This window comes from Corvus kubaryi, unplaced genomic scaffold (genome assembly GCF_017639235.1).
Source record: "Corvus kubaryi isolate FWS band 111438036 unplaced genomic scaffold, C.kubaryi_AGA036_p1.0 37256, whole genome shotgun sequence".
Classification (NCBI taxonomy): domain Eukaryota; kingdom Metazoa; phylum Chordata; class Aves; order Passeriformes; family Corvidae; genus Corvus; species Corvus kubaryi.
In genome coordinates this window covers 7056432-7200610 of record NW_024581076.1, presented here as the reverse complement: position 1 = coordinate 7200610, position 144179 = coordinate 7056432, and the positions used below count along the sequence as shown (strand labels likewise).

At 40.6% G+C, this 144179-nt stretch overlaps 3 protein-coding genes across 7 annotated transcripts in view; 1 reads left to right on the top strand and 2 right to left on the bottom strand.

Annotated features, from left to right (window-relative positions):
• Positions 1-4539, bottom strand: part of IL17D (interleukin 17D) — an 11379-nt gene extending 6840 nt beyond the window's left edge. Inside the window, exons 1-2 of the mRNA XM_042023926.1 lie at positions 4287-4539; positions 3871-4181 (exon numbers count right to left, since the gene is read on the bottom strand). Of these exons, the coding sequence (XP_041879860.1) occupies positions 3871-4181; positions 4287-4301 (326 nt within the window). The 5' untranslated portion in view covers positions 4302-4539. The remainder of the gene's footprint in view (positions 1-3870; positions 4182-4286) is intronic.
• Positions 4540-11903: 7364 nt separating this feature from the next.
• On the bottom strand, positions 11904-57560 carry IFT88 (intraflagellar transport 88). Of its 4 annotated transcripts, none has more exons than XM_042023917.1 (26): positions 57291-57560; positions 56553-56646; positions 55548-55610; positions 55366-55422; positions 53595-53648; positions 53166-53229; positions 53020-53089; positions 51937-52027; positions 50741-50845; positions 49514-49616; positions 48746-48860; positions 48416-48647; positions 46798-46868; positions 46034-46120; positions 43384-43483; positions 39026-39112; positions 38201-38387; positions 37514-37622; positions 35899-36049; positions 34625-34740; positions 31694-31746; positions 29867-29932; positions 28051-28157; positions 22320-22374; positions 13547-13642; positions 11904-12881 (listed from the first exon to the last, which is right to left on the bottom strand). In XM_042023917.1, exons 2-26 carry the CDS (start codon positions 56640-56642, stop codon positions 12760-12762), a joined length of 2451 nt encoding a protein of 816 aa, XP_041879851.1. In that variant the 5' UTR covers positions 56643-56646; positions 57291-57560; the 3' UTR covers positions 11904-12759. The 4 variants fall into 4 exon arrangements, with proteins under 4 accessions (XP_041879851.1, XP_041879852.1, XP_041879853.1 ...); XM_042023918.1 differs by lacking the exon at positions 57291-57560 and adding an exon at positions 56757-57284; XM_042023919.1 differs by lacking the exon at positions 55366-55422.
• A 5672-nt stretch (positions 57561-63232) lies between these two features.
• On the top strand, positions 63233-120807 carry CRYL1 (crystallin lambda 1). 2 transcript variants are annotated; one of them, XM_042023916.1, is made up of 8 exons: positions 63233-63363; positions 66120-66227; positions 72610-72736; positions 85269-85430; positions 89442-89636; positions 98440-98545; positions 116657-116763; positions 118551-120807. In XM_042023916.1, exons 1-8 carry the CDS (start codon positions 63332-63334, stop codon positions 118662-118664), a joined length of 951 nt encoding a protein of 316 aa, XP_041879850.1. In that variant the 5' UTR covers positions 63233-63331; the 3' UTR covers positions 118665-120807. The 2 variants fall into 2 exon arrangements, with proteins under 2 accessions (XP_041879850.1, XP_041879849.1); XM_042023915.1 differs by lacking the exons at positions 116657-116763; positions 118551-120807 and adding an exon at positions 99319-100064 and having other exon boundaries at positions 63244-63363.
• Positions 120808-144179: the final 23372 nt, after the last annotated feature.

Below are 144179 nucleotides of genomic sequence, written 5' to 3'. Positions count from 1 at the left end.
TAAAAACCCTCTTGGGGCTGATGGGCTGCAGCTGAAGGTGGAAAGGCCAGGTGAAGCTGGTGAGGGTAATTCCAGCCTGGTCCTACTCTGAGGGCTCTGGTAAAAATAACTAAAAATTGTTTGGCTAGGGCATACTATCAAGGTTCAAATACTTTACAACAAGGGGGATCAGATTTTTCCACCATTGCTCTGAGCTTTATGATCAGACCCCACAAATGTTTAGGAAGACATTTAAAATTAATCCTTTTTATAATGGCTCTTGTCCATGAGCAACTTGTCTGTGCCTCTCTGGAGCTGTGCTTGCACTGCTAATGATCACCATGATTGTGGCTTCTGTAAATGTTAACAAGAGCACCCATCCTGTGATGTCGGCAGCGTCTGCAGGTCCACCCATATCATTAATTCTTGCTAAGCAACTCTGAACCATAGCAGTAGCCAAGTGGCCCTTGCCAGAACCTCCTTGTACAAGCAGGCTCTCTGGATTTCATTGATTGCCATGTAATACTGCTAAAAGGATGAGCAACCACTGGATAGATGTCACAAGCTGGCACACAGTCAGCCTGATGATTTCATGGAAGGACAATTTCACGGCAGAACTTCTGCTGCCGGCTCTATTTTTTAAAAAAGCTGGGTAATTTGTAGCCCAACTTCCTGAAGTGCTGAGCAAATCCAGCGTGCTCAGCTGACTTCAGTGAACTCTGCTGTCTCTTTATAGCTCTGCAGAGCAAAGAGTGATTCGCGTGATTAAACTCTGTGCCCTGAGTTATATACAGATCTCCTGTGGCCATCAGGATGGAATTTCAGTATCAGATCCACAAACTAGTATTTTTCCCCTAACTTCTGCCTTAAATACCACCTGTTGGTTGCTGCTAGCAGTAGGGTTGGGGACCAAATGGATCTGTGGTGCAATCCATGTACTACTCCTGTATCTCTGGGTTGTAGCAAGCCAAAAGTGATGTAAGTCATGATTTTTGTATAACCAAATTAAAATACCAAGTAATGGAAAATAAACAGTAAGCACAGAATAAAGACAAGCAAAGAAGCCACACAAGGATTATCTGAGCTTTGAGCCAGTCAAACCTAATTCTTCCACACTTAAACAGAATGACAGGTTTGGGATACAGGTGATGCAGTAGGGTCAACGTTATACACAGTTCTCTAAGTAATATATTTGATTCTTTCTCATAAATGCTGATATGAAAAAATTCCAGTTGACTTGCACTGAACAGTCATGTGAACAGAAGAATTACAAGCAGCAGCATTAAACAGCTGGGACCAGGTTCCTGGGGAGATATTCAGGGGAAGGTAAGTAGAGCCAGACTTAATATCTTTATTATTAATGACCTGGAATAGGGAGTATAAACAGTATGTTAATGAAATCTGCAGATGGTAACAATGGGAACTGCTGTAACACCAATGAAGACAGAGAAACAGCATGAGGTATCTCAGGCATTAAAGTGTAGGTCAAAAAGAAAAAAGAGTCTTTATGCACAGAGCAGAAATGAATTGCACTGTAAGTCTTTAGGTGCAGAAAATAAGTCAGAGAGCAGGATGTCTGTGAGATGCTGGAACAGGACAGGCAACTTGATGCAAATTTCAAGTTGTCAAGTTCAGCCTTTGAGCAGCGTCCTATCAGCGCATACAAGAGGGGTCTGCCAACAGTAAATTTATTTATGAGCCTTCACCACTAGAACTACTTTGGTGATTCAGAAGGCAGTTCAGGAGACAGCAATGAATCTGTGTAGGGGAGCAATTTATGAGGGAAAAGGATTAAATGCAAGTAGGCTTGTCAAGAAAGTGCTGTAATACGGAAGAGATCCGTGTGCGGCTTTTCAGATTAACACTCCAGTGATGGAGAAGAAATTGGGATTGTATAAGTGAAATTGGTTAACCATTGACAAAGCATAATGGGACATTACTTGCAGTCTTTAAAGGAGAGCTGTGTGCTCTTCTCAAAGATATGGAGTAAATCTAATAGCATTAAGGAGCTTCCTGGGTACCCAGCTGAAGACCACAGAAACGAATTTTCACATCTGGCTTCAAAATCTATGAGATAGCAGGTGGTAATAGCTAATGCACGTTAGCAGTCTTATACTTTACACTTTAATTACACATTTTGAGATATCTGTTGCTGTCTCATTACACACTAATGATACAGTAAAAATGCAATCACAAAAAAATCTGTAAATGAGATCTGTTAACTAGATGGTGTACTTAGGCCTCTTTACCCTACAGAAAACATTTTTCCCTCTGAATATAATTTTAGATTTTGCTTTTAATGGTGTAATACTTTTTTCCACTATCTTTTAAAATTCCTAGCTTGGAGATGTCATCAAGTTACTTGTATGTGAATGGTTAGTGGTCTGTCTTGAAAACATTTTGATGAAAAGTACAGTGGATTTACAGCTTCTTAATAAACCTTTTGTAATCCAGCCCCTAAAGAGCAGCTGGTTCTCTGTTAAGAAGTAAGCCTACACAGAGCTCCAACTGAAAATAAATACCTGCCCAACAAGATGTAAGGATGGAGGGCACTGTTTTTAAACCAGAGGAACAATTTTCTGATAGCACTAGTACTTTGCAAAACCACTGTAAAAAATACCTGAGCTGAATAGGAGGTGTTTCGTTCATGGTATTTATTTACTTTGTGCACTCTTAGGTAGCTTAAAAATCCTCAGTGTGCTTAGAGAAAATGTATTGCTAAAAATACTTTGCTTATGAAGGGCTTACTGAGCAAATAAACCGTCTTTCTCTCAGTAGGATTACTTCTTACACTAAAAGCAGGCAAAACCCATGCCATAAAATAAATATTTGTTGGAGAGCACTAACAAGGAGATAACTGTTTGCTGAATACACAGGAAATGCATCAAAGTATATACCAAGGATAATGTATAAAAAGTAGCAAGAAAGTCAGTTCCTTTTAAGTTTGCACATTTTAGCTTCCTGTTGTCTGCAGTCCTTTACAGAAAGCTGTCTTATTCAAACCACCAGAAGACTTCACAGTCTTCTGAGAATGTGATCACACACTGGGTTTAGTGTATTAGATCAGTGGTTTCCAAGCTTTTCCAGAGCTTCCTATAGAAATGCAGGCCCTTGTTTTGTGTATTAACCAGCCTCACAACAAATTTACTTTACTTAGTTGTTTTTATGCCCCCTTAAAAATAGTCTGTCAGCCCCTGTTCCGCCTCAGGGGAAGAAGGTTTGCAAAGCACAGGTTGAAAACACAGGTGCAGAATATTGCTGTACTCATTCCTTGCCTACGCTCCTACAGCAAACTGGACACCAAGCCCTTTGGAGTGTTTGGTAGGTGAAGATACGGCTCTGTTGGTAGGTGACCTGAACACAGACTGTACCCTGATGTATTTTAGAAACCGCGGAGCATCTGGAGTCACATTTTGGCGAAAGCATCTGAGCCCTTCTGTGGCTGCTGCAGAGTCAGGAGGTGCTTCTTTGGTGGCTGTCCTTTGCTGAGGGTCCTCTGAGTGAACTTCACATATGACAATTTGCCCAAGTGACTTTTTGAGGGTGGTCTGTGCTCCCGGGTGGGTGTGGATGTGGGTGTGAGCTCCATCTCACGGCTTGCTCCACCTCATTCATTTCTCTTTTTGCCCATTAAACATATTCCTCACATAAGCTGTTTTTACACAATTACCTTACATCGCCTACTTAGACGTGTGCTTTAGCACCTTTCCTGCAGGCTGCTGCCCGGTGCCGCGGCCACCCCTCGCCTCCCGAGCCGCCCCGGTCACTGCGCGGGAAAGCCGGCGGAGCCCGGCGCTGCCGGTCCCGCACCGGGACACCGCCTCGGCTCCCTTCAGCCTGCCGGGACCCCCTGAGACGGCCGCACCCCCCTTTCCCCGGCGCCGGAGTCACCTGTATGCCCAGGGCGATGCGCTGCGCAGATTGACGGGGAGCCGGACCTTCTTGTCCGCGGGCGGCCGTGCCCCGGCGGGGCAGCTGGCGTTGTGCTGGCGGCCCGGCGGCTCGGGCTGCAGGGTGTGGTGGAAGGCGCTGAGCATGCCCGCCGCCAGCCGCCCGTACAGCTGCTCCAGCAGCTCCTCGGGCCGCTCGCCGCAGCTCCGGGTCCGCGCCGGCCGCTGCTTGGGCGCCCTGGCGGCCTCCGGGCGGAGCGGGAGCAGCGCCGCGCAGAGCAGCGCCAGCAGCGCCGCCAGCGCCGCCCGCACCTGCAACGACGCCGCCGTCAGCGGGGATGGGGACACCGGGGACACCGCTCCCGCCCGGCACCGCCCGGCACCGCAGCCCCCGGCCCCCGGTCCGCAGCCTCTTACCCTGCCTCGCTGCATGGCGGCCGGGCTGATTCTCCTCGAGGGAGCTGGGAAGAGCGGCGGGCTGCGGCGCCGCGCCGTGCCACTGGCTCTCCCGGCGGAGGAGCTGTTGGAAAAGTGCCCTGCGCCTCACTGCATCTCCCTTGGCCTCGCCTGCCAGGAACATGTTTGCCGGCGCTCACGGAGGCGGCGAGCGCTCGGCGCCGGGCGCGGGCCGGTCCCGCACCCAGCGCTGCCCGCAGCCCCAGGGACACCCCGCGGGCACAGGCGGGCTCCTGCCGCTAGCCCGCCCCGGGGCCCTGCCGCGGGCACCCCCCCGAGCCACCGGCCCAGTGCTCCCCGCAAGCCCGGGGGCCCCGTCGGGAGCCCCGCGCTCCCTCCCACCGAACCGGCGGCACCGGCAGGAGCCGGGCTGTCCTCAACCCCGCCGGGACGCTCGGCACCCTCTGGGCCAGGGCTCGAGATTGAGGCAGAGCCAGGGGGATTTGGCCCGGTCGTAGCCGAAGTGTCAAGGCTGATGTGAAAAAACGTGGGGATTTACAGCTGGGGAAGGCACTACTCTAGCCCGGACTCTCGCAGTCATTTTAGGGCCATTGGCACTGTCCCTCGTAGGGATTTGGGATTTCCCACTTGCCCGACTCCAGGCAGCACCTCTAGCGTGTTTCTCCATCCAGCTGTGTCGTTTCTCCAGCAGGAACCGAGGTGGTTGATGTCCAGCATGGAGCCTGGGGCAGGCGACCGTGAGGCCGCTTGGAGCCTGATCCACCCGCTCCTCCGGCGGAGGGGGCCCGGGGTGGACACCCACGGCGGTGTCACTCTGCTGACTGCAAGAGAAGCCACTTCAGAAGACGAGAAATTTGCATGGTACATACCTAAAGGACGTTGAGGTGAGTCTCACCTCTAATGGCTTCTCCATCTATCCTGTATCTGTATTCTGTATCTCCTAAAAACACATGATGTGTTTCATGGTCTCTGGCACAACCCACGAAAATAAGCATCTGTAGTACTCTGGGTCATAAAAGATGTGATCCACTGAAATGGTGTGCATTACAAACAGACCTCAGAATTCATCACTCGAATCAAGTATTTCATGTGCGCTGATGAAGTCCTGCACATCTCTTGAGACATTTAGGATAAGGATAGTTAAATATGAAAATACTAATTAGGAATAAGGGAAAATGGGATCATGAATCATACAAGGACTGAGAAACCCCAGCTTGGTACCACAGAAGTACAAGACATCACCAAACAGGCTGGAATTGAAGCAGAGTGGTCTGGCATTCATAATGTGATGAAGGGACTTGATTTTGTGGTTTCTGAAAAGTCATAGACTTAAGTCTAACTATGATTTTTAGTGATTTTGGTGCCATATGCATCACAGTTATCACTTATTAGCAGTATCCTGACCTTTAACTGTGTGGAATTTGAATCAGATTTCAGCTCTGAGGAAGGAAAGTTTTAAATTGAATTAAAAACCCCTTTGCAGTGGTATCCTCAGGTGACAGACTGGGACAAAGGTTGTCCATTTAGCCCAGTCTAACCCCTGACCATGCACCTGGCCTTGTGTTACTTCACCACCTTGGAGTGGTATATGTGGCAACATGGCAAATGTTTGTCACCATAAACAATTGCCATTTATATTACTGTTCCTAAGACAAAATCTTGAGAAATTTCTGATTCCTGAGTAGCATGAGGATGACACACTTGGCTTTGCAAAATAGGAGTTTTATGCACTTCCTTTATATGCATCGATATTTCTGGGAGAGTTCTGCTTCAAAAAATCAAAGCAGATGAAGAAAAAACAATGGCACAGACATTAAATTGCCACTAAATTTAAGGCTTTGTGTCTTATCTAGGCAATATTCTAATTCTGTACATTAGTTGCATTGTATTTTCTTACAAAAAATCACATTGATTCAACTAATAAGAACCACAGAAGGGCAGCAAATGAGATTCCATTACACAGGAAGTAAGTGCTATGCAAGTTCTCGTGGCATAGTCTACCCTAGAGACATCTGAGTCAGAAAATGTTCATTAATACACTTTGGCAACTTAGGTTCCTCCATGACTTTAAGAAATACTAACCAGTATAATTGTCATTGGTATTAATTTAGAGTTTTCTTAGAATTTGAGGCAGATTTAAAACATCTATACAAATGAAATATTGAAAAAATATTTAGTAATATGAAATCTGTCCTGAATTTGATGTAATATATGCTATTTCAGTCAATGAATTGAGAAGTATGTCTTTCACTTGTACATAATATTCTAAATGTTCTTTCTGGGGATTGTCATTCAATATTTATATATAACCTCTCTCCTGAGATTACCATCACAGTGATAAGTGTCAGCTAATAAGTTCAGTTCCACAAATCCCTGCTATGAGGAAGTCAGGATGTTCCAAAGAAAACTAAGATGTGCAAGAACAAGACAGACACTTTTAGTGAGTTCATATAAATACGAAATATTTTCTGCACCTGTTTCCACCAGAGAGCATTTCATGTGATGTTAAACACAAACGTGTTTAACGAAAACCACACCAGGTTTGTGTCTTCAACCTTGCGTTGTTACCAACAGCTGGAGAAAAATGTAGTCATAGCAGGAGAAAAAAATCCCACTCAAATACGTTATCATCAGACCATTATGATAATTTGGAAAATTGTTTCAGAACCATTTGAATGATGGTGAAAACCTGACAGTAAATGTACGAATGTTGCCCTTCCCAAACACATTAATCCCCAGTGAGCAGTGTTGTCAGGACATTTTCTGGTTGGGATTGTTCTCTTCCATAGCTGCTCTGGCATGACAGCTGGTTTCAGATACTATGGTTCACACACAAATAAATCACATTATTGTGACAAGCATTAGGAAAGATACCACAGTAATGTGCTTGTCACAACAGTGGCAGAATTGCCCTACAGTGGCATATTCCAAATGCTTATTCCCATCCTGCTACAACATTAATGAGATCCTATCTCTATCTGAAATACCAATGTGAAAAAGGTTTTAAAAACCATCATACAGATCTTCAAGATGAACAAGTCGTATTGTTGGGTGCAACAAACATTAGCTGGCATCCCCAGCAGGTATAAATCTTCAGAGAGAGAATTAAATTACTCCCTGAAGACGTCCTTCTCCCTCACATTCTGTTTGCAGATAACCTGTCACCCAAATGCTTCTGTTCCTGTTCATCGTCCCTGCAGTCATAAGCCTTGTAATATCACTTTGCAGCTTCCATGACATGGCATCTTCTACAGCAGGATCTCAGCATATTTTACAGTTGTTAGGCAATTTAGCTTTGCAAAAGTGAATTCTTGAGAAGTGGAGACTCTTCAAAGGACTTCATTTTGCAAAGGTGGAAACTGAGGAGCAAGCAGGTTAAAAATAACCTTTTTACCAAAAAGTTGAGCATCTGTGTCCTTGACATCAGGAATAACCAAAGTGTAGCAAATTAGATTAATTTCTTATGATCTCGTATTACTCTTGCAAAGGAACCAAGAGAAACAGCCCTTTATCATAAAACTGTTTATTGGCAATTCCAAGCACAAATACAGGCTGGGTAGAGAATAGTTTGAGAGCAACCCTGAGGAGAAAGTCTTGGTGGTATTGCTTGAAATAAATGTAACATGACCCAGCCATGTGCACTCACAGCCCAGAGAGCCAGAGGTGTCCTGGGCTGCATCCAAAGCAGCATGGGCAGCAGGGCCAGGGAGGGGATTCTGCCCCTCTGCTCTGCTCTGGTGAGACCCCACCTGCAGTGCTGCATCCAGCTCTGGGGTCCCAGCACAGGGAGGACATGGAGCTGTTGGAGCAAGCCCAGAGATGGCCACAAAGGCGATCAGAGGGATGGTGCACCTCTCCAGTGAGGACAGGTGAGGCAGTTGGGGTTGCCCAGGGAGATTTTGGATGCCCCATCCCTGGAAGGGTTCAAGGTTAGGTTGGATGTGGCTTGAAGCAACCTGGTCTAGTGGAAGGTGTCCCTGCCCACAACAGGGGGCTTGGAACTGGATGATCTTTAAGGTCACTTCCAACCCAAACCATTCTGATTTATGAACTATATCTTTGTACAGTTTTCAATTCCTGTTTTACTCTAGAATACCTTTGTTTCAAAAGTAGTGTCATGTAATCTGTAGTGAAGGATGTTCAGAGAAAAAGATGAAATACATGATTAAGAATGCTTTGATGCTGTACAGATAGGCTTGTTCAGAAATAAATAAAATACTACTCAAGTAGTCATTTATATTTGGCTACTGTACAAAGAGATGTTTTTCATACATGTAAAGAGAAAGGTAACTTTGTATATAACTAAATCCAGCACATCCTGAGGAAGATCTCAAGTCTAAGAGGTCAACTGAGGATTGTTTAATATTGTATAATACATCTTTTCATGACAATAGAAGCTAAAATACCTCATGAGTCAGTTTCTTGAGGGGATTAGCATTTTCCTAAGTTTAATACTGCTGCTCTTCTAACATTAAAAAAAAAAACAGCAGAAATCTTAAATGATTGATCTACTAATTTCAGAATGATAAACACAAGATCAGGGTTTAAATGCTGCTGGAAGCACATACCTGCAGTGTGTGGTTTCTGGAGATGGAGTCTGTTTTGTGCAACCAAGACTGACAAAAAATTTCTGCTTGAATTTCTTGGATGTAGATAGAATCATTTAGCTCTTTCAGTGTTTCCAGTTTTGGGATTTCTAAGACCTATCGCAGCACCAAGGGCATCCTACATGGCAGCAGGGAACACAACTCACTGCACCTGAGCTAAATGCCAGCCAAGGACAGGGTTGGGGACATCACATCAACATAGCACAATAATCCCATATAACCCAGGTAATTATTTTAGACAAGCATTCCACTGGCCTGGCCACACTTCCTTGGAGACCTGAGCTGCCTGAATCGTGCAGGTTTGTTCACCGCCTGACAGCCTGAGGCCTTCCAACAACATGGTGACACAGCACTTTGGACATGCATGCAGCTTCTTTCTCAACAGATTCCAGTTGTATTAATCTCCATCAGGGATCACTCTCCAGTCTTGAGTCCAGTCCTTGAGTCTTGTGTTCCCTCACACGGAATATCTTGCACGAAAGAAGGATGATGCCCTGAAGCCCCTTCCAAAGAATGGTTCCTGGCCCAGGCTTACCTTTGGATCCTGCAAGGCAATGGTCTGGGAGATGAATTGTCATGGTACAAAACTGTACTACTGTGCACTACTGTGCTATCGGTCCTACAGAACAGCTGGTTACACATCCCCTCCTCTGCTCTGGGCTTGCCCTGGCAACACTGCAGTTTGAGTAGAGATGCAGCCATAGTGAGTGGTTGTGAAGTGGATGAACCTGGGCTACATCATTTGACTGTCAGCAGGACTCATTACTCCAGTGTTGGAGCTGGATCACATGGCATTCTGTCAGTTCAGAACAAGCTCAACTGTGCTTGCGAAATAACATGCAAATACATCATAACCCAGAGCATTATATAATCAGATCCTCATGCTATAGGAATCAGCATGTTCCAGAAGTCCCTGGGAGTCTGTACATAGGAAACAACATGTTCCAGAAGTGCCTGTGAGTTTGTGCAGGGCTGGAACAAAAGTGCAATTGTTTGTAATTCACAGAATTCTACACAATGTACAGTTCTGCATCTGGGCAAACCAAACCAAGAAACTGCTGCTGATCACAATCTCTCTGATGTCCGCAGGAGTGCTTCTACAGACCAAGTTGTGGACTGTATCCCAAGTTATTGGTACTTCATACCATTTTATCATGGACATGCCTATCTGGTTGCAGTGTTTGATTAGATGCTGTAATGGGTTTGCATAGCCAAGCTATGGTAGTGGGGGGCTACAGGGGTGGCTTCTGTGCAAAGCTCCCAGAAACTTCCCCCATGTCCAGCAGAACCAATGCCAGGCGGCTCCATGACAGATGTGCTGATGATTAAGGCTGTGCTTATTAGAAATGATGGTAAAGCCTCTGAGATAACATATTTAAGAAGAATTTTTAAAAAGTTACTGCACAGATGTAATTGCAACCAGAGAAGAGCAGGGTGAGAACATGTGAGAGGGACAGCCCTGCAGATCCCAAGGTTAATGGAGAAGGAGAGGGAGCAGCTGCCCCAGGGACCGGAGCTGAGATTCCTCTGCAGCCCCTGGTGCAGACTGTGATGAAGCAGCTGTGCCCCTGCAGCCCCAGGAGATCCACAGGGGTGCAGAAATCTGCGCCAGAGCAGGTGGATGTCTGTGACCCTGTGGGAGGCCCCTGGGGAGAGGAGCCCAGGCTGGAGCAGCCTGTCCTTGAAGGACTGCACCCCATGGAAGAGTGGCCCACACTGCAGCAGTTTGAGGGGGAGTTGTTGCTAGTGAGATGGACTCACACTGGAGAAGTTCATGGAGAACTGTCTCCCATGGGAGGGACCCCACAGTGCAACAGGGGAACAACTCCTCTCCCTGAGCAATGGTAGAAACAACAGGTGATGAATTGACAATAACCCCCATTCCCTGTCTTCCTGAGCCACTGTGGAAGGAAGAAGAGCCGGGCAGAAGGGAGGGGTGGTGGGAAGCTGTTTTGAAGGTTAATTTTACTCCTCATTATCCTGCTCTGATTTTACTAGCAATAAATTCAACTAATATCTCTAATTCGAACCTGCTTTGCCCATGATGGAATTTGGTGAGTGATCTCTCTGTGTCCTTATCTCAACCCATGAACTCTTTGTTATATTTTCTTTCCCCTGCCCAGCTGCAGAGGGGAGTGACAGAGAGGCTTCAGTGGGTGCCAGGCATCCAGTCAGGGTCAACCCACTGCAGTCTACTCCAATGTCTGTCTTAGAAGACCATGACAGTATCTCGCCTGTCTTCTCTTCTGCACTGTTTCATAGGTTTATCTACACTCCCTGCCATGGTCCCAAATATTTTCTCTTACTGTGATTAACCCAGATACCTCATGCCACTGCAGTCTGTAGCTGAAAATGCTCCCTCCTGCCTGGCACATCACATCCTGGTGGTTTAGGTCTTCCAAGACTAAGCCTGACAGTAGGAACTACCATGACATCCAGGAATATGTCATACTATGACCAGAGCAGGAGATACAGCAGGACTGAGGAGCAGGCAAGAGAAAGACTTGCAGAAACAAGGCATCTGCCATCCACTTCCTTCTCATGCTCTTTTCCCCACCCCTTAGAAGGATCAGGCCCCAGAGCTTACTGTGTCTTTGGTCCTTGATGAGTCCCTCGGGGTGCTCCATAAACCGCACTGAACGCGCTCTGCTCGTACCACGAGGTGGAAGCGGTGCAGTCTGAGAGGGAGCACTGCTCCAGTGCCATGGGAAGCATGCTACACACAAAGCAGCTCATTAGCTGTGCCATAAAACCCACAGGACGCTTCCAACCACTTGCAGAAGTCCTACGAAACGGGGCAGTGTTTTTAAAACCTAGAAAAACATTTCATGAAGATACGAAGAGACCTCTCCAGTGTCACTGGCTGGGAAACAGTCTGAGCACCACCACTGAGAAGGAGCACTGAAAATTTTAGAAGACTGAATCCTTGCATTTCAAAGTGCAATACCCAAAGTCTAACTATCAAACCAAACTCACGCCTGAGTTTCAAAAACAAGCCACCTCAGTGAACTAGTTTTGCAAGTATTTATTAGGAAATTCTGAACACCTGACTAATATTTTTCATCTCCCCAAAGTGATTCCTGCTACAGGAATTTAATGTCTCAGTAACTTCAGATCAAGCTTGTTCAGTTCATAAGCAAAATGGTGATTTCTGTAACTAACTTCTTTGCCCATACTCAGCTTAGGCTGTAGAAAACTACCACTGTGTGGTTGGTGCCACAATCTCCAACATAAGACTCAAAAGCTGCAGCCTAATTAGCGATTCTGAACAAACCAGGGTGAAATCCTGAAAACTCTGATCACTCAAAATAAAAAAAACAAAAATAAGGACATTGCCAAGAGACTGAAAAATGGTCCTAGTTCATCTAAACTTAGACTAAAATTAAGATGCTTTCTTTGGTATCAGTGCTAAGTGATTTGCTGAATTAGGACCTTAAGGAAGACCAAGGTCATACCCAACATTTTCAGAAGGTCAGTTCACAGAACTTAAATAAATTCTGGCTTTGGATGAAGGATGTGGGATTTTCAACCTTACAAGCATTGCTTTGAGGTATTTTGCATTGAAAGATGAAATTTTAGAGGCTTCTCTGTTTCATATTATCATCGCATTTATCTCTGAAAGCAAAAGCTTTACACATTTGATACAGCTTGCAATGTGTTTGAGTAGTGTAGATCTTATGCATCAGTAAAATAACCTCACCATTATTTTTTTTGCAATTACAAATCCATGTTTGTAACATAAGGTACCACATGTTCAAAGTATTTCACGAAGAGTTTATAAAAATCCACTACAAAATTATCATGAATGAAAAGTTTTTCAGCTAAAACTTTTACAAGGATTAAAAAAGTGATGAGCGCCCCACATGCTATTCTGGAAGCAGATCCTCTCCTAGTTCTTCATCAGCAAAGTCATCCTCCTCTGTTCTTTTTCTTGCTGCTGTTTTTGGTCTTTCTGGTTGTGGGCCAAGTGGATCTGCATAGGAGGCATCTAGGGTTTAAATAAATACATGTGAAACAGTTACAAACTATTTTAGCTTTAACATTGGCTTGTTTTAAACATACAAAATCAAACACGAGATTAGGATTTAGCACTACACATCTGTGTCTTTGAAATGCAGACCAGAAAGAGCATATGAACACTGAAGGAGAACAAAAACACTGCATTCAGGAACTGAGGCAGGGCACAGAAGCAAAGTTCTTGAGTTCTACTGATGGAAGACTTTTTTTTTTAAATAAATTTCTCTTATGATACTACAGTAAGAAAAAAACTTTGGAAAAGTGCAAGAAACAGCAAGACTGATGACTTGTTTAAGATATGGGTTTTTAGGAAGTACCACATTCCACATGGATTTGGGTTTTTAAACCCCTCTGAACATTCAGTCTTATTGAAGAACTTACGACTGCAGAACTGACTTAAAGGATGCAGCAGACAGATATCGAAAGGACTATTAACACAGGCCACATTTCTTAATATTTACAATTACTTTATAGTGAGCTCTGAACAATGACACTAAAGCCTCATTTTCATGAGGAAAATGTTTCCCCAATTATCTAATTTTATATACTCTTCCAATAACTTTTTTTTTCCTCTCTCCTTACTTCTCCTTTCTCTGAGGACCATGAAAGTAAAAAAGGGATAAGATGTCCACTTGCCTATTTCTTTACTGTTGCTACTTTCATAGGGTTCCCTTGTTGCAGGCAGAGCTTTTAGTTTGGCACTCAGTCTTTCCCCTTTGGTACCACCACTATCTGGGGAACAGGAAAAAAAAAGAAGACAAATAACATAGTGTTATGTTCTGTGAAACCGATACGAGAACAACATCAATTCAGCTACTACTATCTGTCAAACTAGACTTGGATGAAACCATCCTTTCATGACAGATACAGTACTCATTTGTAATAGTGGTCTTTAAAACACAGTGGACACTGTGTCCAAGCATGTGTGTGTTAATGTTTTTTAAAAAATGCACACAGCCGTGTTACTTTGGAGTAAACACATTAAAATATTTCTGCTTCGAATGCTGACATTTCAGTTGCTTATAAATTACAGTCACATTTTGGAGTTAAAATAAGCATGATAAATATAAACACTGTCACAATGTACACAGGACATTTCCTATGTTTGTGTGCTTACCAATACACGAGTGTGATCCACCTGCTCAATACTGTCAAGGTTAAATTCAACACTAGGTTTGCTTTTAATCAGAAGAGCATATTTGCCATGTGCTGTCTGCGTGGCAGGCAGGCACAGCTCATGTGTACAGACCATCCTGGTCCTGCACCTCGCTGTAAACACTGCGCTGGCAGCTCAGTTTGCAGCAGGGCCCCAAGGAATGTGTCAGCTCCAAGGGCTGCCTCCTGCGCAGACAACATCAGATTAACATTCTCTTGCCACAGCAGTATTCCAGACACTTTAAATGTTCTGTTCACCTCTGAATCTCTTTTTCACGTTCATGGCAAGCTTTCAGTCTCATCTGCTACAACAAATTTTTATGCAATATTTTTTCTCCTAGGAGAAAACATTTTGAGTTTGACTTGGTCTATTTACAAGGTGGGACGTACAGCCAAATAGAGACATGTTCATTTACAACAACAAACAATGTGGGTATTAAAAGTCTTCCATCTGTAAGGAGGAAAGATGGGTTTCATTCAGCAAACATTAATTATAAAGTGTGGACTTGGCAACACATTTCCATTGTCTTATTTACTGTAAGTGTTATTTTAACAGATATTGTTGTAATTAAAAGAAAAAAAAAACCCAAACAAAAAAAAGCCCCCAAACTTCTACAAAGATGACAAACCTTTATTTCTCTATAAATACTACTGCAGACTTCTGTTTGCTCAGCCCTAAACTGGAAGACAATGTCTCTGCTCCAAGAAAGATCTAATACATACAGTCACATAACAAACTTATTATTAAAATAATAACTTCACAAGACACAGATTACAGTTGAAATTTCAAAGCAAGGAAACTGTACTTTAATGTACATCCACTTCCCTAGGGAACTCCCACTTCTCACTGACAGGTTTAATGAAAGAAGTGAATACTTAACAGATTTGAAGAAATGGGGAAAAAACAATGGCTTTTCCTGGAGAGGAACTCAACCAAAGGGCTGTGAAACTACAGAAGGGCCTCCCCTTGATTTCAGTGGGCTCTGGAGAGGCCTGTGCAACAAGGAGGTGAGAGCTGGGCTTCAAAGATGGTGTGGATGAAAATGTTTTGAGGAAAATACAAAATAATCAACAAGAAAAAGAGCAGGACAGAAGTAGGCACAGTCTTGCATAATGGAAAACAAGTCATTTTTAAGATGATAAATAAAGTTGTAAGGAGCAGTAAAGAGATGCAAAGACAGGAACAATACAGCCAACTACACTAGGGGAAGACTGAACTAGTCAAAGAAACTCCACAGGTTTAGTTGGTTGGTCCCAGAAAGGAAGAACTGGATGTAATGAAAATAAAAGAGGAGGAAGATGGCATACCAAATGTTTTCAGTTGTGAAGGAGGAAAATACATGGGTGTCAGCACTACTACCAGAGGAAGGTGAAAGACTTAATATTAACTGAAGGAAGGAAGAAAAGGATGTTAGACAAAACAAACTGAGTGGGATCAACATGATACCCACCAGTTACCTGCATCTCTTCCTGCCCTAAAAAAATACAGTTGAAAACAAAGGCTTCCTTGGACATTCTAGGACCCTTAAGTTTTATTAGGGCTACATCCAAGAAGGGAATGAGGCAGTAAGTCCAAAATGTGAAGCCCTTTCATTTACTCTGAACTTGTCAATCTAGACCCACCCTACCACAGGAAGGAGCACCCTGCCCTTTCTGCTCCGTGTCATATCCCCCTCCACATGCTGTCCAGTTGTAGCAGGCTGTGCTGGAGCAGGTTCCTAGTACATTTAAAACTAACCTGATGAAACCCTTTTCTCAGGTAGATCAGCAAAGTAACACAGCTCACCTTACTTCTGTATGACCATTATATCTAGCAAGAGTGAAGGGAAGGTTAACAACTCTTCTGGTTAGCTCTTCACATTCAGTTTAAATTAGGCTAATGTGCAAAACCACATCAAGTCTCTATGGACTGCAGTATGCTCTAAGCATACCTAAAAATGTGGAAGAGGAGCACCTTTTATTCTAAAGTGCATCCAGAAGAAAGTAAGAGCTGCTCGACACCATCTGCATTACATGGAGTTGTCAGACAGCAGCTCAGGAAGTGAGAGGTCTGGCTTCAATGCCTTCCTTCACCTGAGGGAGTTCAAATCCACACTTCCAGCTTTTCAGAATGTCCTAGCTGTTGAGCCATTTGGGGTAAGCTGTTCTTGACACTCTGCCATGGGATACAGAACTTGGCTGCCAATATGGCAGCTATTAAAAATTCTGTTGACCATATAACACGATCTGCCAGAAGTCTAAATCTCATCTCAAAATTACTTTTTGTAGTTCTGTTTGCAGACGAATCATCGGCATGTTTTTATTCAGTATACATTCACACATAATTTGGCAATGTTAAGGAATATAAGCCTTTTGGTATCCTACAGTGAAGAGAATTCTACAGTGGTAGAATTTTGGTATCCTACAGTGACGAGAACTTCAGGGAAGGAGTTGTTTTTAAAGCATTTTATCACAGACATGCATACTTTTGGGACGCAAGTTTTACTATTTCTGCTCACCGTTCCCTGCTGCTCTCACCCCATCTAGGAGAAAGATTTTATATACATTTATATACCTTTTGAATTATGGGAATGAAACTAACTTTCACTAAAATAATACACAGAAGAAAACAAAGCTAACATTGGGACAAAGGACAATAATAAAAACTCTGGATGAAAAGCTTTATTTGTAGTTTTTCTCTACTAAGAGCACAGCTTTGAGTATTAACATCTGATTGTACCTACAATCAGAGGACTACAGGTAGATATTTCTGAAACTGCAAATTAATTCTCTCTGTATTAAACTGTACACAAACACCTGCCCCTGATTCAAGGCAGCTTTTGAATAATGGAAGACCCCTGCTAAATTAAATTGCTCTCTGCATCTAAGGAAAGCTTCACTGCAACGAATAGTCACTCCTTATTTATTAATTTATTGGGCTTTTATTAAATAAGTTATTACTGTAGTTCATGTGGAGGCCAGCCCCACTGTACTCACTTTGGGGTGACAATGGGGACACATCCACATGAACTGACTGCAGGAACATGGCTCCAGATTTCAGTTGAAAAAGCAACAAGAACTGATTAAGAAGAGCTGGTCAATATATTTTTAAAATCTAATTTATAAATATATCTACTCTGTAAAATTATTATATTTGAGAGTTGGATTATCATGCTGACTTTACATTCCCCTCACAGTCTGTGTTCAACAGCCTTAACTAAGGACTATGCATGGAAAGACATAAATAATACAGTCTGCATGCTGATATAATTCACAGTGCATTCCTTCCTCTCATCTGTTTAAAAGTCATGGACACAGTATTATATTTAGGATATTTAAATTATTCTATTAGAATTGTTTCATTCATTTAGATTTGTTCAGTGTCTTACAAAAACTAATTTGAACTAATTCCTTCACATAGAACTTGGACAGGAATAAAAAAGAATCAAAATATAAAACCTAATTTTAAAAAATGGCTAATTTTATATGGTAGAACAATGACTAATGCAACATACTGCAAAAGTTAGCCTATTTGGTAATAGTCCTATTTTAAGTAGTGATTTCTAGCAAACAAGATTCTCAATCTTTTTATCTTTCTGTACTTCCTGTGTCACACGATAGCTGGGTGTACTTCAACACATAAAATCCATGGTATTTGTACGTATTTTTTAAAGGAATCTAACTAGTTGCAATTACAGTGATGAGACTACTGCATTGGAAATTCCTCCAGGAATCACAAGGGACGTAAATTAGAATTTTTAGTACCGTTTCACTCATAAAGAAAAGACAACGAAGGGTAAGATTGTTTGGTAATCTGCCTCCTCGGTCAAATGTTTCTGTAACAAAGAGCACAGTTGGCTAATGCTCCACCAAATCCAGAATGTGTTTTAAGTGCACCTCTGCATATCTTTCATATTTGGGATGAAGACACCATCTTTGGAGCAGAATGGGCATTGGTTTGACCAAAGAGAAGAGTAAGTTCAGTGTAGAAGGCAGAATGTTATATTAAAACTGTGAAAGAGCGTAAGAAGTAGATGCAATTTATAACTTCACTGCTGTTCATTTTGATTTGAAATTCTGTTAAATGAAAATTGTTTGTGGTGTGTCAGTTCAGCTAATTCCTTAGGTGGGTTCAGAGCAGAAAACAGATTAAGATATTCTCTTCATTTCAAAAGATTTTCCCTTCTCCATTAATTAAGAAAACTTTTTTCCTATTTTGCACACACAGACAATGGAACCATTCCACAATGACTTATAATTAATGAGGCATCAACAGGCACACAAAGCCTAGAAAATATAAATTATTGTCATGTCCTGGCTGCAGGGTAACAAGAAAATCTCTTATCTCTGTCACAGTCAGGATTATTTGGCATGCCCATGGCTCTAACATGTAAGACATACTTCCATAATATATGAGGACATCCCTATGGGATGGTAAAGGGTGTTTGAATATGGGAAATTTTTGGGGATGGACAAACTGACACAGTCACCAGTGAAATGAAAAAGGAAAAAGGCACCTAAATTATTCCCATGTGGTTTATTTTCCAAATTCATCCTGACAGGCGTAGGTAACAAGAAGAATGCAAAGTAGGCAGCCTTTCATCTTCTGAATTCAACACTGCTTCTTTGGGCTCCTGTCCGAGACTGCGCGGCTCCTCTCATCCAACACAAAACTCCCCATTCAGAGAGCTGGGCAAATGCAGAGACCAAGTAAACACTGCCATGGGAATGGAATCCTTAACGTCATACTTTGCCTTATCTACCTATATAAAGGCATTATGCTATTAAACAGGAAAAATCTCTTATGGTAGTAAAAACCACAGTGCACCAACTTCTAAATTCTGGATGTTACAATCATATATCTGCAAAACACAGAAAAGTGAGTATGAAAACAAGAGAAGATTATTGGAAAGAAAATCTTTGACAACTGCCTAAACTCAAATGCACTGTTAGCTCCCTTCAAGGCTTTGTGGTGTTGTGGTTTTGGTTTTTTCTTTCTCCTTTCTTAAATTAAAAAGAGTAATTTTAATAGGACTGTATCAATGTAATTTGCTTCCAACATAAGTAAGATTGAAAACCATAAATCTGATAATTGTGGAGAGAAGAAAATTTCACTTTTTATAGTGAGTGACAAATGTGTTCAATTTTGGGTAGGCATTTTAGATTTAATGCTTATTTTTCTCACAAGACAAGAGCAGACTTTAACTGACATTGACATAGACGTCAGTTTCCTTGGCCTCTCTGTTTCCATTCTGTCTACCATTCATGCACACACCAATCATATTGCTGAAACTGTGCTTTGGTGCATCTCATACACCTTCTGCTTTAATTTATATTGGCAAAGTACTGGATGCCCTATGAAGTACAAGCCTTGCTGGCTTAGTCCTCTTTCTTCTTAGCTTCCTCTTTAAAAGCAATTGCAGATCATATTTCCTAAAACAAGGAAACCTGAATTATTAATACTCTTAATATAAATGGCTATATAGGGACAAAATACTTGGGGGGAAAAATCTGTTAGGAATACTAGCAAGCATAGGGACAGCGAGCTGGTAGCAGAAAAAAAAAATAAAACAGACATCATACCTAAAATATTTGGAATGCATACAGACTTCAGTTAGCTAGTGAGTACTTTAATTTACCTAGTAAGTACTAAACTAAGGAGGATTCCATGTTTCACTGGGTTTAGTAATGATGGCAAGTCCTTCATACACTGTAGGAAAATGATGCCTTTTAGTCTTGGCAACACCACTGGAAAAGACTAACCTTAAAATGTATACAAATGTTTCTTTTTTTATTTTTCCTCCTTTTGAAGTCATTAGTTTATCAAAAGCATACTAATACTATGAAATAAAATAACCCATGTTTATATTTCGTATGTGTCTTCACACAGGCCATGTACAGAAATTTATTAACCTGCAAATTACAGCTCATAACCCAGGTGAGTAACGCCAAGCACTGGACAAAATAAAATGTTTGGGTGTTCAGGTTTCTCTTAGCCATCCTCAGTACAATGTGGACAAACACAGTCCTTAACATCTGATGCTGTGAGTGTCCGGTTCCTTCACTGATAAGTCTCCCCAGAGTCAACATCACCAGTTAAAATGTACCCAGCGCCTTTGACTCATTCTAAAAATACTTCTAAGTAGTACAGCTCACCACAACTTTTAATTAAGAATCCCAGCAGGAAGTTAACTCTAGGCTCACTACAGGACCCTCTTTGTACCTCTGCTTGTTTGCCGAGTAATTTCCAGAAAGGCTGGATCTTTGGCACTGCACTTGTATAATGGAGATTTCTCAAACATGCTCTTACACACGCTTGTTCCCAAACTCTGGTTTTTTCCACTCTTTCATACATTTGACATAGTATCTTGAGCAACAATCTAAGAATTACTGATAGGGTAAATTCTAGGTCAATTCTGATCCTGCTTAACCTCTCATCCTCTTTCTTATTTTTTTAAAATTAAAAAAAAAAAAAAAAAGAAGAAGAAAGAAGACAACTGTCCATAGATACTTCTGTCTTTAAAAGAAATACTGACAAACTGGTAGTTTGGGGGATTAATGTTGTTTTAGCATCTTTTCAGTATGAGCCTTATTATATCTTCTTTTGCTAAATTACTGAGTCACTTCCTACTGAAACATACCCCTTTTTCACTAATGAGGGTGGGGATAATTACAAAATAGAGCTGGAAGAGACCTTCTGTGCTATTTGCCTACCCACCTGATGCAAAGTTTTGCCCATCTATAAACACCCTTGCCTGTTACCAATGCTGCTCTTCATTTCTATTTACTATATACCAAAGTGGTCTCTGCTTTATGACAGAGATCAGGGACCAATCCTGTCTCACACTGCTGTTTTGTTGGCTGCCTGATTGTAGGGTTTATGTAACAAAGGAGAGCCCAGAAACATTTCTATCCCTCTCTGTTACTTCAATAAAGAATTACTTTGGCCTGAGGCCCAGAACAGGTAAAATTTAATCCTAGGTGAATGGTTGTTTCTTCCACACATCAAGAGATTATTTAACAGCTTCTCTAGTGAAACTACTGAGCTGAAAAAGGAATGAGATCTCTCTCAAGCACCTAATACTCACTCTTAACCTTTAGAGAATCCAGGAAAGCAGTCTTCATAAATGTAACAGCATTCTAAGGTCATCTTCAGATTATGTTAGCAATTGCCATGACTTTTCGTGACCCTATAGAATTCGATAAGGGTAGGAAAATATCTGCTACGTAGGTGGAGAAATAAAATCACCAAATAAGAAAAAAATATCATAACATATTTCTCTGTAAAACGAAGGGAAGAGAGGCAAGAATTTATAGGGGATATCTTCTGATGAGACCCATTGATACCAAGATAAACCAAAAGCAGAATACAAATAAACCATTTCCTTTTTGGGTCAAAAGATGGATTTTTTTTTTCCAGGTGGCTGAAGTAGCCTGAAATCTGCTAGCTTCCTTAGACCAGCAGTGGGGGACTGTTAGGTTTACATTACTAATTTCATGGATTTAATAATGGGAGGGAAAAATCATTAGTTCTGCAATATGCAGGCTGCCTAGCACAGGAAAGATGAAACAGGACCGTTTCCTGACTTACACTGCAAGAGTTTTATATTTATGGAAATCAGCACTGTGAATCTGTAGAAGCAGAGAGACTGAGTAGTCAGAGAGAAAGCTTTCTTCTAGGGAAGACTCCAGAACTTCAGTTCTGCTATACAGAGAAAAGGGGAAGGATGAGCTCAAAGATAGTTAAGGGTACGTTATCCTCATTAGAGAGCGGGCTGCACAGAACAATCTGCTGAACTTGTAACAAGCACCTATTATAGTAGATTACATGGCAGGCACAGAATTCCCTTTCCTTCATGTTAAATAAAGAAACAATGAATTCCTATTTTCCATGGCTTTATTTTGTTATAATAAATGATTCCTTATAGTAAATATTCTGAAGTTAAAAATGTTCAAATACCAAGTTAATGGGATAAAAACATTCAAGTCCACAGTACTGAAAGCAATCATAAATTTAGCTTTAGGTATACACTAAGATCTGTATATAGAACACAAATGTTAGACCAAATCCATGCTACTGTACCACTTGTGATTTCATACAGCACTGACAAAATCAGAAAGTATGAAACAAAATTTGTGAAGTACTTACATATTACTCAGTGCATATTTGTGTGCTTATCAGAATGACAGGAGCCTTTACAAACACTTTCAGAAAATCTATTTTCTTCAGGATCCTGTCAAAACTGATATTTATGCAGAGGCATTGACTACTTACCACCACTTCCTTCTTTGCGGCCACGTGCACTGCCATCTCTGCCAGATTTAATGCGCTGCAGAACAGTGGAAAAGGTTTGAAAAGAACAGAACAAAAAAACCCATTTAGTAATATATATTAGAGATAATTACTGAAAATTAAACTCAGCTTATTAATAAAACAGTAGGAGAATGTTAAACTAGACTTACTACACTGTAACTACTAAAGCTTGTTTTTCCACACACAAAATTGTCCTTAAAGTCAGGGTTAAATCCAATGTTTATATGAAACAAGAGTTCTGTGAAATTCAAATAGAATATGTCAATAAATTATTTTTCTTCAGATAAAATTTATACAAGGAATGTGCATAAAAATAGTTCAGATGTTCTTTTGTAAAGTACAGCTGAAAAAACAGGCAACAGAGCCCTCCTTGCATGAGTTCAAAGTAGCCTTTGCCTATTAACATCTTGTAAATCCCACAAGCATTTTATTATTGTAAAGACTCAAAAGGGAGAAGTTGGGGAATCTATAAAAAGAACTATTCACCCTATGGATCTTGGATTTTGAGTTTTTGGCACAGAACTGTATTTCACAGCAAAATTTAATTTGCTGTTGAGTGTTAAATGCAAGATAAAGGTGAAGGTAAATACTTTAAAAGCTATGTTTAAAAAGTCAGCTCTCTTGTGCAGGGGAAGGTATCATAAACATCTTCCAGCTGTGTTTTTTTGAGTGTTATTTGAAAACTTCAACAGTTTATCAAAGCAATACCTTTGTATGACATGGCAGACTTAGCTCTTCTGGCAAAACACCAAATTTCTTATACATACACCTTGTCAATTATAAGAAGGGACACCTCAGCGAGGGACTTTTTGACAGGTAGGTACAAAAACTTGATGTTTAAAGCACTCAGCTATTAATAAAGTACCTCTGCATCTTATTTCAAAATATGAATTCAGGATCTGATTAAAACACACATCAATTCTTCAGGTCAATTACTGTAACTTCTTCACTCATTTTCCACCCAAAAAATATCATGAAGTCTGGCAAAGTTGGAATGATACCAAAGAAGTGAAAGAACTTTCAAGATTAATGCCAACAGAAAAAGGAAGAACTCTTAAATCAAAACCCATAGGAGTCAGACAGGAAAGCATTGAGCCTAGTGTGAAACCAGGACTGGTCTTGGAGCAATTCAGTCTGGGACCAGAATTTCTCACACTTTTTTATTTATTTTGGGAAATCCTCAAGTCTAAAATACGTTCTCTGAATTTTGGATTAAACATCCTTTTCACAGCCCAGTGAAGTAGCATATATCAATCCTTCAGGAAGCCTGTCCAGACTCTCCAACTATTGAATGACTGACAGCAAGTCTGACAGCAGAAGCTCAGCTTCTGTCTGCCCAAGGGAAGCGGTCCCTATGTGACAGTGCCCTCTTGGCATTTACATCCTACGATTTTCCTCCCAAAATATTACGTAAGAACTACAGCTTAAACATACGATTAACTCCTGTAAAATTCCAAGTGAGTAGTTTGTAAGTAATCCCACACTAAAAGCAGACATTCAAAATAGGTTTCCACCCTAAAAATGCCTTTTCTCCCATGACTGCAAAAGACATTTAGGATGGTTAGCCCAGATGTGGATGCCTGAAGGTAAAGGCAGTAAGGCTCCTCCAGCATTTGCACCTCTCATCACTGCTTCTCACCACACCCCATCAGCCCCTCGTTCTCAGCCATTAAGCTCACTCAACAGAAATAAACAGTAATGTGTGCACACAGCAGTGCCAAGGAGGCTCTGTGAACTTTTACACTATTACCTGTCTTTTTTAGAGTGAAACATGAAAAAGGAAGACTAATGCAGTAAAAAACAAAACCAAACAAAGCCCCCAGCCCCCTTCCCCCCTCAAACGCTCCAACATATGAAGGTTGCAGTAAAAATTGAATGCTGTGAGAAGCAGGGCGAAAAATTTCTATAGGGAATGAACTCCACAGATGTTCCTACATTCTTGGCTGGAAGTATTTAACAACTTGTCCATATTTGAGAACTGAGGGAAATAAGTACTCCAGAATATTTATTTTGGTATAAAGTCCATGTGGATATACTTATTCTGAAAAAACAATGCCAAAATAGAAAATTTTGATAAATTTCTACAGGAAGACAAAGTCTGCATGCAGACTGTGAAACGCAGGTATACTACACTAGCATTTTACCTATTTTGTCTTCACTGGGTGCAATTGAGAAGTCAAGGGTTAGTCTAAAACTGGGAGCAGGAATTGAACTGTATCTGGTACTGCTAACTGAAACCAGTATTCCTGTTGGAAACTTAGGTGGTGAAATATTAAAATTTGGTAATTTTAGAACTTGAAAGTATAGTTTATGACTGTATGGTCATGGATGACAGAAGGAACTTCTTAGGAAAAAAAAACCCCTAGTAATTTCCAAAGCCAGATGGTAGAGAGAAGACTAAGAAACCACACACACACACGTCCCCAACCAAGAACAAAACAAAAAAACCCTTCCCAAACACAAAACCAGAGGATGGGAACCCAGATGTAACATCAATAGCAAAAAAAGGAACTGCAGGGCTATTATTTGCAAGACAGCACTGATGTAGAGGTTGTCACAGAAAGATACTCCACTACTAATGCAGGGCAGCCGCATACTAAATCGCAGCATCCCCCATAACATCTTTTCTTAGAGTCTTTGCTCCTTTACCAACTACAACAGTGCTCATTTTAAAGAAAACTGTGTCAGTGGGTTCCTTGGGAGCAGAAGTTGTTCCTTTCCTTTGGGAGGAAGTTGGAAAGTTTTCAGTGTGTGGCAGAGGAGAAAGCCAGAAGAAGGAGATGGGAGCATGTCCCACCAAGACAAGGAGATGCAGGAAGGAGTAGAAAGCAACCCATCAGACTTCATTTGAAGAGAGCATACTAGGAACCACAGGGGCAGAGTTTTGCTGCTATTCAGAGCTTAGTCAGGCTGGAAACACTGGTCTGTCTGCAGGAATGAAGTTAACAGAATGGACAAGAAACCTGTTTTATTTTATTATTGACGATTTTGAAGGGGCACAAAGGCAAGAGGAGTGTTTGTCTGGGGTTTGTTTGGGTTTTTTAAACCTACTGCATTTCATTTTTATCTGCTTAAATGAAAATTGCTTTAGTTTAAATTACAGTACAATCAGGCTTATTCAAAAGGCTGAATTAAAAACTTTTTTTTCTTTTCTGGGTAACACACTAGAGGAAATATTTAAGCAGATCTACTGTAAAGCTTTAACTAATTAAAAGTGCCCTCACAGACACCTTATGTGGTCTAGACAGATCTGTTCTAAGACCCCTCTACTCTCTTCTCCTGAGACTCTACCTGTAATTGTGTGTCCAGTTTGGGGCATCCAATGTAAGGACATGGACATGTTGGAGAGGACCCAGAGGAGGGCCATGAAGATGAAAAGAGATCTGAAGCACTTCTCCAGTGAAGACAGGCTGAGAGAATTGAAGTTGTTCAGCCTGGAGAGGAGAAGAATCTGGGCAAATATTGTTGTGGCCTTTCAGTACTTAAAGGGGTCTTACAAGAAATATGGGGACACACTTTTTACTAAGGCCTGTGGTGACATGACAAGGAATAATGAAAACTGAAACTTTAAACTGAAAAGGGGTAGGGAAGGAGAAAAAATATGACAAGGATGGTGGGACACTGGAACAGGTTACCTAGTGAAGCTGTGGATGCCCATTCCTGGAAAGGTTCAAAGTCAGGTTCGATGGGGCTTTGAGCAACGTGATAGTGGCAGGTGACCCTGCCCACAGCAGGAGGGCTGAAACTACATGACCTTTAAATGTTCCTTCCAACCTAAACCATTCTGTGATCCTACTCTGCAAGGTCAGTGTTGTGACAGGATAGAGTTGAGAGGCTCTTAAACAGGAATACTGAAATGCAAGACACAGAGCGAGCTTTCTACGTCATGGCTGAATTATGATCACTATTGAAGTCTAGCAGTCTAAACCAACTATGCAATAATTTGGGCTACCACGAGTTTGTGTTGGATCCCACTGACACTTCTGTCATTCAGGTACGACTTAATGAATTCCCTTAATGCAATGAAGTCAGAATGAATAAAACCTGTTACTAAATTCTCTGTCACTAAAATCTGAAGTTACTTAGATGATTCAAATTTAAATACTCTATCAGTAGCTTTTTCCTCACCAGGAAGTACAGAAATTTGTTTGGAAAAGCTCCCACTTCCCATATGTAATAAACAGAAAGAGATATGACAATTTTTTTTAAATTGTATTCCAATATCAACTTTCTTAAAGAAAAAAAGCTATTTTCCTTAAAATCCTTGACATTTGCCCATCTATAATTAACACCTTCAGTGCAAAAAAAAAAAGGCCAGCATTACATGCAAGGAAATAGCCTTTCCATCTCCAGGGACCTCTCTCTCTCTTACTAGCTAAAAATAATTCTGTTTTAACTGGTTTTGTTGGTGAGCTTTCTCAATTAAAGCACTGAGGTACTGAAAGTTACTGCAGTGGACTATGTATTATCACTGACATTGAACTGATTAGAAGCCAAGCAAAGCCTCTTTAACACATTTCAGTGAATCTCTTAATTATGAATTCTGCAGAATAGGAACATTATACCTGGTCATCTGTTTTGCTTACTGATACAATTATGGGGAGACATGGAGGAATATTAATCCCACTACAGCTGTGGACTGCTTTCTTTCGTCCATCTTCCCAAGCGCTTTAAATTTTACATTTACTGAAAAACCCAATCAGTACACTTCAGCTAGCCCCTCAAAGTGTGGTTGTAGCGTGAAGTTGGAATCCTTCAGTCAGTGTTTCCCCTTGTGAGCTTCATTTTTAAAACGTCCTAGTGTTCATGTGCATACTCAAACTCCCTGGAACTTAAGCATAAGTAGCTAAGGATGCATGTACACATCATCTGGCATCAAAAGGGACCAATAAGTGTTACTAAGAGCAGAGTAAATTAGTTAAGACTTAATGTATCCTAATGTGACTATGTAGCTTTGAGGCAATTCTCTGGATAGACAAAACAAGCTTGAATACTTTTCAGCTCAACAGGATGGATAATGCTTTTTCAAACAAGCAGCTGTTTTTAATTTTAAAATCTCACTTTATCACCAGAATAGCAAGAAAACAATGCACGAGTGCACACATACACACACAAACATGAGCTCACTCTTCTGAACAGAACACAAGTTATGATCTCATACCTTTCACAGCCTGTTACTTTTCCATGGAATTTTTTTCCAGTTTAAAAATTGGCAGTCACATGAATAGTTTACTTCTACCTATATAATATGTCAATGCTGCAGTTCAGTGTATAACAAAAAAGGAGTTCTTCTACATGGACAAATTCTCAGGCTTCCCATCTCTCCCTATAGTTGCATTATTACTTGGCTCATAAATACACTAAAGTATTAAATAAAATCTGGCAAGAAAGTAGGAAAGACGACATTCCAAAGACATTGAATTATGCGAGTGGCTCCGGCATTCCCACCATGTCCACGTAGTCTATCTTTCACTAGTATTTAAAAATCACAGAAAATCTGGTGCTCAGAAACTATTCAGACAGATGTAAGACTGATCTGTAACTTAAAACTAAACCACCCAGAACCCCAAAACACAGGCCTCTGTAAACCAGGAAGTTAACAACACATTGTATCTTGAAGTATCATAAACACTATTTTAGCTTCATCTATGCCTGTAGCAATTCTGCATAATATACAGAGAAACAAACTTACCTGCTCTCTTATTTCTTTTAATTTTTCTGCTTTCTTAAGCTTTGTTATATATTCCTGGACTTCTTTCAGCCCCATGTCTGTGCAGAGACGAACTAAAAATCGGAGGCCTAATTGGAAAGCAAAGCATTGTTAAAAAAAGACTTACAAGGAGATCAAACTACAAGCACACCCTGACAGAACTGGACATGCAGAATGCCAAACAGTGCAAATAACTGCAAACAAGGCAACTCCAGTCCAGCACCACTACACGAGTTGTGATATTTTGCAAGTAATTCAACATTTTCTCTGTGTCTGTATCCATGAACAGTACAAATACCATTGGTATATGTGGAAGGCACAAGGCATACTAAGTCATTTGGCCCAGAAGTCTTGGCATTCGCAAAATATTTTGGAAGCTGGAAAGCATAGAAATGACACTAAGATATTTCTGAGGAGCTGGTATCAAGAGAATTTGGTTGAAAACAATTTTGCAAATGCCAAGTGAATCAAAATGGGTTTTTTTTGCTCTGGCTGTGGCTGATTTTTTAAAGAGTAATATTTATAGAATTAAAAAACCCCAATAAAGCTGACATGAAAATCAACTGTAACTGTATGATTGAACCAAAAGAACCCCTAAAAACATTCTCCTGAGACACTCTACCAAACTCTGAAAACATTGTTGGTATTCCTGTGTGTTTGTCAACATTCCTTTCAAAGAATGGAAGCAGAAACAAGCAGGACATGATCCATTCTCTCCGGACTGCTTTCACAAACGTTATTCATCTTGTGCTAAGTTAGTTCTCTGCTGGTTTAGGAAGCCAATGGTCAGGGAGGGATGAGGGAAGAACCATTGTTTCAGCAGTAGAAAACTTAAACCAGTTAAATTGTCTTGCCTAACTCCTGCCTCCATTTGTGAAATTTGTAGAAACTACATTCAGAAACATATTTGCATTCTAAAAGGTTTACTAAACGCCCCTCTGAAATATGTGTGACCAACATGAACATGATATTTTGTTTATAACTTTGAGGAGTAATAGCAATGAATTTCACTTGTACAAGAGAGCTGTGTGATTCCTCTTTAAAAAAGCAATACATTTGTTAAAGGAGAACGATATGATTTTAAAATCAAATACAATGAATGTTCTTCCCACATTGCATCCGAAAGCACAGACTTGTTGGCGACAACCTTGTGTTTTGGAATTTGTGAGGCACAGTGTGGGATGGAAGAGAATGTTTAGACAACCACTGACAACCCTTATTTTCTACAGGGCTTTTTTATTTAGAATACAGGTGTGACTGATTTTGCAAAATGTCCTACTCTTCAAAGTTATGTTTCCCGCAGTTTAGTTTGAAATCCTTTATGGATTTTCCAGAGACTGTTTGACCAACTATAGTTAAAAACTCAGCAACAAAATCTCACCCTCTACATTTTTTGGAAACCCTGACCTAGGTAAAACTCAGCAATAAGATGTTCTCATATCTAGAAATTTACAGCAGGAGTTTCAACTAGCAGGAACTACAAGTACAAATAGTTGTATTTTTTTGTAAGATTAAATAAGTAACATAGTTATAACATTTAGGACATATGTACAAGAAAGAACTCATCCACCAATGCAAGTCAGTTAGTTTATTTTAATCACTCTTCTTCAGCAGTAACCTCATATTTCTTAAATCACCCTTCAGTGCTGTCATAGAAAACATGCAGTATTAGCATGAATAAAAATGTTAGTTAATGGAAGTATTTTCATACGAAAAATACATCATATGATTACTAACACACCTATTCAATGTAACAAAGTTTCCTTTGATAGTTACACCGCTGAATGAAACAACTTACATTCAACATTCTCTGGGAATTTTCTGTGAATGACTTTGTATTTCTCCAGAGCTTTCTGGTAGTTACCTGCAAACAAAACAAACATCTCCTATCCACACATTCAAACATAAAAAAGAATATTTGATGAGATATTGGACAACTTTGACATCAATTCATCTTTTTAGTTAGAGTAAATTATTTAATATTGTAGGTCCAAATTTGGTAAGACCAAACTGAACATTCTTTATTAAATGACAGTAAAAATTAAGAGCATCTGAAACAGTCCAAATCACTCTGTAAATAACAGAATCAATGAGGAGGAGTTTCCTGATTTTTGCTTTTTTTTGACCTTCCTCTATGACAGCATTGTTCTACAACACAACTACTAGAGGTGCTGTATCAGCCTAACAGGACTTATCAGAGACTGCAAATGTATGGATTGGTCAAACAGAAATATCTAAAAGCTGAGCTCAGCATGTCCTTCCTCCCATCAAAATACAAACTGTGTGGCTCTCCCATCCTGGATCTGGTAGTGAAGCAATTATTCCTGAAGACTTTTGCCCTCAATTTTGACTCAGACTGATTGAAAGGGCTGATTGACCCATGAATTTAAAACATCATATCCATAAAATACTTGACAAAAAAGTTTGTTGAGACATGTGAACATGATAAACTGGGAATTTTACCAATAAATTATAAACAATCTAAAATACAGTCAAACCCACTGTGTTTCTTTGATGGGAAAACAGTTTATGTGTCTGGTTTTGGGTGGTGTTGATTGTTCTTAATTCACTGACTCCCCTAGGTCCTGTTCCTTTTCTCACTGTTGTATTAAATAACTGAGCTGAGTGAGAAAATGCACTTATTTGTTTTGACAGACTGCACTGCAAAGTTCTAAAGAAGCATAAAGAAGAGTGACAAAATGGAACAGCAAGAAAGAAGAGTATCATTTACAGCATCAAGTATTTTGAATGTATTTTAGGTGGTGAAAAAAACCAAGATTAATCTCTTAATTTTGCTTATCAGTGCATTATATTCCCAGGAAGAAAATACAGCACATTAAGACTCTCTTATGTTTGTGTAACACAAATACTACTTCAACATCAAAGAATTATACCTGCTGTTGACAAAGAAAGGGACTTAAGCAACTTGAAAAACTAATTATTTATGTTAGATTAGTTGGTAGTATAATTACATTTCAAAGCCCTTCTATCAGATCATTTATGCTGTACTATTTATTTTATTGAACAGCATAAGGAATATTTCATGCATAAGTCAGTGCAGGGGCACTTGCTGGACTTAAAAAGAAATTCATGTTTTATATACAGAGAAAATTTGTAGCAAACTAACATGTAACTGAATGTTCACACAAACTTTAGAACCAATAGTCACATCAGTCAGAAAAGATCAAAAGAAAAAAATCAAAACATCAATCAAAACAAAACAAATCACAGAATCATGGAATGATTTGAGTTGGAAGGGACTTTTGAAGACCAAGTTCCAACACCCCTGCCATGGGCAGGGACATCTTCCACTAGACCAGGCTGTTCCAAGTCCCATCCAACCTGGCCTTGAACACCTCCAGGGATGGGGCATCCACAACTACTCTGGGCAACCTGTTCCAGTGTCTCACCATGCTCACAATAAAGAATTTCTCCCTTATGCCCAGTGTAAATCTACCCTGTTTCAGTTTAAAACCATTTCTCCGTGACCTGGAACTGCAGACCCCAGTCTGTCTCCATCTTTCCTATAAACTGCTCTCATTATTCTCCAGGCTGAACAACCCCAGTGAATTACAAAAAAATGTTACAAACCTGACAGCAATTACAAAGAAGTCACAGAACTCACCGCTTCTCCTGTAGCAACTGGCAACCATCAGCTGCCACTTCACTTGTGTTGGCCTGCATATAAATAAAAGAAAGTCATGCATGCTGCCAAACAACGAATGAGCAAAATAATCTGCATAGCACTGGTAAAGACCTACAATTTAACTACTAATAAATTTTTCACCTAGCATGTTGCCTTCCTAGAAAGAATACAGCCTGCTCAGCTCACACATAATTTACCACTGGATCATGCACCTGTTTCCAGGACTTGATGTCACTCATTTTCAGTCCCATGTTAGAGTTTTTCTCGGGCTCCTGATTCTGTGCCCAGACACAATTAGTAGACCTGACATGTGAACCATCTTTGTCAGAGATACAGAACCATGCAATGGGGGAGGAACAAAATGCTAAATTGTATTCTGAGGAGGTCCCACCACTAGGGTTCCACACAAACCCAAGGGATTCCTGCCAGAAAGCACGGTCCGTGCCCACTTACAGCTTTGAACTTTGGCTTCTCCTCTTTGCTATCACCTCTGTACCCCAGCTGCTCCCTGTCCTTCTCTTTTTACCACATAATGGTGACAGTATGGTCAGACAAAATACTGAGATCCTTGAGCATGTACAATAAAACTGTTGGACCCTTTCCTCATTTTTACCAAGATAATATGAAAATTAGGAAATTTTCATGTTAACAGTGTAAGGATCCTCTCTGACAGCCAAAGCACTTTCCACATGTGGCTTACAATTGAATAGTAGCATATCCAAAAGGTACTGTATAGTAATATTTTCAGAATAGTTTTGTTCTTATCCTCTTCAGTTTTTCTCTCTAATCACAGCACAGGCCATTTTAAACTCTAAGCAATCTGTTTGCCTGGTAGTTGCCAAGCAAGTTCATGAAATACAGATGTTGCACCTTTTCATTTTCAGCTGAATGTGCCTCCTGCAAACAAAGGCAGCCAAGCACACGCTGTAATAGAATTTATTACGCAGTTCAGTATGAAAATTCTAGAGAGAATAAATTGCCAGCAGCAAGTACTAACTGCACTAACTCCTTTAATTCATGATAGATTTGAGCATTCTAGTAAAAATAAAATAGTGAAAAAATGTTTCCCAATTCATTGTCTAACATGTTATCTTAGAATGCAATTTAAAAAGTAGTTATTGCGATTTAGACACTGAATGCACTAAACAAAAAATGTTAAACTAAAAAATGCTGTTCATAGTTAAAATAAAGATGCAATTTTAAAACGCAACTTTGATTGAAGTTAGTAGCAATTTAAATTTACATTCGTATTTACCAATTACCATATCTAGTCTCTATTTTTAATACCAAATAAACAGCCAAACACTTAATGCTTTGTTATCAACTATTAAAAATATCCTCCCACAGAGAAATAATTTTTCTGTATTACAGATAGATTACAATTACAAGTAATATTGAAGAATTTAATATGCCAATTCTTCGTAAGTACTTTACAATCCACATACTTCGTGCACGGAGTGAGCGCGACATGAAGCACAAAATATTTAAATCTTTGCCAAAACAAGATTATGAAAGAATTCTTTTTAGTCTCAGCTGTTTCTTTCCAAATTTTCTAAGAAGGCCATGAATGCCAGCACATGCGATCTCATAGCTTGACTAAAATGTGATTTCTTATGGTGGCCAGTATTTGTAGGGAAAAGAATACTGGCAAACTTGTGAACTGTGATTTCTGTCAACTCTCTCCTGTGTATTTTTGTCTAATCTACTTCTCTATTTCTTTATAAATATACCACCATTTGGGTGAAGTCTATTTTTATCTTTTTTTTTCATTTTTAATCCTTAATTAAGCCTTAGATTTTCTCATCTGTAATTAATGTCTATTCTAACCCAAGCGTCTCAAAGCCAGAATTAGAATTTTTTACTGAACTTTTTACAATCTATTGGTAGTATTTTTCCTTGAATTATACTGTACAAATTTTTTGTTCACATGCTGTCTTGTACATACATGTCATTCAGATTCACAGAACAAAAAGAATGTCACATTTTAGATCATGACAAGACAAGCAATAACAGAGTTTTGCCTAGTCTAATTTTTCATAGGTTTCCTAAAACACAAAATAAAGAAATTCCCACTTGTTGTGAGTGAATTTTAGTTGGTCTACTACGACAAAATTCTTCACGAACCTATAGGCAAATATTTGTTTCCACATAAAAAGATCGTATGCGTGTATTTTTAGAATTACCTTTGAACTCTGGATTACAAATTTAAATTTGACCCAATTTTTATTTATTAACCATTCTCTAGTAAGGTCCTTTTCTGAACTAAAATTAAGTATATGGCCTATATGCTTTCTTAAGTGCATCATATTCTGCTAAAGAAGAGTTTCAGCAATTAAGTTATTGAACTGAACTCAGGATATTTCAAACATCTTTATCAGGATCAGTTTAGCCTGCCTATTTATTTCACTGACCACTGGTAGTACAGCACTGCACATTTTTGGTTACTTCTATGCTTTATTTGATGGAAGTAGAAGTTATGTGAAAAGAGGAAACGCAGCAAGATCAGCTGAAACACACACTTATCTAAACCACCAAATCCTCACCACATAATAAAACAATAGAAAGGAAATATTTCACATAAAGCCATAGAGAAAGAGGTCTTGGTGGCTTTAGAGAACTGTTCCCCACTTCACAGCTGTGTTTAATGGCAGATAATAGAGAAGTATAGGTTCTAATACCTAACACTACCGTGGGCCCAGTGCAGGATCTTACTTAACACTGAAAATGCACAGTTAAGAGCAAAAGCACTCTGTAAATGAACAGAAAGTTGAGAAAATTAAATAATATCACAAATATACTTAACCCTGTTGTTTGTTTATGGTATTAAAGTTATCCAACTGATTTGTCTCTAGGTATACTTATGGATGTCTAATGAGAAATGTGAGTAGGCATAAAATAATAACTACTTACAGGATAAGCGCTGCTCTTTCAAAGTACTCAATGGCTTTTTCACAGAACTGGGTGTCAATGTAATACGCTCCAAGCCATTCAATGACCTCAATGTTTGAAGGGAAATACCGGTATGACTGACAAAATAGGAAAGGTGAAAAAATGCACAATTTCAGTGATAAACAACATCTTTATGTTGCTTCTGGAATATCTTACTCAAGTGTTTAATTCTCCAGATGCCCAAAACATGTAATATAAATGAATGGAAGTAGTGTGCTACACTAAGTGATCCTGGTGGGGGAGTAAAAAGAAAAAAAAAAAAAGTATGCCAAGCTTTCTAATTGCAGAATGCTTTTTAGAAGTTACCCAAGATGAGTCTGTCACATTTTCCATCTAGCCTTATTTGAAATATTTTAAATAGCTTGCAACAGCAAAAACATTTACTTAAATCACGTCTATACATGAATACCTTACCTAAAACGTTAAACAATGCTAACTAGTGAGTGTACAATTCCATGTTCACATCAGTCTGCTGGAAAACTCACCTGAAAGCATTCTTTTCTACAAGTAACTACATGAATAGCATTTTCAGCTTTTTAGAAATTCCCACTGAAATAGGCAGCAAAATTATTATCAAGCACAACTCAGCTGGTAATTCAGATTGCAACACAGCCCTTGGTCAGCCTCACTTTGCATAGAGAGAACTCTCAGACTGCACCAGCCACTTCCTGTCTTACTCTCATTTCTAACACAGAAGAATCTCTACAAGCTATGGACAGTAGTACAGCTGGTTTGAAATGAAAGAAGCTGCCTATCTAGGTAACTGCATACATAATGCATAGCTATAATGTTAAAATACATATCTATATAACCTTCCAAACATAAACAAAACACATTAGATATGCATCTCCATACCTATTATACAGACACGGCTTCCAATCAACTCCATCACATTACATACCTCTAAAATTACATTTATTCCCCACTTTTATTCTGTCCCAGGCTATATTTTAAATTAAAATTATCACAGGTCAATGTAAACGATGACTATATTAAAATAAAAGAAAGTTTGAGGCCAACATCCACATGGAAACATGGGCTATGTGTTTCCTTAGGATTTGACTACAAAAATCAGATTTTATTAACTCTTCCACAATATCTCCTTTTTTACTTCTTTTGGAATGACATTTTTAAAAGTTTAAATTCATCAACTGTTAATTTGATATAGTAACCTATGGCAAAATTTTCTTTACTTATGACAAAGTGCATTGAGAAATGAATATAAGAGCAAGTACCTCACAGTAATAATGAAAAGCTTGGGATTTATCACCTTCAGTATCATATAAATTCCCTAGCTTTGAAAGTACATGTGGATCAGTTGGTACTACACTGATCAACTGCAGGAGCCACTCTATGGCTTGATTGGGATCTTCCATGATCTGGTATCTGAGTTTTCTTCAGTCAAGGACTGATACCGATGGTAGTTTGATTTACTCAGAATCCCTACTACTTTGCCTAATGCAATCCATATGCTGAACACTAAACCAGTCACTGTAGTGGGCAGATGCAATGACTTTTTTTTTCCACACTGTTTTCATAATTTCATTTGTATCAGAAGGTATTTTTGTTATGCCAGAAAAAGAAAAGTATTCAGAGACTTTGGCTGCTCTTTCACCTTACAACTACGCCGGGCTCAACAAAACTTTGGGCTCAGTTGTCCTCTCTCTCTCTCTCTCTGACACTAATCTTTGACTTCCTCATTTAAAAGAATGAAGTGTGAGAACCAGGCCATCTATTTGCAGCCTCTACAACTTGCCTAGATTTTGTACTAACAGCATTTTGCTCTAAAGTGATTAGATAAAACTGCCATTCCCAAGAACAGACTTTTGCCAGCAGGGGGTTTTCTACTGCATGTCTAAGAAGCACAGCCTAGACAATCCCGGTCCAGAGAACAGAGGCAGCTTTAGCTGTAGCTCACCCTGCAGTGGGCTCTTCCCTCCTCAACGCACAATGGCTCAGAGCTCTGCAGCAGTGTCAGCTGGAGCTACTGCCCAACCTGTTTTTTCAGTTTCTGCTGCATCCTACCTGTCACAGCAGCAGCTTCTGAGAACTGGTGGAAAGCAGTTTTACATAGCAGTGGAGCAGAGAAGCTCTTTCCCAGATGGACACTCACAGTTGTTGGGCCATCTATGCTGTTGTAAAGGGGCTGTACATGGAACAAAGATCAGAGTCCTTTTGTATTTTTGGAGGTTACTTATTTTACTGACTAAAAAATATGTTTATTACCTACACTATTCTTAAAAGTGTAGTACATCAACTGGAATCTGTTCTGCCTTGGGGAGGATTTTATTACAGTTTGGACATCCTCAGGAGCATTGTTAAAGAAATTCATAGTTTAGAATATCACTGGTGATGTGCAAAGCTGATCCCTTCCCTCAGCTTTTTAATCTCTCGAGCTTTTGCAGAGCTGGGAGACAATTATTTTCTTACACATACACTAACTAATCTGAAAACAGCTTTCAGAACAGAACTTCCCATTTATTAGCTACAAAATTTTTTCTTAAATATTTACTTAATTGTGCTTACATCTGCCACAATTACTTTCAATTATATTTTAGTAATAATAAAACCAGCAGCATTTTAAATATTCCATGACACAATTTCATACTGAGTGTAAATCTAATCCCTGCAATGCGAACAGTCTTAATGTTCCTCACTTGCTTCACTGGAAATATTCAAGAAGGGTTAAGTTCTGGTCTCATTCTCACAAACATCAAATAATAAATCATTCTTACTATAATGGACATCGTAGTAAATTTCTAAATCACCCTGACATGATTGAAACACGTATTTCAGATTAAATGGGTTTACTAAAACCACCACTCCTTATCATAATCCAGAAAAAGATACATGCTTGCTAGCTGGTAAAGGACTTGGGCACTATTTGGAAGGATTGCATGGAGTTTCAGAAAACAATCCAAAGCTTCATCTATCCTGTTTAACTTCTTGTATGCTAAACCTAAAAAATAAAGGTTACAGTATTAATATAATGAGAAACAGAGTGCTTCAGCATATTAACTGAAAGAATAAGCAAGAAAAGCAAAATAGGAACACAATATTTGGAGGCAGCATTAACTGCCTTGACTTTAAAGGACTCTATTTGTGAGAGCCATGCACAGAATTCTTACCAGCCAGCATGATAAACTACCAAACTGATAAACACAAGGAACGTGAATCCAGTCAAAGACCAAGAACTTACGTAATCTCATTTTTTGAACAATGAGAGAAAGGCAAGGCTTTTAGAGGAGAATGACTCCGATGGTTTAATAATGCTGAAACTGGTATCCTTTTAGTAGGTAGTAATCTTCACAGTAACTTATTCATCTGCAATTACTAGTTGATGTTGTTAACACTGGGAATTTTTTTTTCCAGAACAGACAGGTAATACCAGTTAATATCTTGTTGTAACATAAATTCATCAATAAAGTAATAATAATTCACACATATTTCTGTAAGAAAACTTTCAAAGACAGATTCTCAGAAACACGAGTGTTACCTTCAGTCAAAAGCTAAATCACAAAAGCACCTGTGACTTACCAAGATTATAAAGCGCTTCAGTGCATAAGGAATCATTCCTGAGAGCTTCCTTATAAAATTCAGCTGCTTTTTCACAGTCTCCATTTGCAAAAACAGTATTTCCTTTGTTAGTTAGAGCTGCTGGATTGTACCTATCAGAATTTACAGCTAAATCTGCATAGTTAGTTGCTTGTTCCAATTCATTCCCCTGCATGAACAAAACAAACATTGTATTAGTCATTTGTCAGTCAATATTCTTGCAGCTGTGCCTTCTTACAGGAATTTCAGAAGACTGAGGATGAAAAAACCCCCCATTATTCAGTCCTAAAACATTTCTTATATATTTGCATAAGGTATATCATCTCTTTCAAGCTTCAGATAATACTTGAGACACATCTTGCCACTCTGCCCCATTCAGTCTGCAAGCTTGCTTTGTTGTAATAAAGTAGCATTTATTACAAAAAAAACCCCAACCCAAATCCATACCCTACAAACTTCATACAAAAACACACCTGCCTAAGCTACGCACTTCACGTGTTCCTGAAGTGCAGTCAGGGTCCCCAGGGCCAGTGTTCTAAATCCAGCCACTGAGCTTCTGCACAAACCCAACTGCAGGCATGCTTCTGTGGCCTGGGGCCCAGAGCCCAATCTCACTCTGCTTCCCACCAACAGGATAAAAAAGGACCCAATCCAAACTCCCACTGGTGTTCCAGAATAACTACTCTAAGGTGCAGCTTCTTCTTGTTTACAGAGATTATTTAGGCAGACACAAAAATTGGTACAAAAATACACAGGTTGCTACATAAACTGCAGTTCTTAACTAGTTTTGTTGAAGCAAACACTTACCAAATAATAAAGGAATGAAAGGTTTGTTGCAGCTGCACTCTTTACTCTGCTATCTTTTTTTTCAAACATTTTCAAAGTCTCCAGCGCCTAGAAGTAATATGGAAACAACTTACTTCACACTGAAGCAAGCTTATTCCAAAATCCTTTCAGAAAGCATTGATAAACGTCGCAGTAACAAACAGCTGAAATTATCAACTCATACACTCGCACACATGGTAATAACCAGAGCTCGTAACACACACTTGTGAGCATGTACACACAAAACTGTATCTGTATTACATGCAATATTAATTTTCATCACAAAATTCCAATAATATTGGCTATTTATTACCTATCCAAAATTTATATTAGATAAGGCTACTGTGAACTACAGGTATCTGACAATTCTATACGTACAAAACACAATGTTAGATGATTGGCTTTTAATCTAGTCAACTAATTAAAATTCTCATACTTATTTTTCTAGTTCTTTAAGAGACCACAAATGAATTAACATAAAACCTCATATTAAAAAGTCAAAAAAGAACACACTATATAAAAAAATACACACCATAGTGTAGGACTGGATTTCAATGCCTTTGTTTTGTGTACTAAGATGACGACAATTGTCTAAGTTTAGGAAGTACTCAAATGTGAAGCTTGACGCCAGCAGAATTTTCTTAAAAACTTTAATATGAAAACTAAATTTTATAAACTTCAAAATAAAGATGTTTATAGACAAAAAATGACCATATTTACAGCAAATAAACCACAAAAAAACCCTCTGAAATAAAAGGCAGCTTTTTCTTTTCATTGACTGTGGGCAAACATTTGTAACTGCAGACTAAATTATTAAAGAAATCTGTCTTCCTTATGCTAAATATTTATATGAACACAAACTGTTAGAATATCACAGTGAGCGCAGTTCCACCATCTATTACAACACAGATGTGGCAACCACAATTTAGCCATCAACATTAGCAATTTGAAAGTTTCCTTCCTCCTTTACATGAAATCTTTAAGCTGCTGTTTACATAACACAGCAAATGCATGATACTGTATGCCAAACACCAAAACAAACATAAAGAGAAGTTTTAACTGACTGTCATACAGAGTTTTCAGTTACTCTACGCAAAAAACCAAAACTGTATTAATGATGTGTAAAATGACAAAATACATACAGCTAAATGTAGTTCACTGATTTAGTCAACTACATTCCACCCAAGAACTATGAACCACTAATGATCCTAGTATTCTCCTAGTAATAGAAAATTCCTTAAAAACACACCAATTTCAATCAAGCATTTCAAAAGTTATGCTCTAGATTTTGTGGTCTCAGAAATGTAAGAATTGTAACTATAATAATTTTATTTATATATATATATATATTTTTGTGACTTTCTCCAAAAAGGGAATGATCCCAAACATTTCCAGATGTAACACTACTGTATCTGAGGTACTCTACTCTTATGCAAAGATTTGCTTCTTCATGGAATTAACTTCTAGTGAATTTAGAGCTTTACAGTTCAAAGTTACTTTCTGAAAAGCCATTTCCTATTGTATCTGATTTATTTACCTTTGCTTTTACTGCTAAATGGCACCTTTGATGATAAAGATTGGACAGAAATGCCCTTTTCATGTATAATGAAAGTTCACATGACTGAACTAAATTCATTTACTGGTAAATTATGTTGCAGGTCTCTTGCACTATTTCAGCAACTACAAGCCCTAGGATGAAAATCCATAGGCAATATTCCTTTTGTCCTTGTAAAGTAGCACTGCATCTTAAGTTGCATTTAAAGATTTCTAAAGAACTTCTAACTTTCTAATGCCAACAATAACAATTACTTAGGTTCAACCATCAAAACACAAACTATCCAAACTGTTCTTTGTGACTTGCTTCCTGTGTATCTCAATTATTTGCTTACAGAAGTTAAACTTCAAACTTGCATGACTCTAGCAGACTCAGGGTCTGCCAGAGATGTGAAGGAGATGCATGGTTAGCCTGCAGAACTCTGTTTTTAAATTAATTGTCAAAGTTTTTCTTTAAAAAATTTAAAATATGTAACACACAAATGTAACATGGTAATTTTCCCCTTTAGTTTTATATTTTATGTGCAAGGATTGTTTTAAAATAACATATTCATTATGATGAAGCCGTACTTAAGACCATTATAGTAACAGAAGCTGATTTTAGTTTGTTTCCTTTTGGTTTTTCTGTTTTTTGTTTTTTTTTTAAACAAACATTTAAAAAAAAAATTAATAGAACTTCAGCCTTGGAACTGAGTATTTAAAAAAATTTCCATTCTTGTTCTTCAGCCAAAGGTGTGTTGAGCAGGTGGTGAGTTAGGAAGTATATGAACAACAGACAGGATGAATGCAAATGTCAGCTGCAGTTTTATTAGAACAAAACAAATATAAAGATGGTCTGTAATCACCATTCTGCAGTCCCACTCTACTAAGTAGTTCCAGTGCAGGTTAAAGGTCTTCTATCACATAATCCAAGTAAAAACTGGTTCTTCTCCCCTTACTCCTAACTTCCAACACACTTCCCTCTCCCTCCATTGCAGTACTCCATAAAACATCACCAACAATCTCTGTATCTCATTTTACCTCCGAGAACTGATTTTAGTTTTTTTAATCTATACTGAACACTAACTGGATATCACAAAAAATTACCATTGAAACAATAAATTCTTGAGATCATAAGACTTTTTACCTATCTGTAACATTCTCACCCTTCAAATGCTTCAAATCATCAGTAAAGCTACCAGATTTGCTCAAAACTTTGCAAACTCTCAATTTGCTTCCTGATCTCAGAAAAGGTTTCAATGTGCTGGTTTTGGCTGGGATAGCTAATTCTTTTCATAAAAACTTGTATGGGGCTCTGTTTTGGGTTTGTGCTGGGAACTGTTGATAACACAGTTTTAGTTATGCAGGGCTCACAGTAAAGCCAAGGCCTTTCCTGCCTCTCACCCCACCCCACGACTGAGTAGACTGAGGGTGCACAAGGAATTGGGACAGGACACAGCCATGACAGCTGACCCCAGCTGACCAAAGGGATGTCCCAGACCATGAAGTGCCATGCTTAGCATACAAAACTGGAGGAAGAAGGAGGAAGAGGGGACGTTCGGAGTGATGGTGTTTGTCTCTCCAAGTCACCATTAGACATGGTAGGTCCCTGCTCTCCTGGGGATGGCTGAACACCTGCCTGCCCATGGGGAGTGGTGAATGAATTCCTTGGTTTGCTTTGCTTGCACGCACAGCTCTTTTTTTTTTACCTATTAAACTGCCTTTATCTTAGCCCATGAGTTTTCTCCCTTTTACTCTTCTGATTCCCCGATCCCAGCAGGACAAGGAGTGAGTGAGAGACTGTGTGGTGCTTAGTTGCCAGCTGGGGCAGTCAGATGTGCAGTATAATACAGGATAACTCTCTTGCTGTATCTACAGGGAAGGAGAAGAGGACAAGACAGACAGGAGGAGAAAGAGCTGCTCAGAAAACCAAAAAAGCTTAAATATGAGAAGTAAAAGCAGGCTGAAGTCAAGTATGTGGCCCTGTGTGCATCCCTCCAAGCTGTGGGTAGGTGAATGACCTTAGAAGATGACAGGTATTCACAGCTTAAGCTCTAATTTTGCTTTTGTATATGGTCTCTCATAATTCTTGCCACTAGTGCACAGCTGGGGACTGCTATATCCATTCTTACTTATCAAGCATTCCTATCACTGAATGTACTGGCCAGTGCATGTTAGAAGAAAACCAGTCAAATCCTTCAGATATCTGAGTTTGCTTTTGTTCAGATGAAGCTGTTTTCTAACTACTGACATTTCAAACCAAGCCTTGTATTCAACGGAACAACAGAAGAGCCAACTAAGTATAAGGAAAATTTACAGTATTTTAGGGAATGCTGCGGAACATGGGGAACAGCAAGAATACCAGAGCATAAACAGTAACTATACACCGCAGGTGCAGCAGCATATATTCTGGTACTATAGTCAGCCTAATTGAGAGAAAGATTCAGCTCATATAAATTGTAACACCCCCATGCTGATTAGCAACAGGCTTTCTAGGCTCTATGGACTGTACCGACCTCAGTTCCATTGACTGCAATGACAGCTTGGACACCAAGTGAAGACAACTAAATTTAGGTGTTTTGATTTTTCAAATGCACTGCATTCCCTCTAACTTCCATGGCAGAAATCTCATTTAGATAAAACTTGTCTCTTGCCAGTGTTTTTACGAAGTTACTTTACTGATCAGCACCAAAATAATTATTGTTTGCATAAATCATACTTTCCCTTGCCAAAAAATATGCTCTGGCTAACAAAGGTATCATTGCAAATAAAGTATTGAAAAGTAATAATGTGAAGAGTTACTATACCTGGTTAAAATTATGTTGCCTCAAGTAAGTAGTGGCTTTATTAATTTCTAGATCATTGGCTAACTCCACATAGTGGGAAGCTTTCACCACGTCAACACACCTGCAACAGAAAGCAAGCCATGAAGATAAACAAAATGCATCTGTGCAAATGCCTCCAAGTTACATATTTCTTTCAGCTAATTTACTTTCTGAACTGAATCTTCTTAGCTAATCTTTCTTCACCGTGGCGAAGAGCACTCTGATTAAAAATACTTGTAAGAATACTTCAGTCCCATAACCTACCCTAATTATAGTATCTCTGCTCTCTTTTTTTTAAGTCAGATGCCTAAATATCACTTTACTTTCCACCACTGAGCAATACTTGATGTCAAAAACTGACTAAAATAATTTTTCAAGCCATTTTCTTTGGCTACATTTTGTAAGGTAATTTTTCAAATTTCATCTCCTGATGCGTATCACCAAACCTATAAAAAAGATTAGTGAACAAAGCCAGAGACTACAGATAGTGTCCCTGAGCTACATCATAATAATAAAGTCATAAGTAAAGACATCAGTAAGTCTCTTTCTGGCCATCCCCCAGTCATTTGTGGCTTAGGGTCTTCTACAAAAAAAGTGCAGAACAGAAGGCAGCAGATAGTTCGGATGTTCATTCACAGCCACTGTCTTCCAGGGTTTGATGTGATCTACTTTAAGCTGCCTGATCATTTGAAGTAAGACCTTTATTTATTGTATGCATATCCTGTTCTCTCACTTGGAAAACGGGCACAGTAAAGGAACAACTTGTGGGATGCTTCCTTAACCCCCTTTCACTATTTTTTAACTGGTGGAAAGCCACCTTCTTTCCTTCTAATTGTTGGCTGTTTTGCCAACAGAAGTTCAATTCAACAAACTGCCTGCAGCTATAATTGGTTTGGCATGTGGACAGTCTTTAGACAAATGTCTTTTACATTAGAGGAAAAGTTGTAATAAAAATTGGTAATTTCTTCTTTTATTACAGATGTCTTTGCAACATCAAAAAGCATTTTCAACTGTTACTTTTAACATCTTTTAACCATAAAATGCAATGAGATCTAGCTATCCAACTGCTCTTTATGAAATATGACAGAATAGTCCCATTATGTCACATTTTAAGTAAGAAGTTATGAACTCTGAAGACTATTGTCCCCACTTTATTTCTCTAAATAAAATGAATTTGATTAAAAGTACATTTAATACTCAGAGGACCCATAATAAAGTTTATAATTAGAAAAACTAAGCTCAAGCTGCTGGTTAAACTTCTTCACTTGGCTTGAATACCTCAGCGTAAAATAACAAAGACTAAATCTGTTCTGATACACAGAAAACAATCCCACACATCTCAGCAGAAGTTGTTCAATTAGCCAGAACAGATTTGAGAGTGTGTTACTCCATGACAAGTCTTCTGTGGGTAGCACTAAGGAAACTGAGTATCTGACAACCTTTTCCAGTTTTTCTGAATAAAAACCAAGACACACAGCAAACAAATCTGACTTGCTCATGCTAACAAATTAGAAAACAACGACCGAATTTTTCACAAGACATACTGTTTAAGAATGGCAGAAGTAGGGAAATTATAAGATTAGAATGATTATTAAACCATCAAACACCACCTTGTGGACTTTAGCAGACAATACATGTCCGTCTAAGAGATTATTTCATATTAGTATAGACAGCTTTCTTAGTGAATTATAATTATAGGACCTGCAAAATTTGAGAATAATCCTAACAGGCCATAAACCCCAGGTGAAAGACAGGACTCTTTTCCCACCAAACATTCTTCACTACCCAAACACTAACACATATGTTAGTAATATTGTGCCTGCAATACACAAAATTCATTTGCATACATGTTATTTTCCAGTGCTATCAAAATACAAACAATATCAAAGTAAGCCCTTGTAACAGAAAGCTAAAAATAAATTTTGGAAAAGTTATACTATTAATTTTTATACTGTCATTATAGGAAGTGTGTCTAACAGAATTTGTTTTAAAGAGAAGGGTATTCTGCTGTAGAAAATATCACAGAAAACAAAAGCTAAGCCGTAAATTGAAAAATAAAGTCCAAATGATGAACCGTGACAGCAGCCTATCACTGTGTACACTTGTGTAAATATTTTAATGGTAGATTAAGTTTATAAATATAAACATTAAGTTTATAAACTAAATTCAAAGAAACCTTTCTTAAAATTTAGATTCCAGTGTTTTATATAATGACTCTATGGAGTGATCAAAACTTCTTAAGCACCCCAAGTCTTCATTATGATATCTTCAACCTTACAGTAAATACTAGCAATCACTGCCTTCAGTATAGCATTTCTCTACTGAGACTTTTAAAAGCTTTTCAATTTTGAAGTTGAATCTTCAAATTGATTTGAACTTTTAGAAGCTCTTTTTGTGTGAATTCAGAACACTGCAAAATGTATAATTAAGAGTTGACTTTTGATGATAAATTACAGAGTACACTCTAATGCTTTGTTTTGTTTGGGGGGCAGACTGAAAATAGCCTGGATGCTGTGTCTGAGATGCACAGAGAATAGTGTTTCCCAGGTTGCTTCTGTGCATGAACTGGTTTCATAACCAGAACAAGAGACTGACATAGTTTAGACAAAAAGAAGCCTCACTTTACTCTTACCAGTCATAGCCTACTGCAAAAGATGTCTCGATTGCCGGTGCAATGAGTTTAGCAGCTGTCATGATGTATTCCTCTGCCAACAATTTCCTAAAGAAAAAAAACCCAAGACCACAACACAAAAACATGAAAGAAATTCTTCACTGCGTGGGTGGTGAGCCAATGGAACAGACTGGCCACAGAAGTTACGGATTCCCCATCCCTGGAGGTCTCCAAGGCCAGGTTGGAGGCCTGAGCAACCTGGTCTAGTGGGAGATGTCCCCACCCATGACAGGGGTGCTAGAACCAGATGATCTTTAAAGTCCCTTCCAACCCAAACCATTCTATATTTGCATACGATTCTACATCACCATTTCAAAAACATATAGAAAAGAACCCAAAACAAAACATGTTCTTGCTTCCTCCTCCACTCAGGACAAATCTCAGAAGTCAATGTAACCAGTTCCCTGTTAACACTACTCCCCCGTATCTTGATTAGGGTCTTAGTTTTTTCTGTTTTCCTTTCCCTGCACACTAGCTGTATTTTTTAAAAAAACTCAAACACTGCAAGTTTTAAGCAGTGTAACCTGTAACATTTGGGGTAGATACTCTACTTTAGGGCAATACACTAAACTGAGTGATCCAACTGGTTCTTCTGAGCATGTCCGTTCCTAAGAATTGGGAGGACAGTTTTGTAACAAGAGCTGTGGACAGGTGACAAGACTGATAATCATCAGAAGCTAAAATTCAAGGCACCACAGCCAAGAAAGAATAGAGTCCATCATTACCTCTCACGTATTATTTGACTTAAACTGTCATTTTTAATGGCTTCAATCAGTAGATTCGTATGCAGATCATCCTGGAGGGAGACAAAACAACTGCAAATTATGCCAGTATACAAACATCTTAATTATTTTACAGACAATATGACTGCAAACATAAACTGATGCCAAATACATAGTTTATAATGTCACTTACTTTCCACGTTTGAAAACGCTAGCTTCAGTTTAAAGTAGTTTTCTAACTGTACACTCTGAAATTCGGCATTACAACTACTTCAATCCTGTTTTTCTGCTCATGTATGTTGTCACAGCTCACATTAAGGTTAACAGACATAGTTCATGTCGTGTATCACACCAGGAAGGCTTCAGATCACAGTGGGAATATTCTCAAGCTTAAAAATATACATTTGCTGAACTCTTGTGATATTCAGCAGATGAGGACTTGTGCTACCTCCTCCTTAAAATAACTTGCATGATCATCTTATGGTTTTTTCCACACATCTCTGTTAGCTCTAAGTTATGCAGGGTATGCTAGGTAGCCACCCCTTTTCCTCATTTATTGAGGATAGGTCATAGATTTATACAAAATAAGGACCAGAAGGAAACTGTGATCTTCTCTCTGACATCTTCATAAAAAAGTAAAGAACTTGGAATGTCTGTTAAAACTATAGCTTGCCTACCCTTAGAAATAACATCTGCAGTCTCAAGGCTTTCTTTCAATGAATGATCTTACATAGTCCTCAATTAATTCAAGGGATTAATGATCCTTACTCTTACATAATTTCTAATTTAAGAAATTATATTAAATGTATTAAAATATGTACATATATATCAATAAATATATCGATATGCTTCATACATTAAATTTTATTTCTTTATGCTATGACAATAGGAAACAACAGCTACTCATAAGCTGCAAACAGTTTGAAGATTAGTTATATATTTGATGTTTAGGACTGAAAAAGAAAGATTTGCATCACCAAAAAAAAGATTGTTAGGGGAAAATAAAAGGCTTGATCTTTCTATAGAGGATTCTTTTAAGAGGGACACTAAACCTATTAACTGTTTTTCCCTCTCTTTAGCATCCCAGAAAGTCAAAGGAAGTCCAGTTTCCAACAAAGTCTTAATAAACTAAAACAAGCATCTGTAAATGTCACTACAATTTTCTTCTGTAAAATAACACTACAGTATTACAAGTTTTATTAGCACTCACTTGAGGAAACTTGCATTAACCCACTCATTGTTTTGCTCCCTTTATTTTACCTTAAAAATATTTTATTAAAATTTTATATAAATGAAGATGGTAAAGCAATAAGTGAGCTATGAAAGTAAGCCCAAATGAATTTCAACAAAATTATTATGAAAACAATTATGTGGTGTGGGTTTTATGTACATCATATCCTTTGAGGAAAAAAAAGATTTAATGTTCTCTCATTATTTAAATGTTCTCTCATTTTTTCATCTGAGCAGTACTGCCACACTAAATTCATGCTGGTAAAAAAGTTCTTTTAGATACTTAAATACACATCAATTTCCATATTCAGTACAGTCCAAGCATTCAGTATCTCTTCCTCTTTCTCCTGACTTACTATATAAAGACACAGTTTATTTATTTCAAACTTACATTTAATAAAATGTATTTGTCTTCATAATCCACTTCCAAGGGAACTTCGATCAGGTTTTTGAAGGCTTTCTTCATTTGCTCACCATTTCCAATAGCAAAATAACATAGGATCAGGTTGAAGCCTGCCTTCAGGTTTGGAGATATGCTCATTATTTCTTCAAATGAAGAAATGGCATCAAAGTATTGGCCAGTTTTAATAAATGCAACTCCAATATTTTCCATGATTTTTATCCTAAGTAAGAAATCAGGTTTAGATTATATTTTTAACTAATAAATCATATTGTATGTAAAACTTGTATTTCATAACCATGCCTCCTAGAAGAAACTCACCTCATCTGTTTGTGGGAACTAGTAATTTGGTCTAGAGCCATACGGTAGAATTTGATAGCTTTGGAATAGTTCCGTTGTTTTAAATATATATTTCCCATATTTACCTTCAGTATACCTATCAAAAGGAGTCAGTGAGTTAAAACATTTTAAAATTGTTTCAAAGTGACAGAGTAGAACAACTTAATAAATTTATATTCATTATAGGATAGCAGTGTCCCTTTAAAGCAATACTGCACAGAACTGCCTTCTGTGAATTTAACTCAAGAGAAGATGAGAGAGAAGAGGAAGTAGTGATGAAACCTAGACTAGAACTATCATGTAAGATGTATTCTGATGTTGATTGTGAATTGAGGGATGAAATAGAGATTATTTGCAGTGCTCTCCAGGAAGACAGCTGCAAATAAACATCTCTGAGAAAATACACCATAGGAGTCTCAAAGATATGCAAAATACTAAAAGAAGCTTTCAGGAGAGAAAGATCAAGTCAAAAGAGAAAAAATTAGTACTAGAGAAGACCACATGGTGTGTGTGGTATGAGAAAATTATGTATTTGTCTTTATGTTCAACTTAGTCTATGGGAAAAAAAGACTTCATGAGCCAGTATAACAATGTGGTTTGCCTCTCCAAGTCAGAGACTCTGAGTATCTGTCACCCACTCTGACTGGCAGACATGAGGGCTGAGTTCTCTGTGTACCAACACCATGCAGATGTAGTCCTCATTTTGAATGCCTGACTACCAATTTTAATCCACTTTGGAGTATAACCTACCTCCACTGCTGAACATCTTGTTCTTCACTATAACTTGGTAAGTAGTCAGCGCTTCAGCATACATTTCATTAGCAACATACTGACTGGCCAGATTGAGAAGAACCTATAGAAAATTGGAATTATAGGTACAAGAAAATATATTGTCCTCTCAACAGTAATAAACTTGAATTCATAGTAGATAATTTCAAATTAATTTTACCTTGGAACTATTGTCTTTAGCACTTGTAAGCATCCCATCTTTATCAATTTGCATGAACAAAGAAACATTATAGAGGAAACAAGTTTAAAAGCTACTTATTCTAGGTAATTCTTTTACTTTGTACATAAATTACTAGCATTCAAAGTCATGCTACATGGGCCTTAGACCTAAGTAAACAATGCTATAATGCAAGGTTATTAAAAATATTCATACAAGATAATTCTCAGAAACTGTGTGTAATTTATGACTCCCAACATGTGGAAAATTGTCCTAATGCCTGTGGTCACTCAGTTTATAAAGTGAGAATTTTTCCAAACTGCTGTTTCACAACAGAAGTGCTGTTGGTGTCAGGTAAAATTCCTCTGCATTTTTTCCACAGCTTTACTCTGACCTTCATGGTAAAATAAATTACCAGGCCTGCCTAATTCAATATATTAATTGTTAATAATTGTCTCTACAGCACTACGTGGGGTATGAATTTAAAAACCCCTCAAGTATTTTTATGTATGTCGTACCCTTTTTTTTTTTTTAAAAAGTTACTATTTGAAAACCAGAATGTAAATCTAGATACCTGCTTTAAGATTCAGGAACATTACTATATCCTATTTCATGTAATAAATTCTCTGCCACTTCATGGGTCAATTTAAAGGCAGCATCTGATCTTTCCTGTTTTCTCCTCTCGGCATATTACACTCTCGAGACAATTTATTTCAGGGTTTTTTTTTCAGGGACAATTTATTTACAGGGTCTACATCTGCTATGTTTTGATATGCAGGTTTTACATGTGAGTAAATATCTGAAATAGATATTCATGTGAATTCTTCTCCACTTAATGTGGACTACATGGTTTCTCTGGTACTTGAGATTGCATGGGAATGGACTCGATGACACAAATGGATCTCCTCTGGTACACTGCCAGAAGCATTACAACACAGACTCATAAACACACTTCAGGAAACACTGGCATTTCTGTTCAGGAGGTTTTTTTTAGCAGCATTTCAGTCACTGAAGATTTTTTAAGCACTTACTGTGTAAGTAAGGTCTAAGTTGATACTTTCTGGAGGAGCAATTTGTTCACGTTGTCTCAACAATTCTCTTTCCTGTCTTCCAGCCTCCTTTGCTTTCTCCAGAGCCTTAAATAAAATACTAGAATTTAGCAGTGCCTTGAATCTTACTGACTCAAGATGACAAAAATACATTCAAAACAAGTATGAAGAGAATATATTCATGTCTATTTTCTTCAGATGCACAGACTGCACCAAATGCCTGAAAAAAACACTCTAACCCACTGAAAGGTTTTAATTAGCAATAAGCAGACATACGGTTATCTAAGTCTGCTTAGCTTACAATTATGTACCCAATCATAACCTTCTGCAGATTGGTGTCAATGCCCTTCGTACAAGTAATGCTCCGGGTCTAGCAAGTGCCATTAGCAGTCCTGTGTGCCTCCACAAGGATGCAATGATTAAGAAAGTAATGGTTACTACTCAAGGTGGCTGTTTGGAAGCCAGTGGTGAAGGAAGTACTTCAAGATATAGTTTGATTCCTAGTCTGTATGATAGAAGGCAAATCCAACTTGGCTATTTTATAGATAATGAGTTAGCAACTTTGATGACTTTCACAGGAAAATGGATATTCTACTGGACTTGTCAGAAACAAACATCCTAGAGGACCCTTGCAATGGTCTGATACAGGCTACATAAGAAAAAACCCTTTGACATCAAGAGCATTCTTGACCAGACATGAAAGAGGCTCAAGAAAAACTAACAAAATAGATTGGTTAATTAGCCACTACTCACAGTGGCACAACATTGCTCTATTATCCTCTGTAACAGAACAAATACATTCAAACTGTCTATTGGAAATAGCTCCTTATCCATAGTAACCTTTGATCATATCTAGGAACTGTTAAATGCTAGCTAGCCTGGGCCACAACTGGGCCAGTACAACTAATTCATCAGACCCATCTGAAGAGGTCAATGGACATAGAGGGAAGGGAATTTTTGTAACTCTGAAATCTTAACAAATATATATGCCAGAAATACACCTCCTACCTCTTTTTTTCAGCAAAGCAAGGTATCACTAGACTAGAAGAGTCATAACAAAATTAGAATTAAAATTATTTTAATAATTTGAAACACTTGACCACAAGTTAGTTTGAAACATCTATCTATACAAATTGTTCTTCTAATGGCAGAAATGAAGTGAAAGCCAGAAAAACTACCGATTTCAAGTCTCCACAGCTATTGGCAACACAGCTTTCTTCAACCAGTTCATTCACTTTTTTTTCCAACTGCCTCATCTTCTCTTCTGAACTAAAATAAAAATAACAACAAAAGGATTAACACTAGTAATGTAACTGCAGACACTAAGCTTCTACACATTATATTCTCAATAAAACAACACAATGACATACCACATGTCACAACTAACTGGTTTTCCCATCAAAGAAAATATTGTGTGAAACTATGCTTTGAGAAGATTGTCAGAAGCTACCACATTCACATTTTCAATTTGAAAACAAAGACCTAAGAAAACATAAATCCTCTGACAAGAACAATACAGACAGGCAAATTTCACAAACCAAATTTGTTCAAGAGAAGTAATGACACAACAAGATGAGCTTTCATATCAAACACTAGTGACATTAAATATCACATTAAAAACACTTAATTGAACCTTTATTTGCATAGACAACTTGAAAGCATTGCTTGCAAATGCAGATTATAACAAAAAACTGTTGTTCTTCCAGACTTTTTCCACTGCTAAATAACCAAACATTTCAGTAGGATTCCCTATTCCTACATAGCTACATTTGGGGAACACAACTTTGGTGTTGGAAAGCTCAACGATTTTCTGAGTGAACTCCACAACGTAAGCACCAGCCTGCAAGTTCCAGCTCAAGTGCTAAGGTCAGAGGGAACAGGGAGAAAGAGCAGGCAAATTCTCCCAAGTTCTTCCCAAGGAGCTGCAAGAACCATGGTGTTCCTTGCCTGTCACACACACTTTCATGGTCCTGCACAATTCTACATAAGTATCACAGCATTTGTGTGGCAACAGCTACACCTGGGCTGCTGAGCTAGTCAGAACAAGAAATCACTGAAATCAGATATTCCTGAAAGTCAGTGCAACTGCTTCGACAAGTCAGCCAACCACATGCACAAGTGTTTGTGGCACTATTCCACCAAGTTCAGAGTTTGGGCCCTCACGGCTTTTGTAACTGCCTGGATGTTTGTAAACTCTACGCATGGTTGGCTTTCTGTTGCTGTTAATGCTTTGAAAGAATGTCATGCAGAACTGAACAAACCTGTCTGAAGTTTTCTTCTCCAGAGGTGAAGCAGGACCTCTCGCTTGGCCAAGAGGATCAAATGAAGAACCTGCAAAATTAACAGAGTATTGAAAACTACAAAGTAACATCTCCCTGTGGCAGCTGGCAATTTCTACAAACCATACCTCTCACAGCTGCCTTAGTGTAACCTGCAGCTTGCACTGCTGTCATTGGTCGAGAAACCCCATCCTCAAATAAAGAAGATATATTAAGATAATCTCACAAAAAATGATGTTTTAGACAATACAGACATAATTATATCTTTTTAGATGTAATTTTTATATATTCTATATATATTATTTTAATGACAAATTATTCATTGCACATCACAAAGTGTTAGAAAGTACTACACTGTTATTGCTTCCAACTCTGTGCTCAAATAAAATACACATCACTACCCTCATGCTTTCTGACAGTACTACATTCAAAAAAGGACAAATTAAAAGTGTAGTAATTTGTATAACTCAACGAACTTCTAAATACTTACATCTAACACCTACCAGAAAAATTCATTGTTCCAAATGAACATAAAATGTAAATATTGGAACTTTTACCTGTATATTTCCTGTCATGGGTCTTCCCATAGATGAAGGTAAAGTTGCCTTTGACTACAAAAATAAGTAAATTGTTTGAAATTGTCATTCTTAAAGCATAAGAAGCCTATGTTACGTCTTCTCAACACTAAATTTTAAAAGTTGAGCTAACTCTCACGTAAGTCCATAGCAAAGGTCCCATTTATTTTACTCATATGCAATATACCTCCAGTGCCTGGCAGACTAAAAGATGTTGAATACTTCAGTTAGCACAAATTCACAATAAAGATTTTTTATGTATTTGGATATTCCTGTCAGCTCTTTTAAAAAGAAATACATAGGAAATTATCTGAGGCAGCAGTACTTTCCATTATTAAATTATTGAAATTGCTACCTTTAAATTGAACAAATAATTTACACAAAATACTTCAGCAAAATTCTGTGTAGAGCTGATAAAATCTGTCACTGTATTAATCTTTCAAGTTATATTTTCATATAAATTTATTTTATCAATAAATACAGATACACTTTTTAACTGTCAACGGGTATCTCTTCCATTTCCTGAAGGTCACATACTGTCCTTCTGTGTAAGTGTTAAAAATGTAAAGAAATAAATGTGAAATATTTATTAGTAAGTACTTAAGTTTGCTACAAATATACAATACAAACAGACAAATATACAGAGTTCCAGGGCATGAAAAGGTATTCCCCTAATGCCCACTCAGAGGCCTGTTTTATTATTCACTACCCACACACATCATGATTGTTTTCCATTTTTATTGCTGAGGATGAACATACATTAGCAAGGATTTTCGTGTAGAAAAAGCAACTGTGGAGTGAAAGATAAAGAGCTGTAGAGTGGACAATGCTTTGGAAGTTTCTAGCTTTGCTATTCCAGATAAACATCTCAGTCTTTATTATCCTGAGGAAGTGCTTTTTTTATGCACTCATTTAACAAGACAACTTTTCCCCCTACAGCTTTGTACTACACTTAACATCTGCAAATATAACTGTCAAGAAAAAGCAGTGTCAAAAGTCTGAGCAACCTGATCTAGTTGAAGATGTCCCTGCTCATTGCAGGGAGATTGGACTAGATGACCTTTACAGGTCCCTTCCAACCCAAACCATTCCATGGTTCTAATACATCCAAAGCAGGTAGCAGAAGGTTCAGAGTAAAGGTTGTATTTCAGTGACGTAACAGAATTCAGGTGTTCTTGAAATTGTTAGCCAGCAAACTTGCATGAAATCTACAGCCATTTGTTGTCCCTTTTTTGTCATAAAACTTAAGGAACATTATATCCAAAAGCATTTGTTTTTCAAATTTTATTGAGTCAGGCTAACAGATATAAAAATTTATTTTAATAAAGGGGCATTTTAATCTGGATTGTTAAGAGTTACAATAGGCTAAGTATACCCAAAAACACAACCAAGTTCTTCTGATTCAACTAGAGGGGTTTCAGAGCCTGTATTCTTCAAGACTTGATTTCACCTTAATTTCCAGAAAACTTTCTCAAGCCCAGTTCCCCCTGCAAGGGAACCTGGTTAATACCTTGGACTCTAATGCCTTGTGCAGTACAGAAGATTTGCAGCACGGTTCAGGAGAAAAGAAAAACAACCAGTAACCATGCCTTGAGCAAGTGCAGAGTTGTGAATTAAAACTAATGAATAGATGCAGCTCACTGGAATTAAATCCTTAATTTAAAAGGGTTCACTTTGTGCATGGAATTAAATGGTACATATATTTTTTTGTAAATGACATTTTCATTAAGGATATAACAGAACAAAAACCTGCCCCAAATCCAGTTGCTAGAGGTCTTGGACTTGATGTGCCAGGAATTTTGGCTGTCACCTGGGTGGGAGAAAAAAAAGAACCAAACAAAAAAACTCCACAAATTAAAAACTGTATGTGTCAATTATTAGTGTTTCTACATAATATGATCTACATTAATGCAAAGTGTTTTAAAAGGTTCTCACAGGGGGTCTTCTTCCATGACTTGTTCTTGCTGCCTGTTGAAAAGCTACATCATTTTCTAAATCCTAGAAAAGATAAAGACATCAATGCTTTTAAAACCACAACACCCAAACTCACAGTTCCACAACCTTCAGACTACTGAAAGCAGATAGGTAAACAATCAAATATTCTTCACAAAATACTTGACTTGAAGATAACTGAACAACAGATTTTACAATTATATTATTTGTCTCTCTTTTTTGGTATTTTAGATTAGGAAATGTAAAAACTTGTTATTTTCTAAAAACACACAGGGGAAACAGAGCTGAAGTAATAAAATACAACAGGATTTTTTTTCCATCCAAATGCTTATTACTTATGGTATTTCTGAATTTTGACATTAACAACTGCAATGCGAGACATTAAAACAGCTCATGTCTCTCAGGTCCTGCAGCAACTCCCATGAACTGGGCACTGGGATTTCACAAAAGATGCCAAGTCTTGCTACTGGGTTTCAACCAAAGGATATCACGGTTGTCCCAACTCCACCACACCAGCAGTTACCCTAAAGTGGTCTGCAGGGCTACTTTAAGAAATCCCAGATGCTCTACCCAATCGCAGAGAGACCTGCAGGATTCCATCCTACTGTGAGCTCCTCCAGCAGCAGCACAGTAGGAAATCAATGACCTACTGATCACGCAGTAGCCTCTTTTGTCAGAAAACTTTCTGCTGCACACAACCTGGGAAACACCCCATTGAATGTGCCTACATATAATTCTGATTTTATACTTCATAAATTCTAACCACTACAGCATCTTAGATTAGTTGAGATCTGCACAAGTATTTCACTGGAATAGAAAGCTACCAAAGAATTACCTATTCAAGAAGATCTCTGAGAAACTTCACGTTTCTTGCTAAATAAAGTAGATTTCACTTCAAAGCAGTTGTAAACTTGTACATTACTGTACCCATAAGTTTTCATACTTCTAAGTTAAAATTCTATGTATGGGAAAGAGCAAATATTTTACCTCTGTGTCAAACATGGGATTATAATCATTGTAGCCAGAATAGAGATCATCTTCATTATTCTCAGGAGCCAGATGCACATTTTGCATCATTTTTCTGTGAAACATTTAACATGCCAAATGTTATCTCGGTGGTTTTATATAAATATTTAAAAATGCAAAATATAAACAGTAGTAGTTTGATTAGTCATAAAAACTAGGACTCACCTATAAAGAATGGCACCATTTCATGGATTTATATTTTTGTTTGTACTTATACCAGTTATGAAAATTGTTTTGAAGGTATTTATCATTAAAACTAAATGATAATAACAAGTAACCCCATTACTACTTATAGAATGGTATCTTTCCACTGTTAGCTAACTCGTGTTTAAGATAACTCATATTCTAAAGTTAGTCTTTATAGGCCAAACCACTGTAGTAAGTCTAATGAAAGATATTTCATCTCGCTTCAAATTTTCCTTTCCTTTCCCTTTCCTCCCTTCCTGCATACTAATATCAACATAGCTACAGCTATGAAGCCATTTTAATTAAAATGGTTTTAAAAAGCTAGTATTAAAGAAGCCCGAGTTCCAAAGTCTTTCTGCACCAATATTTCCCTGCCTAATACGGTGCGTTCACCTGGTGGGCTTTCCCTCACGGAGGGCAGACACTAAGGTGTCTCACTTTGCCTTGCTACCCGTTTTCATAAAAACCTCAAGAAGGCAACGTTTGATTTCATCGATAACATGAAGTACATGCCCTTTAGTTAGCAAGCCTCAGCCAGGACGAAGCGCACGGTTCCTCTGCAGCAGCAGCGGGATGAGGAGGAGGATGTTCCCCGCCGCTTCCCACCGTGAGCGGTGCCCCCGCGACCGAGCCGCTCCCGGCGCGGGTTCCTCCAGCGAGGACCCAGCGATGTGCCCCGGAGCGGGGGCGGCTCAGGGCACAGGAGAGACAGCCGCCCTCGGCCCGGCCCCAGCCACGGCCCGCTCAGCGCTGCGGGGCCGGCGGCGTTGCCGGGACACGGCGGCGGTCCCCGCATGCACCGCGGCCGGGCGGGGCGAGCTGCGGGCGGGGCGGGCGCTGCCGGAGCTGCTGCCCCGGGAGGGCGGGCGGTGCCTCCCGGGAGGGCGGGCTCGGGGAAATGGAGAGCTTGTGCTGGCCTCGCTTCTTTAAAGTACGCGGCAGGAAAGCTCTGTGAAGCGCCTGAGAGGGTCAATTAAAAAAAAAGAAAAGGAAGTTGTTAAAGCTTCCCACATACCATAGTCTCTGAAACTAAATAAAAAATTAAAATCCCTAATGTCTTATCAAAAGATGATTCTTCCTGCCATCTTTACTACTTACTCTTGGTATTTTGGAAACCCTGACAAGTGTCAGCTGGTTTGCCCACAGCAAATCATTATACTCTGGGGAAAGTTTCCTATGCCTAAATGGGAAACAGAATAGAGGAGGGATCTCTGAACACGCCTACAGTATTTTTGAGAAAAAAAACATTTTATGAGACCAGTTGTAACTTACCTCTACTGCCTTTTGCCAATAGCATAAGCAAGCTGCAAAGGCAATATACAGTACAGTCAGAACACCCTTTTTTATGGTCAGAATCTGTGCGCACTATGCAATGTCAGGGCCTTCTGTTGCTCACCTTTCCGCCTCAAAGTCCTTTCTGAGGAGATAAGTGCAGAGGATATGAGTGAAAGGTCTTTCTACTCTGGCTCCCAACAAGGGAAACAAAGATAACATACAGAATTATTAAGACAGAATCACTTCCTGCATTAACCTATTCACGTTCCATGCATGAGCCACTTTCACACAGAAACTTCAGACTTGAGACCTTTGGATATGAGAATCTTAATTCTCCTGAATTTTCTGGAGTACAACTAGTTTACACAATAACAGACTTAGGGTGGAAACGTTTTCAGCTGCGTTACTTGCCACAAATTATGTACTTCAGCATAAGAAATATATATACATTTATAGCCCCTCTTTTTCTGCCTGTGACTCCTCATGTATAACCGAACCTACGGTTTTTATATTTTTCTTGTTGTCCCCAGATGCATTAATATGTACCTGAGCAATAGGTAGACTGTGTGGTACAAGACCTAGCTCTGCTATCCAGCATGTCCATATCAGGCACCTGGGCATACTGGTGCCCAGCACTCTTCTGATGTTTCAGCCCAAATATCTAAGGCAGTGAAAAGAAGGCACTGTGATAAGGAGGCAGTGCATCTAATTCGTAAATGCAGTGATGCGTAGGCAATCCTGGAATCTGACCATGTTCGTATTGTCAAACTTCCTTACCCCCCAAAATTGGGTATATACACTCAGACTTGAGTGGTCCCTGGCCTGTATGGACTCTGACCATACTGGGAACATGCCCTGGCCCAGGTCCTGAGGCCTTGCATTCCAGCTGCTGCTTTTGACATCCTCACAAGAATATGAGAGTCTCAACAGACTTTATTCATGTTTCTAAAGGCTGTGTCAATTGACAGGGGTTTCTTTTTTTCTGGTGCTATGAAGTATAAATATACTTTAATGCATGAAGATTTCATACAAACCCTCAAAATCTCAGGATCCCATGGCAATACGGGACCTTACTCTTGGGTTGTGATCATAAGACATCATCTAACAAGGGGATGCTAGAGGGAGAAACCCTGTAATGGTGTAAGATGATGTAATTGTCTTTACTGGCTAAATCCAGAGGGCAACCTAGACCGTGAAATTGCCAAAAAAAAAGTAAAGTAAATTTAGTATACAGTCCAAGTAGCATTGTATGCTGTGAATTCCTGATCATTTTAGGTTGGATTAAGCCAGGACTGTCACTAAATGCCCCACATCAGTCCTCTGACTGGCATCAAGTTACATACTTGTGCAGTTGAAGCAAACTGCTAATCTGATGAGTTTTTCTCTCAGTTACCATTCAAGACATCAAGTACCTGATCCAGTGAAGTCAGTGAAAACTTTGGACAGATCAAGGAGACTATGAAGCTATACTCTTAAATAAGAATATCTTTGCCTTTCAGTACATGGCGTATCTGTCTTTTGCAGCAGTAACTTTGCAAATAAGGACTCAGACAAACTCCAGGACCTACTAATTTGGGTTCAGGGGTTACTGGCAACTGTCTGCCTGTTATAATTGCTGTTAGTGTGTACCTTCTATAATCACTGTTAGTGTGTACCTTACCCTTGCTCTGCCAGTTGAACTGCTCATCTGATCAAGCATTGCTTGGTGTTTTTCTGAATTGAAAATGTAATTCTCCCATTATAATCTTCAAAAAAGTAATTTTCAAATACTGAATTCTGGATTGACCAGGTGTTCAGGATTTCCTGCTGTCATGCAGAAACCATTCAAGTAGCTCAACTGCCACAAACGGTGAAGCGGCATTTAACTGCTCCTCAGGGAACTAATGCATCTTGTCAGCATACGATTTGAAAACAAAATGAATGGAAGAACCTCATTATGAATGATACATATGTTACAAATAGTGTATATAAAATCATAGAATATCTGAATGGGAAGGGATCCACAAGGATTATCAAAGTTCAGCTCCTGGCCCTGCATAGGACACCCCAAGAATCACACCATGTGCCTTTCAATGTTGTACCATATGTTGTAGTTTGGGTTGAAAATGCATTTGCAACAGGAAATTTATCTTCTTAACAGGTATTTTTACTATTGAAATATATAATTTACCTAGTTTTGCTTTTGTAGTATCTATTTTACTGCTATTTACTTTCTGACTCCTTCAGATTGCTTCTTTAAGAGTCAGCATTTTAACAATATTGGTAGTATTTGCATCAAGCCATCTGCATTTTGAAAGATCACCCAAATTAACAGCACAAACTACTAACAATAATTAAAATTATAGTCTTAATTGTAACATAATTTCAATACAACCACCACATATAACCATTAGTTAGAACTCTACAGAACAGCGATACAGTTATTAATTAAAGCTATCATTTTAAAGCATTATACTTCCTAAACCATTAGGAACGTAGTAGCAACAGATCATAGTCCATTACCAAATAAATGTACTTTCTGGTTGCTGTGGTGAACAAGTAATGTATTAAACAGATCTAATACCTAACAAATGTGAACTATGCCTCTAGTTTTATTCCACACTAAAAGCTCAGGCTAGAACTCTCTGTATTTTAAAAGCATACCATTCCTTTATTTTCTCCAAGGGGGAATTCACATCTCCTTTATATACCACCTCCCCGTGGCTCAGAGTTAGTGAGTTATTTCCCCTTGCTTATTACATGACCATTTTATGCTTCTCCCTTGCAGTAAATCCACGCCAGTAGCAGATTTCAGCTCTGCCCGTGGGGCAGCAGAGGAGCATGCTCCATAGAGACTAAAAACATAGAGGGATCAACTGTGCACCTCCCAACAGAAGTCAAATCTGCCTCTATGCCTATTTGGCTTTGAAGAAAGAATATATGCATTGGTGCGTGCATATTTGCTCCACTTGGGCCTCTCCTGCTGCTGGGACAAGTCCTACTTTTCATTCCCTAATGGTGCCCAGGTCCTTTCACCATGTAATTGGTTGGTTATAGTTTTTGATGTTTCTGGGCTTACAGCACCTTCTGTCCTTCCCATGTGAATTGCAGAAGAGGGAGAATCACTATCCCTAACTTGTGGAGGCTGCAAGAACTGGGCCTAAAACTCTTATGCTATTACACAAAAATTAAACTTGTACTTTGTTTTAAAATCATATTTTCTTCCCTTGACTTACACTTACACTCTAAATTCTATAGAGAATTTAATTATCTATATTTTCCTTTCTTCTCACAAACTTCTCTCTCTTCTTTTGATCTAGTTTGGACTTATCAGTGTGTCTGGTCACTGCAGATGCTGGGGAATATGGCTGTGGTCATACCCTAATTTTGATTAAGTAATGCAGAGCTCTGGGGCTTTGTCACTAATATATGGATAATAATAACATCAACAACAACAACAACAATAATAATATAGTTCAGATTTCATTGTCATAGACTTGCTTTGTTCACGCCCAGAACGAAAAAGCCCTGTAATTGCTTTTATCACAACTGTGATTAGCTCTCAAACCCTTGCAGTAACACTCCTGAGCTGAGATTTTAATTCTCTGAATCCATTTGTAGGTCTGCAATGGTTCTTGTCACTTAGTCTATTGCTGATGACAAGTAAGGTATAAATACACATCTCAGGAGGTCAAAGAGTATTAAAATAACTGATAAGTACTTCTAAATGGAAGTGATGGGAAAGATGTTGTTGAGAAAAAAACATTTTTCTCAAGCCCAGGTGACATTAGTTTTATGTTCTAGGAACTTATCATTTTTTCCTTTGAAGTAAAAACCTGAGTTTACAAAGTAAGCACACATTGTTTGCTTCAGTTATGCTCTGGCTATACAAAGGTCTTTGTGTTTAAAACGTGTCACGTCATGCCATTTTGAATTAGTCTTCAAAGGAGCAAAACCGGTACTTGCTAAAACCTTAAAATGCTGCTTTCTACGCCAGCCTACACAAGCCCTGAGCAGCAGAACTGGCACAGCATCCTGCACTTTTCTGTCCCACTGCCTTAAATCTTCCAATGGCCCAGTTTACTGCCACTTTGCTCCACTAACACTTCCCAGCTACTGGCATATCTCAGCTTACATGGGTGGTGTTAAGGTCAGGAAGCCAAGGAGATACTAGTTTGGTTTTCTACCTGCTATCCGTTGAGCAGTCTTCGTGAAGCCTTTAGGAATTTATAGTTTTGAATTCTCCATCTCATTGTTGAATGTGATTGGAATTAGCAAAGTGTCAGTGAACAGGACAGATGTACCAAATTATTATGTTGGCCTTATTTTTTTTTTTTTCTTGGAAACTAGAAGAAATTATAAGCTGAACAGAGGTTCAAATGATAGCCAAACTAAGGTTCACTGAACTTCATCAGTAACTATCAAACCTTTATTCTGGAATCAAATGTATTGCTTTTCAGCTGTTTTGTTGGGTTTTTTTTCCAAAAAGACAAGAAAACTTAGAAGTATTTTCCGGCTATATTAAGAGTACAGTAATATAATCTTTGATAATAATTAAGCATTTAAAATATTAAGTTTTGTTTCTTTTCAGGAATATCTGGCATGATTGCAGAGCAATATGCAGACGAGTAAGAACGACACCAAACTGGAAAAAGTGTGTAATGCAGCATGACAATAGGAACAGTATATGTTACGGAGCGGCTTAAAGTATTACGTTAACATTGTAACATCACATTTTGGCACAACTTTAAACAGATTTTGTACGAAAGCCAAGAACAGGAAAAAAAAAATCAGAATTCAAGAAGAGAGTAATTTTAATAATAATAAGGCCTTACTTAACATGAAAGACAGAATTGCTTTCAAATTTGGACTTTACTTTGAAATCCCTTTGTGCCCGTGTCAGAAGCAATGGGGTTTGATGTATTCTAGTACTGCCTTTGGCAGGGGAGGAGATGAGCTGGTCTCGGCCCAGGTGAGAGCGGGCGGTGAGTGCTGTGGCGGAGACATCTCTCCGTGCCCGGGGAGCAGCGGCGGACGGGACCCAGGAGCTCCGGCCGCGGGAGCCGCTCCGCTCCGCTCCGCCCCGGCCCGGCCGCGGGCCCGCCCCGGCCCGGCCGTTCCCCAGCTCCGCCCCGGCCCCGAGCAGGCTCGGCCCTCCGGGAAGGTGGCGGCCGCGGAGCCAATGGGCGGCCGTGACATGGCGGGAGCCGCGGGAGCTGCGGGAGGGGCGGGCCCGCCCAGGGCAGAGGTGGCTCATCCCGCTGCCCATCCCGCATCTCCCGGTCGCGGCCCCCGCAGCCATGGAGCCCTCGCAGGTTGCCATCATCGGCAGGTAAAGCCTCTCGTCCCCCGCGGGCGGGTGCAGCGCCCCGGGAAGGAGGTGCCAGCCCGGCCCGGCCCGGCGCCTGTGGGATGGATGCCCGCGGCGTGCGAAGGGGCTTGGGGGCCGTCTCCCGGCTCGGCCCGGCCTGCGGGGAGGGGGTTTGGGGACTCCGTGGCGGGTACGGCCCTGCCTCAGCTGTCCCCACTGCTGCAGCCGTCGGGTGTGTCAGCGAGGTGGTGGGTTTTGCCCAGCTGCGGGGGCTTGCTGCTGCTGGATGTCGGGAACGGAGGGGGATGCACCTGCTTGGCTCATTAGAGTGCCTCTGCTTAAGCCCTTGATAGCTCAGTGCTACTTTAAAACAAACAGCAGACAAACATCTTTACCGAAGTAAGTCACCCTTTAGGTCTGAAAGACTGCCGCCCCTCTGCATTGCAATGTCTTGTGTGTGTGTAAGTGCGAGAGGAGTGGAGAAATCCAAGCACAGCTTTAACATCCTCTTTGTCAACTATGTCAAGAAGCTCCTAAATTAGTCTTAGACATTCCTGAAGTAATTTTTACTTGCCACAAAGGTCAGCAGTATTTCTGGCTTGTGTTTTCATTCTGGCATTGTTTCATCCTCTCATTGAGCTGAACCTAAAGTTGTTTACTTGAACAAGAGTGTGGAGGGGAGAGAAAATACGTGCCACACAGTAACAGTCCCCTCTGCACCACTGTACCTTGGTGCTACAAGTGTGTGCTGCAGCAAACTTTATTAGTGAGACTACTTGCAGCGTCAGAATGGGAATTTCGGTGCTGCTCGGTGACACTGACCAAGCTGGCTCCTACTGTTGGCACTCACGGAAGTTTTATTCACCATAGGTGTGTGTGAAGGGTTGGGAGAGTTGGGCCCTTGTCTGCTGTGGCTCCTATGGCACTAAACCTAGTTTTGGTAGGACCTGCAGAAGTTGTGTGAGCAGATAGATACTTTATTTATACTGGGCCCAAAAGGACAGTGCTTAAAGTGTCAAAAAGCACTGTCTTGGGATCACATCTGCTAACATCAGGTGGTAATGATGCTGTTGTATACAATGGAGTAACAGTGCAGATCTGATACCTATCACTGACTTACTTTGTGTGCTCTGTGGTTCAAAAGAAAAAAACCCACAATCCTAAAAACCTGTATTAAAGTGAAAGAAATTTTTTTTTGTGTTTTAAGAAAATTTAATTTTAAAGTGCAATTTAGAGAGATAATGCCAGTTTATAAAGATACTGGTAACTCAGATATGCTTGTGTCAGGTTAAGGTTTAAGCATTATTCAAATGCTTTTATTTTTTAAATACTTGTTAGTTGGGAGGCTACAATAGCTAACAAACCTTGGCCATGCCTATTCTGCAAGTTTGTTCTGTTCCTTGCCTCAGAATTGATGAAGTCTGGGCTTACTACAGAGAAGCTGTGTATTTTTACTTTTAAATGGTAGGTTTTGAGACCTTACTGTCTGCTTAACAGCGCTAAATACAAAGCTTCACTTCTTTTTTTTGTCCCAGTTATTTCCACTGATTCCTGCTATTTCCTGAAACTTCCTGTTTTGATCCTTTAAAAAAACATATAGTTAAACCAAAGGCGGAACATGTTCCTGTTTTTTCTTCCTTCTTTTCTCATCTGCCCTATTACTTTATCTCTGACTTTTGCTCTCCTTTTAATCTTTTATTGATGCCCTAATGGCCTTGAATTTTTCAATTGCCAGAGATCACTAAAGTTTAATGCTGCAAATACAGTGATCTTGGAAGTGATAGGAAATGCATGTGATTATCAAAATCCCAGCTGTAACAGTCATGGATATGCATGTCTCTGTTACAGATTTTTTTTTTTTTCCTAATTTTTTTGTGATTTCAAGTTATGTAAGCTTGTGACACTGTGCCTTGGTGCTTCCATTTGAAAAGGCTGCTGCCTGCTACACATATAACAAAATTAAAACCTGCATAGCTTTAAAAGATGTAATAAGATTGTCAGTTACTACAGATTTCTTCTATGTATTGCTCAGTAATATGATTTCACCAAACGATGTAGGCAGGCTGTTCCTGTGTGTATCCAGCATGATAAAGTGCTTCATCTAAAAACAAAAGTAGTGCTAGAGGTGGCTAGATGGAAAAATAATATCAAACCCATGCTCAGTTGAGAGTTTTTTCCCTGTTCATGTGCTTGTGGTACTTTCTGAATTGCTGCGGACGCTGTGACTTCAGTAGCTGGGCCTTGGGTTTTCTGATCATCTCTGAAGCAGGATCCTGCACCCTTGGACCAGTGGACTGCTGCCTGTCTTCAGACTATGAACTGAACAAATAATTTTTTTTTTTTTTTTAAATCTCTTTAGTATGAATCCATTAACCAACTCCAGGTTAAGATTGTGGCTGACAAAACTGTTGGTGATTGAGTGCAGTGTCCCAAAGTAGTGGTTCCTCCTATCCTGCTCCTATCCTGCTCCTATCCTGCTCCTATCCTATCCTATCCTATCCTATCCTATCCTATCCTGCTCTCCTTTTTCTGTTTTGTTTTGGGTTTTTTCTTCCCCATTTTTTTCCTTCCAGCTTTCAGAGAAGTTGCTATACACAGCCAGCAAAAGGTATTTCTGCTAGAGAGATTTGCTTCTCATCAATTTGTAAATGATCTTTTTTATCAAATATCGAAGAGTCCAAGCTCTGTTTTCATTTTTGCGATGCTTTCAAGACCTCCTTCCCCCTATTAAATGCTGGTTTATTAGTTGGCTGATATTTATTTCTTTTTCTTTTCAGTGGACTCATTGGTTGCAGCTGGGCCATGGTGTTTGCTGCTGGAGGCTTCAAAGTGAAACTTTATGATATTGCGCAACAGCAGCTAACAAGTGCACTGGAAAATATTCGGTAGGTCACCTGACTGGAAATAACTGGGGTTGGAATGAAACTGTGGGTTTTTTGTAATTATGAACGAATAGCCGTATCTTGTTATTTCAGGGAGCACAGATTTTAGGCTTTGAAGAAGGCTTTAAATTAGAAGTACAGGTCCTGTTAAGGTCAGAAGGACTGTGCTTCCAAGTGTCACTGACACTTCTGAAGAGAAATTTAATTTTTAAGTTATTCAAGAGCTTAAGTTTAAATTCAATTTTTTAAAATAATACTTACCACCAATAGGTTATTTATCGGCTAGCTTTAAAATATATGAACATAAGACTTTTTACGCAGAGAGGCAACAAAGACTCTTTCAAAGTGGAGGTGGGTTAAGGTGGATTGCTGAGAAGGCCTGCTACAATGATTAGTATTTTATAACTAGTTTTTAAACTTTAAAACTGATATTTTTGAGTCCTAGAACAGGTTGCTAGTGTCATTTGATCAGCTATAGTTGAAGTGGAGAGCATCTTTAGGAGTGCCGGTTTGAGGGTGTGAACGTAAGATCACTCTCACTGGTTGAGGCCAGCAGGCCTCCAGCCCTCTTCTGTTGCCGTGCTGTGGCTAAAGCCTCGTGCTTTTCACACTACAAGAGTTACAAGTTCAAGTCCTGGCTGCTCTCCTCCCCCAGCCTTCAATGCCAACAAGTTAATTATCTATTCAGTCACTCTTAACTACATTTGTTCCAAGTATTTCTCTAACCTTCCCTTGAGCTGATACAAATCCTTCTGTGGCCTCCTTGCCAAAGGACTTTGTGTTCTGCAGGTTTACTGCTTGCTGCGTGAAGAGGCATTCCCTTGTGTTTGTTTAGAACCTGGCTCCTAAGTTGCTTTGATGGACCCCTGGTTCTTTTGTTAGAAGGAAGATGTCTAACAGGTCCTATGCACCCTCTTCTTACTGGGCCTGGAAATACAGCTTTTATCTGCCTGTGAGAGAGGGTGAAAGTGCATTTATAAAGTGGTTCTGTACACAACCTTATGTTGCTGTATCGGCATTTAATGCTGAACTTCAGATGACTTCACAATTAGCATCAACCTAAATGCATCAGCTCTTCCTTCGTGATGCCTTGGAGTGACATATGTCAGCTTGTGTGTCAGCTGTGTGGGGTGTAAGGTTGTGGTTGTTTCAGGTTGCACCTGAAAAAAGGTTGTGGTGTGTTGCATCCTAATTGCTTTCTGTAACAAGGCTTAAAGCAAATAGGAATGACTTCAGGAACCCCTTGTAGGTCATGTTAGTTGTCAGAGTTCAGAAGTTAAACAGTATGTGATGTCTAGTGAGATTTGCTGAAAAAGCCTTGATAGCAAAAGAATGGGAAAATCTGTTTTTTGGGGTTTTTTTTGGTTTTTTTTAATTTTTTTTCCCCTTTCCAGGTGGGTGTTAGACCAAACATCTGAATTGCATCACCTAGATGACACAAACTTTTGGTTTTTTTCAGAGTTGCTGTCATAGTGGTAGCCACGATGAGATTCTGGATTATTAGGTGGCAGTTTTGTAGTGTTCATTACTAAAGCCAGCACTTGCCCCACATTTTTTCTTTTTCTGATAGCAAGATGAGGATTTTAGCCTTCCAAGGTTTTCAGCTTGAAAACATGAAGCATAGAATGTCATTTGTAATAGGATAGAGTGCCATTTGATTGGGTCTGTACTGTCCTATGCCTGCATGTGTTCTCCTATAGGAGTGCACAGAATCACCGAATGGGTAATGTTGGAAGGGAACACTGGAGGTCATCTAGTCCAACCTCCCTGCTCAAGCAGGGTTTCCTAGAGCTCATTATATCCAGACAGCTTTTGAATAGCTCCAGGAAAGAGACCTTACAACCTTTCTGGGCAAGCTGTTCCAGTGTTTAGTTAACTTCACAGTAAAGAAGTTCTTCCTCGTGTTCAGGTGGAACTTTCTGTGTTCCAGTTTCTGCCTGTTGCCTCTTGTCCTATTGCTTGGGACCACTGAGAAGAGCCTGGATCCATTTCTTGACACTTTCGGATACTTACAGACATTATTGAGGTCCCCTGTGTTGTCTCTTTTGAGGCTGAACAGGCCCAATTCCATCAGCCTTTCCTTGTAAGAGAGATGCTCCAGTACCTTAATCATCTTCGTAGCCCTCTGCTGGACCCCCTCCAGGAACTCTGTGTCTTTCTTGTACTGAGGAGCCCAGCACTGGACACAGCATTCCAGATGTGCCTCACCCACCGGGGCAGAGTAGAGGAGCAGGATCTCCTCCCTCGACCTGCTGGCAATGCTCTTCCTAATGCATCCCACTGGCCTTCTTGGCCACAAGGACACACTGCTGGCTCATGGACAGCTTGTTGTCCGCCAGGACCCCCAGGTCTTTCTCCACAGAGCTGCTTTCCAGCAGGTCAGCCCCCAGCCTGTGCTGGTGCCTGGGGTTATTCCTCCCCAGGTGCAGGACACTGCAGTGGCCCTTGTTGAATTTCAGAGAGTTCCTCTCTGCCCATCTCTCCAACCTGTCAAGGTCATTCTGAAGGGCTGCACAGGCCTCTGGGGTACCAGCCACTCCTCCCAGCTTTGTGTCATCGGTGAACTTGCTGAGGAGGCATCTGCCCCTTCATCCAAGTCATTGATAAGTTCAAGGCAAGTTCAGTTGAGTTCAAGGCAGGTTTTGCCTTTTACATAAGATGTTCTTAACTTATAATTAACTTGTGTATTTTGGCTGTTGTAGCACTCTAGTTAAAAAGCCTAGTTCCAGGAAAACATCATTTTTGTGACAAGAACATGAGCTATGCAGTTTCTTCAACCACTGTTGATAAATTTTGAAATAATAAGAATTAGAAAAACAGGTAGTATCCTATTCCTGAAAGTAGTCCTGAAACATGGGATGCAGAAATGTTTTAGTGCATGCTGCTTTGCCAAAAATAAATTTGTAATTCTTGTAGTATGTAAACTTTTTCAAGTAGTTACTGTGCTATTGTTCTAAACATAATTATGCTGCTGATAAAGATTGATTAATTAGTAGGCTTGCTGGCTTAGTCTTCCAGTCTGTCTTATATATTGCTGTGTTGTGTTGGTACTGTATATATATCAAGGGCAAAATGCAGCTTGGCTTAGGTCTTCCTTGATAGTTTTATGTATCTCCTTTGAGGGGAGAACTTCTAACTAGATGATTCTTTCCAGAACATAGTTTGATACTGAGTGCCTGATGCTGGCACATCAAGCTTGTGCTAAATCATACGTTTGATTCTACCTTTTGATTTTATGTCTGCCCACCCACCACCCCCAAAAGTGCAATTAACTAGCTCGGCAAAACTGTTTCATTTGCAGAACTAACTAGAGAAAGTATTGATAGGCTTTGGAATGGGGTAGATTCTGTCTTTACAAAGGTTCTGTCTGACTGTTCCGGAGTTGAAAACACCTCCAAAAGGAAATGTTGTCTTTTCACCTCATTCCTGCATGGTAGCGAGTCCCCTGGGCGGCTAGGGGGATTTCAGTAAGAGTGATTTGTGTAATTACTAAAGCTGTGTTTTGAGAACAGGTATGGTGCTCACATTTGCCTGGTACGCAGAGTAACAGGTTGTCCAAGGAGTCAGTGTTATTTCCTTTCCTGAAAGCTTTCAAGCTTGGCAAAAACCTACTTGGTCTGTTCTGTCTCAGGCTAAATATGTGGGACTGGTGTTGCTTTGGTTTGTTGCTTTCCCCATGCCGACTACCCTCTCATTTATCAGACAGCATTAGTGGTAGTGCTATGACTGGTGAATGGTTCTTGCCTTTGGGCAACAGTGGCTGGCTGAACCTGTGAAGAACAGGATTGGTGTTTTCTTCCTTCCCTTTTTGTTAGTGTGGGCAATATGGTTGTGATTAAGTGGTCTTAATTCTAGTAAGTATTTTCTTGTTGCAACAGTGTGTGCTGAATACGACAACTGCCCAGTAGTAGCTGTGGATAAAGGTGAGGCAAGTGGGGTGTGAACAAGGTGAGTTTTTAGCATTGCCTTCAGGGTCCTTCTGTAAAGACTCTTAGAGTAGAATTTGTAACTACAAGCATTCCAGGCATTTTATGTGATTGGGAGTGTTCCCATAGATTGGATGCCTTATCCTGAAGCAAATACTAGCCCAATTCCCAGAATAGCATTGACATGGGCAGACATGTACAACAGTAAAACTCTGGAGGTAGATGAAGCTCAAAAAGGAAGTAGTATTTCCTTAAGGATGTGAATTCTTCATTCTTCAAAGACCTTACAGGTATTGAGTGAAGCTCTCTGAGCTGCACGAACAATACAGCTGCAGAGTGAAGCCCTGTGTGCTATGAACATGGCTGCAATGACCCCCTCAGACTGGGGTCATCGGAGGGATGATCCCCTAAAAATTTAGGCTGCCTTCATTAAAAAATCATCCAGTAGAGGTCAGTGGTGCACTGCTGTGTGTACAAACCTTTGTGCCTTAATATGTGGTAAGTATCAGGGAACATTGGTTTCCCATAGTTCTGTAGCAATGTAATACCCCAGGGGAACATAAGGATGGTTTAGTGTGTGAAAGACTTAAAATTTATTTGTGGAACAAAACAATCAGAATGTCAATAAGTAGATTGGCAAAGGGTGTGAAAGATGAAAATTTTCCAGGAGGGAATGCCAAAATTGAAGTAATGCACATAATTCCTACTCCATGCTTCAACTGATTTAAATACATGGCTAACAAGAAGATTGGTTATGATAACAGGAACATTTTTTGTTAGGAGTAAAAAAAATCAATCCAGCCTCAAGTTCCAAAGATGAAGAGGATAGTTTTGAAGGTTAACTAAGAAATGGTATTCTCAGTGCACAGTGTATTCTTAATGGTTTATGACAGAAAAGCAGAAATGCAGAATGGTTATCACTGACAGAGGAGGAAAGATATGAAACAGGAGATGGGTGCTGCAAGCTTCTGTGAGAGCTTGGGGAAGAAAAATAGAAGCTAGATCTCTTAGTCTGACTCTAGCTCTTTTGAATCCCTCAGTCACCAATCATGTACTGTCATTTTGGGGAACCTGGGAGGATGAGACAAATGTAGTATTGCAATGAGAGTGAACAAAGAATGAAGGAAGTAATTCTGATATGATCTCTTCAAATGTAACTTTTTTTGTGTGTGTTTTTAGTTTGGTTTGGGGTTTTTTTAAGCAATATATGTAGCATGCGAGCAGGAGTATGCTGTATTTGGGCAAGAGCACCTGGGAAATGAACTTCTAATGAATGGATTGTTAAGACCTTTTGAATTACTTATCTTGCCTCACAGGGTGTGAGGGAGCCAGAAGTTTGGATATGCTATCTTAGGGCACCTGTTTCTTTACAGATGAAACACTGGCACCTTTAGTGCTAGAAACCTTAAGTTTTGAATGAAGTTTCTGCCCAGCATGCTGTGGTATATATTCCCTCTGAGCTTGGGAAAGGGAGCTGAAGATTTCTGTTTCCTATTGATTGCCATAGATTGCTTAAGAAGTAGAAATCTGTGCTTTTCGCCCATCCATTTGCTGTGTCATTAATTAAGTTGATAGGAAGAATAAAGGATTTTTTTTTCCTGCTGCTACTCATTAGCTCAATTTCCTCATGTCTTCATGAGGATGAACAGCTTTTGCTGACTAATAACCAAAGGCTCAGAGGAGTTCTGGCTTGATGAAACTGATGAAAACTGAACAGATTTAACCATGATAAGGACTACATCAAAGAGCTTCAGGTTGATTGTGATCAGACAGTTTAATCCCACCTAATTTCTGTGGCCATTGTTCCTCTAAGTCGCTTACAATGGTTTTGAAAAATGGCTTGCTTATTCTGGATGTTCGAGGGCTTCAACCTATAGAGACCTTTTCTGAGAAAATGGCATGTCCAGTCCCAGCCGTGGTGTGTACTTGAGCATTCATTTCAAGTTTAGTAACTACTTGAATTTTTTGACACTTGGTCTGTAGGCATTAAAAAAGCCCCAAAATGTAGTGGCATGGGGTTTTTAGGAAGGGGTCTTGGCTATATCACATGTGTTTATTTATCTCTATACTGGTAAAAATCTGTTTCTACAGCGAGGCTGTGTAACAAAAGAGCTGTTCGTAAAATTAGATGAAGTATATTAAAGGCAGCTTGCTTCCCATTAAATATGAGCAGGAAAAAACTCTTGCTGATTGTGCACCAGTTAAAACAAGTTTGAAGTGGTGACAGTCTTGCATCTAGGAGTAGATCTTAGATGTCTGCTTGAAGAGAAGAAAAACCTCTGATAAGATGGGGGAGGAAGGAGAAATGACTGAAATTAACCTTTGTGTTTTTGAATATAGATGTGTGCAGTGGCATGGCAAGTATTATAGTACATGGTTTGTAAATAGGGTTTTTCAAATAATTGATAGTGGCTTAACAGTGATAAAGTGTTTAAATGTGTCTATGTTGTTTCTGTCAGCAAACAAATGAAAGAGGCGGAGAAGTCGGGATTCCTGAAAGGAGCTTTGAGTGCGGAGCAGCAGTTGGCTCTCATTAGCGTTTGTACAGACCTGAAGGCAGCAGTAGAGGGTGCTACTTTCATTCAGGTAAGCAAAGATTTGCCAGCTCCAACTCCTAGCAAACAGTTCAGAAAGATGATCAAAAGCTGAGCCATGCAATAGGTGGGCACTGGAGAGTTCAACATCCTGACCTCATAAAGATACAGTCGTGCTTGTTAAAGTTCTTTCTAGCCTGGTATCCTGATGTGGGAGATCATGCCTCTGTGCAGAATTTCCTACACTAGATTCCTTGCAAGTTTATTCTGAGTTATGGGGGGAGAGGCTGGCAGCTACGCTGAGAGGGAATTGCTGACCTCCATGTATAATAACAACTGTACCTGTTAGAAAGATGAATGTGAGGTGAAGGTGGGCAGGAGATTCTTTGGGGACAGATTATCTCTTAGGGAGCACCACACATTCTAGAGCTGGGTCTAAAATGTGTTTTTTCCTTTCCAGGTACCCAGTGAAGGCAGGGAGTATGACATATGGGTTGATTATTCTGACTGTGAGGGAGTGCTGTAGCGAAACACAGCTATCCTGGAGTATTAGAGTATTAAAACCAGGGTTGATACATAGGTTTGGAATCTGTGCTGCTAAGTAAAATTTGAATGGGGAACAAGCTAAACTACTAGACCTGATAGTTTGTGGGTGGTTAATTATTAATATGCTCACTGGATTGGATGTAGTGCAGAGAATAGGCTGATCTGGGACCATTTCTGGGATAAAGTATGGATGAATTTTCATTAGGATTGGCATCTTCTACCCTACGTGGCTCCCCAGTATTATTCCAGTGTTGTACCATTAGCTGTCTCTACATGTATTTGTGTTGCACTCAAGAGTTTACAACTTACACTGCATCAGGCTGTAAATTCCCACAGTCTGATTAGCTGCAGCGCAACCCTAATAACAAATCAAACTGAAAGAGGACAGACTTTCAGACCTTTTATTCCTCCCAATTTGGTGAAGTGAGGAGGAGAGAATGGGAGGCAGGGCAAAGCCTCACACAGAAGTCGAGGTGTGAATGTACTCTAGATTTTTACAGTGGTACACTCTTTTGTATTCACTGCCTTTTCTTCATGGCATGAAACTATACATTGTCACCCCCAGTATCTTACTCTTTCATCGCTAATGAGCTCAGAACTTGTTAGTTCATAGTATTGTGTTCATGCATGTATTGCCTGCTTCTGCTGAGTTTAATTTGCAAATTTATTGTCTAGTCACTCAGTCTTGTAAAGTCCTTCTGCAAATGTTTGTGGTTATAATAATGATGGCCAACTTAAATTTCATGAGCTAACTTTCAGGTCATTTATGAATGGATGTAACAAAGGGCACAGCTATCTGTGAAACAGCACTGGCCAGCCTATTCCAGTGAGTAAGAACTGACCGTTCTTCCTACCTTCTTCTTCTGAAAGCTGCTGCCTTGTTTCCAGTATTCTCATAGTTCTGCTTGTTTCCTTTGCTCTTTCAAGCATTTCTTACTACCTGGTATGTCTATATAGCGTCTTTACTTTCTCCGTATGCTACTGGTAAGGATCTGATCATTCTTAGTGCCAGCTTTGTATCTCTTTAGCATTCTGACTTCTATCTTACCATCTTCTTTTGAACATAGCTGTGATGGAATTCTTGGGTCTTGTTGCTCTGGCAGGCATTTCAAGTTTTGGTATGCTATTGGTCCTGTTAGAGAGGGTCTTTGGCAAAATCTTAAGATTTTTGAGCAAGGTCTTGCATGCCATGTCAGATTAAATTGAGGGCTGCATCCTTCCCCACCTCTATCAGTTCATCTATGAAATGGGCATTGGGCAAATGTTGCAAAATCAAAGTAATTTTATGTTGGAAGGAACCTGTGGAAGTCATCTGGCCCAACCCATTGCAGAACCAACTTGCATCAACTTGCGCAGAATTCTTGCAGCTGAGTTTTGGATAAACACTTCTGGTCTCTTTGGGTAACTTGTTACAATGTTTGATTACTGTAATTGTGCAATTTTTCCCTAATATCTAATTGAAGTCTCTTCTTGCAACTTCAGTCTCTTGCCTTCTGTTCTATCGGCCTGCACCTCAGAGAATCAGTGTGTTCCTTTCAGGTAGCTGAAGGCAGCAGTGTTGTGTTGATAGTCTCCAAACAACAACAATGTACCTGGGATAACTCCAGCTTTCTGCTGCTATTTTATGTTCCCTTAGCCCTTCTGATGTCTCTAAACATGTAGTTGTTTAGTATATAAATAAAAATAAATGAAATGGCTGCAGTATGCCCATGGATAACAAGTCAAATGTGTGAAACATGGTTGGCACTATTTGTATCAACTCTCCAAACTATACCATTAAAGTTTGGTTTGATTCAAACTGTTAACAAATGCATAGTGGAAGTGGGCAGGCAACTTATTTGAAATAGACTTTAATTTTCTCTTGAAAGAAGGGTGGTGGAATAGAATGGAACAATCTTAATTCTAGGCTCACAGCCTTATTTCAGCAGTGAGCAGACTACATTATGGCTGAACCATATTAAATTTAAGAAACGCTGCTTTAGGACAGCTTTGAACCTGGAAGGACAAAATGTACTAATTGTAACTTGTTAGTACAAGTGTTCTGACTTTTAGTTACTTAAAAAATAAAATACTAGTTGCATTTATGTTAGTTGAATATAGAGAATTCAATTTTCATGCTTAATTATATAACCTACTGATTATCTTATTTGAAAATTTTCATGAGAATTGCATTTCTTTACCCTGGATTTCAGTTGGTTAAATCTTAACTTCTTTTCAAATTCGGCCTTTATAGAATAAGTCCACTTAAAGCTTTAAAAAACTTCTTGATGTTTGCCGTCCGTGAGTAAATTCTTCAGACGGTTGCCTTCTATGTAATTTTCATAGGATGTAACTTAAAACAGGTGGGATAAAGTAGTAAAAAGTGGAACTTCCTAAGTTATATCAGTGAAGATATAAAAGGGAAAAAGATGCAAGAAATAATTAGGAGGACTGAGAAGAAAATTCATAAAAGTAATGTAATGAACCTTTTAAAAGATTATATATTTTCTCTCCTGAGCATTTTCATGAAGTAACTTGTCTTGAGTAGTGTGCTTTGCATCAACTTCAGAAGGAGCGCAGTCCATGTTTTGCTCTCAACCTGAGTATTCATGCAGGTTCACTTCTCAGAACTTTCCTGTGCTACTTGGAATCGTAACCTGTAGCATGTAGGTGAATGTACACTGCAAGTTTTTATATCACTAGAAGCTTTAATTCTGAAATAACTTTTCCATTAGCTGAAAACTCCATGGAGATAAATTAATGGATATGTTTGTACTATTATGTCCCTGTCATGGGCTATCATGGATGAGTTAAATGTTTCTTACTGTTGTGCTCTTAGCTTTCCTGCATAAATAGATGATGGCTTTTGTCTTCTATCCTTGTGTGACTATTAGGTATTGAACATCTTAGTACTCCTTTGAATATTAAAACCAGGTTTGAGTGGAAATGTGTCTAGTTCATAAATAATATATTGAATAGTGATGCCTTAAGAGACCTCCTAGAAACAGAGACTTGACAGGAGTAAGGGAATAAAGGTAGTAGGTATTTATTTGAAAGGCCTCCAAAGGTACCCCCTGGGGAGCCAGAGGCTACTGCCAAAATGGACCCCAAGATGGATAACCGGTCACAAGTTCTTCACTCTTTTATAGGTTTGGTTCATTTGCATAGCAGGGTTAATTCTCCTGTTAAAGCTTCAGTTTTCCCCTCAGCTTACTCACCCTTAGCGGCTCTTTGGTTTATATTTTTGGGCCTAGGACAGCCTAAGTGTCCTTGAAGAGCAGGCCCAGAGAGGCTTTGTTATGTCTACCTAGCACAAGAGCAGAAATTAACAGGCTACAAGAAACTTTCAGAGTTACACACTAAACAGTACAGAATTTGAAAAATATAAAAGTTAAAACCTAAGGCATCAACAGAAGTCAGTGCAGCACCTGTATGATCTCTTACCACAACACTAGTAAAATAAAGCCAGAGCTTTTTAAATTAAACTATTTACTAACTGAACAATAGAGTTTACTAGCTGTCAGAGGAAGATAAGATGGCTAACTATTGCTAAGATCTTACTCTTGACATCTGGGCTGCTGTGTATTCTGGTGAGTTGTGAGGACTGGCTGGGCTGGTTGAAGATGGACAGAAAAGGTGACTGAGAGGTGATCTCTGAACCCATCTGTTGTGCTGTGGCATTGAACAGAGCAGACTGGGCAAGGGGATGAAGTTAAAGCTTTTAACTTTCACCTTGTGTTCTTGAAGTATTTATCCTTTTTACTTTTAAAAGAACACTGCCTAAAAGCCTTAGAACAGTATCTTCATTCCTGCCCACCCCTTTAAAAAGAGAGGGTGTTCTGCCCCCTCTCCTCCTTCCCCCCTTACACCTGCAGACAGACTGTGAAGCTTGTGATAACGACACTGATAGATCTTCAGCCCGGTATCTTTTAGATCTTGCTGGCTCCTTTATCTTTTCCAGTTAGACATATTTTTTAAAAACAGTGTTAACAGCTTTCAAAAAGTCTGGTTGTGCCTCTGGGTGCAAAACCAGCATTGACTCTGGAGCTTTGACAACAGGTGTCTTGTGTCTCTGGTCATAAAAATTAGTCTTTGACTGTCTGTTACCGGTTTCTACTCGTACCTTTTGTTTGACTTTCCTGATGGCTTTCAAGAACCCTTTTGCTTCTGGGGATGAGGGAATGTCTGCAGGCAGTGGGTGAAGATGTCTTCAGCTGCCCTGTGCTCACAGGGTAGAAGACCATACTGGTTTGGAGGCTCTGTTAGTCACATACCTCTGTAAACACAAAACTGCTGGCAGGCAGAGTGTACAAGCATTGCAGTAACATGGCTTCTTCTGAATTGAGCCCTGGACAGACAAACATGGGTCTGTTTGCTCTCAGCTGGGCAAATATAACCTTAGGCCTGGTTTTACCCTACTGAGCTTAAACACTGGCCTGAGGCACCAGGAATTTTCTTTTGGCTTTTGAGGGAGCAGGTTTTAAGCATGTGACCTGACTTGCTGTCTTTGTAGTTGTTTTGAGAAAATTCCTTCTAATTTTAAAGATTGAAATGGTCGGATCTTAAAGACTTGCTGTAAAATGTTTCATGAAGTCGTGTCTGAGTTGAACTGGAAGATGATGTTTAGGTAAACAGCTTGCTAGTGTCACTGCAGTGGAGCTGCTGCTGAATGGACTTACATCCTTCCAAATTTTCTGACATTCATTTCCCATCTATTCTGTGCTTATAACAGCTGGTGTCATCTGCCATTACAGTCTTGAATAAGGTTTTGGTCCCTGTTTCAGGAGGTTGTCATTGCCAAGACTGTCATCCTGCCCAACAACAAATCTTGCTCTTCAGGTTCTCTTCCATTGCTCCCTGGTCCCTTTTCTGGGGCGGTATTGTGTCTCCATTGCCTTTCCTATATCACTCCCTGTTTTTCAGGGTGGATGGGGTCAGGGTAGAAGAAAACAGAGAAAATCTAGTTCTTTGGGAGAAGATATGGGGAGGAGGATGTCACTCAACCTGTTTGAGATCTTACTGCCCTTTCCTGAGGGAACAAAAAGGATCTTCATCTGTAGCAGCCTGATCGACTTGTCTGTCTGTCTTTTGAAAGTTTTGTAGGATATGTGAACATCATGGAAAAAGGTGGATCTTTTCATGCCATGATACTAACAGGAGATGAAGCAAAACTTGTCTTCATTTGCTGTATTTGTTTTAAACAAAAAACCAGCCAAAAAGCCCTTCAGAGAACCCCCCAAACCCTCCCAAATCTGCAAGTTTGATTTTAGAAAATGTAGTTCTGAAAACTAGTACCTCCGCAAATCCTGCTTTTTTCTACTAAAGGTTGAACAGACACTTGTAATTCAGTCACCCTGAACAGTATAAAATGACAGTAACTTGATATTTTTATTGCTCAGATTCTTTAACAGAGTATGTTTATGAAACGTAGGAAAGTACAAAATGTTTCCATCCAAGTGCTGGATTTCACCTCAGTGTTGTTTACTTGCACAGTATCATGTGGTCAGCAGTCTTTCATGTCACTCAAGAGGTACTGATTTATGAAGCATCAGATTTCACACTTGTATGAGCTCATTTGTTTAAGACAAATAAGAAGTTATCACTCTAGATCTAAAGTGATTTATTGTCCTAAATTATTATTTTTTAAAATTAGATTACCTGAAAATGCTGGTGCTTTAACTGATGCTTTTACAATGAGCTTCCTCATCTACTGATGAGACCAAAGGCAGGCAGGATCAGTCATACCTAGACAGCTGTCTGTCAAAAATGTGTTAACCTGTTCTTAAAATTCTGTTGTGGTGTGATTCTTCTCCTCCCACGTTTAGCATTTTGCTCCAGTCCATACATAACCCACAGAAAGTCTGTAACTGAAGCCCTGGGATGTGAAGCTCACATGCCTGTATTTTATTCATCTTTTTTATAAATGTGTCACATGGTGATAATGTGGCCCTGCCATTCCTAATGGCCAGTCTGCTTTTCAATTAAGGGAGCTGCTGTCCTTATTATGCTTTCTTACCCTTGGCTTCCAGGATAGCTGTAGTTAGCAAGATAGTTCAGGTTCAAAATAAAATTCTTGCTTGCCAAGGTTGTGTGGCTTTTTTTGGGCTAACTAGAGTTGGTTTACACCTAAGGAGGCTTTTGTTGCTGAAGATATTTTTGTTAATGATTTGGTTTTTGTTCATGGGCTTGAAACCATCTTGGAGGAAGTTGTGTACCTGCTTAGTGGAATGAGTATCTGCTGTGGGAAAGGAGCAGACAGCCTGATGAGCTCCTGTTCCCCTCTGTGTATCCCACTGGGTTGGTTTTCTGCATCACATCCAAGTGTTTCAGGGGTTTTGTGGTGGTTTGTTTTGGTTTGTTTTTTTCCTTCTTCTTCCTCATTTTGACTGATCAAAATCCTGACACTGCACTGAAAGGTCTGCAACAGCCTGGGGCCTCCTTCAATAACAGCTCTGTGTGTGGCTCATCCCAAAGCCATGCAAATCTGTGTGTGCCTCCTACTCAGCTGCTGGCCCTGCTTTTATCCTCAAGGATAAAAAAGGAAAGCAACACTTTACGAAAAGAGACTGAAGTAAATATGTGTTCCCTTCACCATCTTTGAAGTTTGAAATAATGAATTTTTGTTTGTCACCTTGTCTTAATTAATGTCTTGTTATACTGTTAGATCCACATACTATCCATTCCTAAAGAGCCTCAAAATATGCATCTAAAACTATTTTTGAGGGGAGCATGATGGAAAAGTCGAAAATACTTGATTTCGAGTATTTGCATTTAAAATATGTAATGATTCTGAATTTTGTGAAATTACCAGCCCTATTCAATGTATGAAAAAAAAAAAAAATTGAGGTAAGTTCTAATGGTTAACAATAATATCAGAAGCAAAATTGATACAGTGATATAATAATTTGTTCTGATCTTATAAATACAGTTTTATGTCTCTGCTTGTTTCACTAGGTGAACTCCCAGTCTCTGCTGTCAAAATGTCACATTTTTTAATTGCAGGTGGTGTAGTTTCCCAGGTTCACGTGTGTGACTCTTGTTTACTGACTATAGTGCACTTTAGTGTCTGACATGGAATACAATAGAAAAATGCTCAAGTTTCCTTAATAGAAGGTGCACCTTCACTGTTCCAGAATGGAAATACAGACCTAAACTGTGCAGGAACAGAACAAGCTACTATGTCAACATAAAAACCTAAAGAGAAATAATAATAATTAGGACTGAAATACTAATGATAGTAGTGAGCATTTTAAATGCTCTTTTTCTTAAAATATAATTTGATGTGGATTCAATAAAATGGTGACTGAAACACAGTGGTCTGTATGCAAGATGGAGCAAATAGATGGAATCTTGCTTTGGTAACTTCAGTAACCTCAACTTTGCCAGTGATATTGGGGGAAACAGAACTGGTTCTCAAATTGTAGAGTTTAATTTGCAGAGACCTTATTTTAGCATATATACTTCTTCCAAAGAGGCTTTTACAAGAATCCTTTATTATATTATTTAGATGTAGTAAACTTCTACGGAATAGTTGTATTTGACTGTACAGTTGCTATCTATAGATAGTGATTTGAAATCTCCATTTCATTAAATTTGCAGGTCTCCTTTTCAGGGATTTTTAATGTCTGTCTTAAACAGCATTCAGGTTATATGTATAAAAATCCACAGGCCAAAGCTTTTTGTAGGTTTATGTTTATCAGGCTTTGTTTTAGAAATAAAACATTCTCAAGTGGCTTGTTAGATTGAAAATAAAACAATTATGCCTCTCTTCTCTGTGAAGTTCTTTTCCTAGTGGATTATAACTATAGAAGATAATGGAAGTGTTTGTAGAAATGTATTAGGCACCAAGCTTTCAGAAAAGCTCCTTTTCTGAGATGCAGAACTCTGTCTCTTAATGCTGTGAAGTTCTTTTTATTCCCACAAAAAGCTGGACATAATGTGGTTCCTGTTGCAGGAGTACTGACAGTCTGGGTCCAGCTTGTAGGATAGTTCTGTGCTTTGAAAGCTGCTGCTACGGCCTCATTCTGTGAGAGGAGAGAATTGCTGTCACTTGACTCTGGAAGCTGTTCTACAGGAGGCCTTAAAAATTTCAGCTAAATCACAGCACTGACAAGCTGAGGCTCCTTAAAATGCTCTAAGTTTTATATGTGTGTAAACAGAGCAGGGGCTTGTGGCATGTTTGGACATCCTCACTTATCTGCAGAAGATGAGGAGCATTCTTGTTGCAGTCAAAGTAGTTATGGCTCCTAAACAGTTTACCTGCTCCTTAAAACCTTGTTGAATTTACTGGGAAAAGGGAAGTCTCAGAACTCTAGAAAATAATTTTCTACCTCAGTTATGGTTGGGCAAGGGCACAGGGTGCCCTTGCTGTAGCAGCTGCAGCATGGCAGTGAAATGGAACTCTTGGGGTTAGGTGGTACAAGATGAGGGTAGGAGGGGAATAGCTGTGGGAGGGGAATACAGTATTTCTTGCTCTCCCCTGGTGTGATTGAGGAGCCAATTGAGAGCTTATGGGTCAAGATTATCAGGACCACCAGTATGGGAGACTTTGTGGTAGACATCTGCTACAGACCACTTGACCAGGAAGAAAAGGCCTTCTTCAGAAGCCTCACATTCACAGGCCCATGTCTTCATGGTGGGGCTTCAGCAAGATCAGTATCTACTGGAGGGACAGTACAGGAGAGCACAAAGAATTCAGAAGGATTCTGGAATGCATTAATGGTAACTTCAACACAGGTGGTTGAGGAGTAGAAGAGGGGACATGTTGTGCTGGACCTCACAAACAGTGAAGAGCTGGTTGGAGATGTGAAGGTCAGGGGGAAGTCTTGACTATAGTGGCCATGAGATGGTGAAGTTGAGGATCCTGGGAGGAGAAGCAAGACAAAAACTGGGGTTACAGCTCTAGACTTCACAAGAGACAACTTTGGCTTGTTGGGCCAGAATCTGCTTGGAAGAATCCCATGGTATGGGATACACTCCTGGAATGAAGAGGGGTCTAGGAGAGCTCAAGACAGATTTATCTTTGCTTGCAGGAATGTATATTATCATAAATCTTCATATTAAGATTGCCAGGGAAGAAGCACTTGCTTATGTTTTGAATTTGCAGCAGACAGCATCTAGTCAGGAGGTAGGAATTCATTATTGTGCAACTGTAGCTTTCAGACTTCTTTATTCAGCAATTCCTTATGCTGGTGACTACCATCAGACTCCATACTCGTTATTGGGAAAGCTTGATGCTGCTCTGTGTGACAGCGTCTCCAGATGATGTTACGGAAAGTGGCTTGCTTGTTGCTGACTGGTTGCTAATCTTTGATCTTCTGCATGCTAGTTTCATCTTATACTGCCATCTTATGCTGCTTGTGTAGGATGTTTACTTATTTTAGGACCATACCACTGTGTTGCAGGACTTTGCTTCAGGCCATATTCTGTTCCTTTTGCCTCCCAGTACTAATAAGTTGCTCAGCAGCAATTCTCATTGATAGTATAAGGAAAAGGTATTTTGCAAGGTAGTGTTTTGGGGAGTGTTCTCCTAGAAGGTACAGAGGATTTGCTACCTTGGCATGTTTGAGAATGGATGGGAAGAATCTGGGTAGATGCCAGCATTTAAATATAGGAAAATGAAGTTGTGCATTTAGATGAGCATGGATGCATGTGGGAGCACAGATGGTGGATAGCATGGTGAGAAAGGCCTATGCAAAAACACAGAGACACTGGATTTAAACAGATAAAACTCACTGACTCTCCATGTGAGACTTGATTTAAACAGATAAAACTCACTGGCTTTCCTGGCATTTCAGGGGTTGTGTCATGTGAGTGCAGCTTCTTGATTAGGGGCAACTAGACCTCAATCACCATGTGGTGTATCAGTTAGCTAGGGAGGGAGTCTAGCATATATTTATCTTGTGGAGCTCTTTAAGAGTTCATAAAGTGGTTCAAGTAGCTGCTGTATGTTCTCTGAACATATATTTGGATAGTGTAATTCCTATTACCTTTAAGCCTTTAATTCAATACAACACTTCCAGGAGATGGGTTTTAAAAATTAACAGCTGTCGTGTTTTGATCAGGCTGTTAAGAGATGTCTAATAAAGTTTAAATTGGAAGTCAGATTTATAGCAACCTTGTTTAGGTGACCAGGCCTTGGAATAAAGGTGTACTGTTCACTGCAGATGAGAAGTATGATCTTCCCTAAGAAAAGGGCACAGAAATATACAGTGTCACTTAAAATGTGTAGTGGTGCATGCTAACCTTTTTGCACTGATTCTTTGAGAGAAACTGTGGTAGCTTTAAACCTGTATCTTATCTGCTCTCTGTTTGATCTTCTCTTTCTCAGGGTAAACAGAATAGCTTCAGACCTCTCCAGGCTCCATAACTGACAGCAAGTGAGGTTCCTGTTTAATGGATTGTTTAGATCTTAATTTTCCCCCTGTTCTTCAGGGAATTGGTGTCTCTGAGAATATAATTGCATGCTTGAGAACAGAAACTTTATTGCAGTGGTCCAACAACCTGAATACAATTGTGACACTATACAAGAAACTCCAAGCAAATGGCCCATTCAGAAACCTTATGTAACCGTGGCAGGTTTGAGTTTCCAGCAGATTTGAGTTTGCCTTTTTGATTATCATCTGATGTGAGAGCAGGCTTAGAGTTTCAAGTTCACAAACCTATTCAGAGCAGCTCTTTTATTAGCTTGAACAGTATCTCCAGAGTTCTCGTCATCTTTGGCTTCACTAAAAGAAACTATTTAAACCTAACCAACAAGCAGGGATTCTGGAACTATGAGCGGAGTATCATTTTGTTTTGATAAGGCCGTCTAATACTTTGGGCTCTATCTGGAGTTCTTAAATGACCCTGTTTGTCTCTTCTGCATCATGGAACCTTTAGTACTGTTCCATGCAACTTATTTTTTAAGTCTTCAAATTACTTTTAACCCATTTATTGGTTTAAAAACTCTGGCCCTGGGCATTCCTGCCACAGAGTCTGTCTGAAGCTGCAGATACTAAATGTAAATTTTGGATTATGTTAAATGGGTAGCCTTTTTTCCTAACCCTGCCATGTATCGTTCAGCATAACAGGAGGGACAGAACAAAGTACTGACAAGTGAGAGAAAGTTAGAGTTAGAAAAGTGCAGATATTTTCAGTGTGTTTTAAGGGAAAAGCTGAGGTTTTGCAGCGTTGGGATCCTGTTTGGATTTTTTTTAACTCTTCCAAAAACCCTAGAAAACAAGCTGGCCTTGTTCCTCCATTTTCTTCTTGAAGACCAAAGACTTTTCTGTTGCTTGTGGGATCCACTGTAGTTATTATCCCATGTCTTTCTCCTCCCAGACTGGTGGATCTTTGCATGCTCTCCTTCAGGCAGAAGGATATAACTTTGGAAATCTAATGACTGTAGATTGTGGCTCTTGGCTCATACATATGAAATTCCACACTGTAATGTAGAGCTGAACATACTCAGTAGCTTTGAGAAAAGTTTTGATAGCGTCCATTCTACTTCAGAAATCTTTCTCAGTGACCCTCACACTTAAAATGCTTAAGTATCGTCATTAATTGCAACTCTAGGAATTGCTTAAGTACAGGTTGCAGAGCTGTACCTTGGAATCTCCTGCCATTGTTCTGGAGATTGTAAGTTTGTCTTCTTTTGAGATACACCTGTTCATTTCCATCTTGTCTGAGAGAGAATATTGACTTCTATCATGTGAGATTCTCTTAAAAAAAAAAAAAGTGGAGACCAGGTCTTAATCCTCTGTATTGTGTTATTTCCCTGTGTGAGTTAAGTCTGTATTTTAGATAAAGCAGAATCTTTTCTTTTGTGTTAAATCTCCTGTGGGGTGTGGTGGTTCATCTTCTGCTGTACATAAACTCCTGGGCTTTCCATTTCTTAAACTGTGGGAAGATATTTTTGTGTCGATGGTATATTGCTCACTGGTATATCTAGGTTGATTAAAATAGGTGGTTTGTGCTGAATTCCTAGGTGTCAGCATGGGATCAATGAAGTCTGAAATGTACGGATAGATACTATTGAACTACATGACTTCTAATACTGTTTTTTGTTTTTATTCCAGGAATGTACTCCAGAGAACCTGGAACTGAAAAAGAAGATTTTTGGTCAGTTGGATCTTATTGTGGGTGACAGTGTTATCTTGAGCAGCTCGACCTCTTGTCTCTTACCCAGCAAATTGTTCACTGGCCTTAAACACGTTAAGCAGTGCATCGTATCGCATCCTGTAAGTATGATGGCATGTTTCTTTTTTGTGTAAACTGCATCCCAAACTCCTTCCTGCAGACTGAAAGGCACAGAAGGGTATTTGGGGCTCTTGTGTGCCATTGTTGGTGTGCATGGGGCCAACTTTTCAAAAAAGCTGTAGTTTGGTTATTCTGTGAGAAGCAGCACTAATCTACTAAATTGAGAGGATGTAGCATGTTGCATATTGTTGGCTCAAGATATGTTCTGTGTGTGCTCATATTGTTGTGTGTTTCTGAAACTACTGGCTTTCAGAATGTAGGAATTCTGTGTTTTGGGTACAACTCATAACATTGCTACTTTCTTCTTGTGTCATTGTTAGTCTTTTCTAGTATCCTTTTTCAGCTTCTGCTGGGTAACAGTAAGAATCCAAACACTGAGCTGCATGTGCTTGTCAGGCAGTATTGATAAAAGATGGGAAATTTAGACTCCAGTTTCTTCACACTTGTGATGCAGAAGCAGTATACCTGAAAAAGGAATTAAGGAATGATGAAATGGAACAAATTGGACTTGGAGCTGAACTTGCATTCTTCATGACCAACTGGAACAGGGCAGTGATGCAAAAATGGAATGACTAGAGGTTGCAGCAGTACCTCAAAGTGGTCAAAGGCACTTGTGAGTTTCTGTAGAGATCTGTTTGGAACTGCCAGACATCAGTTTGTCACATCTCTCCTCAGCATGGAAGAGCATTTTGTCTTGATCACTGGGGTTCTTACCGCTTCTGTTTTCCACTACTCAATAAGCTAATGAATTTGTTAACCCAGTGTTAGTCTGGTGGTCAGCTGATCAGTTAAGAGGACTGTTGTCATGAAGAAAGGTACTGCTCTGGTCTCTGCAATTTGGTAACTGTATGATGTCTCTCCAGGGCACTCCTCAGAGTGTAAAGTAAATGTCAATTCCCTGGGCATGCTCAAGAATACAAAAATACAGCATTACTTTGTCTCTACAGCTACCTGTAGCCTAACACTGTAGTGTCAAAGCATTTGGTCAGTCCCTTTCTGACACTTCACCACCACCACCACTGTGCCTTGCGGTGACTGGGTGGCAAGGGGAACAAAAGGCTTGGTTTTGTTTGTTTCTATATAATTAGTTTTCAATCCCTTTTGATTAGAAAAAAAAAAATCAAATGTCAAAGTATGTATCTGTGCCTAGATCTAGCCTTTCTCCAGTCTAAAATTCAGTAGTTCCTTGTCTCTTATTTCCAGGGTTGTAGTTTTCTCTAGTGCAAGAGAAGAGATAATATCTCTTTAACGTTTCTATATTAAGTAACTATACGATTTCTTTTATTTAACCAGTTCCTGGCTGCCTGACTATTTGTCAGTCTTTGATTTTACTGTTCTCTGTCTTACTGTTTTCCCAAGTTGGTCTGTACCAGTTAACTTTGTTTAGTCTGAACTGCAGTCTTAGAGGAGTCACTCCTGAAACCAAGTTTTATCAGACCTTGAAAGGTAGTTAGTCTCTGCGTAAACATTTTCTGTGTTGCTGTTGTAAGGATATATGTCTTTTTACAAAGCAAACGCTCCGGAGTACCTTAAAATGTCGAATTGTTCCAAAATGGCTTTGCAGTCCAACTCAGACTATTTTCTTAGTAATCTCAGCTTTACTCAGCTGTACTGAGTGCACTGAAGAAGCTGTAAACCAGTGTACTTCCAGGGGCCTTTCTGCCTCTGCATCAGGAAACATGCTTGCTTGTAGTAGTTGTGGGCTTTGGGTGGGGTTTTTTTTGTTTCGTGTTGTTTTTTACTAAGATCTTGAACACAATAGTAGGATTTGGTGGCTGCAGGAAGCAAGCAGCTCTGCCAGACACTGAAAACAAGTGTGCAATTTGATATACCAGAAAAATTAAAAGCTAAAGTTGCAGAGCCTCTGGCACGGGTGAGGGTGTTGAGGTTAAATGAAATGAAGTGCCCAAAGGGCAGAAGCAGCTCATCCCTTTGCTTAACATGGTTCAGTAGTTAGAAAAAAAAAAATCCCATGGCACAGCTGTATGATAGAAATGCACACAATAGTTAACGTTACAATAGAAAACAGGTACAGCTGTTCTCTGATAGCAGTTTCAGGCAGTGGATCAGGAGAGGTCTGCTGCAGAGTGGTTCTCTTCTCATGGGATGCATATACCTGCTAGGTCACACAACTAGAAATATGGAGCTAGAGGAGAGTGTGCCATTGAGTGAAGTCCCCTGTTGTACAGGAAGCCCTGTAATCAAATAACTTTAAAACTGTATTAAACTCTCAGATTATTTTTTTAATTCCACTACTCCTGTTAGAAATTGTGTCTTCTAATTTTTGTTCCAATCTGATTACTGGTCCATTAAAATTAATATTTATGTTTGTTGGCAGCTTTTGTATAACTTAATTCTTTTCAGTGTTTTCTTTGTCATCTCCTTTCTTAGCTGTCACTTTGTTAGACTAAGGTGACCTTCTGTTCCCTGAAATACTTCGCATTTTTAGAAACTTTCCCCCATTCCCTATTTCATCTATGTTCTACCACTTTCTGTTTTTATCAATATCTATTATCTCACTCCTAAAACATTGTCTTCCTATGTCTCCTCAGTGTGCTCACGAACACACCCATATACTCCCAGTGCCAAATTCATGAAATGGAATATTTCAATAGGATCACTGTCAGCACTAATCTCTGAAGAAATTTTTCATAGCCTCGGTCTCTCTCAACAGCTAACTTCTCTTTCTGATTGGAACCTGTGATATACTTAAGGGTTAGAAAAGCCTCAGAGAATGTCTTGGTGCTTGCAGTGTTTTGGGTCTTGCTCAATTGCCTGGCACTGCTGAATGGTGTCCATCCACCACACTGTTCTCAGTGGTGGTGGTGGCACTGCCAGAGGGAATGATGTGAGACAGGCTGTGTTGGGACACGAGGCCCTCCAAAGGGAATGAAGTGTGTTACATCAGTAGTTACAGCAGATGTACCATACATCAGATTATGTGTTGGTCAGACCCTGCAGGAAAGGGAACCATGTAAATACTGAAAGGAGAGAACATGCAGAGAGGAAAGGTTGCTTGCACATTGTTGTGATTAAATCCCGTACTTGCATTTACAGGAGCACAGTTAAGAGTAGTTGACTATAAGGGAGTATGATGAAAGAATCAGTACTTAATTACCATCCTTTGAATGTCAGTGTCATTCCTGGTAGTAATTTATTATATGTTAGCTCCTTCTATTGCCTGGAACTAGATGGAAGGCTGAATTTAATACCTTTAAGAGTACAGCTGAAGGACAGTTAGGCTCTTTGGGAAGAGCATGCATGCAGCATTACCATCTGTAACACTATGACCTGAAGAACTTTTAGCTGTTTCCAGGATGTTCTTTAGGACTTTTTGGTTTTTACTTCAAAAATACATTACACAAAGGTCTTGACTTGATGAGAAATTACATTTGGGACGAGTCAGGGAGAGGTAATTTATTTTTTTCTAAGTACAGTGTTTGAAGGTAACCTGTTCTGCAACATTCTTAAAGTATGTTTTATGTGATATCTTTTACTGTGTTTAGCATATATTTACAGGGTTGGGCCAGTAGCAGCTTATCTGTTAAGTGTTGCATCTTACAGGTGGTGTTTAGCAATACTTTTGTTATAAAGTTCCTGACTGTCTAAAAGGAAATGCCTTGCTTAATTTGGAAAGACAGGTGGTGACCATATGTCTTAGAACAACAAGCAGTCTGAGTATTGAGCAAACAGTTCCTCAATAAAGTCCTCGGAATAGAGTCTTCTAGTACTGTTTGAGTACCATCATCTCCGGTGGAGCTCCATGAATTTTGCTGGGATTAAACAGAGTTTGATTTAGTACAACTTTAATTATTTCTTTTAATTTGAATTAATGCACCAGCTTTTATTTGATTGGTGAAGTCTTTCAAGGTCTGAATATCAGGCTTACTGTGTTCACTGGAAATTATGCAAGCTAGTGCTGGGTATAAAGATGCTTTATATTAACATGTTCTGTTGATGGCTGATGTTCTTCTTTTGTGTTTCTTCTTGAGGTAAATCCACCTTACTTTGTGCCATTGGTTGAAATTGTTCCTCATCCAGAAACAGATCCTTCTACTACAGAGAGAACATACGCCCTGATGAAGAAGATTGGTCAGTCTCCTGTCAAACTAAACAGAGAAATTGAGGGGTTTGTTCTGAATCGACTGCAGTATGCAGTGATAAGTGAAGCTTGGAGACTTGTGGGTGTATGTATATCTTTTTTTTTCAGTACTTGGTCAGTTCTGTAGATGTGATAAGTGAGATTGTATATTTAAATGTCCTTTAGGTTTGTGTCATCTTTGTTCAACTGTCCCTTATGAACATAAAATGTGTATTTAAATGTAAATTAAACTCAGTAAGAAGTGATGCCAGTTATAAAAACCAAAGTGACAAAAACAAGGTCATATGCGATCATAACAATTATTCTTTATCCTGCTTTCTTTTTTTAGAATACTGTTATTTTCAGGGCAATCAAAAGAATAATCTTAAAAGCACAGGAATCAAAATACTGATTTTTCTTTTTTGTAGACTTCTCATCATTTCCTGTTTGGTTTTTTTTCTCGTGTTTTTGGCTTGCTGTACAGTGGTCATGAAAATACTTTAAATGGTTTTCTCTTTGGCCTTTCAGGAACTGTACTCATAGATTTAACTGTTACTTGAGACAGATTTCTCCTCCTCCTGCCCATTCAGACTTCTAACTGAGAATCATTTGTTTGTGTCCCTTCAGCTTTTCCCACAGTTACCTGTTCTGTGCTGAAAAGTCTGATCTTTCATCAGCAGGAGCTGAGTTATGTCTGTTGCTATTCTGTTGAGAAGAGTTTCAACTGGGCTTTAATAGGACTTACTTTTGTTTTGATTTCTCAAGCTGTTTAAAACAATCATGCACACAAATATAGGTAAAGATCTTAAAGCCAGGGTAATATTACTGTAAACAAAGCAACCCTTTTTCCAAAGAAGTATTTAAACATAATTGCTGATTTTGCTTACCTGTAGTTGGTTTTCACTAGCTACATAATACAACAATATAAAGGAGGTGGTGAATAACAATAAGTAAAACAGTGTTGTGAGGAAGGAACTGATCTCCTACTGGAGATTTTATTTAAATTTCAAAAATGGCTTCTATTGTTAAACTTTTAATACAAAGTCTCAGGTTTATGATAAGAAAAACCCCTTCAGAAAGCTGTAGCCATGTTGGAAAACATAGGATAGAAAAGACAGTAACATAGAATCACAGAATAGTTGTGGTTGGGAGGGACCTCTGGAGGTCATCTAGTTCCACCCCCGTACTACAGCACGTTGCACAGGATCATGTCTAGGTGGGTTTTGAATAACTTCAGAGGAGAATACTCCATGGCCTCATTGGGCAGCCTGCTCCAGTGCTCTGTCACCCTCCAAGTAAAGAGTTTTTTCCTTCCTATTCAGATGTAACTTTCTGAGTTTATAGTTTGTGCCTATTGCCCCTTGTCCTCTTGCTGGGCACCACTGATGAGTCTGGCCCTATCTGAATTAGCCTCTAAATTATTTTTGAAGCCATAAAAACACTGGTGAAAAAATATCTTTGAGAATAAAAATGTAAAAACAACTACAAAAAATTGTGAGCAAGGAAGGTTAAGTTCATGAGGAAAAAGCTAGCTCAACTGCAACATTCACTGTTAGAGAGGTTCCCACAGTGTAACCTTTCCTTGAAAGGAAGAGATCTGATATAAAATAAGTCATGCTGGGAACAAGATTTTTGAAGGAGGAAAGAGTGAGTAATGACAGACTGTGGAGGAGAAACTGAACTTATCTGAAGATCACAAAACTGAAATATGAAGTTGATTAAACACTAATTTAAGCACCTTTTTATACACTATCTAGCACAATATTGCAAAAATGGAAGTTAATCTTTACTTCTTTTATAAGAATTCAAAGAGTTGATGGGAAACTGTGGACCAGTAAGGCTGGTAATGTGTAGGCACATTGATACAATACCCTTGGTCAGCACAGGCATTCAGGTAATGCCTCAAAAATCTAACAGGATTCTTTCACATCTCTGAGGACATAAACTCGGTTGTGGAAACCAGTGCCATAGTAACCTAGGATGGTAAAAAATTGAATGGGTCCAGGGATCATTTAGACACATTCATGTTGTACTGTGCAGAAGCAAACTCCAGCATCAAAGTCTCAAAGACTGGACTGTTGGGAGCTGAGGCAATACAGTACATGGCAGTGAAAGTATCATTCTCTGTTTGGTCTTGCTGTGGAAGGAGTGTAAGAACACTTCATGGGCTGCTGTTGGAAAGGAGGTACTGAGCTGAGGCAAACCTTTAGTATGAACCTGCATGGATGCTTTTCTGGGAGTGGTGGTTATGTGAATAGTAATAAAGTAGTGCTTGAAGGACTGCCAGATAAAGAAAGTTGCTTTTGTTGTAAATCAAAGTTTCCAAGTTGTTTTGTTCTTGTATAATTTTACTGTGTTTCAGGCATATAGACATTTAAACAGTAACAACTTTGGTGGCTGTATTTCCATGCCAGAAGCCTGAACAATAGCAGCTGTCAAAGGTGTATAGTTTCAGCTGTGTGACTTCAGGCTGCACAGTGCCTTTGATGAGAGGAGAATCACTGCAGATAGGTGAGAGCTGCAGGCCTGGAGCAGTTCGTGTGTTTCTACTGTTGTGCTGCCAACTTAGTAATTTTCATTGCAAGTCATTTTCTTTTGGTGAATTCCACTTTCCAAATGGGGAAACATACTTCTGATTGTGAAGTCACTTTTCAGTTCTTACTGTTGAAAATGTCAATCTCCCCAACTCTCAGTCTTTGAGAGACTCCTAAAAATCAAGTTTTACTCCCATTGGTAAAATCTCAAACAAATGTTTTCATTACTCTAAGAAGCACTGGGGTTTGTTTGTTTGTTTGTGGGATTTTTTTTGGTTTGTGGTTTTTTTGGTTGGTTGGGGGTTTTTTGGTTTGGTTTTTTTTTCAGTCAGTTGAGCTTATTTCATTAAAGAAACTAGTGGAAGTTTCTCTGGTTGAACTACTAATGTACTATTAAAGTCATTGGTGGTAGGACAGACATGCAGTACAGCTGTACTTACAACATTTATCTTGAAAATTTTATCATAAATAGGCTGAGTAGCTTGCAGAATATGTTTTAGTTCCCAAATCTATCTGGGAAGCTGACAACCTGCCAGTCTTTCTGTTTTCTTTAGCAGTGCTGTGTTGGGATGGATGAGGTGAGGAATCATGTGATGGGAGAAAGGCTGTGATACAGAGCATGGAAGTGAAGGTGGAGCTGTATAGAAAGAAATGTGGTAAATATATCTGCTTGCTGAATGTTGTGTGGGGCTCACTGACTTCTGCCATGTGGGTCCAAGAGTAGGAGACGCTCTTAACATAGCCAGAAATCTGAGGTAAGGCTCTGCTAGCACGTTGGGTGCAGGCTCAAGACTCCACACGGTGCTCAAATTGCACGTGGCATGGATGCTGAAGCACAGAGAGAAGCATAATTCAGGGCAAAGTGATTAAAGTAACAATGAGAAACCTGAGGATTGAGATACAGTTTGTCTTTGCCAAAGGTGCTGGGCTTCCCAGCTGCACACACTGGGAGGCTGGGATTTTACAGCTGGGCACAAAATGAGTGCTGTGAATGGAGGACTGGACTGAAGTGGAGTGGGAAGTGTGGTGTTAGAGTGGTAAAAAATGAATAGGCTTGAAAGTTGAGATCTGATTTGTAGGAAAGTAGGAGAAAGAAAACTTATTTGGAGATGTACAGTTGAATGCTGCGAACTTTGCTCATGTGATAGTTAGGAATGTAGACTACAGGATGCCGAAGTTTGACTTCACAAGAACTTAGAAGCAAAGACCATGGATTCATTTATGGGTCTAAAAGATGTAATTCAAGCAAGTGCTTCCTTTTGAGGCAAGAGTGCTGCAAAGAGATGTTTCATTTTGGATCTGAGTTAGTCTTTTTGTAACAAGATGTCTTTTCAAAGATTGCTTTGACTTGCAAGTCACAAGCATTTGGGCAGTGCAGGTGTTCGTGGCGGGAAATTTTTGTACAGTTTTCTCTGTCTCCTCATGCCCCTCATTTATTCCATGATAAAGCAGATACTGGGAGCACTCCCGTCTGTTTAAGGTCATGTATCTGAGAACTTTCTGTAGGACCTCATAGCCTATCTGAGACTGGCATTCATGTAGGTTTCTTATTTATGTATTTAATTGTTAGGGCTTTGCTAGAAGTGTTGCAAAGCTGATAATGATGAGAGTAAAAGGTGTACTGTGAGATGTTGAAGATCTTTATTCCTCTCTTATCAACTCTAAATTTTTATATTACTGATTTGGAGTGATTAGAATAACCTTTAGCCAGTAACAGGAAAAATACCTCAAACTGCTTTGTCTCCTATTATCTGTTACCATTTATTTACTTTCTCACATCTCCATTGACAGTGGTCACTGGTGTGTCTGATTTTGTTCCTAACTCTTGGAGTAGAAGCTTACTGCCTTTATTTGCCTGGGAAGCACACTGTGCACTGTAGACATTATTACTTTTGTACTTTTACCAGTACCAGTACATTCTAGAGTAGTTTAGGATTATGTTGCAATGGGTATTAATTAAATAGATTGGCTTTGTCTTGTTCTGAAGGTAAAATTTTGGTTGACATAATCCAGAAAATAACAACCAGTTTCACCAACACTTCAGTTCAGAAGTCTCAAGCCTTACTCTGAATATCTATGATTGCCCTTTAACTGTGGATCACTGAGTGAATCTTACCTTTTTGAAATATTTTTCTAAGTGTTACCTGGAATTTACAAGGAGGTCATAAAATACAGTGGCAGAGATAGCAAGTGGAGCATGACAGTTTTTTAACCTTGATATAATACAGGAGTTTCAGCTACTTTTAAGAACATACTAAAACTGTTTTACAGGATGGATTGTGTAAGTGCTCTACTTATCTCTGTATAAGATTTTAATACTGTCTTAATGTGTTTTTTTCTTTAAAAGTGGGTTTTCTTTTATGTTGTAGTCATTGTAAAACATGAAAAGAATGGGCAACTTTTCCATTTTTGTTAATCTTTTGGAGAATAAAATCATGGTTTGGCTATGTGTCCATTTTAGTTTGTTTTTGCAGCAATCAGGTGCATTGGCTTCAATCATTCATTTATGTACCTCTCCTTTCTCAAGTGATGTGCTTGGCAGTCCTTAAATGCTGGCAAGACTTTTTAAAGTCCAAATTCCTTACTGTTAATTATATTACAGTGTTATTCAGAGGACTTTTCCAAAAGATTGAAGATAAGGTGTAGGGATTAAACATTTAGTTACAGTGCCCCATAAAATGAGGAATATCATAAAAAGGAAGTTTAAAGGGACCGAAATAAAAATAGTGTCGATACTAAGTGTTTCTTACAGGGCGAGGTGAGTTGAGGGTGCCGTGGAAGAAGGAAGATAAAGGCCAGCAAAGCAAGGAGGTGTGAAGTGTGTAGGACAACAAGTTTCTTAAACATTATGAAATGGAAAGATGTGGTAGAGGGATATAGGAGAAAAGTCATATGCTCAAAATGACAGGACTGGAAAAAGATCTCATCAGGGTGTGGATGGAAGGGACTTGATTGACGTGATAGTGAAGAGAAGGGTGTAACAAGTACTGCTGAGACAGAATGCATATATTAGTGGCAATCAGAAAAAAAAAAAGAATACTGGATTTGGGAGATACAGAGAAGGAAGTGGCAGATTTGGAGACAGAAAGTATATGGTCCAGGAGGCAGTGAAGTCCAAAACAACTCTATGACAGACTGGAGTGAGTAGGAGAACATGATGAATTGGTGGAATGAGGAAAAAGTAAGATTGTGGGGGTTTTTGGCCATTACATTTGATATGATTGCAAACCAAGTCCGTGACAGAAGTTGCAATGTGGGTGGGACTCAGAGATTGAAAGAAAGACTTCTGGTTAAAACCAAGCAGGTTGGGTCAGATCCTAAAGGCAGAGACTGCAGAACCACCACGGGTTTCTGGAAAAGTGAAAAGGGCCCCTGCATAGGGAGAAGCACCAATAAAGTACCAAAGACTCGTTAGGATAATCCTGTCGTATCACTAAAGGTGAAAATCTCTAGGAAAATGAGACTGTGGTATATAAATGGTGTCGTAAGAAGTGTGAAGGATTCTGAGATAGTCTGGATCTTGAAATTTGACTGGCCATTGGGATCACTGAGGATTTTGGTGGATTTTATTTTAAATCTTAATTCTGTAGCTGTCAGAGCTTCTAGTGAAGTCTTAACATACTTCCTCTTCCCTCTGACAAGTGCTGCAGGCAAAGGCTTACCAGAAGGGTAATCCAGGATGAAAAATCCCCTTGGGAAGATTATTTCATACCTACACTTAGTGAAACTGGATAGGAGCTCTTTCTTGTTTAGTTCTTAGCATAAACACCAATCCTTGTGGAAGACACTTTGCTGACCTTGCGCCCTGGTGAATCATTCCACCAACTTATGATATCCTTATTATAAATGGGAGTAGGGTTATTCCCTAGGAGAGGATGGTCTAACCTGTTTATCATTTATGTATTTTTAATTTATGAAGAGAAGAAGTAAAAAGCTTTTCTTTAGGAGGGTCTTTTTTTGATAGGAAGAAGCTGAGCTCATTTGTATAGAATACTATATCCCTCAGCTGAAGGGATCTTTTGTGGTTTCCTTCTGGTAGCAACAACTTTTGCCTTTTAGCAGCTGTAAACATCAAATTGCAGCTATAGTCAAAAGGCCAAGAGCAAAGCACTCATCTCATGATTCTGAGGGCACCTGGTCTTCAAATGTCAGTGTAATAGCTGAGGACTATGGTATCTAAAGAAAGTAAGTTATTAATTTGGAAATTTATTTGCAATGATTCTGAAGTGCTTCAAGAGCCTGTTAACTCTTTTAACATTGTTTACAGTTTTTAGCTGCTGCTGTGGTTCAAATGCTTGTCTGGAATTTGTAGTTAGTCTTTTGTCCACAAATCCATGTCAACCAGGGGGGCAGGGGGGAGCCACTCATCAAGCACAGCTTTACCAGCACAACTCATTGTTTGGATGAAGCACTCCCAACAGAAGAACACTTTTGTTGACTTTGCTGATGTTGTTCAGAGAAGTTGTGCTGCCATGTCAGGGGAAAAAGCTTTCACAGAAGATATGGTGCCTGTGTTAGTTACCCTGATGCTGGTCTGTAATCTGAATTCTGTCTGAGGTTTTTGTTTAGTCCTGTCTTTATGCAGACCTTTCTATCTGCCTCTAGATGAGTTACTTTACCATGTATGTGCTTTACCTTTAATTTGAAGAAAATAATGCTTTCTTATCCCTGCCATTTTATGTCTAATGAAATTATTAGGAAAATTGTGTGTTCCATATATGGTGCATAGGTCTTAATAATTATGTCAGTGTTTCCTTTTCAAGGTAGAGTTCTGCAACAGGGTTTCAGACAGGCTTGATTTTGATAGGAGCAATGCCTACTAACAGGTTGAGGCTTGAGGTTGTCTTATAAAAGTCTCAGTTTAAGCCTGAGATGATGAAACTCGATGTCTGTGGCCAGCTGTAGAAGTTACGTTGGTTCGTGGCTTATAAGTTTCTTTTAAAGTAGAAGTGGATGATGTAAATGCTGGATGCAGGAAGACACTGTGGGTGAGATTCAGCTCCTTTAAGATGGGATATCTACAGTGTAGACAGTGACATCTAAGCTCTTTACTCATCTTTCAGTCTGTGAGGAGGATTAGGCCCTTTAGGACACAACTCATTTTACCTATTCTAGATGCCTGCTTTAGGATGCTGATTTCCTTTTTCTCCCTGGTGATTATAAAGAGAGTCTAGATGTCTAGCTCAGATGTCAATGTCTGCTGCAGATCAGAAGAGCTGTCCTGCATGCCTGTAACTCTAGCCCATGCCTGCGTGATACAAAGGGGCATTCAGACAGAGAGAAATTTAACAGAAAACAGTATGTTTTTGGCCAAGCAGATGAATAGAATATATGTACTTGTATTCTGAAGCTCAAAGGGGCTTGTTAAGGAAGAGTCACTGAGAAGGCTGAGCACCTCAGAGTAGGGTGAAAAGACAAATTAGGAGCAGTTCAGCATCTCTTCCACCTTCCTACCCAGAAGGAAATGTTTTTATGTCTCTGGGAATAAAGAGGACAAGTTCTTGAAACCAAGCTTTATCTGATGAAAGTGGTTAGAACAAGTCTTCATTAATTCATATCTTTCTAGTAGGTGGAAAACAACCTCATATAATAAATAATATTCTCAAGTAAATCTATTAAGGTAAAGAACTGTAAGTCATTTTTTACAAGCCTTTCTGTGCTTGCCCCAACCTGATGGAGACATTGGCTTTCTTGTAAGTGCTATGTGTGGGTGGAATAGCAGTGCTCAACTTTTAACACAAGAAATGCTTCATTTTGCTTGCTCCTTATCCTGCCAGCTCTTGAGATACCAGGCTGGCAATGAACTCAAGAACCCTGGGCAGGTTGGGGCTGGATAGGTTTAATGTTTGGTGAGTTTTGTGGGAGGGAGTGGCAACTGCATTGCCTGCATGTTTGGACCCAGCCTTTTTTGCAGGTGGCCTCAGGAGCACCATCCACTGTTGCACCGCCATTCTGCTAGTTGGGACTCTGCCCAAAAATCCAAAACTAAGAGGATATGAAGGGAGATGTAACATTGAGCCAAAACTCCTGTATTTAAAAGGGTTGGTGTAGTACTTGGATTTCATATAAACTCTTTTGGCCATGTGCCATTAAGAGTGTCATGCTTGCTTTCTTTTCCAATTCTCAGTTTCTGGGACTATGAAGTACAATAGTCCTAGAGATATCAATGACTGCCTATGCTGAACCATAGGAAGGCTTGCATAATAGATGGACATTTCTGGCAAACAGTTGTGTTTCTCTTTGCAATCTAACTGATATTTCTAGCCTTACTTTTTATGACTTCTCTAATTTTTAATTATATACAAAAAATGGGAAATTTTGCATTAAAAGCAAACATTCACCAGTCTTCCTTCCTGTTGTCCTTTTGCTGCTTAGGAAGGAGTAATATCTCCTACTGATCTAGACCTTGTGATGTCTGATGGATTGGGAATGCGATACGCATTTATTGGACCTCTGGAAACCATGCATCTTAATGCAGAAGGTAGGTAGTGCAAAATGTTATGAATATGAAGGGAAGGCTTGCATTGCACAAGACTCTGGAAGTGTTATGTAACAAACCGGATTAGGATTGCTGCAACTATGACTTGTCTTTTTTTTTACTGTAATGATAAGGAAAACTTATTTAAAACGTGAGGTCAATGGAAGGAAGTGGATATTGATTATCCTGTTACAAATGATCAGATGAAAGACAACAAGTTATTAAAACACTAGCTGTGTAATAAATTTTTTCCAAGATTCATCCCATCATACTTTGATAAGATTGCTGTACCCATAGTTCAGGGCTGTCTGAGTGTCAGGTAAAAAAAGTTTAGCTTATAATCCAGTGTCAACAGAAAATTGCTTTTCATAGATGAGTACCCTTCTGCTGCTGAATTTGTAGCAAAGCTTCAGTGTAAATATCCCTGGAGCTGCTGTACTTTAAGCTTAGATCCTGAGTGAAATAAAATTGCTTTTGTCAGCAAAATCCTGTGCATACAAAGCTGACTTGACAAAGCAGTCAAGTAAGTTTGGCGTCTGTCTTGCATAATTAATACAGATTTTTAGATGTTTTTGGAATAATATATGTGAATCCCAGGTAAATAAAAAATGAATTGTGTAAAATGAAATAAAAATTATGGATCAGCATCACAAAGATTTGAGCAAACACTTTTAACAAAACACAAAAACTTCAAAAAGTTAAGATCAGCTAATACTAGCTCTTTATATTATGGGCTGTGTCTTTATTCTGCTTTTTTATGGTCCCTGAAATGGTAGGCTCCTGCTCTGCTGCTGGATCTTTTAGGCAATGTTGCAATACACTTGTGCACTGAACCACTTCCACAACAGCACCTTGTTGGCTGGTACAGTAACATGGATCATGAGAAGTGTTGCTTCACTCTTGCACTTGCAGATGTGTTGTCTCCGAATCTAGGGCTGCTCCTGTTTATGTGCTCACAGAGTGACTCAGGCTCTTGCTCTCATCAGAGACAGTTTAAATCAAAATTGCTGATGTCAGGACATGTGATGGCTTATGGCTTCATAGTTCCATGCCAGTGCCAACTTCTTGGTTGCCCAGCATAGCTTCACATAATGTGGAATAATATGGACCTCCTCTTGATTGCCAAGGATTTTCTTGACTAACCTGATCTTATAAAGCAAGATGATCTGCTTAGTGGATGAGGGAAAGGATATTGTCTACCTGGACTTTAGTAAAGCCTTTGACAGCATTTTCCACAGCATTCTCCAGGAGAAACTGGCTGCTTACTGGGTAAAGACTGTCTGGATGGCCAGGCCCAGAGAGTGGTGGGGAATGTAATTACATTTGGCTGGGGGCTGGTCACTAGTGGTGTCCCCCAGGGTTCAGTGTTGGGCCCAGTCCTGTTTAATATCTTCATTGATGATCTGGATGAAGAGATCAAGTGCACCCTTAGTAAATTGGCAGATGACACCAGGTTGGGTGGGAGTGTTGATCTGCTGGAGGGCAGGAAGGCTCTGCAGAGGGATCTGGACAGGCTGGATCGATGGGTCAAGCCCAGTTGTGTGAGGTTCAACAAGGCCAAGTGCCAGGTCCTGCACTGGGGTCACAACAACCCCAGGCAGTGCTACAGGCTGGGGAGGCAGTGGCTGGAAAGCTGCCTGGTGGAAAAAGACCTGGGAGTGCTGGTCAACAGCAGCTGAACGTGATCCAGCTGTGCCCAGGTGGGCAAGAAGGCCAATGGCATCCTGGCCTGGATCAGCAATGGTGTGGCCAGCAGGACCAGGGCAGTGACCGTGCCCCTGTACTCGGCACTGCTGAGGCCACACCTCCAATCCTGTGTTCAGTTCTGGGCCCCTCACTGCCAGAAAGACATTGAGGGGCTGGAGCGTGTCCAGAGAAGGGCACCGGAGCTGGGGAAGGGTCTGGAGCACAAGTCCTGTGAGGAGCAGCTGAGGGAGCTGGGGGTGTTTAGCCTGGAGAAAAGGAGGCTCAGGGGGGACTTCATTGCTCTCTACAGCTGCCTGAAAGGAGGGTGTAGCCAGGTGGGGGTTGGCCTCTTCTCTCAGGTTACAAGTGACAGGACAAGAGGAAATGGCTTCAAGTTGACCAGGGAAGGTTTAGATTGGGTATTAAGGGAAAATTCTTCATAGAAAGGGTTGTCAAGCATTGGAACAGGCTGCCCAGGGTAGTGGTTGTGTCACTATCCGTGGAGGTACTGAAAAGACTTGTAGATGTGGCAGTTAGGGACATGGTTTGCTGGTGAACTTGGCTTGGCTGCGCTGGGTTAATGGTTGGACTTGATCTTCGAAGTCTTTTCCAATCTAAATGACTCTATGATTCTATGACAGCCTGCTCTGATGCATTGTACTAATACTGTCTTTCTTTTATCAGTGGAAAGAAATGGAGGTAGATACAAGAAACTGCCTCTATCCTGTTTGTTAGCCTATCAGCTTCACCAACTTCACAGCAGCTGCCTTTTTTTACAGCTATAAGATATTATTACTTAAATTCTTTGTCAGTCGGTGAGGAAGGATGGTAAGGATGAAGGAAGCATGTGAGAGAAAGTAGTGTTATTTGTGGGAGAGACTCTTGTTTTGTTTTGTTTGGGTGATGCGACATTGTTGTTTGGATTTGAATAAATTTATTCAAATTCTTTTTTCTGACCTCAGTGTTTCTTCTTTCCCTGTGGGATGCATACATCAAGATCCTCCCATGAACTTCTTATGGGCTAGTGTCACTTTTTGCCTGTGTTAGTTCTTATATCCTTTCCTCCATATTTGTAAATGATCCTATCAAACCTATTATCTAGGCCACTTTAGGTTACCATTTAATCAATGCATGAATATTAGGAATGCTGGCTATATGGCAGTGAGCCAACAGCCTTGAACATGGAATAAAATGACAGCGTCAAGCCATTAAAAGGAGCAGAAACAGCAACAACAATTTCGAGAACTGCATTGCAACAGACAGGGAGGACACTGCTCTGGGGAGGAAAAAAGCATATGCAGATTACATAACGTTATAAAGTTGATTGTTGATTTCATCAAATAAAATTAATGTTGATATCTGTTTCAGATTTTGAGTTTGTCCTCTTACGATTTCACATGGCCGCATCACAACAAATGCTGTTACGTGTTTTACAAGGAAGATCAGTAGACTTCACTACAGTCAGTTTCCCTGTTTACTATTGTGGGATTATGTTAGCAGACACAACATCCCACCTGTACACGTACCAGGCAGTCTGTGAATATAGTGGGGATGGTCCAGCCTCAGTAAGATTGTATCTCCTGAGTCTCTTGTTTCTTGAGAAATCTCGTTTCTTCTTTCTTTTTTTTTAAGCCCTTGCAAGCAATCATCTGTAGAAGCAGAGGCTAGGCTGTCATATCCTGTGTTTTACAGGTTTGCAGCAAAAGTTCTTTGTATATATTTCACAATATTAGATCAGTTATTTTATTAGTAGTTATTTAGTGAGCTATAATTGGAACTTGATCTAAACTGCCAATGTTAGCAGAAAAGCTGGATGGGGAGAGGTTGAAGGATCTTTGTTGCTGTTTTCTCTCCTGCATTTATATAAACACCATTCCAGGATTATATACTACCTGTCACTTACTGAGGTGTTCGTAGAGGTGTCTACAGGAGTTCTGTGGAAATTGGGGCTGATGCATGATCCCCATAAAGTAAGTAAAAATATCCAGTAAGCTAGGAATGAGTCTTCATTATCAAAATTGTGTTTCTCTTACAGAAAGTGGGAATAGTTGCTCATCTTAGAAGCACCTGTCAGGTGAATTGGTTTTGGATGATAGGAGCAGACTGATTGTGCTGTGTGAAAAGCACAAAATATGACAAGGAGAGAGTGGAGAATCGTAAGTCATAGTTCAAAGGGAGGAAATTTTACTTATTTGGTTGGGCAAGACATAGCCAAGTGTGGTTTCTAAGAATTACTCTAAACAGGTATGCTGGCTGATTCAAGAGCAGAGATTATTTCCATTGCTGTGGCCATGCTTCAGTGCTGCTGTACAGGGAGCAAGCCAAGCTTTAACTCAGTTCAAGAGCTTTTGTACCGCAAGCTGGTCAGCAAGTGTGAGAACCTCTAAGGCAGTAACATCTAAGAAAAGGAAGATTGCCTCCTTTTCTGTCCAACCTGTGTGTTATGTTTTAGGATAATAAAATATCTCAACCCAATTCAGGGTACTTGTAAGAGGGTACTACTGAGATGAAGTATCACAGTGGTACACAAACCCTTTTAATTTTCATAACCCCACCATATATTTAACATGTGTTTACATGCATTCAATTCCCTTTCCAATAGGCTGAAGAAAGCAGTTTATAGCCCTTCTAGAACTGCTGTTTGCCTCTGTGGAGCTGCAAGGTTTTTCTGTATGAAAGTTTATACGCAGTAAGTCAAGATGTGAATTTTTCAGGATACTGGCTGCTGTGCACCGGTTTCCTTCTATGGGCTCTTAGGTGTAAAGTAGTTCCCTCTGCTTTCTGAAAGGAACACATGGCTTTGCACAGGAATTCTTTATGCTTTGTTCCTCAAGTCATTATAGATGGGTCCCAAAGAACACATCTTGGTGCATTAATGAAAGAGTATGTATGATCACCAAGTGGCTCAGACTGAGGAATTCGTCCCAAGTTTGAAACTGATCTAAGAAAACAAGCAGTTCGTAATGACTCAGTTTAATTCCTTGATCCAGCTCACAGCAGGCCTGCAGAAATACTTGTGCATTGCTGTTGAGATGGTAACACTGTTACAATGAGAATAAAACTTTTTCTGGTGCTACCACTGTTTTAGTGTAGTTCCAAGTATTTGTGCAACTAGAGCCTTAAGTGAATTCATATGGGAGTTAAGGTAGTGTACAAGATGTCCTAACCCTAACTCAGAGCATGCATCTGTGCTCAGACACACCCTTGATGAAGATAGGATTACATTTAGAAAGTTGCCCTTGGAGCTGTAATGTCTAGAAATGTAATCTCTCTTTCATTAAAATAATTTTTAAAATTTTGAGACTTTTGTTTCTCTGAACATAATCTAACCACGTCAGATTCATCCCTGATGTTCCCAAAATACACCATTTTTTATGTTGTCATCCATACTCATATTTCACTGCAGCCTCTTCTTAGATTTTATGTGCTAAAGTCAACCCCACCCCAGTCTTTTCAAATTGTTGATGATATTGCATCAGTGGCTTTACCATTGTGCCTCCTCTCTTTGAGTCATTACAGTATCTTAAGATGCTGCTCATCAGGTTAAAAGTCATCAAGTTAATACTCAGTATGGTGGAGCACCCTCTCTTTGGCATGTTCCCTGTCCATGTCAGTAACGCTTGCTCCTGACTCTAGTTCTCTCTCACAGGTGTCTCAGTGCCTTGCCAGGCTGGTTTACCAAGTTTGCTTGCTTGCATCCTTCAGGCCTCATGCCTGTTGTCTTTCTTATGATGAGACAGCACACAAGAAGCTGAGATACTTTAAGATGCTTGCAAACTGTAATGCATGAATATACTACATTTTTATAATGTTGTGTTTTCACTTCTCTTTTCCTACTACTACATTCATTGTCCTCTTTATGAACTTCATTTGTGTCTTCTGTCAGGGCAATGAAGCATTTTATGCATGTTTCTAAGCTAAATATCTGTCCTGAGTTCCTTTTCCTTCATCAGTACTGTGTTCATCTTGATGATGCAACTAGCATTGCAGCAGTAACCATGTTTGCACCACACCAGTGCAAGTCCTCAGGTAAGGATCTGCAAACCTAAAGTGTGGTTATTAGAATAAATTCCTGTGGGACAGTTCATTAGTCATTTTGGAGACTGCCTGGACTCTCATTGAAACTGAATAAGCAGCAGCTTATTCCCTTTTTGGAGCCTTGTGTGTCCTGGATACATATGGGCAGCTGAAGAGCCTTGAATCAATGTCTTTGTGGTAACATGTTCTTGTAACTATACTGTAGAAGCCAGAAATGCTTTGAAGGAAGATAGAGTATTTCCCTTTTCATCTCTATAATCCTGCATATACTGCCCCCTTAGAACTTTCTGTAACTCATTACTCTTCTTTCACTCCCTGCCATAGCTGTGACTAAGTGCTGGAAGGAAGATTCAGGGAAGTCCTACCTTCCCTGAAGGTGTTTCTGTTTTGTGTTCATAGTTCTCAGTTGCCTGCTGTAACATGTGCCTCCTTCCATGGCCTCTTTCCTCCAACATTTACGAGGTGAGTGTGTGCAAGGAAGGTGAAGGTTTACACAGGGAGCCAGCAAACCACATAGACAAGAGGAAGCTATCATCCTCTTCCTCTGTCACAGATGCATCTTGTGTCATTCTTGTTTTCCACTTGGAGATAGCAAGGCACAGCATGGGCACAGCAGTGGCACTCAAAGAGAGATGGTTATTTTTATCAACCCCATTTACCATCTCACTGTTTTTCCATCTCCGGGGTGCTCCTGTCTGTTTCACACTGTTTGGCAATGCTAATTCTTCCAGCTTAAGGTGCTCCCTGGGTAGCATCAACAAGGATTAAAGTTAAAGGGATTCTGTCATATTTGTTTTCCTCCTCCTTGTCCCTATGCTCCAACCAAGGGCTCTTCTCATCCACCTTTGCAATAGCCCTGACCCTTGAACCAAAGGACTCCTACGTCTAAAGGCCTGGAGTCAAATATTTGCTAGAGTTTGCAGTTGAAAAGCAAAGTGATTTTTTCAGCGATATTCCCCACTGTTCAAGTGCCAGCTTCAAGAAGGCATTCAATCAGCTGATCCTGATTACTGGAGTAAAATCAAAATTGCATTTCACACTGGGAGAACTATCTTGAGTTATTCAGTTTGAACTATTGATTTTTTGAATCCTTGAGTGAGACTGTGCGTATATTCTAACTTTTGGTCTATTTCCTTCACTTGAGACTTGAAAGATTTTGCAGTGCCCCCCCCCCTGCTTGGCATGCAGCATATGTGCCATGTCAGCCACAATGCTGGGATCAGCTGTACTAATGCTGCTGCTCTTCTCTAGACCCCTACCTTTTTTTTCACCTTGCCCTTTTCTGCTGACGTTGCATAAGGGTTTTCATTCATACATTACATGGAGTGGGTGAATTGTGTTACCCAGCCTGCATTTGGTAGGACTCTGCTGCATTGATGAGCTATACCTGTTGCTGCCTGCTCCGAGCTTCCCCTCCCCTTCCCCAAGCTGAACCCCTTTGTTCCAAGCGTGGGCAAAACCAAATGTAACTCAAACTCTTTAGCAGTGTCTGACTGGCCGCTCACCCCGGGTCTGCCCCCAGTCCTCCCCTTTCCCCTTCTCCGAATAAAAGAGAGGACCAAGGCGGGGCCCACGCTCTTTTGGCTTTGCAACTCTTCCTGCGAACATCTGTGTGCTTCTGTTTCTTTGAAAGCTTCTAATTGTGGGAAATTAAGCAAGCTAAGAGCTGTATTTCTCCCTCTTTGCTTCTGCTGGTGGTATTGGATTTGCAGCTACCATTTTGCCGCTTTTAGAGCTACTGAAATGCTGGATTGCCCGTGCTGGCCCTCTAGGCTGCTCGAGGCTTTCTAAGGCATTAAACTACTAGCCTAGCCGGTAAAAGCTGTAAGTATACCCCCTCATTTGGTGCCCGAATTTTAGGGTGTCCCAGCAGCTGCGTGTCTGCTGGAGTTAGCTCTGCACCTCCTGCTGTGCTGGCTCTGTGTAGCGAGCTGTTACTTTTTGTGTAGCAGCGAGCCCAGAGCCTCAGCCTGTACCCTCCCCTACACCACGTGGCGAGGGAACAGCTGGAAAGTGGAAGACCCATTTCGCTTATTTTTCTTCTCTGGACCTCCTTTCCTGTGATAAATCCAGAATTCTGGTGAGTATTGCCCTGCTGGTTTAGGGGCTCTTGTCTTAAGCTGGTGCCGGTGCAAACTTTCTCTTTTTTTTTTTTTTCCTCCTTTTTGGTGATTTGGGGCTGAGGTTTGTGGTGTTGCTTTCATAATGGGATCTGAGGTTTCTGCACACCGCAGAGAAATATACTACCAAGTTCAAAGCTACCTTTCTTGTACTGGGCATAAGTACCCTAAAAATCTAGTTCAATCTTTTGTGCGCTGGCTTTTTCAGTACTTTCCTCATCTTACCTGCGAGCACATGAGATCTTCTGAATTTTGGGATAAGGTGGGGAGAAAACTCTCCTCTCTTAGGGTGCAGGAGATGAAAGAGTTTCAAAATTTTTTCCTCTCCTGTTACTAAGTTATACTTTGCCAGAGAAAAAAGCAGTACATGAAAAGCCACTGCAAAACCCCTCTTTTAATTCCCTTACACCCGCTTCCAAACCCTGTGTCCCTGACCCCTCTTCCCCTACGCTGGAAAACACGGCTAAAGCAGACTACTTCTCCTCTCAGGGGGGCCATCATCCTCCTGGCTCACCTGTGTTTCTTCAGCACCCTGCCTTGGATGGAAATCCGGACCCAGTCCAAGGACCTTTCCAAAACCTTTTCTCCACTCCTTTGTCCCCCATTTCTAGCCCTCATGTTTTAAGCACGCGTGAAAACCCCTTCTCCCCTGATCTCTTTGTTCCCAGGGACAGCCCCGCCCCTGCCCCTCCACTCCCCACCCCTGCTTCCTGTTGTCCCGCCCCGGGTTCCCACAGTCATCCGGGAACCCATGGCTACCTGGACGTAACCCCAACTGCTTCTACTACACTCTCTCGTACAGGAGCTAACCCTGGCTGGACACCCTTTCCTTATTCTAATATTAAGGATTTGTGCAAAGCAATTAAGGAGTTTGATATGCATAGTAATTATTTTAAGAGCCTGTTAAGTGCTACTTTTGCAACTCACGTACTTGTACCTCATGATTTAATTACAATAATGCAAACTCTTCTCACACCTGGTGATTTTGTGTTGTGGAAACAACAGTGGAAAATAATTTTATCTGATTTATTGCAAGTTTTGTGGCAAACTCCAGATAATTACCTAGACTTTGATAACAGTTATATCACATTAGACCTTTTATCTGGTGACAATAATATGGCAAATCCTCAAAAACAAGCAATGCTTATCCCTCGTCCAGTTCTTACTGAAATCACACGTGCTGCTGAAAAAGCCTTAACATTACTACCATCTCAGACTCCTACATCTCATTATACCAACATTAAACAATTGCCAAATGAAAATATTATTCACTTTTATAACCGTTTGCACGAAGCTATCTTTTCCCAGGTCCCTAATCCTGACCTCCAACAAGCGCTCGAACTGCTCCAAGTGAATACGAATGATGCTTGCAAACAAGTCATCCTCACTCTCCCTTTGCACCCAGCTCTGACTGTTGAATCCATCCTCGAAGTCTGTACAAAGAAGGTGCAGCTGAACACAGCTGTTCCCTTTTTGAAAAAAGTGGGGATGGTTGGGGAGGTTGTGGAGAATGCTATGGGTACAGGGGAAACTCAATCTTGAGGTAACTTTATATGCTACCGTTGTCAGAAAAAGGGACATGTAGCTCGCAATTGCAGAGCGATTATAACTGCTAATAAAAACTCTCCAAAGACTGTTTCCCCAGGTCAGCAGCAGGGAAACTAACGGCCCAGTGCGTCACAGTTCTGCATTCTGACAAAAACAGAGCTGCAGACAAAGCAACTTGGACTCCTGGACTCAGGTTTAAGGTGACCTGTGATGAAACACACCATTTCAACAACAACAAACAGACTGTGATACCTATCTCATTCCAGATTGTGGACCACATGCCAGACTTTACATACCTTTTTGTTACTGGGGACACTCGAGAAACACCTGCTGGGATAGAGGTTACACCCACACTCATGAAAGTGGATCAGAATGGGGGTTCTAGCCTAATTGTACAATGTATATATCCACCGTACTTTATGCCAAAGGGTCAAGTCGTTGCACAGGCCATTCCACTGCCCAAATACCTGCTCACAGATGGTCACATCCCAGCCATCTGTTGGACTGAGGTTCTGGGAAACGATAAACCTATAGTAGAATGTAAGCTCCATCACAGATCACATAAAATCAGTATCATGGGAATGATAGACACAGGTGCTGATGTGTCGGTCATTCCATTTGATAAGTAGTCTGTGCAATGGGAATTGCAGTCTCAGGGCATCATACAAGGGATTGGAGGTACCCAAATTGCGAAGCAATCCAAAAACACCATTCGAATTGAAGGTCTTGAAGGACAAATAGCAACACTTCGTCCATATGTCCTAGACACCAAATTCACCCTGTGGGGAAGGGGTGCCATGTCTCAGTGGGGAACAAAAATTGATATCACCCCTAGACATCAAAATTTTCCCTTGCGGCTGCTGAAGCTGAGTGCCATCCACAAAAATTAACTTGGAAAACAGATGAACCAGTGTGGGTTAACCAGTGGTCGCTAAAAGAAGAAAACTTAAAGGCACTCAAAACATTAGTAGCTGAACAATTGGCTAAAGGGAATATAGTTCCAACTAAAAGCCCTTGGAACGCACCCGTGTTTGTAATACAGAAACCGGGAAAGAACAAATATAGGCTCCTCCAAGATCTTAGAGAAATCAATAAGGTTATTGAAGACACGGGATCCCTTCAACCAGGTATGCCATCACCTTCAATGCTCCCACAACATTGGCATTTAGCTGTTCTTGACATTAAAGATTGCTTCTTTCATATTCCACTCCATCCTGCAGATGCCCCTTGATTTGCATTTTCCGTGCCCTCTATTAATCGTGAGGCCCCCATGGAACGTTACCATTGGCTTGTGCTTCCCCAAGGTATGAAAAATTCCCCAACTCTCTGTCAAGAGTATATTGCTAAAATTCTATCTCCCATCCATGCCAAAGCAGAGAAAGCCATCATCCTGCATTACATGGGTGATGTGCTGGTGTGTGCTCCCAATAATCAGTATCTCGAGCAGACACTTAATATGGTGGTTGAGGCCCTAGAGGCCAAGGGCTTTGAATTACAACCTGAAAAAATGCAGAGAACAAGCCCTTGGAAATACCAGGGACTCAAAATCACAGAGACTTCGATCACCCCAACACCCGTCACCATTAATAATAACCCAAAAACACTAGAGGAAGTGCAACAGATCTGTGGGACACTGAATTATTTAAAGTCCTGGTTAGGACTCACCACAGAGGATGTAGCTCCTATTGCAAACCTGTTAAAAGGGGAAGGCGGTCCAGCATCCCCTAGATCCCTGACAGAAGAGGCAAGGCAGTCTCTCAAGAAGATACAAGAGATCATTTCCACCAGACAAGCACACAGGTATCAGCCCTCCCTACCCTTTAAGCTTGTCATTCTGGGGGAGGTACCACGCTTTCATGGCCTCATATTTCAGTGGGACAAAGAGCAGAAGGAACCCCTCATCATAATTGAATGGGTGTTCCTCCCAGTCCCACCTCCTAAAATCATCACACAGCCACAAGAACTGATGGCAAAAATCATTATGAAGGGTAGAGCAAGGCTCCGCACCCTGGCAGGATGTGACTTCACGTGCATCTACTTACCTGTAAGAACAGACACATTAGATCACCTACTTCAAACTAATATGAATTTACAATTTGCATTAGATAGTTACTCAGGCCAAATCTCCAGTCATTACCCAAAACATACATTGTTTAATCCGGTATTCTCTTTCATCCCTCAAGAGATTCAAAGTAGAAAACCCCTCGATGCAATTACCATTTTTACCGATGCTTCACAAAAAAGTAAATAGTCCGTGATCACATGGAAAAACCCAAAGATGCAAAAGTGGGAATCTGACATCAAGGTAATCCAGGGATCACCACAAGTAGCTGAACTAGCAGCTGTCATTAGAGCATTTGAGAGGTTCAAAGAACCCTTTAATTTGGTCACTGACTCAGCATATGTAGCTGGAGTAACTGCTAGAGCTGAGCATGCTCTCCTAAAAGAAATCTCAAACAAGAAAATTTATGATTTACTCTCAAAATTAATTTATCTGGTTTCCCACAGAGAACATCCCTATTTTGTCAGCATGTGAGGTCACATACAAACCTGCTAGGATTTATTGCAGAGGGGAATCGTAGAGCTGATGCTCTGGCTATGCCAGCAGACATAGTTTTATCAGCTGACTTACCAAAGCTCCCCCAAGTTTTTGGACAAGCAAAATTGAGCCATGCCATGTACCATCAAAATATTCCTGCTCTTATCTGCATGTTCCATCTGTCGCAGATGCAGGCAAAAGCAATAGTGGCAACATGTCCCAACTGCCAGAAGCTACAGCTTCCATCACTGGGCATGGGGGTCAATCCCAGAGGCATTAATAGCGGTGAAGTGTGGCTGATGGATGTCACACATTTTCCTGAATTTGGGAGATTAAAATACATTCACGTTTCTATTGATACCTTCTCTGGTGCTATGTATGCCTCTGCACATGCAGGTGAAAAGGCTAAGGATGTTGAAAAGCATCTTGTCCAAGCTTTTGCTGTGCTCAGTATACCTGAGGAGACAAAAACTGATAATGGCCCTGCCTACACCTCTCAGGAGTTCAAAAACTTTCGTCAGCAGTGGGGATTTTGATATTGGGGATGTTACAGGTATTCCTCACTCCCCAACTGGACAAGGCATTGTTGAACGTGCCCATCAAACTCTTAAACGAATGTTGCTACAACAGTCAGGGACCACTAAACTCAACTCACCCGTCCTCAGACTCAGCAAAGCGTTGTTTACCATAAACTTCCTGAACGGCACCTTTGAGGATCCGAACCCTCCGATCTATCATCATTTCCAGAACACCGGGAGACAGAAACTGAAGGGAAATCCAGAAGTCCTGATCTGGGACCCAGAGACTCAAAAAATCCAAGGACCATACAAACTTGTAACTTGGGGATGTGGGTATGCCAGTGTATCTACCCCTCAACGATTGAGGTGGATCCCAGGGAAATGGGTAAAACCTTATGTCACTTCCTCAAAAGGTAAGGAGGTTAAAACTGCCTCCTGGAAGAGACGCTGTAAAAAGGATCCCGATTTTGTACCCTCATGTAAACCCCCTACTGCAAGTTTTGATGTTAATCCCATAAATTAAGTTGCACTGTTTTGCACTCACATTTTGCACTGTATTTTGTAAATCTTCATCCTGATACCCCATACCATAGATGTCCTGACTAACCCCCTGAGTTTTAACTGGGGAACTAGTCTAAAGACATCCTAGGTACTGTCAAGTTGTAGGGCCGATAGATTCCAATTATGTTTTGCACTGTTGTTTTGTTACTGTTCTATGCACTTTAAGTTACTAAGAGTTACAACCCAGCTTTAAAGAAAAAAAAAATAGGGAATTGTTGCTGCCTGCTCTGAGCTTCCCCTCCCCTTCCCCAAGCTGAACCCCTTTGTTCCAAGCGTGGGCAAAACCAAATGTAACTCAAACTCTTTAGCAGTGTCTGACTGGCCGCTCACCCCGGGTCTGCCCCCAGTCCTCCCCTTTCCCCTTCTCCGAATAAAAGAGAGGACCAAGGCGGGGCCCGCGCTCTTTTGGCTTTGCAACTCTTTCTGCGAACATCTGTGTGCTTCTGTTTCTTTGAAAGCTTCTAATTGTGGGAAATTAAGCAAGCTAAGAGCTGTATTTCTCCCTCTTTGCTTCTGCTGGTGGTATTGGATTTGCAGCTACCATTTTGCCGCTTTTAGAGCCACTGAAATGCTGGATTGCCCGTGCTGGCCCTCTAGGCTGCTCGAGGCTTTCTAAGGCATTAAACTACTAGCCTAGCCGGTAAAAGCTGTAAGTGTACCCCCACATACACCCACCCCAAAATTGTTCTGATTCATTCAAGCAGTAGGTGAACTGCCAGTAAGAGCTCGATTTCCAGATCTGGCTGGCTGAGTGAGCTTTAAAGGTCCTGTCCAGCTTGAGAGTTCATATTCAGTAGGTAAATGGTTCAACCATATCTAAGCATTCAGCTTTCCCAAGATACTAATGCTATCTCTTCAGCTTGGGGCTTGTGAAAAAGATTTCTGGTGTACAGTCTTCTCTTCTACCTTCTCCTGACTACCACAATCAAAACTACTCAGATTTATGGTATTATTGCATAAGCTTGCCAGATGTTTGAAAGGTTCCCGTTGACTTTTGGAAAAGTACCAAATCCAAACTATTCAGTTTAAGTGTCATAGACCTGTGTCAGCTGGGTAAACACCAACTGATAACTGACACTACTCAGTTTACCATTCCTTCTGTTGCCAGTTGCTCATGGGGATTTGCTTGAATTGCCATATTCTACTAAGTTGCCATTTTTTTTGTCATTGTCCAGCTGGCAACAGCTGCTGCTAGAAGCTGTGGGTTAGCAAGCTGTACCCAACAGAGATCTGCGCTCTTCAGCCTCAGTCATTTCTACTTCTGCATCTGGGAACGTTCTATGATATTGCACGATGTGGGAACATTTTTGCTCAGACTCCTCACTGTTAGAAGACAACGCTCACATGAGGAAGTTGAAACGTAACTATCTTTGTCTTGTGGCTGGTGCATGAGTCTTGTCCAGCATTGTCTTGGGTTCCCACGATTGCTCACGTGGATCACACATCTCCTGTGGGTCAGTCTGGGTTGGCTTCAGGTGCCAAAGTCTTTGAGCCCAGCTGTTAAAATGTAATAGGCAAGCACTTATGCTAATGGAAGGGTATGGTCAGAAAACCCTTATAACCAGTACTCCTTTCCAGAGTGCTTATGGAAGTGGATGGTGGTCTCTGCTTCTTCCCCAGTGAAGAGATAGGATGATATCACAGCCACATCCCACAGGAATGCTTCCCTTCCTGAATCTCACTTCCTGCCAGGGATGTTTTGAAGCCCACTAGGCAATCTGGAGGTTTCTGGCTGGGTATCAGTCAAGAAAATTGAGCAAAATACTAATTTTCTGTATAATTAAGAACCAATATGCCTGTATGACTAGCTGGCATTCCTTCTGGTGTTGGGGAAGGCTGGAACATGCCAGGTTGTATTCTAGGAGCACATATGCTCCATGGGTAGATAACACAAGGAAACAGATTAACTGAATGCTGATTGTCACACTCTTGGCACCAAATACAGGTTCAAGCTACTTAACAAGACTGCTGTTTTTCTCAGAGCCTTCTCCTTCCTTCAGACGCTAGAGAATGTTTCTAGTCCATTTTTAAGAGAGTTGAATACTCTCAAATCTCCCCATGTTGCTCTTACGCAATGGACATGTTCTCCTGTTCTGTCCTTTCAGATGTTTATCTGATGGTCATCATGACTTCAGAATGCTGAAGGAAATTTAATACTTCCTTGAGGCTTTGTCCTTTGAAAGTTCTTCTTTGGCCCAGAAACAAGAGTGTTCTCCATCCTCCTACTGACCTGAGAGGCCTTTCAGAAACGCTGTACTTCAGCGATTTCAGGCATCTTGAGCAGTCTAAGTGTTGTAGTTTATGACACATAGTTGGCAGTAGTCAGAGGTTTCCATTCATTCATTCCAACATCAACCCTTTTAGGGTTAGACAGGTGTGATTTCTAAGATACTGATTTCATACAGTATTGCATTCCAGGAAACTGTTGAGGAAAGAGATCACTTAATGACTCTTGACCTGATTGCATTCTTTTGTGTGATAGTCAGGCCTACCCACTTATATTTCCTGCATTTTGTGGTTTGATAGGACCATGAGCAGTTCCTGTTCATATTTCTCAGTCTGTCCAATGTCCTGAGTCTTCATGAAAGAGTTGGTGACTGGAACTGCTTGCCTTTGTCTTTTGCATGTTTCTCCTCTTTGCTTTGATAACTAGCTAATAAAAATAGAACTAAGGATGCAAATTCTTCAGTCTCTATGGTTCTCAGAAGTCTTTAGTGGATATCCAGAACTTCTCAGATCTGGGGTGGTCATCAGGATACTCACATAGGTGTGATAGGTTGGACTTGATGATCTCAAAGTCTTTTCCAACCTGGCTGATCTGTGATTCTGTGATTCTCATCAGTGTCAGCTTGCTTACTGCCACACAAGCATTGCTCATTTACTGTTGTGGTGCAGTTCCTGACGTCCTGATTGGGAAAGGCTGCCTTATTCTTTCTTGATTGTGTGGTAGTTGATAGCACTAAAAAGTCTACTAGATGTATATGTCTGGCTAAGTGACTAATTTCTCTTTTTGGTTCATGTATGATTTCAGTTCCTCTCTAGTGCCTCAACAATAATTTTTTTTGAGATTCCTATTGGAGCTGATGGAAACTGGGTCTTTCTCTAATTCAGCCAAGGTCTACTTGATTGCCATTTTACCGTTACTACCAGTTAGCAGGTTCTCTGGCCATCTGTTTAACATCTTCACAGCAGGTCCTGAGGTCAGAGCAAGCTCTCAGGGTTTCATCCAGTTTTGAAAAACCCAGGAGACGAAGACTGCACAACCTCTGTGGGCAACCTGTGTCAGTGCTTGGAGGAGTGTCCAGTCTGAACCCCTAATTTTAAATTGTGCCTGTCTATTACTGTATCCTGCAGCCATAGGGAGGAGAGGAGAGAGGATCCAGCAGGCAGTAATTGTGCAGCAAGATTGATTTATTTAATTATTTTACAAACTCTTTTATAGACTTTTTTCTTCATAGTCTAACTGGACAAAGGATCAGCCACCCCCTGGATGGATTGGCTAAAATCCTAAACATCCATTGTCAAAATATTTTTCTACTGTACTATAAACATAGTTCTACAAGGTCGCAGGTGTTCATAGTTTATAGAACTTCTGCTAATCTCTTTGTGAGAGAGAAAACGATCCCACGGGCTTAGAAAGAAGCAAGAAAATTCTTGCTAGCAGCAATATTGTATCCACACCTGTCATCCTTTGTCCTTACGCTGTGCAACAACCATAAAGAGCCTGTCTCTGTGTGCTGCTCACTGACCTCCTCACAGGCACTGCAGCAGCACTGAGGAGCTGCTGGTAGGTTTCCCCAAAGTCATCTCTCCTCCAGGCTGAACAAACCCAGCTCCCCCAACCTTTCCCCACAGGACAAGTGCTCCAGGCCCTATGGTTTTGGTGGCCTCTGCTGAAGTTGCTCTGTTTTGTCAGTGGTTTCTTGTACTGGGGAGTCTCAAACTGAATGCAGTATTCTGGACGCAGTCTCATGAGTGCTGAGTGAAGCATATTAATTACTTCCTTCAGTCTACTGTTAATTAACTTTCAATCTGTTAACACAGCCCAGGCTGTTGTTGGCCCTCTTTGCTGTCAGGGCACACTGCTGGTTCATGTGCAGCTTTCTGCCTGCTACTACCAGGAGTTCTTGGAGTTCGCAAGGCTGTGTTGTTGCAAGGAGCTCTTCCTTCTGAGGTGCAAGATCTTGCATATGTCCTTGTTAAAGTTTTATATTGGCTCATTCCTCCAGCCTTTCTAAGGGCAGTCTTGCCCTTCAGTGTTATCAGCTGGTCCATAGAACTCTAGCTCCCACTCTTAACCAATTTGATACCATTCACAAACTTTATGAGCATGTTTTGCTAAGCTGTACATATCTCAGGACAGATTCCTGCAATACTCCATTTTTACTGGCCTCCAGGTGGAGTGCAGTCCATTAACCACTGCCTCTGAGCCTACTTGTCCAACACATTTTTTTGTCCATCTAGTTGTCCAGACAGACAGACCCTAATGTCCTAGCTTTGATACAAGAATATCATGAAAGACCATGTCAAATGCCTTTCTAAAGTTGAGGTAAATGATATCCACTACTTTCCTATTTTTCACAAACAATTATTTAATCACAGAAGGCAACGAGATCAGTTAGACATGATTTACACCATGATGTACCCATCGGAGACCACATGCTGATTGTCACAATCACTTCCTTATTCCTGTGTCCAGGAATTTCTTTCAAGAGGACTTGCTCCTTAATTTTCTCAGGGACAGAAAAGAAATTGGTTGGCCTGTAGTATCCCAGATTTTTTTTTTTTACCTTTTTTGAAGTTGGGTGCAATATTTGCCTTCAGTCATCTGAAGCTCTTGTAATGACATTGGTGCATTGACTGACCTGATGTTTAAAATGCAGTAGAAAGCAGACTTGCAAGGGCATGCTAGTTGGAAGTCCTTCCTGTTGCCCGTGACATCCTTGGAAGTTTCAACTGGAGCTGATCTTTGGCTTTCCTGACACCATTCCTACATGCCTAGGTGGTGTTTTGTAATTTCTTCTTTACAGCCTAAGCACAGGCAGCCTTGCTGACCTTAACCAGGAATTTCTATTGAAATGTAACTTTTCACTCTTATTTTCAGGTGTTTCAAATTATTGTGAAAGATATGCTGAAGGAATGAGACTTGTTCTGAACACTTTTGGGCCAGTTCCAGAATTTTCAGGTGAAACTGTGCAGAAAGTCAATCAGGTAAATACCAAGTTGATAAAAACAGTGACATTCAGAACAAAGAACATTAGTTTTTATTTTAACATTTGTACTATTTCAGTTTACTGCTGGGGGTATCTGTAGCCTGTATTTATTATGTGAATGTGTACTTTGAGGAAAAAGGTCAGTACAGCATGCATGTGAGTCCTTTTTGAAAGCACTTGGACATACATAATGGGAAAGTGACCTAGCAGTCACATTATTACCAGTAATATTATTACTAGTCAAAGGAGTCAGCTGCTAACAGCTGTGGGTTGTTGGCTTTAAATCCTTCATGCTATTCCTTACCACTTCTCTCCTGTGTCCTCTTGTAGTATTATGCTCAGCCTCCTTCCCTGCATGAATATTCATCCTGTGTCTTCCTCCTACTCCATCTTCCTGCACAAACCCGTAGCTTTTTTCCTTCTGGGTGTTCTTTTTATACTTTACAAACCAGAGTTCCAGTTTGTAATGTGTACAAATACATGTTTAAGATAAGCATGTGAGCAGTCTGGTAAGGTTCCTTGCACATTTAAAGATAAAACGTGTTTAAGTGCTGTTCTGGATTGGGATCTAGTTTGTTTATTAACATTTCTAAGCCCACAGTTTCTTTACACTCACTATGTAGTAATTTTGAAGGACCATAGGAATCAACTGAAGTGTTGTAATCTCCTAACTCTTCCTTTTCAAAGCTGCCTTTTTAAATGATTCACTAAAGAATGTTAGGGGTTGAATAATTTCTGATCAGCTGTCAGAGATTAATTCCAAATATGGAGGCAGTCTGTCTGGAAGATAGCATTTTGTGTTCCTATTTATGTTAATGCAATTTGAGGAAAGAGATTCTTTTGTGCTTAAACAACACAGACTGCTTATAATAACAATCAGTAATAATTTTGGAGTCATTCACAATCAGAAGCTTTTAATTGGTATGAAACAGTTTGGCTTTCTTTATAGAAGGCTGGATTCCACTTTACCATCTGTTTGTCTGTCTCTTTATTACCTTCAGTGCCAAAGATAGGCTTGCAGGGATCCTCTGTTAATCACTAAACATTTCTTATCTTTCTCCTCCATCCCTCCCTCTGATTTTTTTCTGGAGTGACTGCAGCTTGCCAGTCATTGGTAGCAGGTCCAGGTTTTACCCACTTTCTCAACACTTGCCTTTTAAGCCTAAGACCTCAGCTACTATTTTGGCAAAGATGACCTTGTGGTCTGTATCTGCACTCTCAAAACAACTTCTTTGTCTTTGGCACTTCTAAGGCAACTTTGACTGTGCACTCAGAAATACTTTTTTCCCCTGAGTTTGCTGTGTGTCTTCCCCTGTAATTTTTATTATAACTGGTATTCTTAAAACAAAATGTTTTTAATAAACATGATATCCTTCACTGCATTTGTGGTGAACTACACACAGGAATCTGGTTCAGAACACATTTTCAGCAACATAAATTGCCAGGTTGCCTCTTTTCTACTTAATAAAAGATTATCATTAAAGAGACTAGACAGTGGCTGTTTGGAGCAAAATGAGGGAAGAAGCTGATGCTTTGTTGTTTCTGTAGTCATCATCATTGCCACGTTCGGGATACAATTATCCAAGTGGGAGCGTTTTTCTTCCCATACAGGTTGGCTCCTTTCCAGTCACTCATGTAAATAATTAGTGACCTCTTGTGATAGTCTACATTATAGTTTGTGTGGATGGTGACTTGGTCTGACACAGGGAAAGCAGAAAAACAATGCTGGTGAAAAACTTTTCATTCAGAACGTGAAATTTAATCATCTTAAATTTTCTCTTCCAGGCACTGTCTGAAAAAATTCCAGTTGTTCCAAAAGTCCTGGATGCCAGGAGAAAATGGAGAGATGAATGTCTCACTGGTCTTGCCAAACTGAAAACACAAATGAAATCTGACTGAGGTGCATGTTGTCTAACAGGAGAGACCAAATGAAGAGCAGATCTTCATCAAAAAGCAGGAATTTTGGTCATGCAGAAGAGGAGACTGGATGGGCAATTAATGATACATGGAGACCAATGAAACATTTGGTCCAGATTTGCCAAATTCATGAATGACTAGAAACAGTTATTAAAAAGTTCAGTTAAAATTTACCAAATTACTGTCTAAATGCATTAAATGTGTAAGCATTAAGTAGCTTTAGCAGCGTTAATATTGTGCAATGCCAGAACACAATCATGTTTTAAATAATGCATTTTTCAGCTTGCTTAGGAATTCAGCACTTGAACAATATTTGCTAATGCAGGGATCTGAAACAGGCAAACATCAGCTGTTTGTCACTGGAGAAAATAAGCCCTCCCCCGCCAGTCACTGTGACAGTGAGGTTAATTTGTAAAGCAGTGACTGCAGATAGGAGAAGGTTGTATTGAGCAAAGCGTGAATTCACTGGCCAGCGAGCTGAGACCTCAGCAGCAGTTAAGGGTCACTTCAGTTCGTTTCTGTTACTGTTTCACAATGTATGGGAAAGAACTGCTCCTCCTTTCCCTCCCCATGGCACTTCTGTACCTGTATGGTGATCTAAATGTGAGTAAATAGAGAAGAATTCCCTCTTCGTCCCCTCTCCCTGGTTCTGTAAGACTTACCAGAGACCTACTTGGTCTTCAAGACCATGCACTTGATAGCTGATGGCTTTGCTCACTGATGTTTGATGCTGGTTGTTGGCATTGCTGCATAAGTACATGCCTGATTTTATGACTTGTCTGTGAGAAATAAGAGATCTTGATTCAGTTGCTGGTTTGGGAGACAGTATGGTGTAGTGCATCTGTCTGGGCTTTCTCCACAACCTTCCGAATGATCTTGGGAAACCAGTTCACCTCTCTGGTGCTGTGTCTGTTTTATACATTAGCTGAAGCAAGATCTGCTTCTTTAAGACTCAGCTGTAGTGATTGTAACAGCTGTAGCTGAAGGAACCCAGATATCTGAGTTGGAACTAGATGATTTTTAAGGTCCCTTCCAACCCAAGCCATTCGATAATTCCATGATCTGCTCTTTTGGTCCCCTACAGAGGGAAAGATGCAGTGGCTTAGATGTAGCATTTATGCTTAACTGCTGCCCTTTCCTCGGGAGATACAACATCTCCACATAGAAGAACGCAGGATACACCTGGAAGTAGGATCAACCTCAGGTGCCGCAGTGGCATGTTTTGGTCCACTGCAAAGTGTTACGAACATCTGTATTCTGTAATATAGTTGGACTTTGATCTTACTGGAACCTTGGGGCATTATTGTTAATGCAGATAGTAGGAATAACTTGAACAGTGCAACATACCCACCGTGCTTGAGTTATGCAGTTCTGAATTGACCAGTGCTAGCTGGTCATGTAACTTCACAGTACAGATGCAGAAGTTTTAAGCTGTCATTCTGCTAATTCTCATGGGTTTTTTTATAGAGGATGCAGTACACAAACAAGCTGTTGTTTAGTAAAGCTGTAACTTTACTAGTTACCATTTTGAGCTTAGCAGAAATGTCTTCATGAACATACCAAAGCCTCTTATTTGTGCTTAGGTCACAGTAAAAGAGACATATGATAATTTGTATTGTTTGACACAAGTGGTGGGCCAAGAACACATCTCTGGATGTTAACATAGGATGGGAGGCACAGTGCAGAGGTTGTCCTGTGCTTCTTTAAAATCAGTGGAGAGAACAGAAAATTTGTAAGCTCAAATTATTTTATCCCAATATAGACTTAAAATTGTCAGGTTTCTTCTCTTGTTTTTTTATTGTCACAGTGACTGGCTCAACCTGCATTTAGATATCTGGAGAGGTCAGTCCTCACTCCTGAGGCCTTACTAAGCAATAGTAAATTAATTATGAGGTTGATTTCCTCATTTTGTGTGTGGTTTTGCATTTCAGACAAGGCTGAAGAAAGTTCTGATTATTTTCAAGATTTGACCTGTTTTTCTTGAGGGCATATGACATTGTCATAACTAATTAGCTTGCAGTGCTTCTGTTTACTCTGAGATTTTTTAAAACTTGATCATGTCATGAAATATTTGCTGCCATCTTTATTATTTACTTATTAATAAAGTGTTTTAATGAGGAAGGTATTAACTTGTGTGCTCCAGTGTGATTGATGCTTTAGAGACAGCACTTTGTACAGTGAGCAGCTGCTCCACAGGGTTACAGCAGATCTCACCTTGGAACATCAGGTCCCACACAGGTTTACAGCTACAAGTTGAGGAGGGAGGGAGGTTCTTGACAAAAAAGTGTATTTTAGCTGACATTTGCATAGGAGTTCCAGCCTCCAGGAGACACATTTTGCCCCATGAGGATTAGTCAGGCAGAGGCACAGCTTGTCCACAGAGGTGGTGTAGTCTCCAAACCTGGAGGTTTTCATTGACTGGATAAACCCCTGAGCAGCCTGGTCTGACCTCAGAGTTGACTTCCTGTGAGCAGGAGGTTACAGCAGAGACCTCCTAAGCTCCCTCCTGGCTTGCTTTTCCTGATTCCAAGTTTTATTTGATTCTGGATAATTTTGTATCAGAAATGTTGCTCCAGACACAGTCAAATATTTATTTTGTTTGATTGTCAACAGAATGAGCAGTAGTTAAATGTTCAAGCAACTATTTTATGGTAAACTATGAGATATTTTGAAATAATTTGTCTTGTGGTTTCTTTCTTACACAATTGCATATTTTAAAATACTGTATTTTTTTATTCAGGTTACACCTATAGAATTTTCTAAGGCCCTGTCTTTGTTGCACTGTGTTTTTCTTTGTTTCACCAATTTGGTATTTATTGTTTTCCTTATTGCATGTATTTTACTGTAAGTTACTGCTGCGTATTGGAAGCAGTGTCCAATGTGTTCATACCAAAGTGTTTGATTTCATGCCATTAAAAATAAAACATCTATTATGTGTGAGATAGGAGGAAGGAGAGATGCAGGGAAATACTCACCTGCTTCACTGAGGGAAGTCCAGTACCTCTGTTTCTGAAATCTCTGAGTGTAATGGAATAGTTTGCAGCTTGCAAAGCAGCTGTATTAATTTACTTTCCCTATTCTGCAGTTTCCCTGTTCTTCTGTTAAGTCATGCTAAGTTTGAAAGTTAAAATGTGAGCGTTTTTCTGATTGCTCTATTATCTAATTGGAATGGTATTAAACTGTTATCCTATCTATACCATGTTTTAGGCAGAGTGAACTGTGCTTCATTAGGGAAGCAGGAAAAGTGCTTGTGGTGCTTGTATAAAAACAGAAAAACATCATTTTGGGACAAACTGATGTCGCTGTCAGTCTGTTTCTTGAAAGATGAAATCTGCTGCCAGTGCCATGTCAGGATTGCTTTGCCATAGCATGGAGTTACAAAAAGGTGTTTGAGAACCTGTAACTGAGGTGCCCTTGCAGGGATGGAGATACAGAAGACAGGAGCTCTCCATGAGAAGAGGAGCCCAGCAGATGGGAACCTACAATTACTGGAACTGTCAGGAGGAAAACCAAATGATCTGCTTTCAACAGCCTACCAGGCCCAAAGGGAGTGTTCTGCAAGTTAATTTGGATCTAGTTAGAGTAAACAAGTGTAAATGAATATGTTTGCTCTAGCTGCCTGCTCATCTGCTCTCTTCCCTCAAGCTTCAGTGTGAGAGTGTGTGTGCAAGCACATGTGGGTGCTATTGCAGAGTGGAAAGACAAAAACTGACCCCAGGGGAAAACCCACATTTGGTTTGGTAAGGCTTTGTATGTACCAAGCCAACAGCCAAGGATTTATTCTTTTCTGTGATTTCAGAAACAGAACCGAGTTCCTCCCTTCAGCATGTTATTCAGAGTTAAGCGGGGGTGCAGCTTCGAGCACATCACTTGCAGGGACTTACCCATGGACTGGTATCTGTTGCAGTTCATTTTTCAGGTCAAACCTTCTTCTCTAGAAAGGCTACACAAACCTCTTCTTCTATTATAAATGGGAGGTCATAAGAAACTAGTAGTGTTCTAGTTTTCTACAGAACAGTATAACTTATTTTCTTAACGTATTCAAAGAAATGCTCCATGGGGTTGCACATCCCTCAGCATTTTCCCTTCTCTCTCTCTGATGATCTTTGTCCCTTTAGCAAGGATGGATTGCTCTTCACCAAACATTTAAATGGAGACATGCTTGGAATAAAATAGCATTTACTGTGCATGAGATTTCTTCTTGAACATGGGTGTGAAATGGAGATCTTAACACATGGCTTGGTAGACTTCTTCCAGGTACTTGGATTTCACATCTGTTTTCACAAGAAGCAGAGATGTGTAAGATGCAGAATCATCCAGAAACTTGTTTCCTTTTATCTGTGAGTAGAATATAGTCTAACATGGAAAAGTTAAGAGTCCATAGTTCCATGTGGATACAGGGAAGCTTTGTGCTGAACTTACTTTTTTTAAAAGATTCTATACAATAAGAGCTGTAAGTTGGATGTTTGATCTGTTTAGCATAAGCCTAGATGATGACACCGATGTAGTTCTAAGAGACTGCCCAAGGCCTCCATAAGGGTCCAACACCTCTGTGTCATCACAATGGAGATGTTTTCTGATAGAAACATTAAAAAGGCTCTGTAATTTGAAACATTGGGAAAACTTTCCATTCGCAATGTGTTTAAACTTTAACATCAGGTCTTGCACTAATTTTTCCAATACTGTAATGGTACCTACTTTCCACATCAAGCCATGGTTGCTTATTCTTGGTCTGCTTAAACAGGTAATGCTCCTAAGGAATACAATGGAGGCATCTTCTGGCAGCCCAAGGAGAAAGTGATGAGGCTGGAAAATCCTCACTGTGACTCTGATATTACTGAAAAAATGAGGTTGTTGTTTATGAGTCAGTTTTACTCCAAGCTGTGTTGATGTGGAGCTTGTTTTTTTTCTTTTAAGCCCTACTTAATGGGGTGAAATCTGCATACTAAGTCCTTAGGAGTAATATAGAAAGTATTTCTGTGCAGTTAAAAACACATTTCTGGAATTGCCAATAAAACACAAAGGCAGCAGTCACAGAAGTGTGTGGTTTTGCGCATTCCAGAGCACCTTGCAACCACAAAACCAGATTTCCTGATACAACTCAGCAATGACATTTCAAAGCCATGCAGTAATGGAAAGATGTAATTTTGCCATTCCAAACACACAGGCGAGTGGGGACAGCAAGTTGCATAGCTAGGTGATTTCATGGAATGAGCAGTGCCTGTTGTCCATGTTGTACTGAAGTTTATGGAGTAGCATGAAGTCACATTTTGTACTTCTACAAACCAGAAATGTTTCTGTTTGCTTTTGATTTTCCTTCTTTAGAAAGAAAAGTTAACTACAAACATCATCTCCCCTCTATGAATGTCTGTTTCAGTGCATAGTAAAGGGTGATTACAGAAGTCTGAATATAGCTTCAATTGCTGAAAGAGACATCTCATATTACTCCAGTGTGTTGTTTACAAAGCAAAAGCTACTAAAACTAAGGATATGACAGCAGAGAAAAATAGAAAATACAATTTTTCTTATCAATGGGAAGGTATTATTTATATTACTGCAATTAAAATCAGATTTAATTAAGTAGTAAACAGATACTATGCTTTAATCTGATCTGAGTGTCCTAATAGTTTATTATTAGGAAAACCAGTAGATAGGGATTGATGCAAACATATTTAATCATCAGTAAAAGTGAGGTAGGTGCATGTTGGTTGCACTGTGTGAACAGTGCTTACTGCACCTGAAAATAGCTTTTGGTTTCAAGGTCCTTCTTATAAAAATTACAGTCCAGACTCCTCTGGAGTGTGCTGCCATAAAACTTGCCATGACAACTGTTCAGACAGTGGCCACTGACTGTAGCCTCAGGTAGTTACTGCTATGTCCACCCTGTTGGCAGTCCTGTCCCCATGACTATGAAGAGCAAAAGAAAGTATAATTTCCAGCCGCCTCTCCTGTAAGCTGCCAGTGAGTTTCTTGAATGTTGCCAAAAGGACTTTGCTCCGACACCCTGCTGCTGGCTGTGCTGGTGCAGGTCAGTAAACAGGCAATGTGGGCAGCCTTGCCCACACTCCTGGGTTTTGTTCAATTTCTTAGGCCAGATCAGTCTGTGCTGGCCTCCAGTGTGGCTTGCTGCCCTGTTTCTGTAGCAAAAGGGTTTTGGCTGTACTGCCTGTATAGGTCAGTCTGCCCAGCTCATGGGAAGCCAGCCACAGCCCGCTGCAGAGCTGGAAATGGATGTTAACAGCTCATCCTCATTCACCCATTTTCCAGGCTAACAAACTTGAACTATTCACCTGTAAAATAATTTTTTTTCCTTCCAAGAGAGTTTACCTGTAATAGCTGATACTCATATGCCCTGGTGCTGTGTTGGTCCAAGCTCTTTTCCATGATCCCTGCTGCAGCTTTTCCGATTTTCCCTAATGTGGGTTACCACCAGCTGCCATCCACCTGATGGCATTACTTAGTCTGAGGAAAGCTGGAGAACTTTCCATGAGGTAAATATGCACGACCTTCCTCTGGTGGTCATGTCAAAGGTTCTGAAATTCGTGTTAAAAAGGTAGAGGTGATGGATGCTAGAGCCTACAAGAAGGGCTTGAACATGGCCAAGCTCATGATTTATGAGTAGTACAAAAACCAGGTAATTTGGAAGCTGCCTAATTAAGGCAATGTTGAGAGACTTCTAGAAAAACACGATTGCCTTGTTTATAGCAGGAAAGCACCAAGACCAGAATAAATCTCAGCTACCATGGGAATACTGGTTTGTTTAGCTTTAAGATCACAGCTGTTCCTTACTTTTGGCAATGCTCAGTGAGCTTATTTTCAATAGTAGCACTGGAACAGTGTTATTCTGGTGGCTTCTCATCCTTTTAGTGTGCATTTCCTCAAGAAGTTTCTCTGAGGGAAGCAAAACCTCATATTTTCCAGCTCTTATTTTTAAATATATGATCCTTTGCATGATTTCCAAGCCCATGTAGCCATATGGTTATATTCTGCACTTTGTTCTTTTTCCTTTTTTTTAGCTTTTCTTTGAAATGTCCATTCACCATCCACCTCTCTTTCCACATTAGTTTCTTCTGATGACCCTTTATTACTGATGTTTCTCAGCTGCTCAGAGGGTCATCTTTAATTTCAAAGCTACAAATGATTAATTAATTAATTAATTAATTGCTATCCAGATGTTGTACCAACCTCCCACTCCAGCCTCTACAAGCAAACTCTTTGTGGTGACTACTGATTATTTTCACTCAATAGATGGGATCCAAACTCTGGATCTGGCCATCCGAACCCTGCTTCATCGTGGCCGGTGTCTTTAAGCGCCTGTTTTGATTGTTCCCCTGCAGCACATTGCAGATCCCCAGGCACAGCTCAGCTGCCCATTGGCAGCATCTCCTCTGACTCACATTCCTCCCAGGACAGTGCTGTGTGTTGCAGGTGCAGGAGTGCAAACCAAAGCCTTTTCCTAATCCTCTCTGTTGACAGCGATGTTTAACTTCTCCAATTTAATCTCATGATAGGTTCCAAGATGAAGCTGCTCCCTATTTTATGTCTAACTCAGTATTTATCTGTCAACTCAGTGCCTGCTCAGATCATTGGTGATCAACTGCTCTGTGAGCCTTAAATCAAAGTTAACTGGCAGAAGGCCTTTTTAGACCACAGGGATTTTATTTGGATCTGAAAGGCACAGGGCAGTAGAAGCAGGACCCTTGTGGTCAACACAGTCCCTGGAATGTGGGTCATTATATTCCTTTTTTAGCATCACAGGGCAGCTCTTCCAACCCCTGGCTCCTGCCTGTTGCCTTTTCAACTCCTTGCATCCTCCCTGAGAAGCAGAAACCCCACACAAGTGATGTGTGTTGGATGTACCAGTGCTCACTGGTGTAGCTTTTCTGAGCCCTCACTCCCTTCAGCTCTCACTTCATATTCTTTCTTTATATTCCCCAGCAGTGGGATACATTTTTGCTGGTTTCCAGGCCTGTTTTGCAAATATTGTCCTTCCAGTCATGGTTTTCTCAAGGAGCCCTTACTATTATTGTTACTTGAACTATTATTTTCGCGAGTTTTTTAGTGGTATATCCAACAATTTTACCTGGAGAAAGCTCTTATGGCAAATCTGTGACAGCTCTTCCTCTTTTTTTATTCCTTTTGTGAGTAATTATGAAATGCCTAATACATGCTTCTACTTCTGTTAATCTTTTCTTGGTTTGGAATGGAACCAGGTACAGTTCACACAATTCCACCCTTGGCTAAAATCCCCAGTTTACATACCTGAGAAAACCTCAGTAACTGGGTGGAGAAAGTATAGTCTCCACAATTAAAACATAAGCTGACTTAATGAAGGCAAATTTATTAGGGAAAATTTTACGACAGTAAATTTTCACCTTTGGCAATAATCTAATACACAGCACAACAGATAGCACAGGGCTGAACAACACCCTCAGCACATCCCAGACAGAGGGAGGCTGCACTGGGGGATCCTCAGATCTGTGTCAGCATCTCCCTTCACTGCCCAGGAAGATGGGCAATGCTCCTGGCCCTCTGTTTCTTTCTGCTTTGTGCCTTGTCCTAGCAGCCCTCTTTTTTTGCATTTGTACCTTTTTACAGTTCCTGCCCTACTACCCTGTATTTTTATTTTTGTTAATCCATGCATGTTTGGAGGTCCCGTATGGTCTCCCTCATTTTCCAGTTGCCCACTTAATGCTCAATTGCATCTTTGCATTCCCATTTTTTCCTCGGTGGAGGCCAGCAGTGCTCTGGGTCATGCACTCTCCCAGGGGAAGAGGATTGGAGGTGGCAGAGGGAACAGCTGCAAAAGCTACACAGGAGCCTGATCTGAGGGTGGCACCTTGGCAGAGGTCACTTACTCAAGCCATGTTCTCAGCCCCGAGCATGGCAAGTAAAAAATCTTGACTGGGATCTGATCCCCTGTCAGCCTGAGACAGCAATAGGCCAAGCAGATTTATCACCTGCTGCTCACACTTCCACATCTCCTCCTTCTGATGCCCATGATTTGGGCTGACAGTTATTTTAACTGTTTGCTTGGTCTTCAGCTTTGTTCCTTTTTGTGGGCATGGAGACTGTCTTCACATACTTATCTACCGTCTTGGACTCACTGCTTATGAAATAGATTAAAAAATATTTTTCAAGCTTTTACAAGGTTGTACGAAGCTCACTGTAGCTGAAAATACAAGTATCAAGAGAGTTTGATCCACAGCTTAGATTTTTTAAAGTCTTCCTAAGTGTAAGTTAAGCAACTAAACAAGTTATTTAGTTGCAGAGGTCTTTGAGTTCTTTTAGGAAAGGACTGATACACATCTCTTGGAGATGATGCAGATATAGTTAGTACAAATCAGAGATCCTTGATCCCTATAAACATGCAAATTAGAAACAATTAAAATATACAACAGGGCCTAATGCTTAATATAAGCATACACCCAATGCTCATGCAGCCACAAATTAGTTTATCTAAAGAGACCAAGAGGAAGATGAAGAAAAGGGTGGGGTGACACTTGATCACAGTAAGTAGAGTCTAGCTCTGAGAAGGTGGTTTCCAAAGGGCTATTTTGGGAGCATTTTAGGTCATTGGACAAAGAAAAAAAAACCCAAACCCACAAAAAAATCCAGCCCCAAACTTACTGTAAACAGCAAGACAAATACTCAAGGAAGCAATCCAAGATAAAGTGGTGGTGGGCATTGCAGAAACATGGTAAAGCTACACAAACAATACATAACACGATAATTTCCGGCGGCGTATGAGCAAGCCAGGGCTGCTGAGACATCCCCATTGCACAAAGTGATGAAGAAATCACAAGAGCAGATACCCATAACTTTTAGAAAGGGGAAGTTGTGAAGGAAATAGGAAATAAAGTCAAGACAAAGGGGTGTTGAAATAACCAGGGGAGGAGGAATCACTGTCAACACTGAGGCTGTGACAGATGAGAGAACAGGAGACGGAAACAGGACATGGATGTGAAACTAGTGGGGAAAGGCCACTGGAACATCAGAAAAAATCTGCAAAACCAGGAGAGTGCAAATAGCTACCGACTGGCAGGTTTTACTGCTCTTCCCTGATTTTGTGGAAGGTCACCTCAGTGCTTCCTTAGAGATATGATGGGAGTCAGTATTGGAGGCAGCCTTGGTGAAAGTTGCCGTCAGTGGATTCACATCACTTTAAAGGCAGCAGTGAGCAAGGAGGAGCCAGTCAACCCCAACAGCTGGGCAAGGAGCTGGGGATGCCATGGGCTGCTCATTCCCTGCAAGAGGCATCTGCTTCAGGAGGTAACACTTTACAGGGTAAAACCATGTCATACAGATACTGAAATGACAGCATTGTCATAAAACAAAATGAAGGTTTCAACAAGATTGCAGTTTTTTCAAGAATTAGCAAACATTCAGGCCATCGTCTGAGGTAAGTGCTAAGGGCAGCCAAAGAGTTGAGGAGCTCCTGTGCTTCTCATTTCCATGAGCAGCAATTTGGCATTTAGGTACTGGGAGAGATAGTCCCATTGAAGATGTGAATGCTGTTCCTTGGTCACTGCATGTAAGACAGTATAAATAGCAGACATATTTAAATTAGTGACAACACTCTCCATTATTCTGCAAACATCAGTTCTTCCACCTTAGATTTACAGCCTCTCATCTCGTGTCTTCATCTAAGGCAAAGGGCAAAATGCTGTTAAGCAGGAATTAATAAATAACAGACAGATGCCATGTTTGCAGGAGATGGACTCTGCACCACTGACTCCTCCATGGATGATAACCAACGGAGATGTGGACAGACACTGGTACATGGAACCATTCTTTGAACCTCTCTTTGGTGTCCAAGTGCAAATGTCTCCAATCCTGTGTGTAATGGGTCCATGGATGTCATTCCATGGAGTGAGGATGGCTACAGCTGGCAAAAGGCTAGGTAAATTAAAGATGTAAATTTGAAAAAAACGGGCAGATTAAAAGGATTGGTTGTAAAACAAAGTGAGTATGCTGTGAGATAAAGGTACATAATGGGCTGCAGCTGAAAAGATTATAATGGTGATATATAAAGAATGTCCTGAATTAATCACTTCCTTTGTGTAAGTATTTATGTTTTGCAAATCATTATCACTTAGCAACCTACACTGCCATTTTTACTTTTTACAGACTTAAACTGTTTCCTGGGGGTATTATCTCTGTCTGGCTCAGCAAAATTAAAACAGTATCTCACTTAACACTGTTTATAAGTAAATGGAAATAGTTGGCTCCAGATGTGTTATGAATTGTGCTTAGAGAATTAACATGGTTTAGACCATAGAAAGTGGGGCATATTTGCCCTTCAACACTTTCTTATAGAGCAGTAATCTGTGTTTAGCTTTATGGGTCTTATCAAATGCTTGTTCAAGCCAAGTCACAACTCTTGCCAAGAATACTTAATGCCACGTTTGAGGCGATGAAATTGAAACCAGGAGGAGACCTGGCAGGATTGCTGGGTTCCCCCTCAGCACTGAGACACCCCCCTGCCAGGGAGCCCTGCTGGACCCCCACCACAAGCACTCAGTGCAGTGCAGGGAAACATCACAGCAAGGTTTGTCTAAGGACTCCTGAAAAATCTTTCTGGAAAGGGATTCTCCAGCCTCTCCCCACACTCCACACCTTCTATCTCTTGGAAATGTTCCCTAGTAGGTTGTCAAAGCACTCTTTGTTGCAGAAGGAAAACTGATTTCTTCATGTTTTTGTCTACACAGATAATACAAAACAATCATCTCCTCAAGAAGGCTTTATGTGTTAGAGGATTGTTTCCATCTCCGTTCCTAATATTCTTTCCTTGGACTAAATGAGCCATGTTTTTCCTTTTGAATCCCTTGGTGTATAATCCTCTTGATTCTTGTGCTCCTTGAATGCTTCTCACTTTGTCCAGGTCTGCAAGCACCATGTCCAGACCAGGACCCCGCACTCCAATTAATTCTTTCAAAGATCTTTAGCCTCTATTAAATCACACCATATCAGTGCTCAGTTCTGTTTTAAGAGGAGTAAAGATGAGGCTTGTCTTCTCCCAGTCCTCAGACTGATTTGCTGCCATGCCAGAGTGACCCACACTGGGCTCAGTGGTGATCCCAGGCAAACTCCGGCACACTCAGACCTCCCACCTGGGCTGCCTGCACCTCTTGCCCTTCCTTTTGCATGCTGTTATTTTCAGCCCTGGCTAGATGAGCAAAGAGTGAATCAGTGGAGGACACAGAAGTGGATGACAAGTGGCTTTGTCCTTCTCTTCCTCTGAAATCTGCTGCCCAGCACTTGTAGCTGGCAGGGAGGGAGGACTGGGCTGGGCTGTGAGTCATCCTCCACTCCCTGCTCTCTTCCTAAGCCAGGAGCTGTGTGTTCCCTGCCAGCTGCAATCTATGGCCAAGGCCCTGGCCCCATGTTTGTAGGGAAAAAATCTTCCTTTGCTGTGCATATCCACTGCTGTGGCACAAACATGGCCCCATGTAGAGCAGTGCTCCCTTTCCATTGCTCTGGCAGACGAGCCCTGCACTCCTCTGTGTCACTGCTGGCAGCAGATGCCTGCTGCTATCCTGCTGCACAGCCCAAGCAACAGCCTCACCATAAGGAATTTCAGCATTAAAAATGAGTCTAAAAGTCTGAAAAAACGCAGCAGCTGTCCCAGGACATCTTAACACCTGATGGAGAGTGTGTTTACAGTTCCTGAGCTGATTGAGAGCAAGGAAAGTTTAAACACCTGAACAATAGCTGCATTAATGCCAGAGGTACAGACCCAAAGGGAGAGGTGAATCGAGGGGTTAAACATTAGATAGCTTTTCAGTGTTGAAAACAATATGTCTATGGCCATAGCTTTCCACTGGGACTTCCCCTGGATACCTGAGCCTCTCAAATTCACAAGCTATCCACAGAGAGATGCTCTCCATCAGTGCCTGTCCACACTCCAGCTGTGGTGGGGCAAGACAGACCCTGCCTGGGCTGTGCTGGAGGAGCTGTGCAATGTGAAAGTGAGTGTGCTCACCTGGCACTGCTCCAGTACTGCCAGCATCTGACAGTCAGAGGTCTGGGGTAAAAATCAAGCAAACTTTAATTGTCAAGAACACTTTCTATTGTTAATAGTTTGGGAGGGTTTTTTAATTAGCTATTTATATTAGAGCATTTGGCAACTTTAAGATTACTTTTTGTTTCCACTATGCACAATATGCAGGATTAAAAATGCACTGTGGGAGCTGGTTTTGATTTGATGTCTTCTGCTTGCCTGTGCTGTTTGTAGAGATCTTCACACTCTCCAGGTGACACAAGCAGCCCTGGCTTTTCAAAGAGGTAACCTACCACTAGCCAACACCTGTAAAATCCTGCAAACCCATAACCAGCATTGCATGGTTGAGCCCTCAGCTTTGCTTGGTATTTGTAAATAATTTTTAAGATGGTTCTGTATGAACGTGCTGAGGAAGAAGTGCAAGAAGTGCTGGATCGCATGCTGCAGCTGTATTTTCCAGTTATTTCTTTCCTGTGTGAAACCTAAGCCCTCCTGACGTATGAATGGGAGAACCCTGCTCAGCATCTCTGAGTGAGGGAAGGTTTTTTCACCTGCCCTCCACTCCAGGAAGATGTGATCCTTCTCCCCTGCTCGCCAGCACTGTGGGGACCCACCAGAGCAGCAGGTAGCGAAGCTGCCCCGGCTCTAAGTAGGCCAGTGTGGGGCCATTAGTCATCCACTCACCACATGCCTCACTGCCTGTGCCTGGAGCAGAGTGTTCCACTGCCTTTATGTAACTCCCCAGGAGGGCTGGCTGCTGCTGGGGGGCAGTCACCACTCCCACTGCCACCACCCAGCACCCCAGCGCCCAGCAGGGACCTTGTGCTCCGGGTGGGGTGACATTGAAGCCTGCCATGAAGAGGCGGAGGTGCCTGTGAGCCAGGTGCAGGAGGACCTGCTGTGACAGTGCCAGCCCTGAGCTGAAAAGCCCACCTGGGGCAAACCCCCTGGTCCTGGCTGGTCAGCTAACCCTCTCCTCCCACTCTCCCAGCTGGGAGTACACTGTTGGGATAGAGGGTCACTACCAAATTTTGTGTCAAAAGACACGTGAGGCATAGACCCCCCCTTTCACCCCCCCCAAACTGCAAGCTCAGCCCCATCTCAAGTCAACAGTCCTGGTGGATTTTAACAAGCATGAAGGATTGGTTTTGTCTAATCCTGTGTGTGCAACCATCAGGCAAGTTCTTATCTTGACTTAACCTACAGGTAGAACGACTCTGGTCATACTGCCAGCATATTTCAGGGGTTTATGTCCACACCCCTGTGGTGTGTGCACTCCGATATCCCTCAGGTCGTCTTTCATCATCGGTTATGCTTCAAGTCTCTGCAATCAGATACGGTTATCTGAGCAACAGGGAGAAATATTTACCAAAATGAAATCTAGATGGGAAAATGGGGAAGAAAGAATAAAGGGAGGAGAAAAGGTGAAAATTCAATGTTGTTTGAAATTTGCACTGATGTCTGTTAGAAAATGAATTGGTTTCATTTTTGCACATTGGCAGTTCTATACAGGGAGATTTATCTCATGCAATATATTCTTTGCCTTCTAGTTTGCATGGTAATTTGATTTTTGAGATGTTCGGTTTGTTTCTTTCCCACACATTTAGCTCCTGCTAATGCTGAGAGAGGTTGTTGGTGAAGACCTCAAGAGAACTTGGATTGTAATGAGCCAGGGATGTTGAAAGTCCAGTCCTGGATAATGTTTCTATATTTTTACTGTTCTTCTGTATATCTATTAATTTTTTCCCAGAGTTTCCTCTTATGGGATGCTGTCTTGGCTATGATCAACAGGGGATGCTGAGATCTGGGTACAGATAGCTGAGCAGAGGTGTTGCAGCACCTGCCAAAGCAACCCATGAGGCTGAGGAACACCCATTCCTTGGGACCTTTTAGTCCTTGTATGAGAGAACAAGGCCTTGGATACTCCTGCGGCCATGACTTTGGGCAGAGCAGCTCAGTGATCCTTTGTTCTTCTACCAAAATCTTTGAGGATGGCTGGAAATGTCATTTGACCCCTGGTGTCCTGGTGGGAGGCTATGGAGAAGATGCTAAAAACAACAGCTTAGTAGACCATCATCATCTATCTCCATCTCTGCATGTGAGCATCGTTGTACCTGGCAGGGAAATCAGGTGGGATACACCTCACTGTGGTCTCCTGCAGTACATAGCTCTGGGAAGGACAGACAGCAGCAGAATTTATAATCACATTTTTGCTCGTAACTTCGGGAAACAAAGAAAAGGAATTGCAATAAAACATGAGTGGTCTTGTGGCAAAGGTGCCCTTAAGCCTGTCTCCTTGTCCTCTGCTGACAGCTGCTTGACGTTAGGGCACTCAGGTTGTTTCCGCCATGTTCCAAAACAGAAATTTCTGCCTCCTGATGGCAGATTTAGCTGGTTAATTACCATTGGCTTCTCTAAGTTCCAGAAATGGAAAGCTGCATCAAAACTCAGTGTTGTTACCACAGCTACTGTCCACAGCCCTGTGGGATTCAAATGGGATTTCTGCTCTTTGCAGCTGTTCATCTGGCTCTTCTGGACACACCCTGACTTGTGACTGCCATCTCAGCACTTAATTAGGGGTTAATGGACATCTCCTCCTGCGTCTTGCTCAATATGGTTGTAATGGCAGCCAGGACCCCTCAGGGAGGGAGAGCAAGAATCGGTCTCCTCTGGGATCTCCTTTACAACCCTAAAATGTATTCCCATATTATGCTGTTGCCTTTTGAATATCTGATGTGGTATGGGTTACAGAGACATCTTTGTGAACATGAAAAGTGTTAAAATGTACCTACTTACTGTGTTCCAAATGCCATGCATTGCAGACTTGAGAAAGTATCTTAGGCAGCATGAATTTTGCCCTTAAGCACAAAGTAATGTGTGAATTACTACTTAAAATTAGTATTCTGTACTTGTTAGGGTTTGTTTTTTTCAGTAAGTTCCTTTGCTCCCTCCTCAGCATGTTTATGTCTGATGTGTGCCATTATTCTTTCCATTAGTGCAAACTTTCCACCTGCAGGAGAAGAGCTGCGGATGAGAACTCGGAGTGCTCCAGAGAAGTCTGGAATCCTGTAGGTATAAGCTCAGCGTCACCACCAGCCCCCAGCCAGCCATAGCCAAGGTGAAACCATCACGCTGACATTGCAAAGGGGGAAGAGGACAGATTCAGGTCACAAACGTAAGTGGCTCATGTAAAGTTTTCTTTCTCAAGACTCCTGCCTTATGCCACAGGGTTCCCCAAGGAAAAGTCCCAGGGAACACTTGTTCTCTGGGGTTAGGCTGGGAAACTGAGCAGGGAAGCCAAGCGGATGAGTGATTTCCCAAAAGTGTCAGCCAAGGCTCTACACTCCAGAAGAAGGCAGGGTCTCTTCTGGAGGTGAGATACTCAAGCAGTTGCATCAGCTGGGTCCCAGGCTGCTGAGTAAGGATGGTCCTGGTAGGAAATGGGCTGTGCTGGGAAACATCACAGAAGGACCTGACAACCCAAACCCCTCTGGATATCTGCGCCTTGCAGCTCTCCTTCCTGCTTACATTTGGGATGTAGATTTTACATGCAAGACTCATCTCTCATAAAACCAGGGGAAGAGCAGGTATTTAGCTCTGCCTTGTAGTCTGGTTTTGCTAATTTACTATTAATCTTGTTTTATAGGTAGGCAATGACTTTTATTTTCTCATTGGTGTGGTTATTTCATGGCTGAAGAAAGAGCAGAATTGTGTATGTAGTACTGGATAAAGAAGGAGCCCCTCATGCTCAAGGCCCTGACGATGTAAAACTTACTCAGAAAACTCCTCTGTTCACATAAAATACAGGAAGCTTTAATAAAAAAGTCTCAGGTTTCCCTTTTAAAAATTCAGAGTCTCTTAAACCAAGAAAAATGCATCCATGGGAAGGGAGTGCCAGTAACAACAGGCCTGCTCTCACATCCACAGGAAAAAGAGAAACAAGTAGCAGTTTCCCCTGAGGGAAGAGTGATTCTGGAAGTTAAACAGAAATGTTTATGGTTGTGAAGAGCTAAAAGGCTTCGTAGGCACCCTGCTTCTCTCTCATATCCTGAGCACTTCAGGGCAGTGCATCAGCCCTGCGGCACAGGGAAACAGCCCAGAACAGAGCTTGGTTTGAGCAGCCCCATCTTCTGCAGGGAGACTGAGGAAACACCAGAATAGGCATGTGGCTAAGTGTCAGCAGGTTTTGCCCTCCAAAATTCCCGGTGGGGATTATTTACACATCTTTTTTTTCTGCAGGAGACCACTGGTTTCTCAATAGCTGAAGCCTTTGCTGCCCAGGTTGAAACTACTGTTAGAGGATTTTCTTTGCTAAATTTAGGGCAACTCACATAAAAAAGGAAGCAGTCTAAGTTAGATGTGAATCATCCTTCACACACTGATCAACCTTCCTGTTCTCATTTCTGTATTTGAATAATTTTGTTAAGCTTGCATTTAAAACCTTTCTATAACGTGGCTTTTGGCTTGGCACAAAATAGAAATAATTATCCTGCTCTGGTAACATCTATATTCCATGAGTACTCCTCCTGCAAATGTGCCATGTAATCTACACAGGCATCGATCCTAAATTAAAAGACAGCATCAAAATCTGGATCACTTCTTCTACACATTATTAAGTGTCCATTTTGGTTGTGCTGTAGATGGTTTCCAATCCCATTTCATACCTGCCTGAGCCTTTTTTCTAGTCTTCCTACCCTCTTGGCAGAAGACCACATAGATAACCAGAGCAGAGTGTATCTTTGTGTCTGCCTTTCACTTGGCTTTCATATGGATTTTGTCTCATGTTTTATGTCAGGGGCACTTTGGTGGTTCCATTCTGTTGATGGTCTCTCCCCTCTCTCCTCTCTCTCCAATCCCAGCCAAGATGAGAGGCTGAAAATCTTGTACAGAGAAGCTGAACTCCATAGTCCAAAACAAATTTCCTGGCTGTTTTCACTAGGTGGAGAATAATCTACAACCAAAGGAAATCTGTTTTCATGGCTGAGAAGCAAATCTTTCCTTCCCTGCAGCCACAGGACATCCTGACCATGGTGGAAGGATGACAGTTTTGCTGCACAAGGTTAAGGAAGGAAGAACAAAAGGCAGTTTCCAAAGGGTGACCTCCCTTCTTCGCTCTACAAAGCAAGGCAGGAAGACCCCACAGTGGGAAGATACTCCTGAGGCTGGAGGTTTGCAGCCACAGCAGATCATAGCCAGGCCATGTTATCTCATCCAAAAACCAGTCCAAACCATCCAAACTTCTGAGTGCCAGGATTGCACACGACAAAGGCAATGACTGTCAGGACAAATTAAGCAGGAGTCCATTCATCGCTTGGCAGAAGGTTGGGATAAATGGGAAGAGTCCTTCCATAAGAGAAAAACTGGTTTGCTGGATGATGAAGAAAGAGGTTCTCCCGTAACCCAAACATGTCTAGCACAGACTCAGTGGGGACCTTTAGGTGTCATGGGACAAGAAGGCTTCTCACAACCTGAGTCAGCTCAGTAATCCCCACACTGTAGATTACCACACAGACATGCACTCAAAGCAGCAGAAAAAAATGGGAGATTGCATCCCTCATGAACCAGAGGTGCTCCACAGATCTTCCTGCTGCCCCAGAAAATAACGTCATCACGCCAAACCAGGCAAAGCAGAGGGTGTGACTGTCCTGTGATTGCCCAACCTCTGCCCACTCAGCTGATGTCTCCCTAGCCATGCTGGGGAAGAGAGGGGACGGCTGGATAGGCACCTGGACAGGGGGAGCTGGTTGGCATGTTGACCCGTGGTTGCCTAGGAACAACTGTGGCCTGGTTTTTGATGGGATGGGCTGTTCCTAGGTGTAATCCTGGCTGGAGAGTCAGATGGGAAATGCTGGCTAAGCAGACATCATCCCATTCTACTGAGCAGGAGTTAGATGAGAGGCACTAACTGGCCACTGAAAGTCAATAGTGTTGGCTGAATGAAAACTCTTAGGTAATATTAATGGGCTCAGCAGACAGGCCAGAGAGGTGATAATAGTCACTGGCTGATCTCAGCATGCTGCCTCTGACAGTAGCCCACATACTTCAGGGGATGGAGGACACCCTGTGGGATTACTGTAATGATGTCCTGTGGGGCAAAGTATATATTTCTTCTTCTTCAGGTAGGATATCATACAGGCCATGAGGTATGAGTTGTACCTGACCAAATTGAAGAATGGCTGTGATTTGAACTGGGACTATTCTGACGAAACTGGCTTGACTACCTTGACCTACCCACCTGGGGATCCTGGCACTAAAGGAGAGATTATCTCAGTGGCTTCAACTAATGACAACTGAGAATCACCACAGGAGGGATGAGAGCTGGAAAGATCTCTTCCTCTTTCCTCTTTCTGCAGGGACTGGCAGTTCAACTTAGTTATTCTCTCCTGAAAGGAAGAGGGGAGGTTTGTCAAGACCCTCTTTAGTAACTCCATCTCTATAACTTAATTTTTTCAGAAGTTAGGGAAGTGTTGGGGCTGGGGACAATGATGCTTGAGCAAGAAAATGCTGCTAGCTTTCTGCTCATGTTGCAGAGTCCAGTTTACTCAGCTTGCGTGAGGAGTGATTAAAGCATTTTGCTTTTGAGATGCATCTGTGGACACGTGCTGGGAATGATTCTAATCCAGTAGCTGACATAGCAAAATCTCACACTCCATTGTTGCAAATCATTAAATCAAAGTCACAATCCATTTGGAGTAACTCATGGAAACTCATTATTATTTTGCCACTGCTTGCTGAACTGCTTAGATAATCAAAATGCTTGTGAGAACAGGGAAAAAAATCTTGCTCTTGGCCTAGAAGGTGCAAAGAGCAGTGACACACCCCAAGCGAGAAGCAGCAGGGTGTGTGGGAGCAGAGAAAGAGGACTTGGGAGGAGGGTATGAGCCATGAGACCCCCTGGAGCCTCAGTCCCATGGACCTCATCACAGTTAAACATAACGCTTTCAAAGCAGGCTCTTACCTGCTCTCTCATTTCATTGGTAAGGTGCAAGGGAGGTTAGGAGGAAGGTAATGTGAATTAGTTCTTTTAAACAGCCAGTAAGGCAAAAGCCCTTGCCATGTTTTGGAAGCCCAGCACTCCTTAAGACAGAGACAACAGAGGGTACCTGGCCCAGTTGTCTGGGGAGATGTGGAAGCTCTCGGAGAGCCTACTCCTTTTTCAACTTGAAAGTCTGGGAATGGGAAGCAAATTAATAGGGAATTTTTCCTTTAAGTCATGAGGAAAAATGTGAATTACTGCTGAGGTTTCCATTCTGCACCAGCAGGAAGCCATTTTTCTACTCTGGACAAAGATATTAAGGAATATTTGGCACATGAGGACAGCACTGACATTGTGCATTTCTATCACATGGGTTTAAGATTTATGCCATTTACTCATTTAGGCTTGATTCTGCAAATATGTAGGTAGGTTACCTGCTTATTCAATGGTCCCTGCGAATGATTTCGTGGATTTATGGAAACATCCATGTCAGACCCTCATAGCCCCAGAGGCATTGAGGAAAATGCACACCTGGAACTGTGAAAACTGACATTAGTTGTGACACTTCCGATACGAAGGTAAATGACAGCATTTCTCAGACATGATCATTTACAAAGTGAAAATGTCAATGTAACTAATAATACTTGAAGCTATTTTCTCATGACTAATTACACCTCTGGAAGTGAATATGCAGCTGCAGTTACCAAGTGATGGGGCAAAGTCAAAGGCCCATAAACACACTTTAACCATAATCGTCCTTTTTGCCAATAGAAACCGTGGCCTTTCACAGCTGAAATGCATGAAAAAGCATAAAGAATGTATGAAAGCAATGACACTGTGGAATTATGCAGGTTTCTAAATAATCATGGAAGAAGAGAGTAAAACATTTGAAGGAGACAACTCATTTGGGAACTTGGCAGCTAATTCATTCTGACTCTTGCACTGCATTTCTTAAGTTCTCTCACACATTGTGTTTCGAAGGCTAAATCCTGTAGGCCCTTATCAGCTCACATTTAAGGGTTAATTTACAGAGCCTCTGTCTTGCAGAACATGGTTTGTTGTTCTTTGCACAGCTGCATAAAACATTGTAAACACTTTTTAGCAAAAAACGCTGGAGTAGAAAATAAAAGGCAAATCTTAGAGGAACACCAGCTTTTTAGTGGTGAGTCCAGATCCTGTGACAATGAAGTAGCTGAACTAGAGGGTTATATACATTTACTCCACCTGTCTGAGCCAGTAAGGCAAATGGACAACTTGTATGTTTATATGGCTCTGTATTTATATATTCTCTCCCAAATGCATGTCTCTTACTGGCTGTGAAATACAAACAGATACAAATGGTGAAACTCCTTTTTCCAAATTCTGCTGTTATCTATGTTCATTGATTTTCTATGACCTATGCAGAACCTCCTGACCTAGGCCCTGAAATGTTGCCTCTACAAGATGCAAGTGAGGCCCCTCTTTCTTCTTGGAAGCTGACCTTCTTTCAGAAGTGTCTAACAAATACTTTCCAAATTAGGGCTATTCAACCACCCCTGCCCAGAGTCACAGAACATAATTACCAACATGATTTATCTGAAGAATTTTCAACTCTTGAACATACTGTGGTGACATTTGCTGATGGTATTCTTAGCATGCATGAGAGGAATGGGGCTTTTTGTTAATATGTATCTCTAAGGTTATGTGTGTAGGATATGGCCTTTTCAGCTCCCAGTACTAATGTTAACTATAGGTCATAGGTCGGCATGTTAGAAGTTGTCCTGTGTTCATAAAAATCACATGGCAAAGACATTGTGAAGGAAAGCCAGAAGGATGCTGTATCAGAAAAGGAAGTTATTGGCTAAAACTGTTGTTGCTGACACTGTTTAGCATGAGGGGACCTGCCCCCCCCAGCTCTGGAAACACGGGGTGAAGCCACACACTGACCCAGTGATCCTGACTCCTATCAGGACAGCCCAGAGAAACATCTTGTCCTTTACCACAGCTCTGTAATTTGAAATGTAGAGGAAGGAGAACAGGATTAAGACAGAGTGAGACAGAAAATTCTTCAGATTTCCAAATGTGGAGAAAAGAGACCTCAGTTACCTCCCAGTGCATAACCAGCACCGCCTTTCATGACTGCATCATGATAAGCACCTCACAATGTACTGCAATTCTTCCCTGCATGCAAGTACATCAAAACAGCTACATGTCTGATTTTGTGTTTGTTTCTCAGTTTGAGACAAAATCACTTGCATAAATACCCTTGTAAAACTTCGGGGATTTTATCTCTTGTATTTATTTGAGCATACTGACACCACGGTAATCAATGCAATGATAACAATTGAAAGTTTTGATGAAACGACTTGCACAGATCCAACTTCATTTGCAATTTCTGAAGGAAGTGCAGTGTGCTTGGTATCAGTGTTTTCCCAAAGGGCAGAATTATCTGAAGTGCAGGATGGGGTTGAAAAAAGGAACAACTTCAGACAGTCACTAACATTTTAGAAAAGGACAAAATGCTTCACACCAAATAAAGGTAAAAGGACACAAATAGTGTTTAACCATCTATGCAGCACTGTTTTTGCCATGAGAATGCTTTGCAATTACAAATGGAAAGGCAGACTGTACATTGAAGGGCAGTCCTCAATTTTTCTTAACATGTGCTCTACACTACGAAAACCCTGAGGCATCCATATTTTGTATGCATCAGCTCAGTGAATGGAATCACTATCAGAAAGACGCCTTACCAAACAGAGAAGATATAAGATGACAAGAAGAGTCTGGCACCTGCTAATTCTGTTTCTAATTTTAATGTTATTTTAACTGCCATCACAGAGAATGGAATGAAGATTCTGAGGCCCAGTCCTATTCTCATAACATTTTATGAGAAGTTTGGCACCAGCTTTCATGGGAACAGGACTGGGCGTCACACCTTCATATCCTAGTAATGTGAGAGGGATTGCCAGTATTTGTATCATCTGATGGCCTCTGTAAATTAGCAAATGTGCAGACGCCAACAACAGGAGAGGAACTGCAAAGATTAATTCAAAGGGAATTGCCTATAGAGGGGACAGAATGGATGTCAGAGCAGCAGAAATATGGCTGAGGGTACAAAAAAGCTTATTATTCTGCTTGCTGTGCTGGGAGAAACTTAAGAGAACCGCACTCAGGTTTAGGAGACTGTAAGAAAAAGAAATAAACTGAAATGTGACTGAATTTTAAAAAATCCCACCAAAGAACCCATAACACACCAACAAAAAAACAAGCCCCAAACCCCAAAAACTGAGCTCTCCTAAAGCATGTTCCAAGGTTTTTAGGTGTTTGAAATCAATGGAATCTACCCTGAAGGGTCTGAACAAAAATGCCCTAGGAATACAACGGCTTTTCCATGCATGAAAAACAAGGCAGAGACAGATTAACTCACTGCAAGTGAAATGGAAGACCCTCAGCCATGCAGTGTAGCTTTCTTCACTGAAAGGGTGGTCAGGCACTGGAACAGGCTGCCCACGGAGGTGGTGGAGTCACCATACCTGGAAGTGTTGAAGAAACAACAGGGAATGGCATATAATGCTATGGTTTAGTTGACAAGGTGGTGTTCAGTCAAAGATTGGACTCAATGATCTTGGAGATCTTTTCCAACCTAAATGATTCTGTGATTCTATGAGTGAAGGTGTCTTAAAGACTGGAGGGGGAGAGAGGTGTCTTTGCAGACAATGAGATTCTCTCTCCAAGAAAACATTGACACACCAGTGAAAAAGAGAGAGCCAGAGGAAGGAGGGGCAACACATCCCAAATCTGTTCCCAGAATAGAGAAGCCAGATGTCAGTTGGCAACTGAACGATGGTGCTTACACTGGAGCGACAAGCACTGATTCCTGGACTTCCTTCCAATACATGAGAATGCAAAAATGGATAAATAGAGAGAGTGAAGATAAACAGAAAGTATGACATGGTGAACAAGGCCTGGACAATGCAAAGCTAGGAGGGATATCTGCTCACATGAGATGTTGTGCATACTGGACTGACAGCATGGGTAAAGCTGACCTCACCTGTATGCACTGAACCGAAGTGGCCATAGGGAAGTCTGGGCTCATGATGATCATTAATATAAATTCAGACCTACTCCAAGACTGACATCAGATAGAGCAGAACAGCAGAGAAAAGAGGACAAGATCTACCTATATCTCATGTTTCTGCTGAATGAAGACAGCGGAATACAGAAAGATAAATGAAAGAGATCTGGGGAGATTGGGGAATGAAGTAAGAACCAGAAAGTGGAGGATCAGCAAGAAACCTGAACCACCATCAGAACATCTTAGGTGAAAACAACAGGCTAAACAGAAGGAGCAATCAGAGAAGATACTCTTACAGTGGACACAGAAATCTCAAAGCAAGTGAATAGATCTGGGGCAGGGAACGGATTAATAAGAGCCAAGAGCCTAGAGGATACTAGATAACATGCAACAAGAGGAGGGAAAGGCTTCTGGATGATACTTTAAAGGAAGAAAAAAATGGGTACAGGCAAGTAGTGGAAATGAAGGAAAAAAGAGAGCACAGTGCTGATGCCTGTGCAGGATTCCTAAGCAGAACAGGATACAAAAAAATCCCACTACAGGAAGGGCAATCTGTCATGCATGAAGCAAGTGAAATGCAAAGCCTTTAGGGGAACTCAGGAGCAGCTTTAGAGGAAACAAAGCAGGGAGGGTTACTGTGAGACCTCCAGAAGGAAAACTGGAGGTAGTCCCAGGGCTAAAGGCAGGAAAAAGCAGACAAGAATGTAAAGGAGAATTAGAGGATGAGTGAGAGGAGCTCTTTGGGTAGGAGACAAGCTACAGGAATAGAATAGGGAAGCAGGAAGGTAACAGAGGATGTGGCTAGAGGACAACAGAGAGCAGGTCCCAGGAGAGGAGCAGGTTGGTATAGGACAAGGGGCTGAGGTAGACAGCACGGATTAGGAGCCATGAGCCGCGCTGGCAGCTGGCAGCAGGCGCTTGCTTATTCAGCAAGTCAGGCGATAATTAATTAAATCAAGTCAGGCAGCCATCAGTCAGTTAAATCGGGTAACAATGACTCAATTAAGTTGAACTGGGGAACAATGAATTTATTACATCAAACCAGGGAACAATGAACCAATTAAATCAGCTGGAAGCCTCCACGGGTCCATCCAGAGCCTGGGCTAGATGCCACCAGGGTGGGGGACTTGCTGCAGCCACCCATTTCAGGAGAATCATCACCACAGCAACTGAGCACCGCTGCTGACAGCCTTGCTTGTCCCCCTCTGCCCAGAGCGAAGAAGGACACAGCAGTTTACAGCCAGTCTGATGAAATATTTGTGATAAAACAAAGGGGTGGGGAGATGGAAACTGTCAGCTTTCAAATTAGCAATCGTGTTGCAGAAATTACTGGGCTGCCTAAGGATGAAGAAAGCTCTGCCTTTCAAATCAGGCTGACGCTGGATATCCAGAGCTGTCAGCTCAAGAAATTGAGAGGCTTTGATGGGTGCCTGATGACGATTTGGACTATCCTAACTAGGATGC

Bases quoted from the DNA above. Each gene is read 5' to 3' on its own strand.
- IFT88 (XM_042023917.1), bottom strand. From the start codon at position 56,642: ATGATGCAAAATGTGCATCTGGCTCCTGAGAATAATGAAGATGATCTC. The intron at 48,648-48,745 runs GTGAGTTTCTTC...TTTCTTACTTAG, and splicing joins AGTTCCCACAAACAGATGAG to GATAAAAATCATGGAAAATA. The intron at 12,882-13,546 runs GCAAGTGGACAT...TTTAAACCCTAG, and splicing joins TAGCAACAGTAAAGAAATAG to ATGCCTCCTATGCAGATCCA.
- CRYL1 (XM_042023916.1), top strand. From the start codon at position 63,332: ATGGAGCCCTCGCAGGTTGCCATCATCGGCAG. The intron at 72,737-85,268 runs GTAAGCAAAGAT...TTTTTATTCCAG, and splicing joins AGGGTGCTACTTTCATTCAG to GAATGTACTCCAGAGAACCT. The intron at 85,431-89,441 runs GTAAGTATGATG...TTTCTTCTTGAG, and splicing joins AGTGCATCGTATCGCATCCT to GTAAATCCACCTTACTTTGT.